Genomic DNA, 141,994 nt, shown 5'->3' with positions numbered 1-141,994 from the left:
AAAGCCACAAACGGGTAGAAAGTATTTGCGAGGATATCTCTGACAAAGGTCCCCTGTTCGGATTATAACGAGCTTCCAAAAATAAATAAGACAAACAACCCCGTTTAAAATGAGCAAAAACCTTGGACATGTCACAAAGATACAGAAATTGCCAATAAACAGAACTGCTCAGCATCATTAATCATCAGAGAAACGCCAAATAAAACCACAATGAGATACTGTTTCAGTAACTTCAAAATGGCTAAAATTGAAAAGACCGTTAATACCAAAAGCTGGCAAGAATGTGGGGCAACTGCAATTTTTATGTGTTGCTGGTGGACGTATAAAATGGTCGAGCTGCTTCGGAAAACTGGCAGAAATATCACGCTTATGTTTTTGCCCAAGTGAAATAAAAATATCCACCCATAAAAGAACTTACACAAAATGTTTTTCATTATAACCCCAAACGAGAAACAACTCTAACCTCAGCGGCACAGATAAGCAGCTGCGGCACATTACGCAGCCACAGCGGAGCGTGAGTCAGCGGCGGAAGGAACGAGCCGACTCCCGTAGTCATTTGTCTGAATCTCTGAAGCACACCCAGTGGGAAACGGCGGACACGGGGGAGTTCAGGCCGGATGCTTCTGTTTATACGAAGTTTAAAAGCAAAGGGCTCTGATGCACAGGGAAGGAAACCAGAAATAGCGGGTCACCGTGGAAGACGGGGGGTTGTGTTGAGGAAAAAGGTATTTTATGGGGAGACTCGCACGTTCTAGGTCTCGATTAGAGTGGTGGTGACACCGGCGCATGGAAACCTGGGCCCTTTCACTGTGGGCAAATTTTATCTCAGAATGTGACCTGGAGACAGACCTCTAACAGACGGGGCGTTTCTACCTACAGCGAGGAGACAGCACCTGCGAAGGCCGGGGGTGGAAAACGCAAGGGGAGACCCCAGGCAGAGAACTGTGCCCGGTTAGGGAAGGAAGACAGGCTCAAGGCAGAACCACCCGGGGGACATTTCGTGGGAAAAACCCTCCAGCCGTGATTCGCGGCTTCATTTCCGGGAGTTCAGACGTCAGGGCCACGTTGAAAAACCACAGGAAGAACAGCATCTCATTAGCCACCAATGTCCACAGCGTGAAACCGGCCACAGAGGAGTCGGCATGAACAGGGCCAAGGCTTGGCCTCCTGACTGTGCAGCTGAAACGAGGGACATCTGTGAGCACGCCCAGGGTGCCACGTTTCCCACCACTAATCTCACGCAGTCAGCTCTCCCGTGGCGCTGCATCCGCCACCCGCCACTCCCCAAAAGGGACCCTGGCGTCTGCTGTCCCGCAGGAGCCCTGCTAGGCTCTGAGCCTTTTCTCCCCAAAACAAGGGCCGCCAGCCACTGTCCCTCCAACTGCATGAGACGAGTTGATCTCCTGGCGCCTTTGTTCCTCTGCACCCACTCTGTGCACTCGGCTCTGGTCATCGGCACCCACCCAGCGCTGCTGGGGGCCGTCCCTCAGGCGTCTGAAACACCGTGGAGCCTTAGCCCGGTGAAAGGGCACTTTCCTCGCTGTAAAGACGGGCACCGCGGGGGACAGTCGAGTTCTGTGCCGCGTTATGTTCCCCAGTGACTGACCCCAACCTGCGTGGCTCCCCCACGACCTGAACCCTCCCACGGAGACCTTCACTGGCACCAACCCCGACCCGCCCAGGCCTTGGCCGCTCCCCTCTGGACAGTGTCCGCGGGCAGCTCATGTCCCCCCCTCGCTGGCCCACGTCGAGCTGGAATTCCCACCTGTGTCCTCCCGGGTGTGGTTTTTCCTGCTTCACCACCAACCTGGGAAACTCAAGTCCCGGCCTCCTTGGCACACGCCCTTCCCGACGGCTGCCCCTCGTTCCCGCTGTCCCCCCGCCGGGGACACTGCTCCTCCGGCTGCACCGACTGTCACGGGCGCAGGTCCACGGTCAGCCCGTGAGCTCCCTGCGGACGTGCCGGCCTCTGAGCTCTTCAGAACTCAGCCCGGCGCCCCCGCGGGTCCTGCTTCCTCGATATTCGTCCCGGGGCTGCGCAGAAGGACCGGCCCGCCGCGGCAGCCCGGGCCAGCCCGGCAAGCACCTGGCACTCACCGTGGTCGAGGCGGCGCGTGGGTGAGGGCGTCGGGCTCAGCGGGGTGGATGTGCTTCCTCGCCTTTGTGGCAGCAGCCGCGGAGCGTCCCAGGCAGCAGGCGCCCTGTGGGTGCCCCAGCAGCGGGAAAGGAGGCGCAGCTGAGGCTGCCGTGGCCCGAGCTCCGCCCGGCGCCAGCTGGTGGCCGGCACCCACCCACCCACGAGGGGTCGGGACCACCTGTGAGCAAGGTCAGCACTCGGGTTCTCAGCCGCGGTGTTGGGCTTCTGTTCGCTCGTTCATCCTGTTTCTCTAAAAAAGAGAGAGAGAGGGAGAGAGGGGAAGGGAGGGGGGTGGTTACGCTTTGATGAGAGAGAAGAACTTTCTAAAAGAAGTGCAGGATTTAAAACAATGAAATTTACAAGCGAACAAAACTGAGATATTTTATGTAGGAAAATGTCTGAAGTGCTGGTTACAGGAAAAAATAAATAAGTTCTTATCCGGGGGCATCCATGCCTGTTAATTTCATAAACGTAAACGATTAGGTGCCAAATAGAGGGTTTTTAAATGATGTTTCACGGAGCCCATTTTCCATTGAATATCTGTAAGTTCATTGAATTACGATCTATCTTACAAAAAACTGGAATTCTCAGATAGTAGGAATTCCAAAACAAGAGATATTGGTTAAATGAAGAGATTTACAACTTTAGCATTATAAGTAGTCGCTGAATGGGTTCTATATACTTGATCTAGAAGAAAACAATTTGAATATTCACATTATTTGCAGAATTTTTAAAGCTGCTTAACAATCTTCAATAACAATCTTTGTCCGTATTTTTTCTATCTGAAGCTAGTTAAATATTGAATTTGAGTTTAAAGTAGTTATTACGAATTCTCAAGAGATGCAGGTGCTGACCGCTGGGGGTTAAGGGGAAGTTACTTTCAGCTGAGAGTCAAGATCGACACGTCGCAGTATTTAAGCTGATTCTTTCTTTCTTTTTTAAAAATATATCTTTACTGATTTCAGAGAGAGGAAAGGAGAGGGAGAGAGAGAGAAACATCGATGATGAGAGTCATTGATCAGCTGCAGCCCACAACCCGGGCCTGTGCCCCGACCGGGAATCGAACCCCGATCACCTGGATCCCAGGTGGACGCTCAGCCGCTGAGCCACGCCGGCCGGGCCCGGCTGATTCTTTCAAACGGGGGCCGAGGCAGTCGTTTGGAGTAGAAGGTGGTCTGAAAAGCAGGAAACAGAAAAGCGGCAAAAGAAACGTGGGCGTCAGGCGGCGGAGACTTAGAGCCGTCCGTCCAGATGGGAAAAGCCTTCATCTCGGGGAATCGTGAATCCTGAGTTTGGAGTTTAAACTTATCGGTGGAGCATCATCCTAAGAAACAGGCGTGTCCTCTGCACCCACCCTCCCAGCCGGCCACGGGCAGGAACTCAGAGGCCCGGGCGGAGTCGCCCCACAGTGGGAGGAGTCAGGAGGCCACGTGGCCACGTGAGTGGGGCCACTGAACTTTCAGTACATCACGGCCAACTTTTTTCACCCTGAAATTTTTCCCGCAGCTGCCACCACCGGCCCTGACAGCCGCTGTTGCCTCGTGCTCACCAGGCGGCTGCCTCAGCTCTCATCTGTCTGTGCACACGGCTCCCCAGCTAGTCTCTCCTGCTTAACGGGCGTTCTCAGAGGCACCAGGTCACATCGCATGGACGAAACTGGGCCACACGGCCACCTTACGCTGCAAGAAACATTTCTACCAGGACACACTGTGATCCCAAACTCGGGGTTTTGTTAGACACGGAGTAGAAGGGTAACTGTCCACACCCACTGCCTTCCAGCAAGAGAAAGCTCAGCCGGGTGTCCGATCGGACGCGCTTAGCAGTACATTCTCCCTCCGTCACCCCCTAAACCGTGAAAGAAATCGTGTCGATAGGTCACGGGGTATTTTAAAGTACCTGGGCCGACGGGTCGTGAAAGGTAGGGAATCAGAGGGCACCCACCGTGTTCAGCACAACAAAGCCGTAATTCGGTGCATTTCTGTCCCCGCCTTAGACTCACAGCAGCAGGAGGCCAGGGACCTTGTTGGTGCTAATCACTGTCTCTAACACCCGACTCCTCGTAGGTTCATAGCAGACGAAGGGAAGGAGGAAAGGCCGGGAAAATCACTCATGTCATGAGGAGACGTGACGTTACCGTAGATGCAAAAGGACAGACAGGCTCAGTTAAGGTAAAGACCGACCTTTGTCAGGGAAGATACCGGCCTAGGGTATGACTGCCCACCATGGACTGCTTTCTAATTTAAAAAGTTTTAATTTCGGACCATCCTCTGTGGTTACTTTAGGTCTAAGTTTGCAAGGCGGCCACACAGGCCTCCCTGAGCTTGTCTGGTTAGCACGTGGCCCCTTCTGGTCCACAGATAATAGCGTGTGCCGAATGCTGGATGCGTGAGGCCGCAGAGCAGTCTCCCAGGAGCCACAGCCTCAGGTTGTTTTTTTTAATAACTTTATTTTCTTTTAAATCTGAGTTTAATTTTCAATTGAGTCACAGGAGCTCCGTGGGAGAGAATCTAACCTATCGCTTCCAAGTAAAAACTGCCGAGTCACTGAACCCTGAGCAGCGTCCAGCGTGAACTTGGACTGACTCTGAGCTGGCTCCCACTTCCTCCCGGGCAGGGGTCGGAGCCCCATAGGGGCTGGCGGAGCCTCTCTGTGCCTCCAGTGGGAGGAAATGCCCGCTGTCTGCCGCCTGGGCATCCCCGGAGCCACTGAGGGAAATTCACACGACCTGGCCTCCATTCACCAGCCTGCAAAACATCCACAGTGTCCCCATAAGCACAGGCCTCGGGCCCACGCAGGCCACGAGGAATCGTCTCAGCCACCTGGCCGGCTGCCTCTCTCTCCCGCTCCCACCCTGAGGGATTCGGGGACACTGAGTCACACAGAAGCAGCAGCACCGCCCCAGCTCCTCTGCCCAGGCCCCTTTGTTGCCACGTCTGTGCCGTGGCCACCACACTGGCCTCCACCCTGGGACACGCTTCTCCGGGCCAGAGAGCAGAGCAGCCTGCTTTGTTTCTGACCTTTGCAGCCTTTATGACACGCTGTCTAGGCCCATGTTTATTCCTGGACCCACCGTTCCAGTCCCAAAAATCAGCATTCTTGCAAATTTAAAGTGTGGGTGCTCATGGCAATGGTCCCCACAATTTTCAGAAGCTGTGCTAGAACGCTAAGTAAAAGTGTGCCTTGTTTTTGAGGGCAGTTCTATTGCATCCTGCGATTTTTGTCATTGTCCTGGACCAGGAGGGTCTCCGACGGCCCCCATCTGCCTGGAAGTTGTCCTAACAGCAGAGTGGCCCTCTCTGGAGTGTCCCGCTCAGTTTTTCTTCAGGTGTTTCTCCCATTCGGACCAGAAGAAGTATCTCAAGTGAGAGTCAAGACACAAGGCCACAGTACTTTAGATTTAACAAACCGAGTTGTTAGGGGCATGTTAACATGGGTTTTCGTTTGTCGATAGCAGCATGATTTTGCGTTCCACACGTCCCCCGTGACCCCTGTGTTTTCTCCATTGAGCATCTAGTTTACAGCCTTAAAACATGGACAGATCAGCACTGAGTGGAGAACTGAACATGTGTAGCTTCACCTACATTTCTATCCACACAGAAAAATCTCCTGATTTCTTCCACAATAAACTTACCAAAATCATAGCCATATACCTTTGGAGGATTTGGCAGTTTAAGATATTAACATATAAAAGCATCCAGCCCAGCTTTACTTCACAGGGGCCAGGATTATAAGCCTCAGAGAACTTCTCAGGGTTTAAAACTTGATAGAGCCCTGGCCGGTGTTGGTTGGGCGTCGTCCTGAGCACCCAAAGGTTACAGGTTGATTCCTGGTCGGGCACATGCCCAGGTTGCCAGTTCAGTCCCCTGTTGGGGTGCATTTGGAGGCCACTGATCGATGTTTTCTCACATCGATGTTTCTCTGTCTCCCTCTCTAAAAAAATCAACTAAAAATGCATTTTTAAAAACTTATAGGAATGACAAACATGACTGCGTCATTTAAAATGTATTTACACAGAGCTAGAAAACTGATTCCTCATTTTATATTTTTCTAATTTCCCTGCTTCACGAGGAATTGTTCATATATTCGTTCTAGGCTGTGGGAAAAGAGAGGAAAGAAATATGAGCTCCCTTTGGTAACCACCTGGCACACCGCAGTTTCCTACAGTCATGTAGCTGATGCATAAACATTTAGGGCACGGCGACTGTGTTTATTTCCAGCAGCCTGAAGTGAAACACCAGCAAAGACCGTCTCTAGTCCACGGCAGTGAGGCCACGGCCACGGCGAAGACCACGCTTCCTGGTAACTCTCGCCTTCCCCCGGTAAGAAACATGAAACGCGTACCTCGCCCTACTGGCTGAGTGGCGATCACTAGGGCCCCATCCAGAGGCTCTCAAGAGGAGAGTTAAAGTGGGGAAATGTGATAAAAGACACTTAGGGATCCTTGAAGATCCCCATTTACTATTTTTATCATTAAAATACCATTAAAAACAGCAAAAGCGGTTGTCAAATACTCCAATGCTCTCCCCCCTGCCCGCAGCTGTGAACAAACACTCGGGCGGATGCCAGCAGGACGTTCGCTGACTGCGTTTTGACAGCAAAGATCGCTCCCTTCTCTTCTCAGCTTGTGCTCAGATCATAAGTTGCCGGTTCCATCTTCTTCAGGTGAGAAGAACCTGTGATAAGGCTTCATGTCTTATCACCTGAGCCAGGTGCCAACCCCCCCTTCCGACACCGACCCGCGGGCTGGGGGTCCCGGGAGCCCAGGATTAGTCTCCGGCTCAGCACCATGACTTCCGTGGACTCCACGGGGGACGAAGCCACCATTAACTCCCTTTCCCCCGTGCGTCAGCATCCGAGGCTCCCGTCCGATGTCCCCATCTCTACTCACACCCGTCTTTATCACGTTTGCTTTGTTTATAGTGCGTGTTAGGAGATTGGAAGCTGGAGTTTCACAAAGACACGAAGCGTATATTCGAGTAAAACACCGTCAGCCAAGAGGGGAGGACCTCACTGCATAGCGAACAGCCCTATTCTGCGCACGGGGGGCCTCGCGGGTCTCAGGGGCAGCCTGGCCCACGCATCTCATCACACGGGATCCCCCGGGACTGTTGCGGGACCTGAAGAGACCCCGGTCTCTGTCTAAAACCACCTGTGATGTGTCGATGGGCTGCCTCCCACACGCTCCCCAACCGGGGCCGGGGCTCGAACCTGCAACCCAGGTACGTGCCCTTGACCTGGAATCAAACCCGAGACCCTTGGGTGCGAGGCCGGTGCTCTCACCCCCGAGCTACGCCGCCCGGGCCGACAGTCCTGTTAAACGCGCGTCCAGGGCCCCTGGCTCGCAGGAGTCTGACCAGCTCCCTCCTCGCCCCCGGCGCCTGCTGGCTCACCTTCAAGTGTTTCCGTGTCGGCCGTCGCCGCACATGATGGGCCACAGGGGATAAAAAAAGAAGCAGCCGAGTTGTTTATTTGCCTCAAAGTGAAACCAAATATTTGTTCGAGGTTCCAAATATTTGGATAATCCGGCCACTAATTTTTATTTTACTTCGTGTTTTGCGCATCCGTCTGCAGAGCCAAAACGCCCTTTCCTCCACTTTACTTGTTGATTTAAGTGTCTTGTGCAAAAAGAAACAATAACAGATGGTTTTTCAAAAACGAGAACAGTGTTCGTCATCTGTGCCTGGTGAGACGCGTTTACTTTTCTCACCTTTTCAAATATTTTCCTTTCTGTTCAGGTTTCAGTACTCCGAGTGGGACGCCCCCACGTGTGGATTATCCTGCTTGTGGTTCACTGAATTCTTGAATCTGTAAATTTTTGCCTTTAACCATATTTGGGAAGCTTTTGGTCATCACCCCTTCAAATAATTTCTCTGCAAGCATCCGCGTCCCTCCGCACGCACCCGGGCACCCCAGGGGTGCGAATGTTAGACTTCGGATATTTTTTAAATTTATAATCTCAGGATTTACTTCCCGTCTGTGGTTGATAACCTCCCGGCTCCACCCTCGAAGGGGCCCGAAGTGGCCGTCGCTGGACCTATTGAAACAAACAAACCAGCTGGCAAACAAAAGACAGCGAGGGAGATACATGTTTGCCAAACACCCAGCCGGGGCCGGACGGATCCTGCTGGTTCTGGTTGAGTTTCAGGGAGAACTGTTAGAATGTATCCTCCCTCCTTCCCGGCGTTTGTTCTCAAATAAAATGATAGTAGGTTACATTTCTTTATAATGTTCACTTGGCAAATAAATGAAAACATGAAATTGGCAACCACATATTGGTGTCATTTTTAAATTTCTTTTCTCCCATCACCATGTGCCCCTTCCACGCCTCCTACCCCCCATCACACTGTGTCCGTGTCCACGAGCTCACGCTCTCGCTCTCTCGCTCTTTCTTCATTTTGCGTACGTGGGTCCTTAAATCTGTTGGACAAGCCCGAATCCATGAACTCTCAGCTCTCGGGGCCACTCCTGTCGGCATCTCCTGGACGCTCCCGCTGACGCCTGTTTCAAGCAAGGATCCGTCTCAATCGACACCCCTGCTCTCAGCTGTCCGAGTGGAAATGTCGTTATGACTCCCGCGGGGCCCGTGAGTCAGAAGGAAAGGGGGCCACGCCGACCTACCCTGCTACTGCGAGTCAGGGCTCGGAGAACGAGACCCTCCCACCCCCGGAACCAGCCGTAACCTCAGATCTCTCTAGAGAAGGAGCTAAACATTTCACTGGCTTAGAGCCATGACTGCATTTTCCAAAAACATATTTTTAGCTGGAAAAGAGAAGTGCTGCTCCCCGGGTAGCACCACCTGCTCCACTTAGGAAAATGCCAAACAACCGCCGACATTCCCGACCAAGAGATCAGCACATTAAATCCATTTGTGGATTTATGACAAGATTAGTGATTCATTAAAACATTTTTTTTTTTCAGTGACCTGGATCTGTTTCTAAAAAACAATTTTGGAAAGTCCTTGAAACAGAACGTTATTGGCTTTTTAATCTTGACTTTCCCCTTACTTCTTGAAACTATGGAAAAACTGCTCAGTCTCTGCTCACCGCAGCCAAGCCCCACTTCAGTGTCACCGGCTGCAGGAGAGAGGCCGGCCCGGCCCCGTGGCTGGCGCTGTGGCTCCACTCGGGTCGACCCCACGCGGCCCTCAGCCCGGGCGCAGGGCCCACGGGCTCCACTCGGACTTTTCGTGAGCGTGTTGCTATTTTTAAATCTATAGAAAAACTAATAATGTCACTGAGAAAATTCGGAAACCCACAATAAAAGTCAATTTTTAGAATGGTTTAAGCAAGCACAGCTTCAGGTCGGAACAGAGCGGGGGTGCGGGTGGGGAGCCGTGCCGGGCGAGCGGTGGGGCGCACAGCACCCCTCCACAGCCCGTGGCCCCCGGGGGTCCGGGCAGCTGGCTTCCGCCTGTGTGACTTGTCAAGGATTGACTCTCACCCATCGCGAGGCCTTTGAATTTCCAGAGGAAACACTCCCACGACGTTTTGGTTTAAATATGGAAAAATAAATTTACATTTTTATGTTTTTCCAAAACTCACGCCTTTTCACTCAGCCGCATCCATTTTGCCTTTGGTCGTCTATGGAATGTAGGTTGAGCTGGAAAATATTTGTGGTTAAGACAAATATGACTTTATTGGAATAATAAACAGTCCGTCGGGAACTCTCTGGAACTGCTGGTGTTGGAACCAGGCTTTTACCTGCCTGAGCGGCCCCTGCCCCAGCGGCCCCGCTCGTCGCCCGCGTCCGCCCGACCCCGGTGCCCTCCCAAACCTTGCGCTCTGCCCCTCCCGCCGGAAACCTGCTGGTTGAGATCGGATGCTGGATGGAGCTGACCTGTAGATCGTCGTAAAAACACACTGGCTGAGGGGTTTTCACAGACGTGGGTCTCTCGTGCCCGTGTATGGGTGACCCCGAGTCCACCCTCCTTCAGCCCACGGTTCCCCTCGGTGAGGGCTGTGCTCAGGTGGACGTGACCTGAACACACCTGTGCAGCGGAGGCCGGGCTCGGGGCCGAGGCGTCTGCAGAGAGCTCGTGGTCTCCAGCGGGGAGGAGATGAGGCAGGAAAAAGATAAAGACGCGGGGACGGTGGGACTTTGCGCGGTTCTGGATCCAACTACTTCCCGAACCTCCCAAACCTCAAAGCCGTTTCCGTGGCAGGCGGCAGGGGACCGGCGGCAGGTTTGACAGGAGGACGTGTCACCGGGGTGCAGAGCAGGGGGAGGCGGAGCTCGGTGTTGGGGTGACCGGCCTGGGGGGCTGGGGCGAGGAGTGAGGCCGGGGGCTCTGGGCTCGCGCAGCCTGACGCTGGCCGTCGGAGCCCGTCGCGCCTGTTTTGAGCTGGCAGGCGATGCCGGGCTGCGGTTGTTGGTGGCCCCTGTGACGGACAGGAAGGGACAAGCTGAAGGCACCCACGGGCCCAAAACTCTCCGCCTCGGCTGTGTTCCCCCAGCGCCGCTGACAACGGTCACCGCTGTCCTCACGGTCTGTAGGACCAGCCCTTCCGGGGCTTCAGGGTCCAGGAGGCACACGCTCTTCTCACGAAATCTAACCCCCAGGTCGGCAGCAGAAGCTGCTGGGAGGGGACAAGCTCATCGAAAGTTCAGGGACACGTCTGGGGCCAGAGTCTCCTCTAAAGGTGCCTGGACGTGCCGACCCCGGGGAGCTGAGGATGAGGCCCTGTTTGGAAACACTCGTCGCTGACGTGACCAGCTTAAGACAAGGTCAAAGGGACCCTAGTCCACGAGGACTGTGGCCTCGAGGCAGAGATTAGGACACAGGCTCACAGGGACGACAAGGCGGCTGTGCGGAGGCAGAAGCAGAAACTGGGGGACGCGGCCATAAGCAGGGGACGCCAGGCCTGGACGGGGCAGGAGTCCTTCCCTAGAGGCCTCGGCGGGCGCGTGGCCCTGGGACACCTGGACCCCAGACCTCTGGCCCCCCGACCTGTGAGGGGTGACCCCCTTCACGCACCCGGCGCGTGGGGTTCGGCTCTTGCAGCCTGGGGCTCGCGCAGGGTTAAGGTCACGGGGGCGGCTGGGGGACGCCGCGTGAAGCCAGGCGGGTCTTTCCTTTGTTCCCCTCAGAGCCTCGTGTCCGTGATCCGCCCCAAAGCCCCCCCGAAGCTGCCACGATCCTCAAATACGGACGTCACGGGGAGCTTGCTGCGCTTCTGCTCATTCTGATCTAAATTTGCGTAAAAGGTACGTGGGCTTTTTCTCCCCCGATGGAGAGAATGTTTTCTTCCCACGAGCACCCAGGTGGTCAACGCCCTTCTCAACATCACGATTTGCGAGGCGTCGGTCGCGTTTAGTCGACGGGTCATTTTAACAAACACCCAGACTGTTGACTGGCAGCGGAGTTTCTCTCCCACCCCTGGAGGTTCCCTTTCCAGGGCCAGCACCTCACGCCCACCGGCCAGGCCCGGGGTGGATGCGGCTCAGGTTTCACCGACGCCGGGACCTCCTGCGCCGCGAGCTTGGTCGTGGGGCTGTTTCCCTGTGAGGTTTAGGCCAGAGTCTGGGCAGGCATTTCCACCCAGCGTTTGTCTTCAGCTCAGGACGCCCGTCCCTCCCTGAGCTCTCACGTGCTCTGCTGGGGGGTTGGAAGGTCCCGTCACCGCCGGGAGCCGCTGGGTGAAGACGCCTGATTCCCAGTCTGACAGCGACGGGCGGGAAAGAGGCTCCGGCCCACTTTCAGCCCGTCAGCCTGTAACCAGGACCCCCTTTCTCACCTCAAGGATTTGGTAAAACACGTAAGCTCTCGGCCCTCATTAAACCTCAGCCCCCCAGAGATCACGGACGAGCCCAGTGCCCGCGGTGAAGTCAGAGCTGAGGCCCAGGTGCCGGCTCAGGTGCCCGAGGCCCACGTCGTAGGACCTGCTGCGAGGGCCCCACCTGCGGCCCAGTGGGGACCAGGCACCGAGGGGACGCAGGGAGAGCCCCTCTTCTTGGAGACTGAGGGTGACGGAAATACCAGTCCAGGGACAGCTTGGGGGGGGGGGTGGCACCGTTCCTCTCCCTGTGCCACCTGCAAGCCACAGCTGCACATGGGGCCCAGGAGGCGCTGCCAGGTGGCACCCTCACCTTCCACGGAAACTCCTGGGGTCCCCGAGGACACATGGGGTCCCTGTCTCCCTTGACAGCCTCTTCTCGGTGCCTCCCTAGTAGTGTCTGTGTGTCTTCCAAAGAAAAGCGCCTTCTGTCCCAACGGAGAGGCCGGCTCTGCCCTGCTCCCTGCCAGGCCTGTTGGTCGGGGACTGTGGCTCCTGCACCCACGTCTGGTGCCCATGTTCTTGGGTAAAATGAGAAAACTGAGTCTCAGCACAGCCTGTATCTCATCCCTTCCCAACACCTGACGATGACTCTCAGCCCAGGCTCCCATTTCTCTGGAGCTTGATTACGGAGCATCCGCTGGGAGGAAGCGCAGGCGACCTTCACAAGGTCACCCGGAGCCCACTGAGGCCGGGGTCTCGGGGAGGAGGGAGGGGCGTCGCCTGGGATGAGACTGGGCACCGGGCCTCCCGGTGTTTAATTTTTATTGAACTTGCTGGGTGACGCTGGTTAATGAAATCATTCAGGTTTCAAGTGTACAGCTTTACAAATACCACCTGTGAAGAGACTGGACCTTGGACGGTGCTTATTTCTGACAGACCTGAGTGAGCCTCCTGGACGGGGCAGTTTTGTCCCGAGCGTGATGGTCAGATACGTTCTCCACAGGGGAGACGGGGCCCGGGGGCCACGTTTGGCCGCAACCACGTTCCATTTCCGAGAGTCCCTCCTGCTGGGCCGCCCCCGGTGCCCCCTCAGCCTCACGCCCGGACCCCAGGTGCGGGGACCTCAGCGTCCCAGCCAGCACCCCCAGTCTGCCTTTACTGACTACAAACAAAAGAAGAAATATTAAGAGAGGGAGAAAGAGGGAGAGCCAGATGGATGTTTGCTTTTTTCCACTGAAATCATTTTGGGTTGAGAAAGGGCAATTATGGGAAACAGCGGGGAAGTGAGCTTTTCTTGTAACTGCTCCTGTGATTCGCTGACCGGCTCCCACCCCACACGCAGGAACTGGCATCCCCACGGGCACCGAAGCTGCTAAAATCCCGGGTGGTCTGGGGCCAGCCGGGGCCCCCAGCGATCAGAAAGTGGCTGCCTGTGTGGCTGGTACTAAGACAATTTGGGGTTTGTGTAGTGTGGTTTAATTCACAAAAGAAAATGCCTTTAATCAGGCAGCAGGAATGCTGTCCTGTGTGAGTGGCACGGAGCCGCTCCGACGGTGAGGCTCAGCATCTGAGGGGGCCCGGGGTCCCTTCCCAGGGCCCCAGCTTCGCCGGGCAGGGACTCCCCTGCGGCCACCGTGGTCCCTGCCTCAGGGCAGGCCAGTCACCCGGGTGGGCACAGGCTTCTTGGAGGAACCTGCACGTGTGCGGGGTCCCCCACCTGCGCCCCACAGGCCCCGAAGTGCAGAGCAGCCGGCCCTCCTCACATGGGGCTCCAGGTGGTGCTGGATGCCAGTGGGGCACCGTGTCCCCCCTGCCCAGGGCAGCATGGCGCGGCCGGAAAGCACACCTGGAGCTCGAGCCGGTCTGAGCTCTGCGCACGACCCATGGAACCTGCCGGAGACGCTGTCCTCACCGGCTAAGGTGACAGTTCGTGTCTGAAGCCCAGGGAGGCGCCTCCCGTGTGCAGAGCGCCGTCCGCAGGAGCTGCGGGTCTAGTTCCCGAGGGCACCTGGGGGTGGGGAGCCCTCGGGTGGGCCCGGAGCTGCAGCTCCCGGTCCCGCCTGGGGACTCCTGCTGACCGGCCCGGAGGGGACGCCTCCGCTGTTCCGGTCGCGGTCGATGCTGTCAGAGAGGCTCTGGACTCCTGGCGTGAAGGCTGCCGATGGCTCTGGAAGGCGACTCTTCTATATAATTCTTAGGGAGAAAGTTATTTGCACGGACCCTTTGGTTGGCAGAACAGGCCACGGCCTCCGCCTCTGGTGGAAGCTGCCCGGACGGTGATGACGATGACGATACAATATCAGCAAGTGGCTTCAGAGCGGGGGTCCCACTTTATTCAAACACAAATTGGTGCCTACAGGGGAGGCGGGGGGCCGGTCACCTCAGCTGTGTCCTCGGGGAAACCCTTGCTCTCCCCGAGGCCACGTCAGCGGCGGCCACGGACCCCACTGCTCGCGTCAGGGCATGTCTACGCCGTTGAACCTTTCAGAGGCGGGAGACGGGTTCAGGAAAAGATATTAGAAAGCTGTCCCGGTTGGCAACAGAAAAACAGCTTCTGAGGCTCCGTCTTTGCTCAGTCCACCTGGTGGTTAAGTCTATTCTCGGGGCCGAGGCGGGAGAGACCGGCCACGCTCCCGCTTTCGATGTTAGCACCCCCCCAGGGGCACCCCCCCCAGGGGAGCAGTTTCACTCTCCTTTCGGGTGGCTCACTAGTTGGGATGCGTCGGGTCAAGACGGGTGTCCAGCAGGAGGCTCAGTCGCCCTCTTGATTCCCACCTCCTGTGGCCCCGACCCATCCGCTCCTGTCCATCCCTGCGGAGCGTCCACTCTCGAGGGTGGACCCATGGGTGGTCTCTGCTGCTTTGCCGGCCGGCTTGCTGTTTACACATTGGGCCCAGGTGTGGGGGGGGGGACCGGGACACATTCTGTTTCTAGCGTGTTCATTGGCTGTGGCTTAAAATTGTCCTCCTACCCCCCTGGAGGCCGGCAGTTGGAGACCAAGGTGCCTCGGGGCCACACTCCCCCAAGCTCAGCGTGGTTTCCTGCCTCGCCCCTTCCAGCTTCTGGGGTGCCAGTGACCCTCGGTCCTCCTGGGAGGTACGTGAGCCCGACCTCTCCTCCATCTTCACGTGGTGGGTGACAGCGTCCCGGAACCCACTCACGTGGACTCCAGTGGTATCGGGTCAGGGCCACCCACCCCGTCTGCTCTCACCTTAGCTCAGCCACCTCTGCGAAGACCCTGTTTCCAAATGCAGCCACGGTCACGGTTTCCGGGGGTTAGGAAACAGGACTTCTTGGGGGACACCTGCGACGCACACAGTCTTCCTTCCGGCGACAAGTCCCGGGAGCCAGCCTGTCCCTCCCACAGCCTGTCACGCTCTCTCAGGGACCCTGTAACTCAACCGTCAACAACGAAAAGCGTCACAGAAGAAACTATATTTTTCTGTATCATTTTGCCACAATAAACTGAAGAATTATGCAAAGCAGCTAAAATGTTAACTCAGCAGCAATGTGAGCAGGATGCTGTCACAAGCCCAAACTTTCACGCAAAACCTAATACCGATGGCCTTTCACCCCTTGGGAAACTTCCAGGGCTCGAAACGTATTCACCAACTCGAGCAAAGGCGCACGTAGTGTTCTTGTAGCACCGAGAAAGACAAATTATTCACAAATTCAGCAGGGGGCGGGGGCCGCTCTACTGTGGGGTCCCCGCAGGTTGGACCAAATTACTCACAATGTGATAGTGAGTAAAAAATGAGAGCCTGAAAGTATATATACAGAATAATCTCAATTACATAAACTTATGCATGAAAAGCCCGACAGGAAACATCAGCAATAGTTCTCTCTGGGTGGCGGAAATAAAAGTTATTTAAATTTCTTCCTTACACTCTCCTGTATTTTCTTAATTCTCTACAGTAAATAGAAATTATATTTATATAGAACCAAAAGGCAGGAAGCATTATTTCAAAATAAATACAGGTTATTTTCTGACAGCCACAAAAAACAGGCCCAATCAGCACAGTGAGGCCTCTGGCGGCCTCCGCAGGGCCGGGTAGCAGGAGCCCGGGGAGAGTGGGGAGAAGTCAGCGGCCACCGAGAACCACCGATCTCTCTGTTCTAAATGTCACGTGAGCAGAACAAGTCTTTCGGGAAGTGACAAGGACACCTCTGTGGCCCCTGTGATAACTCGCGTCAGCTGACCAGTCCCCCTCCCTTCTGGATCTCACACACCAATGTGGTGCCTCCCGCAAGGTCTTGGGGCTCCCTCCCCAGCTTAGTCCCGGCCTCAGGGCCTTTGCACAGGCCCCCCTGTGCCCGAGTCTGTCTGCAGGGGCCTCCCGGCGGGGCCCAGCCCTGATCTGTGCCTCTGCTTGCTCACCAGGGGTTCACCCCCACCTTGTGTTCCCTTCCTGTCGGGCAGAAAGGCTTCTCCTCGCTGAATGTTCACTGACAAGGAGGGAGGGAGGAGCACAGGTCCCGGACGCCGACGGGCTGGGCATCTTTGCTACGAACAGTGAGTATAAATAAAGTTGTCACTGTAGAGGGACAAGAGCCAGCCTTGGGGACAGCAGCCAGAGTGGCCAAGCTGGGAAGGCTGGCCAGGGGCCTGCAGACACCAGCGTCCCTGCCACACCATCTGCGAGGAAAGGTGGCTTATTTCTCCGATGCTGAGCTGTCCCGTGGGCATTGGTCAAAGTATCGATTCAGCATCTGACCTTCGCGGTTCCCAGAACACTCAGGACACTGTTTTCCTTGGACTACCCCCATTTTTAAAGCTTATTTTTACTTCAAAATTTCAAATTATTAAAAACAACTTAATTTCTGGACTTCGTGCCTCATGGAAGCATGTTTACTGAGTCTCAGGCTAACCTTTTCCAGCCCTCCCGACGGCTCAGCACCGAGGCCCGTTGGGCGCCTCCAAAGAGACATGAATTTTCCCTAGACAAGGTTTTTATGGTTTCATTTTGTAATGTTTAAGTACACGTTTGATGATGAAACCACAAAACCTCATGAACTATACGCAATAACGTCAGATGAGATCTGCTGATTTTGTCCGGGGCTTCAATATTGCCATGCGATTCCAGCCAAAACCATGCAAATTAGGACAAAAGCTGACGTGGAGACCAAATGAAGGGCTTGGAGACCGCACCATCTGCAGCGTGGGGGTCACCAGCTGCACCCCAGGACCCGCGGTGACACAGCTGGCAATGCCTCCTGCAAGGGGGGACCCTCTCCAGCCTGGGAAACTGCAGAAAACTGGTTTAATAAATGTTCCGAGGAGCACGAGAGGCCAGCCAGCAGCACCTCCGGCCTCGGCCTCCACACGGCTGTCCCTTGGACCCTTGACCAGGGCACACTGAGCTACCCCAGCCCCTGGGAAGGGGGGGTTTCTGTGCACATGGCCTTCAGCCCCCAGCTCCAGGCTCCTCGGAGCACAGGGAGTGGCAATGATGCCCGAGGCCCGTGGGCTCCACGGAAGCACAGCCCAGCCTTTCACTCTCACCACCCGAGAGGAGGGCGGGTTTGGACACTTAGCAAGTTAACAGGTGAGCAGATGCTCACGTCTGGTCCTGATGAGGACACTGTCCTGTGGCTGCAGGCGGGGGCCTGGCCCAGGGAGCCCTCTGCTGACCTTGGCTATGGGTCACTGACTCCCTCACTCCATCCACGGCCCCCTCGGGTGCCCTCCCCGGGACGCGGCCGTAGGTCCTAGCTGGAGAGGAAAAGTAGGCCCTCAGGGAGGGGAGCCGCTTATACAGACAGAATCCCACCCGGTCCCTGCCAGGTCCACCCTCATGGACATGAGGGCTCTCAATCCTTGCAGTTTGATTGGCCAAAAAAGCACCCTAAAAACAAGGCACTGTCTTGATTGGTCAGAACAGAGCTACTGACTGGTCAGAGATGATGCTGATGGAGATACAGCTACTGATTGGACAGGGGAGGCCTCGGTCCTCTTGGCTGAAACAGGGTCCCAGGGCCTTCCTAGGGCTCAGGGGCCGGACACGGTGCCGGCCGGCGGGTCGTGCAGGCTGCTCCCTGAGGGGCTTTGCAGGCGAGGCCCCTGTGCAGAAACGGCTGCTGGGCTCTGCTTTCTTATTGGAGCCCCGCTGGCCACCAGGAGCCCTTCTTTTTCCTCGGGGCCCACAGCTGGACCGGGCGGAGGCGGGAGGGCAGCGGGGAGGCAGCCTCGCCACCGCCACCCGGCAGCGCTGCTCTGCAAGGCGTCAGGGTCCCCCCCAGTTCAAAATCACTCCTATTGCTCAGCATCGCCGCGAACACCCGTGAGGCGTCCGGCAACACCGGCCAGCCTTTCTGGGATAGCGGCTACTGCTTATTGAGTGGACCTGACCTCGTGAGCACCGGCTGTCCTTCCAGCAACAGGGCGAGAGGACGGATCTGTGTTCAGACGGGAGAACCGCCAGGTGTCTGTCGCGGGCCAGGCACAGCCTCTGCTCAGCCCGCAGCCCCCGACGGTCCCCAATCCCACATCTCTCCTCTGGGTCACAGGTCTCCTTCTTAAAATTCTCTGCTTCCCAGTTTCCCATGAAAACATGGTTCTGATAGCTGACCACTCGCCTGCCCAGCCCTTCGTCTTCCCTCCTGTTTGAGTTCCGGCTGCTGAGCGGGGACATCGCAGCCTGGGGCTCACGAACAACAGGCGTTTCTCTCTCCCAGTTCTGGAGGCTGCAAGCCCAAGACCCAGGGGCCCACAGGCCCAGGTCAATGAGACCCCCCTTCCTGGACACAGTCGCCATCTCCCCGCCGTGGCCTCGCCTCGGGGAAGGGGCAGGCAGTTCTCTGGGGCCCCATTCACAAGGGCCCTGATCCCATCTCGAGGCCTCTGCCCTCGCGACCTAGCCGCCTCCCAGAACCTCACCCCCTAATGCCATCACTTTGGGGGTAGCATTTAACGTATAAATTTGGGGACACAGACATTGAGTCTATAGCATCTTTTTTTCCTCTCCTGCCACCTACGTGCCCCACCCCACCCCAGGACCGCGGCCGTGTGGTCAGCGATGGCAGTGTTGGCCGGTCCCTCGCACCCTCATTTCTGGGTCATTCTAACCTTTCTTCCCAAACTTCACATCATCACAAGATCCCACCTGAGCTCCATGGAGCCTTTACTTTCTCGTTCTGAACGGGCTGTGTTGTGTTTTCTTGAAATAGCCACTATATTTATTTATGACACAAACCATAAGCCTAGACTTTCAAAATAATGATGCCAGGCCCGCGTCCGCTGTCCTAATAAGTGTCAAAAACAAACAGCAAAGAACAAGACGCATGGTGACATCATATCAAGATCACAAAAGCTCTGGTCCAAACACATGCCCCAGCCCCACCCTGCTGACCTGTGCCCGTCAGAAACACCGTCGTCCGAGTCCCGTGTCCGCCCCGCACTGACCGCCGGCTTCTTCCCAGACAGAAATGTCAAACCCGACAGGTAACTTCAGGGAGGCCGGTGGGATGAGCGGAGAGGCCCCGTGAGTGGAAAACAGAGGCTGCCTCAGGTACTGATGTTACAATGAATTTATGGGGCAAGTGTTCTCGCCACACCTGTGACCAGGAGCCTGTTAACAGTTCAGACATCGCAAAACGGGGCAGGAGGGAGCATTCTGGGCGTGCAGGCTAATTTTTATGAGTCGGCTCTTTAATAACCACGACCGACCATAACAATGTACAGTGATTAACACGCTAACTGGGCCCGACAGGCTTCTGGGTTTTATAGGCTATTTAATCTTTATTAAATTTTTAATATTAAATTTTAAATTCCATTTACGGACAATTTAATCTTCCCGTCAGCCCCTGAAGCAGGCTCTGTTATGACGAATAAACTCAGGTTCTCCTGGAGGCAGAACCTCGCCGGGGAGTTTTCTTTGGCCCAATCACCGTTGCATTCTCCACGCTCCACAACTAAGGCTAAACGTGTCTCACGCCCCACTTTTCCCTCGTGACCCCCCAAGACGTTCCAGCATGTTGTTACCGGGTTATATAGCATTGACCAAAAAAAAAAATTTCCAGAAAAGTGCATAAAATAGGATGCTTTCATTTAAATTACTTCCTTGATTTGGCTAAAATCATGGTGCCGTTGTGATCATTTCAAACAGTACAGAAAAGTGGCCCGCCCCCGAATTTACTACGGAAAGACAGCGATGAATACGATTAATTTAGTATGGAGCACGGCTTCGCGGAGGAAAGAGGCCGGGCTGTGGACCCGCCCTGTGGTCGGGGGCCCACGTCCTCTGAGCCCCCCTGGAGTTTTGCAGAGACTGAGGGGTGCACTTATAAGAGACATTTCATACAAAGAGGGGGGTGTTTGGACGCCTTCCTGCACCGGCTCCCTTCCCGTCAATTCACCTCCTGGGGCCCACGGGGGGATCGAGCCGAGGAAGCGAGAAACAGCAGCCACCTGCAGGCGCTTTGCTGGGACTCGCGGGAGGGGACCCGCTGCCTCGGGTGGGAGGGCTCCCACCTGCGCCTCTTCCGGGAGTCAGGGCGAGGCTCCCTCCTCCCGGGCAAAGACGAGCGAGAAGGCCCCCAGCACGGCCGGGGCGTCCCCCGGGGCCTCAGGAGCCCGTGGCTCCCGTGACACACCTCACACCTCCGTGGCCGCACCTGCTCGGAGACGCTGCAGGAGCCCGGGAGGTTCTGGAAGCCGCCGTGGCCGAGAATCACTGACTCTTCCGAAGGAAACCTTGGCGCCCCCGCGGCGGCACCGACAGTAGGCCCATCCGCGTAAACCACCGTCCCTCTCGAGCCCGCCCTGTTGGGTTTTCCTGACCGACGGATGCCCGACTCCCTCCGTGCTTATAAAGTCCCATGTGCAAACGCGGCCGACGCACTGGAGAGTCCAGACATCTAATAAAAGCCCCTAATGAGATGACCGCTTCGCGTCTCGCAGGGCGAAACGGCCGCGTTCGTAATGATCCCTCAGAAAAGCCTTGCCCTCGGCAAGGGCGGAGCGCCGAGCGTAGGCTCAGGGAGACCGTAAATCACTTAGACGGACTCACTCGCTGCGTCTGCAGTTACTTCAGACTCTGGCTGGAAGGAGAGACTGGGGGGGAGACGGGTCGTCCGAAGGTAAATGCGGCTCCACGCAGGGCGGTCAGGTGATCCCGGCACGTGGGCGGGCCTCAGGTGACGCGGCCCAGAGGCCCCAGTCCTGGCCGGACTCGCTTCCAGACGCCGAGCGTGTGTCACAGCCAGCGCCGGGCCGGGATTTGGAAAACATGACCCTGGACCTGCTAACCGCTCGCGAAGGAGCCGCGTGCCTCGCCGGCTGCAAGGACGCGTCCGCGGGAGGCCGTCTGAACGGCCGGGGGGCTGCTTCCAGCTCAGCCAGGTGGCCGGGCGGAAGGACAGCGCGGGCCACTCAATGGGCCTGGACACATATTTTGGGTTGACTGAGACCAACGGCGTTTGCAGAATTTCTCCGCCACTCTGTGTCCCCCAAGTAGCGTCCCGCCGGGTCACAGGGGGTGAGATGCCAGACCGGCCCTGACCACTCCCATCCAGGGCAGCCGAGACCTCAGAAAACGAGGCTCTTAACTGGCCGTGAACACGAGAATTAGGACAAGTTGGATGAACGGCTGTTCCTCACTCAACGGGTGACGGGACCCACGTGCCCGTGGCTGCCCGGGCGTTGCCTGCCCGTCAGGTGGAAAGTGTTCCCCAGAAACACGCACAGCGGTTACCACTCACGTCGCCCGCCCGCCCCGGCCCGGTGCCCACGCGGCTCACTGCCCGAGCGCCTAGTCCTCTCATGGCTCCAAAAAGAACCGCTGACCCACTTTACAGACGAGTCGAGAAATGCTGAATACTTGGCCCAGGGCCCACGGGGAGGGGCGAGAGCCACGATTCCACCCCGGGCCAGGCCGGGACCCCCACCCGCCTCTGCAGCGAGAACCCGGGACCGTTAGCTGACGCTGTTGTTTGGCTGCTTGTTTGTTAACCTGTAGCTTGAAAAGGTGAATCATGGTCACAATAAAACAGCCCCTTTCTCAGCAGCAACTGTGAGAGCGAAGGCCAGTGGCCCTGGGCACCTTTGACGTGATACAGGCGCAGCCTGAATATCCACAAAATGCCGGCGTTTGCGACGGGGGAGGGCGCGGAGCAGGGGCTGGCGGGGGCGGGAGTGAGACGTGACCGAGGGCCGGTCGCTCACCTGCCTGTGGCACCAGACGCAGGCACATTTCTTATAGCTTCTCATTTTCTCTTCTGCAAATCATGGCCCATCCATGCACCTTGGACGTGCGACTAGAGGATCTCACGACGTATCCTGCCTCCTGCCAAGTCCCCGGCGCCCCGGGCGGCCCGCCCGCTGCCCAGCGCCCTGCCTGCGCCCTCCCCGGCCCTGGAGCCCGGCCGTCCTCAGCTGCTCCGGTGATTTCAGCAACAGTGGTTGTGTGAAGAGGCAGGAGGTTAACATTCGTCGGGTCCTCGTCAGGCAGTTTTGACAAATAAAAACCTACCCATCTGGACCAAGACACCCGAGAGGACAGCTCAGGCCTGTAGGTCCAGACTGTCAGGAATTAGCACTGGCTGTACTTTCGCCTCCAGAATCCACGAAAACAGGATGTTCCTCTTTCGTTCCTGCCCACGTCCCGTCTCGGCCACTTGGGCCGCAGGTTGGGTTTCTGCGCGTGGACGCCAGCCCTGCTCCCGCCCCGGCCCACGGGAGCCCCGGCGAAGCCCCGCGACGCGGCCCCGCCCTGCCGACGACTCGGGTCTCCCGTGATGCGTCTGCAAGGTCGTCTCACGTCTTAGGACCAAGAAGGGACCGAGCACGACGGGCGACGCCTTCCCGTCACCGTCTCATGAGTTATTTGTTCGACCCCATTGGAGGTTCCCATTAGAGTTACCACGGACAACTGTAAATGACTGGAATTTTCATTTCATACTTCGTATGAATTTTAAAAATACTTTCTGAAATTTTCCAAAATAGCAATGAAAAAAAAACAAGCTAAATGTCCTGCTTGCCCAGGGTGGGCCCCGGCAGCCTCTCCCGCCCCGCCTGACGCACCCCTGTGGCCAGCAGCCGCCCTCTGCGGGCCGCTGTCCGGGGCCGGGTGCGGCAGCCAGGTGAGGGCGTGGAGGCGGCCGGCGGCCCCGGGCCGGGCCGGCATGTGGTTCTCATTTGCAGAGCCTGAGAGGCGGCAGTGTTCTCCTGCTGCTCCCCTGAAGGCCCCGCCCTGGGAAGCTGGGGGCTCAGGGCAAGGCCGTGTCCTCAGGAGCCCGGGCCTCCGGGCGGAACAGAGCGACGCATTCATGCAGCGCAGCTCGGCCGCGGCCGCCGCTCCGCTCCGAGCCGCTCGTGCCACCTCGGTCCCACCGGGGCCCCTGCAGAACACGGACACCCAGGGCCTCCAGGGTCAGATGCGTCTGTGCCCAGTGAACGTCCAGTGCGTCCAGGTTCTGGGGAAATAGTGCTGATTAACTAGTGTCCCCATGGCTGACTAAACCTGTGCCCATCGCGGGTGTCACACTGATGGCCGGGGTGAACTGCACCTACGGGGACCGTGGGAGCCACTTTCTGCTATTGAAAGTGAGGGGTGGCCGAGACCTCGAGGGAACTGGCCATCGACTGAGTAGTTTGTGCCCGTTGCTGTTTTTCTGAGATGACTGCATTTGTGAATACTTTCTGTCTGTTTTTTGTTTTGTTTCAATTGAATTTATTAGGGTAACACTGGTAAATAAAACCAGGTAGGTTTCAGCCCCGGCCGGCGTGGCTCAGTGGTCAGAGCGTCGGCCTGGGCACGGAAGAGTCCTGGGTTTGAGTCCAGCCAAGGGCACATACTGGGGCTGCAGGCTCAATCCCCGGCCCAGATCGGGTGCGTGTCCCTCTCACATCGACGTCTCTCTCTACTCCTCCCTCCCTCCCCTCCGCTTCCTCTGAAAATCAATGAAAAAACACCCTCAGGTGAGAATTAACACCTTGCTGACGGGTCGAGAGTGTACACGTGTTTCCGTATCTGAACGTTGCTGACCGGTCACGAGATAACTGGTGTCTGCACTTATGTGAATTTAAGAAACTTTAAACACCTTGCCGACTGGTCACGGCAGAAAAGCATCCGGCCGCACGGATGTGTTCTGGCTCGAAAAGGCCGGTCAGCAAGGTAGACATCGTCTTGGGAGTATCCGCGTCGGTCTCTCGTCCCAGCAATGCCGTGGCCGATGCCCGTGACGGGCCCACCTCATGGGTGAGACCTCGGCCCAACCAGGTGACACCCTGCTGAGAGTCACCCTAACGGCAGGGGATGGGGCGCAGGCCTCCACCAGGCAGCGGCGTTAGCAGTGAGCTCGCTGACACGATTATCCAAACAGTATAAAGCGACGCGTTTACCAACTAAATTACTTAAATCCCTAAGGCCCGCCGTGGTCACTTACCTGACGAATATCCACCTGGATGGACAAGGTGAGCGACTGCTCAGAGACCCTCCGAGGAGCAAGCTGTGCTTTAGGGAATCTCGTGAAATAGGAAAATGATATTTGTTTAGAAAAAGAACCATAATCAAACCCTGCGGGACGGGCCTGCTGTCCTTCAGGGCTGAGACCCCGGGACAAGGTCAGAGGAGGCCACCGCCCCCCGGCAGTGGGCCGAGGACACCAGTGGGCACCCTCAGGCACTGAGTCCCAGCGGCCAGACCAGCGCGAAGAGGGAAAGAAAGGCCCTCCCATCTGAAAGGCTGGGACACAGCTCATCATAAGATGCCACGTGGCTGCTTTTCACCGTGTGAGGAGATTGTGGCCGGAAGACGCACGGGGGGCCCCAGTGCCCCTCACTCAGGCCCCCCAGCGGTGACTCCCAGGGACTCCAGGACCATGGAAAGACGGGGGTTCCCATCCGCCTGGCACCCTAACTGCCCGCAGACCTTCCCTGCGTTCCCCGATTTATGTGGGCTCTTTTGGGGGGGGATATTTGCATATAATTCTATACATTTAATCACATGTACGGCTCATATCAACACCACCACCACCAAGAAACAGAATTTTCCGTTGTCACAAGGTTGTGTCTACATTTTTGAACTGGGAAGACGTGAAAAAACCCAGCCACGCGGATCTGTCTCGCACAGGCCTGGCCCCGGGCGGAGGAGGGCGGAGCTGGGCGCCTTTCTACGGGGACCGCGGCGGGGGCGGAGGGAAGGAGGGGGAGGTTGAGAGGAGATGCTTAACTCGGCGCACCTTACATTCTTTCACTTAAAATAAGCATCGCATTTTTGTTATTTAAAAACATTAAAATCCAACAGGTGAGGAAGTGTAAATAAAACGCAAGCCTTCGCTGGACGGAGTGAAAATGTCCACGTGGACATTTTCAAACGCATCAGACCCGCCTAGCGCCTCTCAGAACACGCCACACGCACACGCCTTCTTCCGTGACCAGAGGGCCCCGTGAGGCATTTCTACGGGAAGGTGCCGAGGGCTCTGAGCTCTGCCTCTTCTAGGAGGTTCCAGAAGGAAACAAAAGCTGCGAGAAAGGGGCCTGGCAGCAGGTGTCTCGGCCGAGGCCCTGGTCCCACGGGGTAGCTCTGAGACAGGCGCTGTGTCCCCTCCGGACGAGCCCCCCACCCCGGGTTCACCCGCCCGAGCCCCCCACCTTCCCGGTCTGAGCGTGGCTCTCACCAGGCGCTGTCTGAGTCCGAGTCCTCGGCACGTTTGTCTTACAGCCTGGAAGGCGTCTTTGTTTCCATTTCGTTGTTTTTCTGACTTGGCCTTTTTTGTTTTGATCTTTCAGTTAGTTGAGTAGTTGTTGGTCCATTTGTTTACACAGAGTTTTTAATTCAACCGAAAGTCTTGCCCAGCTCTTCTTCACGTTCCCAGGATTTTCTTTCTCTTCCCCAAACCCTCCCGACCGCGCTCTGGGAAGGCCCCGGGCAGGCGCCCCTGACGCGGGACATGTCCGGGGCGGGCTTCCGGGCCCAGGCAGGGGAGCCGTACCCAGGTACCTGAGAAATCACGTTACCTCATTTCTTGCCGTGAAGCAAGATAACAGGGCGACGTATTCATGGTGAATTAATTGGGGGCAGACCTGAAACTAGACACCCTCCCTGTACAGTTTTCCTCGCGATACGCTCCGAAGGTGGGCCCGGGGGCGACTCCACGGCGTAAGGGAAAAAACGTAGAGAAGAAAAATATATTTTAAAACATGATTTTCTGCAGGCCCATGAAATGGGAACATTTTGAGAATGAAAAAGAATTTTACAAAATAAAAGTTGTAATTGCTTCTGAAACTTCCTATTAGTGGAGTCCCTACAGCTGCTCTTAAAACCCGTCATGAGGTTCCTTTTTCTTCTACGTTAAACTCTATTTCTTTACCTTTTGGTATATATTTTTGGGGGGTCGGGTGCAGGAGAGATGCGGAGAGGGGATAAAGCTGGGGGAGGGTGGAATTCGGAGCAGAGCCAGCCGCCCTGAGATAAGAACCCGCCACCCGAGGCCCCTGAGCGAGGCGGGCACATTCCAGGGGCACCTGGGCTCCGGGAAACACTATCCCGAGAGAGACAGACATTCCTCTCGGCCCAGGTGGAGGGTCAGAGAGAGCCTGGGCTCCAGGTTACACCTGCCTCAGGCCCGTCCTGGGACAATGGGTCATTGAGAAGGTCTTGTCGGGGACAGGCAAGGTCCCGCCAGATGTGCACATGCAGTGTGTGCACCCAGGGCACAGTTCCACCCTGATTCTCGTTGACTGTCGGCCACGTTGGACACAGACTCACCCCAGAAAGAGAGGAGCCTGGGGATTTGCGTCTCTTCCTGACATTCGAACACTCGGCGTGGAGACAAACATTCGTGGAACCTGCTAGGTGCAGGTGCGCTTAGCTCACACTGTGCTGTTAATACCCCGTCCACCAGTGGCTCCCTTTTCTCCTTCATCGCAAAGTGGCTTGCAAGCTGCTCCATAAACCTGCGAGAGAGCAGAAGTCTTCAGAAATGAAGAGAAAACAAAATAACAGGCAGAAAATGCTGCACGAAAGATCGTTGGAGATGTGTAAGCTGAAGACGTAACTTAATAGTATTGATGTGTCTACTGAATCTCTCCTTTTTTAGTAAACTTTTTAAACAATGATAAAGGAAGTAGCTTAATTGTTACATTTATTTGTAAATGTTTTGTTATTTAGAAAAGGCATTTTTTACAGAAGTGAGCAGGGTGGGCCCTCATCGAACATGGCTGGTGTCCTTCTAAAGGGGGACATTTGGACATAGACGGGCACAGAGGGAGGACACTGTGAGGACACAGGAGGGAGTCCCTGTGAATGAGGCCACCAGAGCCTGGGGCAGGACCTGGGGCCGCTCCCCCTGGAGCCTGGGACGGAGCCGCCCTGCCCACATCTCAGCTTCGAAAACCTCCAGCCCCAGGACTGTGAGAGAATCGCCCCTGTTGTTCCTGCCCCTCCCCTCCACCTCTGGGTCTGTGGAACTGTCACAGCAGCCCTGGGACACGGAGGCAGAGGGACATGCCCTCAGCGTGCAAAGAACAACCGAGAAAGAGTGGGTGTGAGCATCTCCGCGTCACGCGGAGCCCGAGTGCGCAGGGGCAAAACGACAGACGGCAACATGGGGACGTGACCCAGAGAGAAAACTTCCACAGAACTGTGAAAACACGGGTCAAAAATTAGCCTGTCTTTGGAAGGACAATGGGCACTGGCTTCAACCTAAGGCCACAGCTGCATGAGCCCCTCGCAGCGGAGGCAGCCTGTCCTTCAAGCTCCGAAGCCAGGCCTTGACTCCTCTCTAGTCGTGAAAGCCCCGGATGGCGTCTTCCTCGAGTAGGAGGCTGTCTCGTGCGCACCGACCCGTCTCAGTGCAGCCGCCCCCTTGGCTGTCTCAGCGGATCTGCCGGACACCTCGCTGAGCTCTGTCCGCACTTGCCGCCTCGCCTGCACCCCTGTGCTGTGGGGACGTGTCTTCCCTTCAGTCTCATGAGCCCACCTCTGCCGGGTTCTCCCTTTTCTCCCACCTCTTGGCCTTCACAGAGTCGAGGGGGGTGAGGGCCTTGCTCTGGGTTAGGCTTTGGCTTCAGGGAGCGTTGTGCCTGGTCTGACTTCCATCCAGACCACTCGACTTTCTGCACATCAGCAATACGGCTGTTTCGCTCTCCTATTATCGTGGGTTCACTGGAGAAGCACTTTGAATCTCCTCCAAGAACTTCTCCTCGGCATCCACGACTTCGCTGTTCAGCAGACGAGGTCTCGCTTCAACTTACATACGCATATGCGTAGACCGCGGACACAGACGATGGTGGTGAAGGCCTGGGTGGGGCAGGGGCTGGGTTCAAAGTGAGACATGAGAGATTTTTTTATTTTTTAAACTCTCACCCAAGGAGTAAGGATATTTTTCCATTGATTTTTAGAGAGAATGCGGGGGTCAGGGAGAGAGGGAGAAACATCGATCAGAGGGACACATCGATTGGCTGCCTCCAGACCGGGGCCGGGGATCGAACCTGCAACCCAGGTATGTGCCCTTGACTGGGAATCGAACCTGAAACCATTTGATCCTTGGGCGGACGCTCTAACCACTGAGCCACACCGGCCATGGTTTAAACTTTTATCTCTTTAAAATGACGTTCTATTTCACTGACTGTGTCCGCATGTGCTACATATACTTGTAAGCTCTGGAGCAATTTTTTATGGGGCTGCCAATGGCTGAGAAAAAATTGTGCTTTTTGACAGAGGGAGGGTGCCTCATAAATATTTATTAAATCTAAACGGGGGACACTCGTGTCAGGAAACGGTGACGAAACGAGCAGCCACGGTGCTTTTCATTCCTCGCTCTCAGCACCTCGAGCCGCTCCTGCTGGGGATCCTGTACCTTCCTAACGGGACTGTGGAGAGTGACTGGTGCTAAGGTAGCGAACGTGCCCGCGGATGAAATTTCCATGATTCGTTTGGCCCGAGTTCAGCGACACTGAGCCACGAATCGTGCCTCCAAGTTCTAAACACACAGCTCTGTTTTCGTGGCCTAAGTGGACTTGAGTAAACGTAGCAACTATTTTTCTTCCTAAATGTCTTCATGGTGTTTTAAATATTTTGGATTTAGTAAGTCCTTGAACACATTTGGTTAATCAGTATCTCTCTGCCCCTTAATCTTTAAATGCAAGCGGGTTTCAAGGAAATTATGACGCATGTGTTTCCAATTCCTCTCTTCTTCCTGAAACACATCTAAACGTCGCTTTGTAATACTTATCTGATGTCCAAACGTTTTTGAACTGTTAACCATTTTCTCAAAGTCAGGGCCTTATGTTTGGAAAAACAATTAGCTCAAAACCCTCCATATTTCAACTCTGAACTCATGAGGCTTGAAACGACTTTTTTACATGAGCGAACGTTACTCTCTGCAAATAGCCAAGGACTGAGTCATTGAATTTGTGTTTCCCTGGGGCCGTCGGTGCGGAGCAGGCGGCTGGGGGAAGGGACGAGTCCTAACTTTCGTGTTAAGACTGGGAGGAGTTGGCACAGAAGCAAGAGGCCGAGCAGAGCCCCTGGTCCATCCCTGGGGCCGGGACAGCGACGGGAGGGGGCAGGCGAGGCTGGGACAGGGCGGGGCCGGCCGGGCGTGGCCACGGTGCCGGGTGTTCCTCACCCGGGGCTTGAAGGAGAAATGCCGTTTCCTGCGAGCGAGAGGCTGGGGGACAAAAGCAGCTGAGATACCAACAGGGGGTGTTCTCTGCCCAGACGCGAGGAAGAGAAACTAGCTCAGGAATGAGTGGTCCTTGAAAACCTTCCTTCTCAGCTGCCCTTAAGCTAGATTTCTTAGGGCTTCCTGGGCTTGGACGCAGAACATCAGTGTAACAAATAATGTGGATAAAGGTGCCCGCAAGGAGAGAGGTGCCTTTTCTTTCTTTTCCTCTCCGAAATTTTGTAAAAATAATTTTTACTTCCAATAAAGATCCTGGAGAGTTTATTTTTCTGACCCACTGGGCCCTCCCCTCTGCAAACCCTGTCGCGGGCTGTAGGGGTTTCCAGGGCTGCTGGGATCTGCAGGAACATCTACAGAGATGGAAACGGCCGAGATGGGCCAGCGAGCGCCCCAGGCTGCGGCCCCGGCTTTAACCCGGACACCCAGAGGCAAGGATCCCGGGAGAGGAGACTTGGGTTTGAGTCCTGGGTACCCTGGTTTTACCTCCGTGGACAAATGAATCAGACATAAGCCCTGTGTCCCCTTGTTTGAAAAGTGCAACTAATAATACTTGTCTGTTGGTTTCAGGACCGGATATTTGTGTTTTTGCTAATGCTCACCCAAGGATGCTTTTTCCATTGACTTTTTGAGAGACAGTGGGAGGCACGTGGGGAGACAGAAACATCGACGTGAGAGAGACAGCGATTGGTTGCCCCCCGCATGGGCCCCAGCCGGGCCAGGGACCGAGCCTGCACCCCGGGTACGGCACGAACCTGAGACCCTTCAGTCCGCGGGCCGACGCTCTAACCACTGAGCCAAACCGACCAGGGCCAGGATTAGATCTGGTCGGAGTATTTGAAAAGGGGAGGGGTGGACCCAAGTGCCCTGCACAGGCAGTTATGTGTTACTTTGCCATCTGCCTGCATCAGCCCCGCTCCCAGGCACCCCACCCCCCGCCCCCAGCATCCTCCCGCTGGCCAGGGGCTCATCCCAGGCCCACTGGGATCCGAAGGGCAGCCCCCAGTGAGGGCTGTGGATGGAAGCACCCGGCACCACATCTCCGGTTGAATCATTTACTCGTTCATTTATTAGTTTAACAGTCACTGTTTAATTTACTGTTTGGGAAGCTGTGTCACACCCTCCCCAGCAGCAATGTGGCCTTGGCCGCATTGGACAGAGCAGCTCTAGACAAACACCCTCCGCACGAGCCCTCCCTGCCTGCCCCGTGCTGACCCACCCGCCAGGCATGGCCCCAGGCTCCGTGGCCAGTGGGCACCTGCCTCAGAGACATCCCAGACAGAGGACAAGGGGACTGGGCGTCCCTCCCCCGGCTGAGTCACAAATGCAAATCCACGCCGGATACGCCCTGCCGTTCCTTCGGATCAGCAGCTGTGGGACCCGTGAGGAGATCACACGAGACAATGCACCGGCGAGGTCGACCAGACGTCTCTGTTGAGATGGCCTCACAGCCTGGCCATGTCCATGACCAACTTCCACATGGCACTAAGTGTGATGTTTCGGATACAGTGTCATTTCTGGGCGACAGTTAAATTCTGGAGGAATGAGCCACAAGAGGCAGAGTCACACCTGGGGTGGGGAGGCCGAGGGGCCTCTGTCGGAACGGCCCGGACACCGTTTCTCGTGAACCAGGAGACCAGCCGGGACTCAGCCCCGACACCCCCCTGAGCTGTGACCGTCCCCCGCATCAGCAACAGCCACCAGCTTTAGAGCAGCCACAGGTGCCACCCGGCCGACAGTGGCACCACTTGGGCTTCTCCTGGGATATGCAGGGTGCAGGGGTGTGTGGGCTGCTCGTCTGAACTCGAGCCAAGGCCACGTGCCCACCCCACACATGGTATCACTGACCACAGGAAGACGGTTCCACGTTTCCCTGCCCAGACATCACAGTCTGACGTCTACGCCGTCCGAAGGGCAAGGAAACGGAGAGGTATTCACTCTACCGTTTCCATTCCAAACACACGTTTCCGATGAATACGTAACTTCCCTGCACTCAACTACACATGCCACCTACGCACACCTGTCCAACCCTGGTTAAGCACATGACAGACCCAAGGCGCTCTCTCTGGGTAAACACAGAAACGGGGGGATGGGTGAAGTACCTCCTAGAGCCTCTCCATGCTGGTCCCTTCTTTCCATTTAAGAGAAACTAGATGTAACCTCGACTCTTGCCACCCGATGGAGCCCCACATCCCCAGCCGCACGGCGTCGAGAAGGAAGCTGATGAAACCTGACCGTCTGCGCAGGGTCTGTTTGCCGCCCGCCTCGCTCGCCTCTCCGGCTGCCTGGCTGCCTTTAAGATGCTGTGCTGAGCCCTCCACGCGAATGTCTCCATAAAACGCCGAGACAATAGTGAGCCCATTACTATTATTTCACCTCCGATCTCTAACGAGACGTGAAGAGTTTTAGAGGAGAATTTACACGTGAAAACAGACCTAAGAACGACGCACGTTAACCTCAGCCTGTGCGATGATTTCAGCTGTGGGCTCGGAGTCGCACGTGGATGGCTGGTGCTGGCCCAAAACAAAGCCCATCTAGAGCTGTCGCAGCTGCAGACAGCGTGCTCTGCATTGCGCGTCGTGCAGAACCCCGGGCAGGGGCACGTGGAACCGTCTCCCGTGGTCGGCGATACCACGTGGCTTCAGAAACACCCTGCGAGAGCCTGCGCTCCCCTGTGGCTGATGCGCCTTCAGTCTCCCAACGACTGATTGCTTCCAGGTAGAGACAGGATGGAGTCGCAAGGAAGGGTGTCGAGCGAGGTCTCCCCATAATGGGATGTGGAAGCTGGACCCGAGCACCGCCCGGGGGAGCCAGCTGCTGAGACCCCGATGCTTCCCGTCTGGGCAGGACGGTGGATCCCATCCGCTCCCTTCAGGACAATGGGCGTCGTCCACCCGAAGGCCCAGCGGCTGCCCTGTCCTGGCCCTGCCCTGGGAAGTTTCAGAGACGACCACTTTACGACTAAAAAGAGAAAGACAGGCGGAGTCCACGCAGTCCCGCTCGGGAAGGGGGCAGGCGGCCTCGGAGCAGTGACCCTGGGGGGCAGAGCCCCTGGGGGCACCCGCCTCCCTCTCAGCACGTGAGCCCGTCTCAGGGGAGACCACATCCAAACCGAACGTGCCTTCATTGACTGAAAAGGCATCCAATTTATAATCAAATAAGAGCACTGGCTTGCGGCCAGAGGATGCTAATGTGGGGGATTTTCAGCGCCCTAAAGGTAGCCAGCTGGGTTTGCTCAAGCGTCTTCCTTTCCAAGTTTATTTACATGAACCATTTCCCTTTCATCGTCAACATGCGTTTCATCAACAAGACGGGGCAGCTGCCAGCCCCGTGCTCCGCGGACGCTGCTCTGCAAAACACGTGTGCTCAGCTTTGAACAAAAGACAGGTTCTGCTACGTTTGTTCAGGCCTGAAAGATGAGGAACCTGAAAACACAAGTCCGCCCCGAGCGCCTTAAACAGCATTTCTAGGTCACGGTGAGAATATGAAAAACAGAAAACTCATAAAGGAAGGAATTTCTGTTAACTAAGATATAACTGAAGGAAGTGAACTTGGTGAGAGGAAAATAGATAAATTTAATCACAATAAAGGTCTTCACACGACGGGAGCTGTGAAATACAGACGGTTCTCTGGAGATTGGAGGTGTTTGAACAGTGGCCAACGTGACTTAATTTAATGACATAATTGATGTTTATTTATTTTAGTTTTTTGTTAACCTTCACCTGAATCCACTGCTTGTTAGAGAGAGTGGGGGGGGGGGCGGAGAAACATCGACGTGAGGGAGACACATGGATTGGTTGCCTCCTGCTCTCGCCCCGACCGGGGCTGGGGATCGAGCCTGTACCCGAGGTACGTGCCCTTGACTGGGAATTAAACCCACGACCCACCAGTGCGTGGACGATGCTCTAACCACTGAGAACACTGTCCAGGGCTTGATGTTTATTAAAAATATGATCTGTGTGTGGTGTCTAGAAGCAGGTCCTTTACTTGGCATGTGGGTCCTCAAACTTGAAAGAGGAAATGATGGATGTGCCCGTGTCAAACTTACAAGTAATGACGTTCTCGCAACCCTTATGGGTCAATCATGAGCAGAAACCAGTTCCACCAAAGCACTGAGCAAACAAGACAAAAACAAGCAAGACCAGCAAGTCCCAGCAACAATGGGCTTTCCGCTTGGCGGGGAGAGAAGTTGTTAAACATCTGCCTGAAAGAATCACCGAAATGACTGATCAGTGTGGACCGTCCCTGAGGTCAGAGTAAGGGGACAACCCACTGGCTGTGTGACCACGGAGAAGGAGCTGGTGCAGGAGCTGGGATTCGGAGCACGTGCCAGCTGATGGCGTCCCGCCTGCGGTGACCTTGGCTGCTCTCTGCAAAGCCTCCTCCCAAAGCTTCCAGCCATCTCCCGTTACCATCACTGCTCTTTCCCTGGAGCAAATCATGACAATGATCACTAATGATGGCATCATTCACTTTTCAATATTTCACTTAATAGGCATATTTTCCAGGCAACTATGTTTAGAAGAGTTAAAAACAACTACAACTAAATCTGGAAAGAAAGAGAGGGAAGCAGGGACAGTGTCTTACAGTGAAGCCCATCATCATTTAAACTGTCATAGAGCAACAGGATCTCCCCATCCATCCACCGGAACAGGGTGTTGATGCCCCTCCCATGGCGTTATCATGGGCTTTGGGGAACAAAAGTGTTTAGGCCGCAGGCTCTGCTTCAAGTACCCCATGAAACATACGTGCACATTTAGGAAGGGTGCCCTATTTCTCAGCATCCAAGGAGGCACCTGGACACCCATCCCCTTTCCCGCCCACTCAGCCACACACTGCACACGGCCCTGTGACCAGGACAGTCAGGACACGTGCCTGTGCTCAGCTGCAGTTCGGTCAGGAGGCAGTAAGTGGCATTCTGTACTCACAGCCTCCTGGTGGGCGCACGCACTTCTCTGCCCATGACTGGCTCTGAACTGGGTGACAGGCTCCAGCCAGCAGATGTGAACACACAGGTCACAAGCTGAGGCTCGGAACATGCCTGGGCTGTTGGGATTAGCATCCTGTGCGTCAGGTACGGCCAGTGCAGAGACCATGGGCAGATGGCCCGTCCGACACAGGGGACGGGACTGAAGCAGACCTGTGCCCAGTCAGGTCCAGACCAGAGTGACCAGCCCACACCTGCCAGCACACAGAGGCCCAACAAGAACAAGCAAGAGTGGCTTTACACCTGGAGCACTGGGGCGGCTGTTCACAGCACTACAGTGAAAGACGACGAACTCCACTTTTAGAAAGGGAAATTCCCAAATGGCTGAAGATCTAATCAGTCAAAATGTTTTCCAAATTTTGGTCTGTATAGTAGTGTGTGTTGTTAGGGAAAAAAAACATAATTATCACCATCACCACCATCACCATCATCACCATCATCAGCATCACCATCATCACCATCATCACTATCATCACCATCGTCATCATCACCATCATCATCATCACTATCATCACCATCATCATCATCACCATCATCATCATCACTATCATCACTATCATCACCATCACCACCATCACCATCACCACCATCACCATCATCACCATCATCACCATCATCACTATCATCACCATCGTCATCATCACCATCATCATCATCACTATCATCACCATCATCATCATCACCATCATCACCATCACCATCATCACTATCATCACCATCATCACCATCACCATCACCATCATCACCATCATCACCACCATCGTCATCATCACCATCATCATCATCACTATCATCACCATCACCATCACCATCATCACCACCATCGTCATCATCACCATCATCACTATCATCACCATCATCATCACCATCATCACCATCATCACCATCGTCATCATCATCACCATCATCATCAATATCATCATCATCACCATCACCATCATCATCACCATCATCACCACCATCAGCATCATCATCACCATCATCACCACCATCAGCATCATCATCACCATGATCATCACCATCATCATCACCATCACCACCATCATCATCATCACCATCATCACCTTCAACACTATTACTACCATTACCACTGCCACCGCCATCCCAGCCAAGTGCAGTGCTGTGCACATTCCTACTTTCTCTCTGGAGCAGCTTTGCAGGCTGCAGGATTGGCTTGTCCACTCGCAGTTGATGACTATGTCAGTCCTTTCTGCACATTGATTACAAAAACGCTGACACCTTTCACCTTGATAACTACGAAAAAAGCCTGGTGTAACATCACGGGCATGATTTATGAGCGGGTAGGGCTTTGTAAATAATGTCCAACTTGGCGATTTCTGACAAGGATGCAGGGGAGCCTTTTAAACAGGAGAAGGCAGGCGAGGGAGGACTCGGGGAGGGAGGCATCTATCACTGAAACCAGCTGCACCAGGTACGTCAGGAAAACAGATTTCTGCTTTAGATCTGAATCTTAATGCTTGGCAATGAGAACCATCTGGGGCAGCCCGGCGCACTGGCTCCCCGCCTGCGGACTCCCCGCCCCTCCCTCTCCTGCCTCCATGCAAGTTCATTCAGCCGCCCGGGCTTAGCCTCCCGACACGTTACCTGCTCCCATCTGCTCCGAATCCAGCCCCAGCCCCACCTTCCCCAGAGGCTGTCCTGACAGCTGCCTTGCTCCTGACACCCCTGCCAGCATCGTCCTTACTGCACAGCTGAGGTGCTGAGATAGGGTTTTACAAAGACACCTCTTCTCTGAGCAAGAAAGGGGGGACCCCGAGGGAGCCTGGCCGGCTCGGACGCTTCAGCAGTAATGCGCAGCGTGGTGACCGTCGCTGACGCTGCGTGTACCTGGGACAGGCTCGGAAAGCAGATCCTGAAAGTTCTCAGCAGGAGCAGAACAAGGGTTCTCCCCTGGGCTGCCAGGTGTTACCTAAGCCCGTGGTAGTCATTTCGCAGTACAAGTCCTGATGCTGTGCACTTGAAACTACACAGTGCGGTGTGTCAACCACGTGGGGGAAGAGGGAAAAAGCCACAGCCACGGCCAAGTGGAACAGAAGGGGTTCTGACCAGGCCAGGGCCCTGGGCTGGGGAGAGAAGGGGCCTCGTAGGCCTGTCCTGTGTGACTTAGGGAACAGCATCCACTTTCATCAAAATAAGAGCCTCTTCCATTTCTTTTCTGGCCCCCATGGCATCGGGCAGCAGGAGTGTCCACAGGCTCGTCTGGGACTTACGAGCACAGGGCTGTTTCACAAAATAAGGCTCGTCACACACACTGACTCATAGGATCTGCGCCCCGGAGGTGCGTCCGACCATCCAAAGCAGGAAAAGGTTCAGTAACACATCCAAAGTCACACAGCCGTGGGGTGGAGCCAGACTCCAGTCCATGCCTCCCCCCGGTAGACACCCTAAAATTAAGCATTTATAAAACTGTAGTTAGCCGGAAAAAAAAGACGAGAGACAGTCTTGATAGTATATTTTATTTCAATCTAAGAAAAATGATTAAATTCAAAGTTCAGAAATATAAAAGATTATCCAATAAATTTAGGATCATGACTGTTTCCTTAGCAACAATGACACACACGTGAGCTGTATTTGCGGCTCCAGAGTTTCAGCTTTTACTTTGCACATTTAAGTAAGGAAGAAGCCGTACAACAGGTCCTCATGCATGTTCATAGGGACCGTGTACACGACATGCTGGGGAATGGGGGCCACGAAGATGGTTTCCCCATGAACCTGGGAGCTGAGAGCCTCACCGCCAGCTGCACGGGGCTCCCACCATCCTCCCAGGCCACTCAGTGAGCGCCATCCACTCTCACAGTGCCCCTGGCTGTACACCGGGCAGGTCCTGTGGCTCGCAGGGTGAGCGTTCGGTTCCTGACCCGTTCCTCCCACGTGCCCCCCAGAAGAATCTCCCAGTGACAAGTTCTTATGCGCTTGAGGAGAAACGGGAACTACGGGCGCAGCTCCCTGCCTGCCACGGTCAAGCCACCCAGAGCACAGCCTATCCTGGCTGCGCCGTCTTTAAGGAGACTGTCCACAGTGATTCAGGTGATAATTTTACCTTCTAGGGGTTCTGGGTGGGTAAGGCCAGGTGAGAGGCAAAAGTCAGGTAGACCCCGGTCTCGGCCTGATCACATTTATTCTCTGGCCATCAGACACCTGCCCACTGCCCGTGGACGACAGGGACAGCCCCCTAACATCGATTTTACTGCCCGATTAACCTGAGCCCAAGCTTGAGGTTACAAAGCACACACATGAAGTTGGTTCAGAACTGTCCCCAGGTCCCCAGGCATCTACCTGCTGTTGTGATTGCAAACGTGGCGGGAGCGGGATCTTGGGAAAATAGAACAAACAAACCAAGTCCCAGGAACACACAGACCCTCACTGCACTCGAGGACAGCAGCAGGTGACAGATTTGTATGGAAGCGTGAAGCTCCGACAGGGACCCCAGGAGGCTGCAAGGACAGGAGTTCTCAATGCAATGGCTAGCGGAAGTGTGAGTGCCACGGAGATGGAGCCACTGAGTCCCAGGCCACCACCCTGTGCCACTGAGGAGCCACGGAGATGGAGCCACTGAGTCCCAGGCCACCACCCTGTGCCACCAAGGAGCCACGGAGATGGAGCCACTGAGTCCCAGGCCACCACCCCGTGCCACTGAGGAGCCACGGAGATGGAGCCACTGAGTCCCAGGCCACCACCCTGTGTCACTGAGGAGCCACAGAGATGGAGCCACTGAGCCCCAGGCCACCATCCTCTAGGCACACACACGTGGGACCCAGGGAGCAAGCTGAAATCCACCCAGAACAGCGCCACCCACTACAGATGTCCAAGGTCAGAGGGGACACATACATTGTATGTGATTAATGTGCCGAAGCCAGCCCCTCCCTTTTCACAGATTAAAGCAGTCTGTTTAAATATCTCATCTCTACAAAGTGAATTTACATTTAAAATACAAAGTGCAAGTACTATGTGTTTTTGTTTCTGTTTTTTAATTGGGTTTTGGTGAGGGAGCCTCCCACAGGTCCAGGCGCGCCGTGGCTGAGCCGTCTCTCATCCTTGGTTCCTCTGCTGAGAAAAGAGACAGAAAGGAGACGTCGTTAGGTTCGCATCCCTCGGGTCTGCGGAGACTAAGGCTTGCCTTCCGGGGGCGAGACGGTCTTAGCTGCTGACAGCAAGGGGAAAGCAATGTTTTAAAACAAGTAAGAAGAAAGCGGGTTGGCTGGAGATCTTGGCTGCGACGGTGAATAAAAAACAGGGAGGACCTTCTGGGCACTCCTCGCCTTCTAGCCCTAACCCTCGGTGATCAGAAACGTTGGGGCAAGCCCGGCCGGGCGTGGCTCAGCGGTTAAGTGTCGACCTGGGATCCAGGCAATTGGGGTTCGATTCCCGGTCAGGGCACATGCCCGGGTTGTGGGCTCGATCAATGACTCTCTCATCGTTGATGTTTCTGTCTGTCTCTCCTTTCCTCTCTGAAATCAATAAAGATATATTAAAGAAAAAAAAAAAAATGTCGGGGCAAGTACATTGGTTGAGAAAATCAACATTTACTAACAGTGTAAGTGGACTCCATCTATTCACTGGTCTCCAGAAGCTCCTCTCCCCGTGGATTAACATACAAAACCATTTTAACGATCTAATTTATGCTTCCAACTTGATTCAGGCGTGATTGGCCCCTTCACTTTTCCTCTCACTCCTTCTGGCGACCCCTTTGCCTCTCTAAGAAGAGGTGCACCTTGCGGAGTTTAAGTCACGTGAGTCCTGCACTCTGGCTGCCGATGGAAAGTCATTTAGAAGGAAAAGCGGCAGAGCATCTTCCCGATCTACTTTTCCACGTGTACCAATTCCGACCACGTAAGGTGCTCCGTGCTCCTGGCTCACTGTTTAAAATAATTAGACTCCGACAGTGAGGAGGTTTCTGGGGCGACTTTTTCCCCTGACGGAGACGTGAGCAGGTGATGGGAAGAGAGGGGGGTGTCTCCGTGCAGTGAGCCGAGGGGGGGTCTGTTTTCAGTATGAGGGGGAAAGATTCGCCCTCTCGGGGTTTTACAGCTACTGAGGCTGGTCCAAGGGGCTGGAGGAGGGGCTGGAACTAACCTCCCAGCAACCCAGCCCGAGGGCACCGCTCTGCTCACCTCTGAATCAAGGTGGAAGCTGGAGAAGTGACCGAAAGAGACGGCGCACTTGCCGATTAAACACTAGCTCAGGCATCCTTCCCCCCTCCACCTAATACCTCCCGTCTCTGGTTACTCAGGCAGCGAAAGCTTTCAGCGCTTGGTGCTATTTTATTTGAGGAAACACGGGTGCATCTCGGTTACTGTATCGGTGCAGTCACAGCTGGCTGACGCTTTCGGGCCGATCCCAGGGCCGCAGCTCGCGGCAGCCGCCCGCATGTCACGGCCCAGTGCGGCCGCTCAGGCACCTGGAGGGAGCTGGCGTGTCCTCTGGGTTCTCTCTCCAGGGCGAGGCTTCGTTCCTCGGCTAGATGATCAGGATTGAGGGCATCACGCGAGCCGATCCCACCTCACCGGCCACACCAGCCGCCCCGGGCGCTCCCGAGGGCGACAGCTCTTGGGCCGGCCGGCTGTGCCCTCAAGTGCCAGTGACTTGCAGAGGGGTTTAAAGAGTTAAAACCATAAACATTTGCTGAACAAAGAGAACCGCATCCCGCACCTTTCTAACGAACGGGTTTAACTTTCGTCCAAGGTGTGCGTTGGAAGCCTCCACTCGGGACCCACAAGCACGGGGCTCGCCTGAGGAAGCGTCGGGCGGACGTCAGGTGGGGGAGACAAAATAAACGGACGGGGGGTCCTGAGAAAGGCGGGCTCGCCCAGCTTCGCGGGCGGGAGAAACGGGTCGGCTCACGTTTCTCTCCGGGAAGGTTCCAGACTCCGGGTGGGTGCTGGCGTGAGCACCGTGACGGTCTCTAATTGCTCACATTCAGAGAAAGACGCTCACACAGAGTGTGTTTATAACCCACGGCGGGAACGGAAAGTCCCTTTCGGAGCCAAACGCCTGTCTCATTAGGATCCCGATGAAAACGGGAGATTCACTCACCTGGACGCCCAGAGGGCCTCCTGGCCCTGAAACCGCCATCAAACATGAGAAACACACTACGGGGCCCTGGCGGACTGTTTGAAAACAACCCTTTATTTCCATAAAACAAGAGGACTCCATTTTTTTAAAAAAAATAATAAAATAATTAAAATTTCAAATACTAAAAGGAAAAATTAAGGCAAAAGCTTTCAGTTGCCTTAACCTACTGGTTGCTGATGGAACCCGAGCGGGTCCCTGGCTGTGTTCAGAGCGGGGCGGACAGGAAATGCTGCCTCATCTGGACTGTTTGTACGGGGGGGTTTTTGGGGGGTTGTTTTTGTTTTTTTTTTGGAAGGTACTTGACTTTCCAATTCTACAGAACCCTGAATTTTTATATATATATATTTTTTTAAGAGACAGGAAGGGAGAGGGGGAGAGAGAGAAACATCAGTGAGTCATCGATCGGCCGCCTCCTGCTGGGGATCGAGCCCACAACCCGGGCACGTGCCCTGACCTGGAATCGAACCCCGATCTCCTGGTTCCTGGGTCGACGCTCAGCCACTGAGCCCTGAATTTTTATCAGCTATAAGTAAACCAGCCAATTATTAAGGGTGAGATAGAGACACACTCACCTGTCTATTAGACGTGCTCTCCGCGTTGCCTTTAGGGGCTGCCAGGGAGAAAAGAAAGAAGATATTAACACGGGCACCCCCTACGTTCAGCGAAAGGTTCGAGATGTTTCTTCAGGGTGGGGCCAGTATGACTTCAGGCCGATGTCGGCAACTAGCAAACGTGTTTTCGTGAGAAAAACGGGGAGAGCACAGACGATGAGCTGTGGGTGGCAACTGACGTGTGGTAAACGCTGTCTAACACGACACGAGCTCCCGCCAACGTCAGGGGCATGTTCGTTTTACCAAACACTCCAGAGGCGCGTCCGCGCAGGTGCAGACCGTCTCCCCCGTTTCCCAGTCGTTCCGGGCGGCGGCCCGGCCGGGAGTCCGGCGATGAGGCCCCAGGCGCCACACCAGGCCCTTCAAAACTTTTGCTTTTCTATTTACGTCATGAGAAATGAACATGTTTGGCTCAAAATAAGTTTTCCCAGGGAAACGGGAGCTCGAGGGAGATTCGAGATTTGGCGTTTTCCGCTGCTTCACCGCTCGGTGCCGGGAGGAAGAGCGGGAGGCGGAGACGGGCCGAGGCCCCAGCCGGCTGCTCCGTCCCAGGAGACCGCGCCCGGCCCACCGCCCGGGGCATGGTCAACTCCCCTCGGCCGCGCAGGGCTCCCGGTGGCCCTCCCACTCCCGGCCCCTCGCCCTTCCCATCCCCAGCACCGAAACCCCCAGGCCCAGCAGACCAGGCGTCTCTCCTCCCACCCCCCAACCCCACCCTGCGCTGGAGTCTCAGTCCCGTGGTTTTAAGTATCTGTTGTTTCCTGATGGCTCCCAAGTGTCCCCAGCCCCAGTGTCCAGGGCGCACCTCCCTCCATTCAGTTTCCTGGCCACACCCCCATGACCTCGGGTCCGAGCTAAGCCCCTCACACTCCGCTGCCTCCCCCGGCCCCCACCCCCAGCCTCCCAGACCTCTCACCTCTCCTAAGCCTGGGCTCCCTCTCTGTACCCCGAGGTCCCCTTGGGGGGACGCTCCCTTGGGCACCACCTTTGAGTCTCAACTGGAGCGTCACCACGTGAGACACCTTCCTGCCCACCCGACATCCAGCCCTCACCCCGACCCCACGCGTCCCCATCGCACCACCGACTTTCCGATTTACCGTATTGCTTGTTTCTACCCTAAGAGGTAAGCTCTAGGAGGACATGGGTTTTGTCTATTTTCTGTTACTTGGCCAATTTTTAGAGCAAGGAGGACTCAACAAATGTCTTTTCAACAAATCAATAGACAGAGGGCAGCGTTTTTACCCCAGACGCCGTGATTGATTGCGTCCAGCTACGCGATAATAAAATACTGAGGAGAGAGCAAAATCATTCTGTTTTCAAACCCTTCTTCTCTTGCTGCGTTAAAGAAACACAATCACATGAAAATTCAAAACACAAAGGTAGCGAGTAAATTGTAAAAATGTTACATAAATAGATAAACGGACTATTTTTTCAATTGCAGGCTTGAATGGTTCAATTATTGGGGTAATTGTAGCCACTTTGCTTCCCCTGAAATGATTACTTCACTAAAAACCTGGGCTTGGGGGCCACTGGTTCCAATTTAAACAACATTAGTGATACTTTGAATCCACTCTAAGCCGTGATACTTTGAATCCACTCTAAGCCAGTCTGGCTGTTTAACAATCGCCTCTTTTTCCTTGGTTTCTCTTAGGACAAGTCTCAGTCTCCCTGGTAACAGGAGGTAGTTGCAGGTTACAGGTAAGTTACAGCAGCAGAAGTTAGTGCTCTCAGGTGTTGAGGAGAAAAAGAACGCCCAGCAGCACAGATGAGAAGTCTGAATGTCATTAAGGACACCGGGTGCAGTATCTCATTCAAGGCACAGAAGCAAAACTCACTATTTAAAAGATACAAAGGGCAGGCCCAGTCCTGGCCCCGGCCAATCGCTGCCTCTCTGTCTCTGTCTCTGTCTCTGTCTCTCTGTCTCTGTCTCCCCCCCCCCCCCCCGAAAAGCAGTGGAAAAAAATACCCTCAGGTGACGATTAAAAAAATAATAAAATAAATGAAAGATACAAAGGGCAGGAAAATAATGCTGTTCCTTAGTCACTTCAGTGGAACAGAATGTCCGTTGTCCCAATAAACCTGAGGCAACGCAGGTCCATGGAGAAAGGGGGGGCTGTTTGCAGCCCCCAGCGCGCCCCACGTGGGGACGGGAGAGTTGACGTCATCGGTATCGAATGGTCCTGATTGTTTCCAGGTGACCTGGAGCGACACCCGGGAGGCAGCCTGCCTGGAAGCGATGCAGCGAGCCTGGCAATTTGGTTGAGAAAGATGATTTGGTCTAAAATGGATAATTCCTAGTGGCTGAGTTTCTGTGTAATGGTCACTGGGGGAACCGCGAGGCATGATGTAATCTCCTGGGACTTTTCTCCTGAATTCTTCAGCAGTATTTTCTCTTTTTGGCTTCAACGTTTCCTAATAGTTTTTAGCTTTTTTTTACTTCTTTTTTGCATTTTTTGTCATAGTGAAAGTTTAGATCAAACTTTCCTATAATGTATCTTTGTTGCAATAACTGAAATGCAAAATCTTTTGTAACTGCTGAAAATACGTGGGATTGGAAAGTGTGTATGTGAAACGTCACAGTGCACAGGTGTAGCATAGAAATACAGGGCGTCCCCCCAAAATGCAGACACACTGAACCAGCCGACAGCTCGCCTTTGAAAATGAAACGTATTTTAATAAACACTGCTTTTATAATTATTCAAAGTGTATATTACATTTGGGGGGGACACCCTGTATTTTCGGATGAATATGTATCTGAAAATAATAGGTCATGAGCTATGTATGTTCTTGATTTGATTTCTCATATTTTTTAGAATGAAAAATGCGTTGTTACGTACTCACAAACACAAAGGGAAAGCAAAGAAAATGGTAACTGTTGGGTATTTAGAAAACCCCAACGAGTCCGCTCCTGAATACTTCGGTTTTCCTGACTTTTCACTGATTCAAATCACACGGGGGAGGAAAAGGCAGCTGACAATCAAACTGAAAACAATTTAACAAAGCAGGAAAAACCTTAGAAAAATTCTGCAGAGAAAATAAAAGGGTTCCAGGAACAACAAATTATGTACCCAAATGCCCGATGCTCATTTTTGAGAAAATTCCCACCTTTAACCAAGCCTAGCTAATTTTGGCACCGAGGGGGGGGGGTGGTCATAGAGGATCCTCTCAGTTCCCAAGGAGGGAATAAAACCCAGGCACGTGGGCGCATCCAGGCGGACCTGGCGAAGGCGCCTGGACCTCCTGCAGTGACTGACGCTCCTGGTGAGTGACGACATCACCCAGAGAGACCCTGCCCCCCTCCGCTCTGCGCCCCCTTCCCGGGAACGGGCCGGTGCTCCCACCCTGCCTGCCCCTCGGGGTGCACGGAGGCCTGGGCCCTGTCGGGAGGCACCCCAGAAGCAAGAGGTCCCACCTGCACCAAGTGCAGGGCTCTCCAGGTACAGCCAGGAGTTCCGAGGTCTGACCCCAACACCGAGGCCGACCCTGTGGGACCATGAAGGACTTGTCTTCACACGGGCCCCTCCCCCTCTGTGGACAGGTGACCTGCCGTTATTCATCCCCGTCACCTCGGACCTGGGGACCAGCACAGACACGGAGACCTCAGCCTTGGGCCGGGGCCGGGTGGGGAGGGGCCGGGGGCCGGGGGGAGGGCCGGGCGGGCTTACTGTGCCGCTTCCTGCTGCTCGCCCTGCGCTCCTCCTTGGTGACGCCCAGGCAGCCCATGAGCTCGTGCAGGGACACCGACTTGTCGTTGTTCAGGTCACAGTACTCCACAAACTTCTTCACGCACTTCTTGGGTTTGGACTTTTTCCGAAGGAATCTCTTGAAGGGCTTCATCTCCTTCTTGCCAATGTCCCCGCTGGAATTCTTGTCCAGCAGCTTGAAATACCAGTGGACCACTCTCTCCTCCAGCGTGTGGCTGGGGTCGGGTTCGGAGAGCCTGGAAGGACAACGGGAGGTCAGGGGCTCTGGCCGCGGCCGCACCTCCCTCGGCCCCCGTCTGCCCCGGAGAGGCCCTCCCTGTGCGATCACAGAGGGTCCTGAGGCCTAAGCCTGCCTGGATGGGCCACTCAACGTGACATGTATTTAAAAATAACTTAGAGTCCAGCTGGTGTGGCCCAGTTGGCTGGGCGTCAGCCGAGCCCCTAAAGGTCGCCGGCCCGATTCCAGGTCAGGACACGTGCCCGGGTTGAGGGCTCAATCCCCGGGGGGCATGCGGGAGGGAGCTGGTTGATGTTTCTCTCTCTCCCTTTCCCTTCCTCTCCCTCTAAAAGTAAATTAATAATAATAACTTAGAAAAAGGGATTGAACAAAAATTTTTCAAGTTGGCTTCAAAGTTGCAAGTGACACAGTGAATTTGTGGGTGCCAACTGTGCACCTGGCCTGGGCCACGTCCTGGAGGTAAAAAGCGCCCCGGCCCCCGTTCTGTGCTCTGGGACGTGCAGGTCAGCCGGCCGATGAAGGCCCACGGCAGAGCCTGGCCCAGGTGCTCCCCCCTAGATGAGGTTCATGGTCACGTCACCTGTGTCCTACAGACGATGGAAGGCGCAGATGAGAATACACCCTAAAGTGGTACCTGGAGGTTCTCCCTTGAATTTAAAAAATTCTGTATTTTAAGATATGAGTAATTTAAGAAAACCTTCCCTAGGAGGCCTGGACTTGAGCCGGGGTTAGAAACTGCCCCAGGAGTTCAAGTGGCCTCGTCAGCCAGCGGACAGTGAGGGGCAGTGTGGAGAGGGGCTGACCGCCCCCGTGGCTGCCGGGCTCCCACGCTGGGGCCCGGGTGAGCCCCGCGCACCCCGAGAGCGAAGTGTGTGCTCAACGCCCCGGTTCTCCGGACCCTGCTGGATACTTTCAGACCCGGAGCCGCTTCTAGGGAGCCGCGAGGCCACTGCTTCCAATTTTAGTTTCTCTGATAGGAGCAGCCTCCCGAGAACGTAAGATCCAATTTTAAATTTAGGTGACTTTTTAAGTTTAACTTACTATCCAGTTATAGAAGTTTCCGTTAGAATGCCTTTTTTTTTTTTTTTTTTCCCTTGACGCTTACTCTTAAGCAGAGACAGAGAGAGGAGAGTGGCCGGGGAAGGGAACCAGAAACCAGGGTCGTGGAGGCGCGACGAGGGCCGGAGGGAGGGGGGAGGCTCGAGTCCTCCATCAGAGCACGTTCCTCAGAGTGGGGGGGTCAGTTCTTGCCGATTCTCAGGGGGTCCCGGGCTCGGAGCGCCGCACCCACGAGACACTGGGAGCCACCCTCACATTGGCCGTTAGGGACAGAAGGGGTCGGGCAGAATCTCCCAGGACAGGGAAGCCCAGGGCGTCTCCCGGGCCAGCGGAGAGGACGTGTCCCATTCCAGGGTCAGAGTTCGCCCCGTGTCAGGTAACTAACCGCTGAAGATAGTTCAGATGGTACATTCTACGTGACACGTAGGGCGTCCCCCAAGAATGTGTACGTGCCCTCTGAATAATTATAAAGGCCGTGTTTATTAAAATACTCTTCACTTTCAAACGTGAGCTGTCAGCTATTAAAGTGTGTTTACATTTTTGGGGGGACACACACCCTGTATTTGTTTTCCCACAATAAAGACATAATATCTTGAGACCTTTAAAGTGAACATTTTATACACAGTATTTAAAATCCAGTCCGTGCTCTAAAATGCAATTCCAAAGCACGAAGCCATCTGAGCTTCCCTGGCCCGTCCCCATTGCACCACCCGAGGGAACCAGGGAAAATCCCGTGGCCCAAACTCTCCCAGTCAGACAACATCTTCAGTGGTTTAACCACATGACAAAAACCCTCCAAACCCACAAAGCCCCCTCCTGCTTGGGAGGGGCCTCCTCTCGCCGCCCTGGGCGTCCGGGGGAGCAGACGGCTCCCAGGCAGCCGACGGCTGGGCTTAGACCAGCTGGTCAGGTTTCCTCCCGTCTCCCGGCTTCTTCCCAGAGCCTGGCCCTGGGGTCAAAATGCAACGTACCTGCCGGCAGAGGAGGGGTCGGAGACGGCGTGGACCATGTCCGTGGACAGCGCGTCCAGAACGCTGGTGAGAAACTCATTCTTTTTGGCACCGGGACAACCTAAAAAAGGAGCACACACATCTTTTCATAAGTCACAGACCTCACGGAGCACAATGGGTTTTTCCTGTGACGGAGAGAAAAGTTGCTTTAATGTTTGGGAATTGGTGAGATGGGGTCTTACTAGCAAGGGGCTCATTGCGTCACTCGCGAGAGGCACGTTGACACTGATCGTCACAGGTGTCCTTGGGCACCTGAGTTCCTTGTTACTGATATTCAAAGCCCATGTCAGCCCCCGAGACAGGGACCCTTCACACCGGCTTCCACCTCACTAAATACACACGTCAGAAAACAGACGTGATTCCTCGGGGGAGGGAGGCCGAGAGTGAAAACAGCTCCAGAAGCCCCTGGAGAAGTGGATTATAATTCACAGAGAAAGCCCGCGGTCCCCTGTCAAACACAGAGAAACAGCCAGCCGGTCCCCAGAATCGCTCATCAGGCAGCTTCAGGAGGTGACGGCAGCGGCCTCTGTCCTTCCCGGGCCTTCTCAGAAGCCAGCCCGGCCCCTGGTTCTCCTGCAGCGAGTCCCTCCCTCTGGGGAAGCCTCCTGCCGACAAGGGAGCTGCCGCAGCGCCAGCCCTCACACCACAGTCCGTCTCCCATTCGCCCGCCCAGCGGCCTCCGTAAATCTGTGCTCTCAGATCGCAGCCTGCAGGCGCCGTGGCCTCACACAGCCCCTGCTTGTTCAGGGCCAGCCGTGGGCACGAGCCTGCCCCCCAGCTGAACGCAGGGCAGCTCAGAGGTCTTAGCCCAGGGGTGGGACCTCGCAGGGACAGCCCCACTCGGGGAGCCCGGCAGGGCGAGCGCGTCGGGGTAGAACTCACAGCCAATCGCAGCAGCGTTTGGAGAGAGGAAACCGCTGTCCTCTCAAGGCCAGAGCAGAATCATTACAACGACTTGTTTACAAATCTGTGGGAAAATAAAGTCCACAGCTCAGCCCGAGATGTTCGCTCGACCCCATTTCCCTGCGGAATCCAAGTAAAACACTCGCACTGCCTTAGATTTCCGTGCAGACACTTGGGTTCCGGTCCCGCCTGGACCCACAGCAAGTGCGCAGCCCAGTCCCAGGCCCGTCAGTCCCACCCCGGAGGCTCGTCCAGCCGAGGGTCAGACGGAGCGAGTGGGGCCCGGACAGCAGCCTCGTCTGCCCCGGGAGGCCGGGCCCTCGGGACCCTGGCTCGGCCATGACGCCTGAAAGTGCGTGTTGCACTTGATATAAAGTGAGAGTGTTCTGAGCTTTCTGCGGAGGGTTTTAACAATCAGAAGCTTTCTGCACAGAAGTTACTGGCCCCAGAAAACCTGCTCTGCAGTTTCTCCTTTCCCACCTGTCAGTACAAAGTGAAACCCTCGGGCTGCGGCCTCGGCGCATCCCAGACCTGCGGCCCGTATCGCAGCCGTCACCGGGCACGCTCGCACGGCCACCCGAAGGCGCAGGGAGGCCGAGGGACAGCGGCACCCACAGGAGGCAGCCTCTGACGAGAGCCCGTGTGGTGTGTCTGGGCCACGTGAGCCACGGTCCACGCAGTGTCGTGGTCTGAGTGGCCCATCGGGCGGGGGCTGCGGGATTCCGGGCAGGGGAGCGGGAGCAAGGGTCAGACCTGGGGTGTCGCAGGTAAGTGACCTGATGCGGTGGGAAGTATCTGGTGACAGTGACACTGATTAATCGAGCTTTGACGCATTTAGCAGTGAGCGGCTTACAGTCTCCAGGCGCCTGTTTTTTTGTTGGTTTGTTTTTTATTTCAAATGCATAGGAAGCTAATGTAGGAAAGAAATGAATTTGAACATGAGAATTAACACCTTCCTCTGATTTTTTTCAGAAGCCTCTGAGTAGGTGTGTGCGTGTGCATTGCGTGTGCATGTGTGTCCGTGTGCATGTGCACGTGTGCGTGTGCATTGCGTGTGCATGTGTGTCCGTGTGCATGTGCGCGTGTGTGTGCGCACACGGGGGCGGGAGGTGGGGGCGGGTGTGTTTATGTTTCCTGAGTCCCCCCAGGTGACTCGGGGCCACCCCGGGTCATCCAGACATTCCCGGGATGAGTGTTTGTAACCCGTGTTCCATGACCAGCTCCGTCTTCACCGGCCCGGAGCTCACACAGGGAGGCCCTGCAGGGGACACGGAGGGTTTGTGGTGACACACGCAGGACCCAAGTCAACCTTTAGGACGCTGAGTCTCTGCAGGTCCCGGGCCCGGGCTGCCACGTGGTCAGCTGCGGAGCGGGAGGTGTTTGGGGCCACGTGTCCACGTGTACTGAGGCACCCGACCCACACGTTGTTGTCAGCATCGGGACTGCTCCTGATTCCCTCCCTGAGCATTTGTGATTACGGAGAAAACAACGGCTTTGCTTGGATTTTCGCAGCCAAGCTGCTGGCACCTTCCCTAACCAACCACAGCGTCTTTAGGCAGAACGTCTGAGATGAGACTGTCCCGGAGGAGTGACCACCAACCGGCTCCTCTCAGGGCGCGGGACTGCCGGCGGCACCTCAGGACGTCACCCCCTCTAGCGCGATGTGCGGTCCCACGTGGCGCACGAGCCCCGCCACTCAGGTTCCTCAAGCGAATGACGGAGCCACGGGCGGGACGGGGGAGCCTCTTTATTCCGAGACCAGGCGGCTGAGGAAAGGAAGAGCCAGGCAGGACGGGCTCCGACCAGGCGCGTGCCCGAGGCGTCCCGAGGAATCGTGTGTGCGCCTGTAAAGCCCACGGGAAACCTGGGGCACGCGCTGGGCACAAGGGCTTCCCTTCCTGATTGTATTTCACTCACCGCCCTGCCCATGGCGGATGGACTGCGGACACAGCCTCGCATTTCCGAGAATATTTCCAAAATGTTTCCAGATACGCAGCCGAGGAGCGAAGCCCGTGGTCGTCACCACGAATTCAGTTGCTAATGACCAAGTTTCACGGGTCTGTGCACAGGAACAGCAACACTGCTGCTACTGCCCCGAACCTCAGGGTAACGAGGTGGCTTCCAAGGCGCCCAGCACCCCGCACGGAGCACCCCGCACGGTGCCCGATGCCGGAGCAGTGCTGCGCCCCTGGGCCCCATACGGCCGGCGACCTGGGCAGGTAGAGGGTGACCCAGGAGGCAGGGGGGTCCCTCTTCGCTCCAGGGGGCAGCCCCCAGTTTCATGCCCAGCCACAGCCCCCCAAGTCCCCCCACAGACAGTCCGAGAGGTGGGCCGTGCCCAGGGGTTTAGGGGCCGGCCGGCTGCTCTTACTTTTTTCAAGTAACAGACGTAATTTAAGGAACGATCTCCATTCAAACGGAGGAACCCTCTTTCCAAACCCCTGGTCCTTTTCCCACGTTCGGTCGTTCGTGTGCAGCGTGGCCTCTCGCCCGCCCCATCCGAGGGGCTTCAGGGAACAGGGGTGACAGCAGGACCGGCCGCCTGATGCTGTAGAACCGCAAACCTGTGACGCGTCGCCCCTCGCCGTCGTAAAGGATCAGCCGCCATCTCCGACGTGCTTGGTCATCGTACTTTATGGCACCGACGAGCTGGTTTATTTCTTGTAAAGCCTCAGTTCACTAAACTCTCGCACCCAGAGCGAGCGGGTGCGTCCCGAGGTCCCACGGAGCCGGGCGAGCGGGGCTCTCGCCTCCCCGCCGCTCGGCCGCGCGAGTCACCGCCGTTACCACGAGCCGCGCGGGGTCGGCGCGGCGACGAGGCCGGGGGCCGACAGCCTGCCCGGGGGCCACGCGGGGGCGACCGGCGACCCGCCAGCGAATCTCACCGAACAGGAGTCAGACATCCCGGGTTTAACGACCCAAATACCCAGGGACACAGGGCGGCAAGGTGGACGCAAGAGCAAAAACCAACAAAGGCCAAGGTGACGACAAAGGGAAACCAAATATTTCCCTGAGAAAGTGATCCCAGGAGCTCAGGGCCCCCGGCCAAGGCTGCGGCCCCCTCACGCCTCTGGGGCCCCCGAGGAGGACAGGGAGCCGGTCAGTGTCCTCTCTCCACGGGGACGGGAGCGGGAGTGACCCCCGGAGCCACCGCTCAGGGAACCGCCCGCGACAGACCCCTCGGCCCATCAGAAAATCGGACTCACCCTGGAAATCCGCCAGGACGTCGGCATTTAAGAACGACCCCCGATTTTAACCGATTTCAGCGCAAAGGCTAACGTAAACGCTGATAGACGAAGACACGGAGACGGGCCGCCTAATGGGCTTTGGAACGGAGGCAGCCGCGTTCCGGGCACCTCACCAGCTGGGCCCGCGGGGCAGCAGGTCTGCCCGCGGCTTGAGAGAGGCCCAGGCAACAGGGTCTCAGGTTCTGCTCTCCCTGCGCCGAGCCCGGGCGCCCAGAGCCAAGCGGCAGACTCGGCCGACAGCCTGGCGAACGACACGAGAAACTAAGGCCGAGTCTAAACAAAGACGGCTCCGTGCGGAAACCCAGCCGCTGGAACCTCCCGGGGAAGCAGCCAAGCCCTCGGACCCTGGGCCTGAGTCGCTCACTCTCTCCCCCGCGCGGGTCCGTGGAGCCCGGGCTCACGCGCAGTGAACGGGAGACGGGGCTGTCGTCTCCTTTAAAGAAACGTTCGTCTCTTCCGCGCGTCATGTCCGCTCTCTGCCGAAGCTTTGAAATCTTTGAGTCGGCCACAGAATGACTCGCCCGGCTGGTGTGGCGCAGTGGTCGGGCGCCGGCCTGCACGCCGAAGGGGCGCGGGTTTGACTGCCGGCCAAGGGCTGCGGGTTCGAGCCCTGGTCGGGGTGCATGTGGGAGCAACCTAGCAATGGTCCCTCTCACGTCCGTGTTCCTCCCCCTCCTCCCTCCCTGCCTCTCTCTGTAAAAAAAAAAAAATCAATGGAAAAAATAAGCTTGGGTCGCAATTAACAAACAAAAGAAACAGGTAAGAAAGGACACTTCAGACCGAAACAAGCTGACCTGCTGTGACGCCCCGAAGGCCAAGCGCCTGCCCTGCCCCTGGAGGGGTTCACAGCGCCCCCTGCGCCTCACTTGTCCCCCGAGAGCCCCTCCCCGAGCCCCTCCAGCTGCCTCCCCAGTCACTCGTCACCTAGACTCGGGCCACAGTCAGCGTCGCAAAGTCCCCGATAGATTCTGGGGCCCCCGTTGCACCCGAGGGAACAGCTCTCGCGGCTGAAAGGAACCCTCGTCTCCCCGCCTTCCTGAGGCCACGACACCCTTCACCCGCCGGCACCTGCCCGGCGCCCAGGGCTCCACGTTGGTCTCCTCTGGGGCTTCGCGGGTCGGCTCCGCTGGGCCTGGGCTTTGCTGACTTTAGGGAATCGAACCAGCGACGTCCGTGTGGATTCTTTCCACCCACAAACCTTTCACGAGGGGAGATGTTGCAGGAAACGGCCCTGAGCTGCAGAGGAAGGAGACACGGTGGCCACGGGGGCCTGTCCAGATGCCGACCCAGGGGGCCTGAGAGGGGATCCGTGCCGTAGAATGAACACGGATCACGCGTGTGCCCCCAGCGGGGACCTCGCCAAGCCGCCTGCCCCTGCAAGCCAGGTAAGGAGCTCAGAAAGGGAACACGAGCTGGGGGTCAGCGGTCAGCTTCACGAACTCTGGAGACGCCTGAACCTCAGCAGAGCTGTGAAATCTCCACGTGAAAGTGTGAGACCATGATGGACATCGGAACACATCACGTTACACACACTGATACACCCGGGGGCCTGGCGTGCCCGCCCACTGCTGTCCCCTGACCCGTCACACACCCGCTGCGTCCTTCGCGGTGGGTCAGTTCGATACACGGCTGACCAGTCAGCCCCATCCTGAGACTCTCGGTCCCCTGGGGCTGCTGCACAGAGGGGCTGCTGAACCTCAGAGGCGCGGGGTCCCTTCTGGTGGAAACTCGGCCGATGATTTGTGCACCCTAATCCCAGCTGGATGGAAAGTTCCCAGACAACAAAACACCGATTTAATTAGATCCTCAGCAACCAGACCTCAGGCACCGTTGACCCCAGACCAGCCTGGAGCCCCCCCAGGCAGTGGACAGAATCCCAGAGGGTCTGAGGAGCGGAGACGCCGAGAGAGCCGGGGCCCTTCCAAAGAAAGCGACCCATGGTGCCCTTCCCCACCCTGATTCCGATAAGACAGGAATCAAGGAGAAACAGTGGGGACATCGAGGGAGACCCAGGGTCCGTGGGAGGCCAAGAGGCCACTCAGCACACACGGCTGAGCTCAGACACTCATTCGTGGAGCACCGGGCCCAGCACCAGGGACGTGCGTCTAGCAGAGGAGAGTCCTCTCGAGGCTGGGGCTGCAAGCGCTGTGAGAGCGTGCGCCCCTAAAAACGGTGAGCAGAAATTGTGGGCCCCCCTTCCCCTCCCACAGCCACGGCAGAGGGTGGAGATCTCTGCACGGGATCTGTGGGCCCTCGAGGACCTTCACCCACAGTCGCCCAAGGTCGGGGACCCAAGCTCTGCAACAACCACGGTCTACAGAAGCCAACGCTCAGAATAAATGCCCGTCTCCGTGGGAACCGCCAGGCCCAGTGGCAGAATCGACGCCCGGGGCCGTGGCCAAGACCATCTGGTCTCTCTCTGCAGCTCGGGACCTGCCCCAGAGCCCAGGGGAGGGGCCTGGGGAGCACAGAGCAGGGGGAGGGTGGTTACGTCGGACACCCCACTGGCCCCACAGCCTCAGACCGAGGCTGCTCCTGCATCACACTCGGTTACTGACACTGAAGCGTGCTCGTGGTCTCCTCGGATGTTCCACGGGCCGCCCCAGACGCTTTCAAACAGTCCTCACTGCGCGTTACCGACACGGGGAAAGAAACCCCGTTTCACTAGGAATGAAACCCCCTCGCTCGGCTTCCGTGTTTATTCGTGGTTTTCAGGTTGCGTTAATCTGAGGCAGGAACCTTTTCTAAATCCACGTTTTTATCTGGGAGGCAGCCACAGCAGGGCTCGCCTTCCTCCCCGGAGGGGGACTGGGTTTTACTGCTCTGCTTCCAAGAACTTCTGCACGGCCTTGGCTCCCTCAGCGCCGTGGTGACAGGGCCCCTGCGCGGTCGCCCCACGGCCGTGCACACCGCTCAGGCGGCCGGCTCGTCACAGCCCCGTCTCCCCACGCAGGGGGCCCCCCACCTGCTCCTCGGTGCCTGTTTGGGCCTTTTGGGGCTCCCGTGAGGAGCTCCCGTAGCACACGTGTGAGCTGGGACCAGCCTCCCAGGGTGGCCCTGGCGCTCGGTCCCAAAGTCTTCAGGTAGAAATGTCCGTGCGGGTTTGTCACCCGGAGCATCCTTCCTCGGTGACACTGGGTTGAGGGTCAGTTTATCCCTCATTCTACAAAAGGCAATTTTCCTCTAAAGGGTTAGTCATCTCACCTACAAATTTAATTTCATATTAACCATCAACTCGGTGGTCAGAACACAGAACAGCGTAGCTCAGATCTCTCCAAGGGCTGCTCCTGGGAACCGTCCCCTGTCCCCTCCACACAGGGACCCAGCCGGACTTTCACACGAGCAACGTTCCTGTTACACTGATGTCATCAGACGGCTCTTAACCCCACACAGGGTGTTTAACGTCCACGCTCGCACCCGGCGCACCAGCCCTCACCTGTGTGCGCCGTGGTCCTGGACGGCACCAGGGAGGCAGGCAGTCCGAAGCCTCTCCCGGTGCAGCCGGGAGCCCCGGGCACAGCACGGTGCCCACTGTCCACGCCCCCAGGCCAGAGGGTTACCTGTCTGAATGTAAGACTCTCCTCCCTGCTCAGCTAGAACCCAGCAGGCCTGTGTCTACGAAATCGGTATTGGACCAGACACAGAAACCACAGAAGCTGACGTTTTCAGTGGGTGAAATACTGACATTTCCTATTGTCTGTGAAAGAGCCTCGAAGGCCGAGTCCGGCTGGAGGAAAGGTAAACACTGGAGTCTTTAGTGCCAGGCGATACTCAGCACAGGTGCTGGGCTCAGCTCTAAATACCTGCTGGAAAGTAGCCCGAGCTGTGCTTCAGACAGGCTGAGGGTCATTTTACGCTGCGTCAGAAAGTCCTAATTCTGAAAAATTTTGCAATAGTGCTGAAATAGGACTTGAAAAATTCAGGGGGGGGGGTGCTCTCAGGGTTTCTGATTGAATCAGGCCTGCATTCTACCTGCCGTCACTGAGCCCCGAGAAAAGAGACTTCACTGCTGCGGACTCTACAAGGCTCTGTGTGTGGCTTCAGGGGAGCCCAAGGGGAACCCAGGGGACAGGGCCCTGCTGGCTGGTCATGGCCGTGGGGCTCACGGAGCTGCGGGGACGCTGCGGAGAGGGGCTGCTTGACCAGGACCAACGCCGCTCCGCAGGTGCGGGGCCCAGGTGCAGAGGTGGTGGTGAGGGTGGCCCCCTCCACGTGGCGAAATCTTGGCCTCTGAAGATTAAATGGCCATTTCCTCTCCAGTGGCGTGAGCTGGGAGTCTGCTAACTGCCCTGAAAAGGGTGTCAGTCAATATCCGCGGTCCACTAACCCCCGAACCGGGGGCCTGGGCGTGAGAGGGTCACCAGCTCGACATGGAAACTGAGGGGCCCTCGTTGGCTGAAGCTGAGAAAAGCTACTGAAGACGAACGGGCCCCTGTAAGGCGATGCTCAGCCTCCCGGGCTGGAGGTAGCTGCCGGCACAACCTGCCGCCGTGTGACTTGGGAATAACCTCCTGTACCAGCAACAGCTCAGTCCCAGAGTTATTTTAAGACCTAGTTGTTTTTCCCTAATAAGGGTAATTATCTCCAAAAAATCGAAATGATTAAGTGGTGGAGAAGAGAGTCCTCCAAACGCCCACCCGGGGGACGAGCCGACCCGATGGCTGTTCGCCGGGGCCTCTGGTTAGTGTCTGAGGCCGGGAGGCGGCGTGTGGGTGACAGGCCCGCGGCCTCCTCCGGTTCAGGGGAGCGGGGCGTGGCTTCCGTAACTGGGACAAGGACCCCTCCACTGCGCTTCCCCCGATCGCTGTGCCACCCCAGTGCTCAGACGTCCTCCCTCTAAAGGGCGCATCTGACACCGGACAAGCCAACAAGGACGGGACCGTAGTTCTCGGTGTCGACCACCGGCCATCCCCACAGACAACTGACCAGGGGCCTTTACATCAGGAACCCAGGCTAGTGTTCAGTGTCCGGACTCCACCGTGAAGAGCTCCCTGCCCGCACCCCGGCCCGGAAACGGGGGAGCTGCCTGCCACCGAGGCCTCCGTCACCGTGACCTCTGTCACTGTGCCCTCTACCACCATGACCTCTGCCACCATGACCTCTGTCACCGTGACCTCTGTCACTGCGACCTCACCGACTACAAAGCTCAGCAGGGCATCAATGAGCGTGTTCATGTGTCTGCAAAAACCACATGCAGTGCGACTTAGAAACCATGCAGTTTTGTATCATCAAAAAAATTGAACTCTTGGCCGAGGAGAGACAGAGCCCAGATCCTTAGACTATTAATCGACGTGACTGAGACCAGCAAACGTCCACCGAGGGCTTTCTAACCGGGACGGGCTGGATTCACCGTTTCCTGTTCGGAAAACCTTTGCGCACCGCTGTTAAAGCCTGACACCGAGGCCACAGGTTTCCCGGGCAGGGTCGCAGGCACAGGGAGCGGGCGATTCAGCTGTGAATCGAGCTCCCGAGGGTGAGCTGTCACATGCACAGAAGGGGCTCAGCTAGGACTCCACAGGGTGTTTGTATTGGCGCCTTCCTGCCGTCTCCTCCCTCCCTCCCCCTGTGGGACCCCCCAACCAAGATGCCGCAGAAAGAAGCCTGAGTCACGAGAGACCAGCCCGCTGACCACGCACAAGGAGAAACAGAGTGTCCCCGATAGAGTCCTCGAATCTGCCCCCAACGGGAGACACTACAGACGCAAAGCCGGGAAAGACCTGGACCCGAGGCAGGAAGGCTCAGCATGAGCAGGGCCAGGGGAGGCGCCGTGTTTCCCCGCCGGCTGCCCCCAGGCCACGTCCCTGCGCGTGAGGCACTTTCCTTGCGAAGCCCTTGGGTGGCTGGACGTGTGTGAGCGGGGCCGTGTCCTGTCCCCGAGGCTCCTGTCTTCTCATCCTTGTCGACAAGCAGAAAAACATCTGTGTCAGCATCTAAAACCTTTATCAGTAGCAGTGCAAATAACACATTTTTCTAAACAGGAATTTGTCCAGACTTCGCCTAAGACCCAGATCGCACGTGGGCTCCACACTGAGGACACGACAGAGTGGCACTCGTGTCGCGGAGGCTTTGGCGGAACGTACACAATCGGGAGATGCTTAAAGGAAACGGTCGGAATGAAACAGAACAGCAACACGCTCGAAGCCGCTCACCGACGCCGTCAGAGTCACGCGTGATGCCCGACCCGTCCCCACGCGCCTGGACCCCACCCACGGCCACGCTGCTGACACCTGCCTGCCCCGCCAGGCACTGTCCTTGCCTTACGTGGCCCCTTTTAACCTCACACCTGCTCCTGGGGGCTCACGTGTTAAAGTAACCGTGTTGATGGGTCACAAACACGCGTGGGCTTCCTGATGAAAGAACACCCACGAAACAGCCCTTTGTGGGTGGATCTGTAACAGCTCTGAGGTTAAACTCGCGGCTGCAATTAAACGCGCCCGACGCGAAGGCTGAACTCGGGTTTTACGGAACCTAACCCTCGGCTTCCCGAGCAGCTGGGTCAATTCAAAAGGACCGTCGGAGGCCAACATCCGAAGTCCTGCTTTCTTTCCGTAAACAGAAACATCGGACGCCGGGGCGCGGGCCTCGTGCGAGCACATTCTGAGTTAAGGATGTCGCTCCCTGCTCTGAAATATCGGGGCTCAGACGTGCGGCTCCTGAAACGTTGCCGCCACCACCGGCACCAACATCTCTGTGCCACGGCCCGACAGCAGGCCTCTCGGGGACGGGCCGGCGGCCGGCGCTGGCCGACCGCTCCGAGGACGCTGCCCTGGCCCGCTGGGAACAGAGCTGCCGAAATCCTTTCTTGTCCCAAATCTCCAGGAAGCTCTGAGTGGCCAATCGTCCCCCCAGTCCCTCCGCCCGACTTACCCTGGAGCTGGCGGCCCTTGTAGAGGTCCCGGGCCTTGGTCGGGTGCGCCCTGGCGGTATTGTCACATTTCGGCTGCTCATACCTGCGAGGGCAGAGATCAGAGAGGTCAGCGGGGTCGAGGCTCTGAAAGGGAGCTTGTTCTTCCGTTTCTCGCTGGGCATGGAGCAGGACGCATCCCTGGCCCGGGGCCCTGGTGGTGGCAGCGGGTCGCACAGGACACAGTGGGGATCTTTGTGACACTGAGTATACGCCAAGCTGCTGTCCACAGTCGGCAGGAAGCAGCAGGCTGCGCCCGGCTCCGTCTCTCCATCCAGGCTCGGAAACCTGTCCCCTGAGCCCCGTCTGTCACGGGATTTGATAGGGTCTCGGAGAGAAGAGGCCGGGTAGGGCCTGTGACAGCGCCCAGCATAAAGGGGGACAGAGGGTGTGGCCACTAAGTCCCCAGTCCTGGATCTCGCCACCCTGAAGCAGCCAGGAAGTGAGCCACACGGGGTGGTCATCCCGGTTTTGTTCCAAATCCAGCATGATACTGATATAAAAATGCACATTTGAGGGACAGCAGTGTGTGCCTTTGGGAGAACTTGGTGACGTGCAGACTCGGCCGTCTCAGGAGAGAGTGAGTGACCCTGAGTCTCGAGTAAGAGCTCGGATCCAGCGTTGAATCCGCCACCAGTCTTTCCACAGCCTTTATTTTTACTCATTTGTATAAGAAAGAAATGAGCATCTGACATTGGGCGGCCCATCAGATAGCCGGCCTTCTGCCGGGAGGGGGCAGCTTCCCGGTCCCCTGGCCGAGGACACCTGTGGGAGGAGAGCGGGCGCTCGGGGTGGGGGGCGGCCCGATTCGGGCAGGAACAGCCCGAGCCTAACGGCAGATGGACAAGCCCTTCATCAGCCATCAGGGAGAGGAAGGGAAATCTCTCCGCTCTGGGCACTAATGCAGTCGCTGGCAGCCGGCCCAACCCACGCTTCATCCGATAGCCTGTCCAGAGCAGCCACCACTGTCCCCGCCAGGTTCACCTGCCCGCCCCACAGCGCGCACTGCACCTCACGGGGTGCCCGCGGTGCCTGGGCTCCGCCCGCAGCCACCTGTACCCACGGCCGAGGTGTCCATCTGACACAAAGAGGCAGAGGAGCCCGGCCGGTGCGCTCAGTGGTTGAGCATCGACTATGAACCAGGAGGTCACAGTTCGATTCCCGGTCAGGGCACAGGCCCGGGTTGGGGGCTTGATCCCCAGTCGGGGGACGTGCAGGAGGCAGCCGGTCAATGTTTCTCTTGTATTGATGTTTCTAGCTCTCTCTCCCTCTCCCTTCCTCTTTCTCTAAAATCAATAAAAACATTTTTTTTTAAAAAAGTGAACTAGGTTTTGGCTCCATGCGGAGCAGCCTTTGCTCCGTCCTGCAGACACCCACTCACTTGCTCCTGGTCAAGGGGTGGCACTCCGGCCGGTTAGAGCGAGGGGGGTCTGGAGGGCCAAGGATTTGGAGGGAAGGCTTTCCTTGTGGTTAGAGGCACAGCACGTGTCGTCAGGGCCGCAGGTGACGCAGAAGCCACAGAGGGAGCAGGTGAGCTTGGTAACATTGTATCCTTGGGGCTTGGTAACATTGTATCTTTGGGGCTTGGTAACATTACATCCTTGGGGCTTGGTAACATTGAATCTTTGGGGCTTGGTAACATTACATCCTTGGGGCTTGGTAACATTGTATCTTTGGGGCTTGGTAACATTGCATCCTTGAGGCTGATGCTGAAACAATGTCCCCCAGCAGAGCTGTCAGCTGTCAGCTTCGGGCTGGTTGAGTGTGTGGGCTCCATGGCCGTGGACAGCAGCCCCAGGGGTACCCCACTTGCTGCCTGACCCTCCTGAGCAGGAGGTCCCCCAGAGAGGAGGGAGCATCTGCCCCCTCGGGGCTCCTCCTGCAGTCCCTGGAAGGTGTCGAGGTGTCGCCAACAATCAGCATCGTGACCATGAACAAGCGCGTGAACCAGTGAGATGGAAATGCAGCGGGAGTCTGCGGGGTCTCCTGACGCAGCGGGGGTCTCCGAAAACTCGGAGGGGAGAGACGGCCCATCCCGGAGGCAGAGCCGGGGCAATGAGGACCTGATGCCTCCCTCCCTGGCGAGACGCGATCCGTCTGGGCAGAGAGTCAGGAGGGAGAGCAAAGGGGGTAATTACGCTTCTGGTCCCATCATAATGTGAAACGGGTCCTGGAAGGACGGCATCGAAAACGCTGATCTCATCACTCTGGAGCCCGTGTGAGGAGCTCTGGCTTTGACAGCTGGAGGGTTTTTGTTGGCTGGTGCTAGGGAGACATCTGCCAGCAACACCTCCCCCTCCGAGAGGCGCAGCCCCGGGCCAGGGAACAAACGCCCCGACTTAAACACACAGTGCGCAAGCCAGTTACTAAATATGCAGAAACCCTGCTTCCCGGGGCTTCTTAGAGGACAGTCCTCCGGTTCACATGTGCACAGGAACCAAAAGATCCCACACCAAACCCCTGGAAGGATCCCGTGCTGCCTGGCCGCGGAGCAGGCGGGTGCAGGCTCCCGTGAGCGCCCTGGGGGCCTGCCCGGGCCGGAGCTCCTCGCTGGGTGCTGCCAGGCTGGGCTTACCATGAGCCCGTGCAGAGGGTTCTCAGTCTGTCCCTGCGGCCGGGGTGGGTGCCGTGCTGGCCACCAAGGCCCAGCTTGAATGGGACGCTGTTCCTCCAATTTCCAAAGCCAAGCGCCCAGGGAGATGGTTTACTGAGAGCCAGGCGGGCAGCCAGGTGTGGCTGATGGTCGCGAGGAAGCGTCTGCCAGCTGGTCCCCACACTCCCGGCTCCAGGCGCTGCCCCACTATGTGTCTTCCTCTAAGTGCCCCGTGGTGACCCTGGGACAGTTGGGGGACATCACTCAGACGGGTTAACATGCTCCCTCGTGCCCGGGCACAAGAGGTGAGACTCATGGCTGAAGTTGGCAACAGCTGAGGTATTTTGATATATTTGTAAACTTTTTGTATGCAAATTAATGAAAAGCCAGAGGTGAAGTCATATAGCAAAAAGCTGCAAAGACACTTTAACCCACATTGACAGTGTTTCCACGAACGAGGCCCGTGTCCATCGGGGCGGGCGGGAAGCGCTCTGTTGACACTCACACCTGAGCAGGTGCCTTGCGTCCGGGTCCCTGGAGGAGCTGCCCCTGCCCCTGCCCCGAGCGCTTTCCCCCGAGCGGCAAATGCAGGGGGCACATATTTTCACGTCACAGAGCCATCAGGGGCGGTCGGTGCCCTCGGCGTGTGAAACGCTGGCTCCTGGGCTGACACTGGGGACCACGGGGAGACCCAGTCAACGCCCGACACTCTCTCTAGGCCACCGTGACCCCGGACAGCAGAGCCGCTCTCCAAACTTCCACCCTTCACGAAGCAGACCTGCTCTCCAGTGCTGGAAAGAGCCGTTGTTCACGCCGTCAGTCCCGGTGGCCCTCCGAGGGATCGTCTCCTCAGTTCCCGTGGCCCAAGCCGCTGGTTTCCACAGACACGGAGCACAGAGAAGCGGGGCAACGTCGGGGTGCGGTGGGAACTGTGGGGCTCCGCGCTCCTGCTCCCACCCCGCCCCCGCCCCGTGAGGGGGCCTTTACCTGGTGGAGGTGCCGGGGATGGGCCGTCCCGTGTCCACCAGCACACACCAGCAGTAGCCCGTGGACGGGTGGCACTGCACCGGCTTGTACAGGCCGCCGTGCGCGCACTCAGGGATCACGACGTTGTCGTTCCTGGGCTGCCGGGCCTCCTCCAGGGCCGACTGCTGCTCCTGGTCGCAGGAGGACACTAGAGCGAGGAAGAGACAGGTGAGCACGTGGCCCGGAGCAGCCACACTGACCCGACCACCCACAGCAGGCGCCCAGGGCACCTGTGAAAACTCCCGAGTCAGAAAACAGAAATGCACAGAAACCAACTTCGGGAGCAGGCTCCTCGCACCAGCCTCCCCCCCCCGTCTCTACGATACACACAGTGTAACGTGTTTAATGCACAGTCTATACGCTATCGCCTGGGCGAACACAGCCTGCTGTAGAAAAGGCCCTGCGTTATGCACACACTCACACACTCACACACTCACAACATGCACACACGGGCGCACACTCACACACTCACACTCACACACTCACACACTCACACACTCACAACATGCACACACGGGCGCACACTCACACACTCACACTCACATTCACACACACATGCACACACAACATGCACACACAGGTGCACACTCACACACACACTCACACTCACATTCACACACACATGCACACACAACATGCACACACAGGTGCACACTCACACACACTCACACACTCACACTCACACACTCACAACATGCACATACGGGCGCACACTCTTACACTCGCACACATACGCACGCACACACATACGCACACACACACATGCTCACTCACACACATTCTCACACACACTCTCACACACACACTGCAGGTTCCTCTACAGATGAGCTGAGGACGTGATTGTTAACTACTGAAAACACACAAAAAGGAAACTAAACTCAAAATCTGAGACACATGAAGCTTGTTAAAAATACAGTTCAGGTCAGTAGAGAAGAGTTTTTTCTTCTTTTTTTGCCAATTAATTCTACGTTCACCCAGCTGGCAACGGCACCTACAGCTACCAACCGGGTGCCGGACAGTCGGCTAGTTTGGGTGCAGCCTCGGTGGTCAGGCTGCTGTGCAGTTTGGTGCCTGTAGGACCTGCCTCTGTCTCCAACTAGCCTCCAGGGCCCGAGACCCCGGCCTGAGGTCCAGACGTGCCCAGTGGCCTCCACAGAGGGCGGCCCCTCGGTGTCCAGGCCACAGGTAAGCTCAGCAAGTAGACTCCTGTGGTCAGCGAGGACCTGGACGGGGCCAGAGCGCGAGGGGCAGAGGGCGCAGTTCACAGGACGTCCGTCCGCGTCCAGGTTTTCCATCTTCGCTGGCAGCCCAGGCCCCAGGCAAGCATTTTTCAAATATTTTTATTGCAGTTGGTGCTGGACCAACTACCATTTTATATTTCTTTCAATTGTCACCGACTTTCACTTAAGCTGATGCTGAACCAAAGGGGAAAAGACTCCTAAGCCCCGGCTTATGTCTGACCAGTGAAACCAGCCTTGGGCAGCTGGTGAGCACAGGGCGCGTGGCCTGGACCGGGGACGTGTGGAGCAGCCGAACGGCCGCCAGTTCTCAAGGCGACACGCGAGGCATTCCCTGGTAACCTACGTAGTCGGCCGTGGGCTCGCCCTGAGCTGTTACCCGACGCTGCGGTCAGACTTTCAAAGCCTGTTTTTCTGTGGGTGCCGAGGAAGAACACGGAATCCGTGTGACCTTTCGGGTTCTGCGACTTCCCAACGGCAGCCTCCCAGGCTGACCGCAGCCCCCGGGAGGGGCGGACGGGCAAGTGGAAGCTAAACCGAGTCCGCCCAGGCCGACCTTCGGGGCTAATCCCAGAGCCCGTCCGTGGGTCATTCAGATTGCACAGCAGGTGCTTAAATGTTCTCCTGAGGAGGGGGAGACAGACGCGGTGTGAGCGCCGGCGCCCGGCTCCTCCAGGGCGCTCTTCCCGCCGCGGAGCCGCCGAGCCACACGGGTCGCCGAGAAGAGGCCTCTGCTCCTCCTGTGACTGGGAAGCTGGCTGAGCCGCAGACGACGATGTTGCATTTCCCCTGAAGTTACTTTAGGTCCCGTGAGGAAATCCAGGGGGGCAGGGACCAAGCCGAGCGTTTGCAGAGGCAATGATGACCGGTGGCGAGGACGGCGCTCCCCGCAGGCCCCCTGGAAAACGCATCGCTGGCGTAACGCTCGCCCGGCCCTTTCTCAGGAACGTCACCAGCGGGCAGGATCGGTGGTGTGACTCTCTGGGCACAAACGCCTTCCCTCTCTACCCAAGGACAGGCTGTGTCTACAGAAATCCTTCTGGAAAATCTGTGAAACGTCCCCGTGAGGGTCGTGTGTCACATCGGAAGCTCAGCATAAGCAAAGCCAATTGACTGAGCCGACCATCTGCTAAAATTTGCTGAGAAGGGTATGAACGATCAGAGATTACTGCCGAGTCGGGTGAAACCTGTGTCTGTCTGTATAAACACTCCGGCTGAGGAGCTCTCTTAAGCTCGGCAGTTCAGATCAGTAAACCTGGCGCGTCGTGGGAACTCGCGCTTACGGGGGAGATGCAGTGACAGCCAAACCCCGGCTCTCGCACGTCCCCCGTCCCAAACAACTCGCTTCTCGGCTGGATGTCCCGTTCACGCCGATACCTATGAATCACCCACGTCTCTCAGGCAGGCCGCTGACAAGGGAGAGGACGCTGAGTGCGAGTCAGTTCGCTGCCAAACCCTCACGTCGTCATCATCTCAGGAAATTGTGCTGTGACTATTTTCGTGGTGGTTTTTTTGTTTTTTTTTTTTGCTTTTGCTGCTGATGATAAAGTTTTGAATTTTTACTATGTTTCTATTCCTTTTTGTTCAGTTTTTATTTACATTCCATGTCTTTCGGTTTTAAAGTGTTTATTTCTAGATTAAACAGTACATTAGATGTGCACCGGATCTAAGAAATGTTAAAACGGAATAATTTGGGGTCCGGAATAGATTAATTCAATTTACATTATTTCTAATGGGGGAAGAATGATTTGGTTTTCAAACCACTTTCCAGAATGAATTAACTTTGAGAGCCGGGCTCCGCTGTGCGTTTGTTCAGCGAGGGCCGTGGTGGGTGAAGGAGGCATCCTGCAGCCAGCTGGTGACGTTCCTCGGGCACAGAGGCTCAGGGAGGCAGGATCTGAGCACTTGGAGGTCGCCCTGCTCCCTCCCACAGTCCGGCCCCGGGGAGGTGACCGGCTGTTCTGCTCCAGGTCAGGCTCGGGCCACATGCCACCAGCGGAGGGACCATGTTCCCCGTGGGGGGGTCTCTGAGGCACAGACACCCCTCATTCTGCAAAGCGAGTGAGTTACACGCGCAAAAGAAGTTGAATGCGGACAAAGGGGCATAAACAGTCATATTTCCCCACAATGCTGGGAGCTCGAGGCCGCTGAGACCCACGTGAACAGCGCTTCCTAACAAACCAGGGAGACAAGTCTCAACAACGCATTAGAAACATGTAATGAGACCTAGTGACGCAGAGGAAAGGGCGCGGGAGGAACGGGAGTGTTCGGTGAGACCGTGGATGGGGGGGACGCAGGGTGGCTCGGACGGAGACACTGGGGCCCCAGGTCTGGGGCCGGCTGGTCACATGCATGTCCCACGAGTTCCCAGATAACGGTGAAGCTGAGCCTACGTTTCCATCTGCCTCAGGTTCCAACATGTGAGTTTTTATTTTTCCTTAGAATTGACTAATTGATTTTCACACACGTCTTCATCAGCCATGGAGTGTTCTGTGGCTTCTTTTTAATTGATCAAAAGCAAACACAGTAATGTAAGGAGCGAGCGCCCACTCGGAACCTGGTTTCCTAGAAACGGCAGATTGGAAGGGGGAGACCTTGAAATTTATAGTTGCAACAGAATATAGTCATTCACATGCCCACGTTCAGTAAAACACCAACCGGCACCCGAGGTGCCACGGCTTCGCCTTCTTTCCTTTGCCTCCACACGGAGCCTAATTCTCCACGGTGCTTCCACCCTCCCCGCTCCCGTTCCACAGTCACCATCCCCAACCCCTGGGCCTGGGCACCGAGAGCCCCCGGTGGTGCCCCAGCCCCCCCACCGTCACGTCCTCGGCAGCTCCCACCCAGCAAGGCCCCCACCGCAGACCCTCTGAGGCCTCGTCGGCACCGAGCAGCACCCGCACCTGCTCTCCTGAGCTCTGTGTGCAGGACCTTCCGTGGTCACTGAGGCACGAGGCGCCGTGGGCTGCAAATATGAAGGGCAGGCGAGCACTGGGCTTGCAAGGAAGTATATTAGGAGATGGACAGACCACATAAAATTATAGCAGAAAGGACCTCGGCGCTCAGCCAGGCGGGTCTCCTGACTGGACAGAGCTCCCATCTCTGTACACTTTTCATCTGGACCACTCGTGGTCTCATTCGGTCACAATCGCCCACAGCTACGGAGGGCCTAGTCCGCACCAGGCATGGCTCTGGTCACTCCCGTGAACTCAAGAGTCTCGGCTCACAGGTGGCTGTGATCCCCCCATTTCCCAGGCGCGAATGGGAGGCACAGGCCGTCCCTGACCCGCCCTCACTCCCTGAGCCCCACGCCGGCTCCCTGAGGCCCTCACTCTGCCCTGACCGCTAAGCAGGGAGTGTTGGGACCACCACACAGGCCTCCTGGGGATTTGGGTGTCGGAGGTGAAGTCCTTTCCAAAGTTGGGCCACAGACCAGTGTTCACCCAGAGCTGATCCCGCCTCCATTGTCTCTGGACCCTGCCCGGAGAGACTCACTCAGTGGCCCAGTGTGACCACATGGCCCAGCCTCCAGGCCCAGGCTCAACTCACAGGACGCACAGTGACCAGCATCCTTGGGTGGCCAGGCCTGTTCCACGCTGACCTCGGCCTTCCCTCCGCCATGTGACTTTGGACTGTCCTTGCCCCCTGGGAAGCTCAAGTCAGGGAGCCTCCAGCCCAAGCTGGACTCAGAGCCCATGGGAGGGACGCGTCAGGACAAGGGGCCCGAGGTCGAGCGCCTTGCACAGGGTGGCCACGTGACGACGCGCTGACAACTGGTTGTCGGTTTGTAAGCTGCCAACAGACAGGCGGACACTAGCTTTGCTCAGGGCTTTTGAGAGAGCGTTAGGTCAAGGAAATGACAGTGGTCCATCTGAGCCAGGGACAGGAGCCCTGACCCCAAGAAGGGAGTGATCCCAAGGACAGCGGCATCCTAATTACAGGGGAGGGTAAACCTCTGGGAGATTACAGAGGAGCTGCCCAACTGGTCAGGCCATGTGTGTCCCGAGGGCCATGTGTCCAAGGCTGAGTTCCAGCCAGGGGCCGTCCCAGTGGCCTGGCCAGCCTCCCCCCCCCCCACCCCTAGTCTGCTGCTCCCTGGAGCCGGTTCTTTCCCACGTTTGCAGCTGGTCAGATGCCTCCACCTCACCCCTTTCTCAGCCAGGCCAGACCCTCCACCTGGCTCTGCCTTCCGTGGCGATGACCCCAAACCTGGGCTGCGTCCTGTGCACCCCGGGGCTGCTGGTGGGACCCGTCTTGTTGGAAGAAGGCCCCGTGGCCTCGGCCTTGAGTGACGCACACCCGGCATGTTTAGCGGGGTGTTAACAGACGTGCTGGGCCAGTGTGAGGAGAACAGAAACTGAGAAGGGAAAGGTTATTTTTAAAGACGCAACAAAAACACGTCTAATGCTCACTTTATAACCTGATATCTGCTGTAATTTTTAAATCACAGAATAACTGTTTTTAAAAATGTAGCTGCAAACCCAGCAGCTCAGTGGGGAGCCTGGCCCAGTGACGTCAGCCCTGCGGTCAGCGGGGCCCCACCATGAAGGCCAGCACGGCCACAGCCTCACTCAGCCTGCTTCCCACAGGGGCCGTCACCTCCTGCCTCACAGGGGCTGTCACCTGCTGCCAGACCTGAGCGTCTTGTTCTTCCTCAAGGCCCCTCCTCCCGACGGGGGAGAAAACTGCAGACGCATCTGGCAGACGTGCTCAAATAGAAGAGATTCTAAATATTTAACTTGTGCAGATCCCAGAGCACAGGAAACGGCGGCTCTGGCACCAACCACGTCACCTAATAAGGCAACGTTCTGCTCTGGTTTATGCGGGAGGCTAGTCCTGCTCGTGCCCACACACACCGTGACACTCGGGGTGCCGAGTGCAGTGGCAAGCAGGAGCCCCCCAACTGTCTGGAGCGAGGACGGTGAGCTGTGCAGCCTGCACAGGGGTGAGGGGGCCAGATCCCAGGCTGAGCGTGAGATTCCCTCCGGCTCCGGTCACGTGGCCTCACACACAGGCTGCCTCCCCGAGACACGGGGGGCTCAGGAGCAAACCCGGGCGTGACCCCTCCCCCTCACCTTTCCCAGCTGAACCTGGGCAGGTGCCACCCCCACGAAGTCGCTCCTCCCTGAGCGTCGCCAGCTCCGTGGGCCTCACGCTCACTCTCGCGCGTTCCCACGGTCGGAGGCCACCTTGGTGCTCGTGGGAGTGCAACGTGGCGCGGTCATTTCGGAGGACAGTTTGGGGGTTTCTTACAAAACTAAACACACTCTCACCGTGATACAGCGATCATGCTCCTTGGTATTTACCACAATAGGTTGGAAATTTATGTCCACGCAGAACCCTGCACCTGGATACCGACAGCAGCTGTAGGCCCAGCTGCCAGATCTTGGAAGCCACGCGGGTGCCCCTCAGCAGGGGACGGATAAACGAACTGTGGCCACCCAGACCACGAAAGGTTACTCAAAAGAAATGGGCCATCAAGCCGGGAAAAGACAGGGAAGAAACTGACGTGCATGTTACTAAGTAAAAGAAGCCGGTTTGGAAAGGTTTCCTACTGTAAGATTGTAACTCTGCGGCAGCCTGGGGAAGGCAAAGCCATGGAGACAGTGAGAAGGCCCCGGGCAGCCGGGGGCTGAGCGAGGGACGAGCGGCGAGCCCAGGGGCGCTTAGGGCAGTGAACTGTCCTGGACGAAACCGTAAAGGCAGACACAGGACGCTGTGCGTTTGTCAAATCCTATAGGACACACAGGACGACAGTGAATCTTAATGCAAACGGGGAGCCAGTCGACAATCAGGCATCAGCATCGGCCCATCGACGGCGACGCGGCGACGCCCGAAGCTGCTGAGGGAGAAGCCGGCGCGTGGGGCTGTCGAGGGGCCGTGTGGGGGCCCTGCGGCACCTGCAGGTTTTTTCCTGTAAATCTAACACTGCAGGAAAACAATAAAGCGTATCCAAAACACAATCGATAACTGGAACACCGCTTCCCGTCTGGAGAGAGACGCGGGCGTTACGCTCCAACCGTGGAAACGGACTCCCCCGCGCGGGCTCAGGGAGGCTCCTCGTCTGTGCCACTCGCTGGCCTGGGAGCCAACCAAGACCTCCAGCCCCTCGAGTCGCTCTGGGTTCTTCCTGTCGCTTTATTGCTCAAAACCCTCCATCTCCCCTTTACGTCACGTCTAAAGGTGGCAAAAACGTGACGAGAGGCCGTAGGAAACTCACAGGCCTCGGGTAGTCACTGAGCACCCACCAGCCGCCCACCACGTCCGCAGGAAATAAAAGAGCAGAGAAGAAGGGAAGGCCTTGATTTCTAAACACAGAGCAAGACATGAAACAAAGAGAAAAGTCTTACGTCATTTATTAACATCTTCCACTTCATGGGCGACTGACTTGTAACATGGGGCTATTTCAAAAACTGCAACGGCTTGAGATAAAATAGCTCAGCAACCACGAGAACACACAGCGGTTAAAAAATGCTTAAAATAAAATTTGAAAATCTCGAGTTAATAAAAACTCTCTGCCCAAAAAAGCATTTGAGAGAAACTTTTCTAATTTCTTAGCATTAAACACTGACCTCTAAAATGCAGAAAACATCATTTTTTCTTGATGCAGAGTCAACACCAAAACAGAAAACCAAACATTCCCGTTTCCAAATTAAAGAGAAAACGTGCCCTTTGGTGGAGGCCAATCTGGAAAATGTACTTCTCAGCTCTGAGCTTAGACGCGTGGCCAGAGGGGGTGCTTTCTCTCGCTGTCGAGACTCGATGGTGGACAAAGGTCCCATGTCTCCTGTTGGGGTCCAGCGTCGGCACCTCGCAGCCCGACCGAGTCTGCGCACTTTTAATGTCCCCCAAACTCGGCCTCATGACAAGCGTGAGGTGCTCACGGTGAAGGCCGAACGTTCTCAGATGCCTCTCGGCTTAGCTACAGATTTCCGTTCCGAAGCCCCTCCCACCAAAGCGGCGTTTGAGACACCCCTGAATTTCACCGGGACGGCAGACCTTTCCCCAGCGCGCTCGCGTTATTTATCCTATAGTGACAAGAGCTGGCACCTGGCCTCTGCAGAGCGAGTGACTAGTAACGCCCACAATGAACAGCCACACACGGACACGCAAACACCCACATACATACACACACATGCACAAACACACAGGCACACACACATGCACACACAACTGCAAAGCCCAGGGCTGAGCTTGGACATGAACGACCAGAAATTGATCCCGTTCCCACTGGCTGACTGGAGTCGATGGACCCACCTGGCCAAGGTGGCCTTTCGCAGACGTGATCGGACCCCGCAGGGTCACCTCACCTCTACCACTTCAAAGATGAGAGGCTGGGACTCGTGCCGTAAATGACTTGCTCAGGACCCCCCGGTCCCCCCAGTTCCCTCCAACCCCTGCAGGTCTCAGAGGCCCCACAAGGATCACAGTTCCCGTGAGAAGAAAGGCCTCAGCCAGACTCACAGCCACCCGGGGGGAGGGACGGGCACATCTCTAGTCGCACAGGTCACCGTCTCCCACGGGCGGCCTGTGTCCTGACGTGTCTTCCCCAAGCACAACGCGTGTCTCTCCTGCCCCCCAATCCACGTGCTCCTCACGTCAGCAAGGAGGTCGGCCTGGCTTTGTGTCGGGGCCTCAAGGGAAGATGCCACCGCTGTCCTGGTTGGCACGCCTGTGGCCCGTCCACGTGTGACCTGCTTCTGCCCAAGGTCCATCCACATCACGATGGTTTTAGTATCCAAACTGTCGTTGCATAACTGGGATGCACCATGTCACCCCGAGAGCAGAGGACGGGAGGAGGCCACCCCTTCCCCAGAGTGCAGGCCCCGCATAGAGCTTCCCCCCTGACCCCGGGCCACGGCCGGGGCAGGAGAGGCCGAGGCGCCGGGGCCAAAGCCCCCCTGCCACTCAGCGAGACGAGAAGATGACATTATTCGCAGGAACACAGGCCTTTGCCTGCTACGTAATAAGCCTCCTTTGAGCTGTAGCCACGGTCCTACCAAGGACACTATTTAATGTCAGACAACAAATGAAACATCCCCCTGTACAGAGCGAGGGCTGGAGACCACGTGCGCACACGCCGGGGTCCTCGCCGCCGGGGGATCGGCGGCCTCCTCCCGTCCTCTGCTCTCGGGGTGACGCGGTGCATCCCAGTGATGCAACCACAGTTTGGATACCAAAACCCAGGAATTCCACGTGATATAATGAGACCCCCTTAAGGAGGAAAATTGGGTAAATTCAGTCACACACACTTTTAGGTAAATTAATTAACATTTTTACATAATACACTTTTACAGTCCACATTTAAAAGTAGCTATTGAGTTACGGTTTCATATTTTAATCTCTTCAAATGACTAAAACCTCCCTAACTTAGAGTCTCGTTGGTATCTTGATGTTTTTACAATCTTGCATTTAGAAATGAAATTTTAAAATGGGGGAAATAAATATTTTAAAACTCAGAAATAAACAATGAAAACATGATCTGTGTGATTTTCCCTGGAGTGCAATTTACCACGATTTAGAGCAGAATCAAAAGATGATTATCTTTTGGCACTAATTTTAATGTGAGCAATAAAACCAAAGTTATCAACTGTGCAGAAAGAGAAGTCTGTGCTGCGGCCCCATAAAACGGGGGAACATCGTGAGCACAGGGGGCGGGAACCTGAGCTGCTCTAACGGTCGGTCGGGGGAGAAATACTTCATCCCAAGGGGGGGGGATCTCAGGGGTGACACAGCCAGGGCCCCTGCTTTCTCCCCATAAATGAAAAGGCCAGTAAGCCAGAGGCTCCCCAGCACTGGGCCAGGGGCCTGCGGGAGTCCGGGGTCTGCAGTCTCAGCCTCACGCCCGTGGAGGTCTCGGGAGGGTCACCTCCTCAGCCGCACACGGGTGTTGGGAGAGCCGTGGGCAAAGACCCGGAGCAGACGCGCCCCATCGCCAACCTCAGGGGTGAAATAAATAAAGAAACAAAGCAGCCAGCGCCCCAGATTCGGCGGCGGGGGGGGGGTGCTCGGCATCTCAGAAATTAGGTTAAAACAAATATTATCAAATATTTCCATTTTCACCTAAAACTATAGTCTGCTACAGAGAAACCTTTTAAAGAATGTAGAAAGTGTAATAAAAACACCAAAATCAGAACTGTATTCTGGTGGTCAAGTCCTAAGAACTATTCGCACGACTCTCTGCACCAGCAAAGAAAACGCTGCACACGCCCGACTTCAAGGAGACGAAACCAGTGACATGGGGCCCTTTTTACCTGAATGTTTATTGGTTTTGTTCTGGCGACTTTTCACTTGCTCGGTCCAAAGCGTAGGGTAGCGGGACGCAATATCTAGCAAAGAAAAATAAAATGATCGTTATTTTTAAATCATCGTGAAAATGCAAAGTCTCTCAGAGATGTCAGCAGGTAGCCTAAGAGTCAAAGACACATCAATATGATAAATAAATATATATCGTACATTTAAAAAAAGAGTTAAAATAACTGTGTGCAGGAGATGATAATAAATAACAATAAACATTTTTAAGCGTTTAGCATATTTTTTCCTTTCTTTCTTCATCTGAAAGTGTAAACGAATGTGGTATGAATCCGTCCAGGCCCCACGCAGTAGAAGCGAGTTAGCAAAAGGCCCCACTGTCCAAAACGTCCCTGCGTGGCCACGCCAGACATTCGTGGAACACACAGGGTCTCGCTCGGGCGAGAGATTCCGTAAAAATGCAGCATGTAGGGAACGACATTTGTGTAGGCATTTCGGGAACATGTCCTTTTGGCGATGCTGTTTAGCAGGTGTAACTGAATAATTACAGTGGGGGTCAGCCGCGCGATGTGCCCGAGGGCCCCACAGACAAACACCGCTGGGTCTGGCCACCTGTGCCAGGTATGGGCCTCCCGAGCTCGGACAGCCGCCCTCGGAGTCTCACCTGGGCAGCAGGGCACAGGTGTAGCCCTCGGGGCCGGGCCTACGTGAGCTGTTACTATTGTTATTATTTTATTATTATTATTTGCAAAGCGCAATGTAATGCTACCTTCCAATCTCAGATTTATTTATTATGTGTGTTCCACATATCTTGTCTTCAAACCCTGATACGCTCGACCTGAAAATCTGGGATACGTCGGCGAATCCCTGAGACAGCCTACGGGAGCCTGTGAGTAGGAAACCCCCTCGTCACGACTACAGATTCAACGACCCCAGAGACACCGCCGTGAGGTTACGAAGCGTGTCTGGGTCACCACGAGGGGGTGAGCGCGACGCGACGGGCGTGAAACGTGAGCGAGACACAGCACACGCCGTGGCGCTCTTTCCAAGCGCCTGTTTCTGTTCCCCCAGGTACAGGATTTCAGTCCACAGATGTCTATTGAAAAGACACCTCGTGCTCTGTCTGCTCTAGGAAAGCACGTGGAGCACCAAAGCCACGAGGGACAGCGGTGCTCACAGAGTGGGACACGGCCCTGCCGGCCGCTCGGCACGGAGGTCACGGGAGGCCCCCCCAGGCCGACCCCCAGCTCACCTTCTTCGTCTCCTTGAGGCTGAGTGTCCAGCGTGGGCGCTGAGGCATCATCTGAATTCAGAACGGAAAACATTTGCAAGGAGACTACAATCACGAGAGTAAGTTAAGTAAGTGTGCGTGCGGGGGAGGCCACGGGTTTGCAAACAGCCCACAGATTAACGCGAACCACCACCCAGGACACCCGGGGGCACTCGAGGCGGGCGTGTGGGAGGGGCACACGTGTGCTCGGGGAGCGGCTCCTCCCACGCGCCGCACTCACGGCTCCACACGCGGTCCCACAAGGGCCGCACGTGGCTCCCAGCCCCGAGCCACCGTGGGAGAGACACGGACGGGGCCTGAGCCGGAACCCAGCACCGAGATAAACCTCAGCCTGAAGGGCCGGCGAGGTCAGGTCGCCACATGGCGTCCGGAGGAAGGCTGGCGGGAGCTGGGCGAGTGGGGACTGGCAGGGGCCCGAGGGTGGGCCGGATGCCCTGGCTGGGCCCGTTTCCCGAGCGGCAGGGCAGGGATGAGGGAATCCCGGGCGAATGGCTGCCCCGCGGTCTCTGCAGCCCTGAGGCCCCTCGTCCACTCTGCAGCAGTGACACCCATGAGGGGCTTCGTGATGGGGTGGACGGGGACAGGGTGATGGGACAGGGTGATGGAGATCAGAGAACGGACGGCAGGGACTGGGGTTACAGAGAACTCGGGGTCTTTTCACTGACGACGTATATCACAAGTGCGTAACCTTGATTTAACTGGTTGAAAAGACTCGCTGGGCTTCCCTGGCCGAGCCTAAGGCTTAGTCTGAGACACAGCAGGTGGCAAGTGAGCTCCTAGGTCCCGCTCATGACACCGGGCCCCAGGGATGAGTCACAGGCACCTTGTGACCAGCCTAGTGCGTTCCACCGGATCTCACTTTGTTGTATAATAATCTCAGGAGCAAATCCCAGTACAGCCCGGCCGGTGTGGCTCAGCGGCTGAGTGTTGACCCATGAACCTGGAGGTCAGGGTTCGATTCCCGCTCAGGGCACATGCCCAGGTTGTGGGTTCGATCCCCAGCAGGGGGCGTGAGGAGGCAGCCGATCAATGACTCTCCCATCATTGATGTTTCTCTCTCTCTCCCTCTCCCTTCCTCTCTCTGAAATCAATAAAAACATTTTTTTTTTTAAGAAGGGAGGGGCTCACTGCTCTGCCTGGTGCTTGCTGGGCCCCCCCCCAGAGCACAGTCTGTCACAGGTGGGAACTGTACCCCCTTCCTTCCCAAGAAGAGCCGATGGCCTCTGTCGGTGGCCTCGCAATCACTATGCCTTAGAATCGCACGTGTAACAGCCCAGGTGCTAAACCGGAGCCCCCTCCACAGTTGTGGGGGGTCCCTACCAACACCTACAGGTGTTCCCAATACAAACCAGGTCTGAGAAGCCCCGATGTGGGCACAGGGGGCAGGTTAGGTGCCCAGCACCCACAGGGCACCCAGCACTCCTGAAGTTTGTTGAATGACTAATGTTTAACCAGTGGCTTCGGCTCTCATTGTCATCACCGGTACATGTTTAAATTGTAACTCGAGAAGTTATTTCGAGGCACAGATTGGATTAGATGCAATGTATCAACATGGAAATTCATTTTAAGATAGTTACCTGTTTTTCCTGTGCCTTCCCGTTGAGGTAACTTCTCATTGATGGAACCTAAGAGAAGAAAACACAGAATGAAATTAATTATTTTGGTTCTGAAATGTTCATCGATAATGGTAATAAAGTATTTTGTTCCGTTTTGATGAATTCATGGTCCTTGTCACTTTCTGGTTAAATCAGACAAGCTACCCGGTGCCCGAGCTGGCAGGGCCATCGGAAGCCGCAAATCCTAAAGCAGGAAACGCGAGGTCAGCTCCTGCCTCTGCCGCTGGCTCACTGCCCTTGGGCATAAGACCCTCTAGCGCCCAGTTTAGCACATTTCTTCGTCTGGAGGCCACAATAGCCTGCGTAACTGCCCATCGCCACACTGGGGTGGTCAAATGAATTAAACTTTAAAAAATAAAAATAAAAGTTATGCAACTGAAGATAAATAACAGCCTTGGTTTTAGGTGGATTCCAATTTATAGAAGAAAAAAAGCCACACCTGAGGAACCATCGTCTTGTAGAGGGCAACAGGAACGACACTAAGGCCGACCGAGTGCTTCTTTAGGAAAAAGTTTTGTTGCATTTATATAATACTCAGGTTTATGTTACGAATATGAGTCTCGTTCTTTCTGCCCCGTTAGGGTGAAGCTGCTCTAGGCTCCCACATTTTCCTCATCGGGAACATACTCAAAGACATTTGTTTTAAAAATCTGTTCAGAATGACTTCGGAGTCTACCTGCCGACTGGGGTCAGAACATCGCACCCGGGTCCGTTCAGAATAACCACAGACGCTCGGTCGTACTCGCCAGCGAAACACCTCGGGAAACAGAGCTCGAGATGCGTTATTTCCCAACCTTGAACATGGCGTGAACTACAGACCGGCCCTCACATAAACGCCAGGCCCTTGATGACATTCTGAGCCTGTTTCCCCCGTTTCTTGGACGTACAACAGCAACTTAGCAGGAACCACACAAGCGCCTCACAGAAAGGATCCTGAAGGACCGAGAAGCTGACATGACCTGCGGGGCTACCGGCCAGTCCCCCAAATACTGACAAAACCGGGTTCTGGTGATGGGTCCTCACACCGACCCAAACTCAAGGCAGCAGGATTTCTTTTCTTTTCTTTTCTTTCCGTTTTTTTTTGGTTAATCCTAGCCTGAGGATATATATATGTTTTCCATGGATTTTTAGAGAGTGGAAGGGAGGGAAGGAGGGAGAGAGGGGGAGAGGGAGAGACATTGACGTGAGAGACACATCGATTGCTGCCTCCCACACAGGCCCCAACCGGGGCCAGGAATGAACCTGCGACCCAGGTACGTGCCCTTGACAGGGAATCAAATCCAAGACCCTTGGGTGCTCAGGCCAAAGCTCTAACCACTGAGCACCACCGGCCAGGGCGGCAGAGGGTGCCCTTGAAGGAACACGCACAGCGTCCTAAAACACTCCCCCCCACACACACACACAGGCAGGGGGTGGAGACACAGCCCCTCCTCCCGGCTTCTGTGAAACAACCTTTGGACAGGAGGAGCATTTGCAAACTTAGTTTTGATTCCTGCTGGGTCTATTTGCATGTATTAGGGGCGCTGAGGCCCCTGGTTACTTCCCAGCTGTTACTGTTGCCACTTGGTGAGATGTTACATTGTCTCCGGTCTCGGTCAGAGCACAGGCCTCACCTCCAGCCGAGTCCCCCGTGATGTGAAACAGGCCTTCCTGTGTGGCCTCCACGCAGAGCCCAGGATCCGACTTTTCTTATTTCTTCCTTTGCACCGTCTCCTTACAAACCCAGATTTCTTAAGCACTTGAGTTTCTTAGTCATCAGTTTATTTTTATCCTGTGTTTCAGCAATGAGTCAAAAAAAATTGTTTTCTGCTTTGGGCTGGAAATTATAATCATTTGGTAGTATTTCTGAATATAACCATGTAGGCTTTGATATTCCGAGCTAAATGTAAATACTCTAAATAATAATTAGATGCCCCCCGTGAGAGAGCTTCTCAGTCGAATCAAGATAATATTTTATAATCTAATGACAGAAAAGTCCAAAGTGCTGGTTCAGTTGGATCAGAGGCTCAGATCCAAAGATGACCTTCAGAAAATTTCTTTTCTCTCTGAATCAGCCAACATTTCAGCTTGGTCATCAGCCCCTCTAAATTCAATCGATATTTACTTGAATGAATCCATACAAGAATAATTCCATCTTGTTCATAATATGTAAGAAATCCTCTTAAGCCAGACCCAAGAGTCCCCGAGGAGCTGCTCCGTGATTCAGACCCTGGAGGAGGTCCCAACGGGGACCCTGCTTCATCTTCCAGCTGCCTCTGGACACGAGGCCTCCCCCCGACTGCCCGCCCAGCCCTCCTGCAGCAGCCCAGGGACGCAGACACGGCTCAACCTCACTGTCCATGGGGCAAAGCAATGATGCAGACGAGAGTCCACGAGTCCAGAGAGCCCTCCTATTGCCTCGTCACTGATTTCTGGAGGTAAGGGCTACGGAAGAGCCCCAAGGGTTTGGAGTGGGCAGGATTCTAGGATGTGGGTGCAGAAAGGGGCTGGAAATGGGGGGAGCTGAAAGCCACGTACACGTGGCTGGGTGGCAGAACCTTCAGACCTGATCTATGCTCAGACATGAGGACTCCCTGAATGCTGCCCCTCAGACCCCGATTTTAAGGACCCTGACTCCCTCCCATGGGGGCGAACTCTCCCACTGAAATGCCGCTTTAAAAGGGTGGCTTCTCAGTGATGAGGGCATGCATTTCTGGCGGAGGAAACCACAAAAACACAATGTGAGGAGAACGTCTGTGGTTTAAGGGAGGAGTGATGAGCTATTGAGTCGTGTAGCTCTGAGCACTTGGTTCCAATCCAGCTCCGCTCAGAAAACCAACTCAGAGCCAAGCAGCCTGGAGGAGGGCGCGGGGTCTGCTCACAGAGTCGGTGGTCTGAGACGAGCACTTCTCGCAAGTACTGAATGCTCTTTAAAAGTAAATAAGGGCAGGAGATCTGTGCTGGGTCCCCGGAGGAGAAACCGGGGGCTTAGCGAGGTCAGCGCGCTGCAGGGAGCGCCTGCTGAGCCCGAGCCCCTCGCGCCTGCGGGCAGGAGCCAAGCCAGTGATTTAGCCCTTTCTGGAAATCTCACGGCCAAGGGTAGATTTACAACATCACGTGGCTTTGCTTCAGAATAGAAAGAGAGAGAAGAGAGGAAAGGAAGGAATATGAACAGCAATAGAAGGGACAGAGAGGGCTCCACCCTTTTGCACTTTCCAGACCAGCATCTCTTGTGCTGTCACTCAGAGCCCTCTGGTTGGCACTGGGCTGAGAGCAGAAGTCCCAGAAAGCCCTGCACTGGACCATCGGTTTCTCCATGGCTTCTGGACCCTTCCTCCACGCTAAGAATTTCCAGGGACAGTGTGCAGGTGACACAATGACTGTGCCTCACCTGTCTAGACTCCAGTGTCCTCTGTAAACTGGGTGTTGTAAGCAGCACCTGCCTCAGAGTTGCAGGAAGCTAGCAGAATATGTGAGAACATGTATGAGGCACACAACACATGTGCACTTAAAATGTTCTAGGACACTCAGGTATGGGTTGCATGTACCACATGTAGCTTCTCTTCACACGTGTATTTTACCTGTCAAGAGGGTGACAGCCCATTTGCCACAAAGAGCAACACTGTCTCCATCAGAGCAACACTGTCTCCATCAGAACAACTCTGTCTCCATCAGAACAGCAACACTGTCTCCATCAGAACAGCAACACTGTCTCCATCAGAACAGCAACACTGTCTCCATCAGAGCAACAGTCTCCATCAGAACAGCAACACTGTCTCCATCAGAGCAACACTGTCTCCATCAGAGCAACAGTCTCCATCAGAACAGCAACACTGTCTCCATCAGAGCAACTGTCTCCACGCAGAGCACCCAGCCAACCATGTGTAGCCAACACCCGACACGACGGGCCTGGGTGACCTCAGCTTCTCTCTGTGACCACTTTCATTCATTCATTCATTCATTCATTCATTCATTCATTCATTCATTCATTCGACACAAGCTCCTCCTGTGCCTGTGGACCAGCAACGCAGGGGTTGCAGCACTGAGAAGTCTCGTCTGCTTTGGGAGAGAAGCATTAAACAGAAATTACTGAGATAACTGATGTCACAGTTGTGCACATGGCACTCTGCCCGTGTGTGGTCATCTCTCCAAGCCCTTCACACACACCAAGTCCTTCATGCTGACACAAGCCTAGGGAGTCAGCACTTTATTTATCATGCCCATTATATAGATGAGGAAACTGAGACCAGAGAGGTAAGTAACGGGCCAAGGTCACTTAGCTAGTAAGTGGCAGAGCCACGCAGGGGAGCTAACTTCACCTGAGGAAGGTGGAAGGGGTGAGGGGGCTCGGGCAAAGCGGACCTGCAGCAGGAAGGTACTCGGTGTGTCCAGGGAGACAGAGGGTACTCAGGCCCTCCAGGTGTCAGCTCGTCCTTCACACGCTCTGCGTCCAGGCTATTCTGTGCCCATACTCTGTGTCCAGGACATGCCTCGCTCTTACGTCTTGGCCTCTGCGGAGCCTGGCGTGGTGACTGCATGCAGAGGCCTCAGGTGAGAGTCCGGACGCCTGAGCATAGTTTGTGAAGGTTCATGAGACACGGGCAAGTTCCAAGTGGCGCCATCTGATGTTGGACTCACTCAAGCACACCTGGCTGTGAACAGGCTTGGGGCGGACACGGCGCTAGAAAGTGGCTCAGTGGGGATGGGAGGGACAGGCGCCCAGGCCCTGGATGCAAGGTGATGTTGGAGTCCAAGTTCTTAAAATCCAGCCACTCTTGTGTCATTCTTCCATCAGAGGCCAGCCCTGAAATGGGGAGAGACCGTTGGCCTGGCTGTGACTGAGGCCAGAGACCAGGCGCGCCGAGCATGGGGGCATCTCTGGCAAGGAGGGCACGTCCTGAGACAGTGACACCCGCATGGCAGCAAAGCAGCATTGGCTGGGCCTGCACCTCCCCCTCCGGACAGAGCAGGAAGATGTAGCCCAGAGACCAGCAGCGGTCACTTGGTGAGGGACAAGCCCGCTGTGAGCCAGAGCCACGCCGGGCTGTGTTTTGCTATCGTTACATTTCTGTACACAAAGAAACCAGGCGAAATCCACTCGTTTCCACGGCAGAGCTTTGGGTGCTCGCAGATGGGGTGAGAACCGTGTCCGTCACAGGAGCTCAGTGGCCTCGGTTCCCGCTTCCCGGAGCCACGTTTGCATCCAGGGAGACATCTCATTGCATCTGGGTTCCTGGTCAGAGGAGCATCTGACCGAGGGGGGCACTCAGAGCCCCACTGCGGAGCTGCCTCCGGATACCCGACCTGCGAGAATTCCCTCCTCTAAAGGGGTAGAAGAAACTAAATCCTGAAGCTTTCTTCACGGAAATGAGCAGTTGTTTCCAGATTTACCTCCGTGAGCACCCACCTTCATGTCTTTGTCTCCTGTGCTTCCATCTTTACTTTACCATCCAAACTGTACAGACTTCAAAGATTAGTCTGCGCAGCTGTATCGCTCTTGCGAAACGGTTGTCATGTTAACAGCGTCATAGACCTTCCCCACGTTGGACTGTTGTGGCTGCACCTTAAAAAGTGCTGTGAAAACGCACTGTTTGTTGAAATAAGCAAGCAGGAAAATACATATGCATAGAACGTCCCGTATTCTTTAGCGGGGTCATCTGAATTGGAACCATCTGCTCCTAAAAGACGTCTTGGTCTCTTTTATAGTTTTATTAAATATTAGAAAATATGAGGGAAAAGCCATTGTGGACTAGGCATGGAAAAGAACAGTTTATACACTTTTGAAGTCATGAAAAATTCAATTACAAATTAGCCACCAAATTAAATATACAATAAAGTACAACAGCGGAGCACACTAATAAAAACCTGAAAGTGCTTTCTCTCCTGAAGGGAAAAGTAGTAATAAAAATAATGCACATTTTTCCTAAAGGGAAAGTAATAACACCAGAATATTGCTCACCAAGCTGTTGACTAATTCAAAAGCAAGTCCAAATTAAAAAGAAAAGAGAAACAGAGGACGCTGGCCCGAGGGGGTCTCAGCCAGCCCAGCCCAGGCCCCAGCCCAGGCCCCAGCCCCACGGGGCCACGCTGAGCCACGTCCATGTGAGAAAGTCTGCCTCTCGCCTCAGCTGTCAGAGCCCGTCACTCGCAGCTCCTCAGACGGATCCCACAGGCTCTGAAGTCTTGTTTGACATAATAACCACACCCTCTGGTGTTTTCACTGAATATGCGGCTTATTTTTTTTTTTAAGTCTCAGTGTTAATTCAGCGCCTTCAGAGATTCCCACAAGCTGGAGCTTTTACTGGAAATGTTACGTATCCTGTGCTGGCGGAATCAAATTACTATTTTATCTCCTCGTAGACGTAAAAGGGGTTTCTTCAGCGTGTTAGAGGGGATACATCTTGTATTTTTCTCTAAAAAAAAATCACTTCTTTAGTTCAGTCTATACAGTCTCCCCCCTTATCCAAGAAGGATACAGAGCCAGACCCCCCAGGGGACGTCTGAAATCGCAGGTGGTAGTGCAACGGAGGAGGTGGGGAGCAGCTGCAATCGATAAAACTGGGGAGCAGCTGCAATCGATAAAACTGGGGAGCAGCTGCAATCGATAAAGCTGCAGGAACTGTCAGGAGATAGTAAGACGAACCCCCCACCCCAGATTTATGGCTTAAAACCAGCAGAGACCAGCTCCATCCAACGTGGCAACTAATTTCACCAAACGTGACCCCAGCCTCATTAGCCTCACAATATGCTCGTTGCAGCCATTCGTGTGCTAATCAACACGCACTCACACAGCCCTGCGAGGGTCAGAGGGAACCCAGACACGGACACAAACGGCAGCCAGAGCGCCTCTGAGAAATCCCCACCCCTTTCCTGGAAGATCCTGAAATTACTTCCCCTCACTGAATACCCTTCCCTCCCCCCATTAAATGAACCTCAATAAATTCTGCTGAAGGGGGGACGCTCTGCCTGTGGAGCAGCCCAGTCTCTGTCTCACTGTTTCACCAATAAACTCACTTTGACTGTAAACTCTGTGCTGGCTCGTATTTGAATTCTTTCCTGCGAAGCCAACAACCCACAGGGAGTCATGGACCCTCTTGTCCCCAGACCCCCAGAACCGCTGCATCGGTATCAAACCCTAAATATACAGATACGTAAATATATGTACAGAGTGTCCCCAAAATGTATGCATACTGAGTAATGATAAAGGCAGTGTTTATTAAAATACATTTCATTTTCAGAATGTAGTAGAACCAGCTGTTAAAGTGTGTCTACATTTTGGGGGGCACCCTGTATATGGTTTTTTCCTATATGTACAAACCTATCATAAAGTTTAATTTATAAATTAGGCAGAGTAAGAGATTAACAATAAATAACAATAAAGTAGAATTAGAACCATATACAGTGATAAAGCTGTGTGAACGTGGCCTCTCCTTTCTGCGGGATTTCTCGGACCACCGTTGGGCCGCAGGGACCAGACCGGCAGAAAGGGTAACTGTGGAGGAGGTGACTACGGTCGTGAAGCTGCCAAAGCTCATCTCTCACTGGTTTTCTCCTCCGTGGAAAGTGGGCTCCATTTTCAGGGCCTTTCCTGCCTTCTTACAATATCCACTCAAATGCCTCATTTTAACAACAGCAGCTTTTCAGGAACAGGGTTTATTAAGCCTAAAGAAACAGGCATTTTGAGGGGAAATGAGAGTCCCCAGATCTGTCACTTTCTAATTTAAGCAAAACAACTTTCAATTTGCATTTTAATATTTTCATAAAGAAATACTGCAGACGTCAGGAATCACCCACAGCGGTGTTGCTGCTGTTGACGTCCAGGAATTCAACGGTTCTGGGTGGTTCTTTCAAGTTCCCCAGCTTCAGAGGTTCCTTAACTTGGTGTCAGGAATATTCATTAGTGAAAAATAAAAAAACAGCGCTCTTCACAAAGTGACAATGTTCAGAAATCATTCATGTATATTCATAGAAGCACAGAATTCTGCAATTTCAGGCAGAGGCAAAGGCGCGAGGCATCGTAGGAAAACGCAAGGATCCCAGAGAGACGGACACGGATCATACGCTGAAGGTTATTCTCTCCGACCCAAGATCCCGCCACTTACTTTTTTATTTCTTTATATATATATATTATTGATTTTTAGAGAGAGGAAGGGGGACTGATAGAAACATCAATGATGAGAGTCATTGATCGGCTGCCTCCTACACGCCCCATGCTGGGGATGGAGCCTGCAACCCTGGCATGTGTCCTGACTGGGAATCGAACCCCGATCGCCTGGATCCTAGGTCGATGCTCAACCTCTGAGCCACGCCAGACGGGCAAGATCCCATCGTGTATAACTGGGCCTTCCCAGACCCCAAATTTAACAATGGAATGCACAAGAGCAGAGAGAACCCCCGGACGGGACCACGGCCTTCCCATTCCTGTCCCAGACGACACAGAACCTTCGATCATTTAAGCCAGGGGGCCGGTCATTTTTGATGTTACAACACTTGCCAGAAAAAACAATACAAAGGGATGACTTTCCTCCCTGCCCTGTGAGCCAGCCATCTGGCAGGGCGGCCGGGCGGACGAGCTCTTTCCACACCTTCCCGCACCTGACCCGGGTCTCAAAGGGGCAGGTGGGGGCAGATCCCGGGCCTCGGCCCCCAGCCTGTGGGGTGTGCCCCTCCTCCTCAGCACCCCAAGTCTGCAGCTCACTTCAAACACATACCTCGGCCGAGCGGAGTGCGGTCCCGGGCTATCTAGCAGTGAGCATTCTTGCACGTAGGCTCAGCTTACAGTCTTAACCGGCTTTGTACTCGAGCCAGGAACCAGCTCCCGGCCAGGGTGCGGGTTACCGCGGGAGATGAGATTAAAACCCTGGAGCGATTCCCAAAACGTAGAGAATAGGCCGCTTCAGAGGTCCTCCCTCGCAAAACATCCTGTGTAAGCTCTTCCCTGCCCCCAGCAATGTCACTCCTCAGGTCTTTAAAAAAGGAAGCAGCAGAGACCATCTGGACAGAAAAACAGATCGGCTGTGTGCAGGTGGAGGCAGCTGACCGGCCCTGACCGGCACCGAGGTCCCGAGGTCCCTTTACCTCCGACTGGCTCTGCTGGGAGGGGAGACCCCAGGGGAAAGGCCTATGGCCCCGGCAGGTGTAAGTCAACAGGGCAAGTCCATGCCCCGGGCACGGAACGCTGCTCCCGGGCAGGCAGGGCTCAGGGGCAGGTGTTGGTCCTGAGGGCCTGTCCTCCTGTCCAGGCGGGGCCTGGTTGCCATGGACACGCCCCTCCCCAAGCTGAGCTGGGCTCTCCCTGCTCATCTTCACAGCTCGCGGACTCGGGAGCAATCGTACTGAGAAGAAAAGCGAGGGCCAGGGCACGCTCGGGAATAAAGGGCGCCCCCTTCCTGAGCCCGGCCAACGCGTCCCCCTTTTTCAGAAACCGTCTCCCCAGGAGGCCTCCCGAATTCTCCTGGACGCGGCGAGTCCCCCTCTCCGTGTGCCTGTGGCACTGAGCCTGTGACGCGGGGCCTGTGATGTGGGTCTGCAGGGCTCCCCCAGACCTGGAGCCCTGGCCTGGGAAACGCTGCCGTGTTGCCCGTGAATAAAATAACTAACAGTATGTGGTGAGCGTATTTCTTGGAGGGGAGGCAAAGCCCAGATGCTCCCCCTGAGGGTGGGCTGGGCGGGACGCAGGCACCATCACTCCCTAAACCAGACCCCGGTGGCCTTCCTGGGCTGTCACGTGCGTAATTCAGCACCAGCAACAGGTGTCCCCGGGCAGAGGGGCTGGACAACACCCCACATGCTCCTCTCCCGACGCTCTCCACACCGACACCTGGGGCAACCATGCGAGAAACGCAGACGACTCGCCAGCGTGAAAACCTGCGCTAACTGTTCATTATTTCCGGGCGGACGGTCGCGAGGATGTGGGCACAGTGGGGAGAGGTTATCAAAGTTGGGGTGGTTCTCAGACTCCAGAAGAGTTCACGTGGGGGTGGAGGGGCCGCTCCCTCCTGGGGCTTCTTCTGTCCAGACCAACCCCGTTCCGGAGGCGTCCGCTCCGAGGGTGTCTGTCTGAGTAAACACGTTGCCAGCCCCACACCAGAGACAGAGCCCCCCTCCCCCAGAGGTCTCCGTTGGTTCAATAACTGACCATTTGGGCCACTTGTGTGGGATTTGTTTTTCCTTCCCATGCTTTAAGTTCCTGCCTTTCGTGTTTTAATTGACCAATAAAGAGCGAGCCTGAGACGCCCCAGGCCCCACCCTTGACCCTAATAAAGCAGCACCAGGCCCCACGCGCTCTCTCCCCTTGACCTCGCTGTGTGGCCCCAGGTGTGTGGCCCCAGCTGTGCACGTAATTGCCAGGCCTGTGAGTCGTAAACCTGCATCTTCTCCGAGTTCCCGGTGGGCATTGCTGAGGGCGTCTCACGACCTTAAGGAGAACCGCGAGGCCGGGCCCAGCCACAGCGCTGGTCGCTGGCGGGCTGAGGCCTGTCACCTCATCATTTCATTATTCTTCTTGTTTATTAGGAATTTGCGTGTTTTGCGTAAATGGCTTAAAATGCATAATTGTGAATTTGGAAATCCTCCCGTTGGGAAGATATTTCTGGGAGACGTGAGGAGGCGGAGGGTCGGGCCGAGGCTCCCTCCGTCCACCGAGGCCCGGCTGGTACACGGCACCTGCACCCTCCGGGCTGGCCTGGCTCGGGGTCCGCATGTATTCACACAGCTGCACATTCTCAGTGGCTCTTACTATTTATGGCTAAATTGGAAATTTCTTTTTCTGAGTTTAAAATTTTTCTATCATGTACTTACATGGTAGGCTTGGCATAAACTCCAGGACAAAAGGTTTATCCAGTTTTAATGGCCTGGCTGAGACCCAGCCCCATCCTGTACAGATGGCAGGCGGTGCACCTGAGCTGTAACGAGGACCAGCTAATTCACGGGGGAAGGGAGGGCCCTGGACACGGAGGTGTCTGCAGATGGAGAGTGGACAGCTGTGACTGAGGTCGCTCGTCACAGTCCCACGCAAAGGGATGGCCCACCCCCGGCGTCTCTGCAGTATGCGTGAGTCTGTGTCTATGTCTGGGAAGGTGCGAAATTATGTTACACAGAAGTTTACTGTAAACTCTTTGCGCATCTGTGTGTAACTGTACACTCAGCCCGCCCCAAGCTCTCCCTTAAACTTCACAGTTTCCTCAAGGATTCCCCACAACGGTCTCACGAGTGCTCCCGACGCGCTGCTCTCCCAGCCCAGACCCCTGCAGAGAGAAAGCTTGAACTCGACGGGGGATGCACAGAGCTTTTCCAGGACTCTGAGCGAGGTGTGAGCTGACCAACGGGTGTGAGCTGACCCCGGCCAAGCCAACCTGCAGGTCAGAGCCACAAAACCAGGCCACGGAGATGCACACGCCCACCACACACACACACACACACACACGCCCACCACACACACACACACACACACACACGCGCACACACATGCCCACCACACGCGCACACACAGCAGGGTTCGAGGAGAGCACGCAGTCCGCACCCAACCCTGAACGGAGACCCCGCAGTCTCTGGCTCCTCCCGACAGCCTTTCCCGCACCACGAGCCAGACTGTGAAGCAAAAGGACAGAACAGTCTTTCTTCCAACACCCATCACTCGGACCAAAAAAATCCAGAGGGGCCATGAAAAAATACGGGGCATTTCTATCCAGTAAAACGTTGCTGATGCGGAAAAAACCATGTGAGTGAACAGTACAGTGTTTGATTCCAAGAGCCAAGTAGTAGTTGGAGAATGTAAGAAATTCAGCCAATTTTTGCACATGGTTTTCTAAGATAGTTCTTTGGGATACTCTTTAATTTTCAAATGGTGTCACTAAAATCACAGAAACAGACATCAGCCGTGTCCTCTTCTGTAGAATGAGACTGAAGCTGAAGCTGCTGCCCCTCAGGGGGAAACTAAGTCAGCAAGTGAGGGTGCCTTTCAGACCGAGGGGCACACTCGGGCCGAATCAGTGTGATATTTTTTTCTTTTTTCATTTACTCCATGAGTTCGTCAAATAATAATTATTAGGTACAGCATTTGCTCACTAAAAATATTTTTTCAGCAATTTTTAGGTCTTAGATGACAAAATAGTTTTTAAAAATAAATACGTTTTCATTCCCCATTAGACAACTCCCCCCCCCCCCCTTCAAGTGACGAGTAGTCACTGGAAATATTAGGTTTCGTGTTCCTGCTAATGACGATGCCTTCGTTCCGGGGCCATTAGGAGCCTGTCCTGAGCGAGGCCCCGGCTATAAATGTTGGAATCTAATTATAACAGGCCGCCTTTTAAATAGAAAATAAGCCTCAAAGGAAACTCCACATGCAAATCATTTACGAGAAATGTCAGGAAGACGCTTTGTACTTAATTATTGGTCTATAAGGATATTTCTTGCCTGTTTTAGTAAATCTAACCTAGGGATTTTGAGGCATAGACCATGACATTTCTTCACAGATGACCTGATCAGTCTCCCGATCAATCAATCAACACTCGAGGCTGCAGACTATTTTCAAATAAAAATGATCTGAATCGTTTATAAAGTTTTTGGTAAAATATTAACAGAAAACAGACTATTTTATAGATCACCCTCTTGCCAATACTGTTACGTTCAGGACATCAAGCCCTGTGATGAGTAATAGAAACAACAGGAACAAGCCTGGAAATAGAGCCGAGAAGAATGACCCATTTTTTCTTTGCAAAAATATACGTACAAACCCAGAAATGTTTGCTTTTCTTTTTTTTGCCAAAGAAAATATTTGGTCCTTTCCGCTGTTGACTGCAGTCCTTGTAGTTATTTCTAAAAACTAAGAGTCCCGAGTCCCCAGGACCTGGCGCGGCTCAGACCCGACCTCCCGCCCGTCGCAAAAACAGGTTTCATAATACCTCAGGGCTTGCCCGGCGACACCCCTCCCATCGCTCCTCGCACGGCCCCCAAGCTGAGTTTCTTTTGAATTACAAGCAAACACAGGCGAGAGGATCAGAAAATCAGTCATCGGGTGTCAGCGGAAGCCTCTCCCCCTCAAGGGACTCAGACCTACCGGGGCACCTGGGTGTCTTGTGGGCCACGGCGGTGCCGCTGATGGGCCTCCCGTTGGGTGTGACGCACCAACAGTATCCTGTGTAGCTGTGACACTGGACCTGGAGAGACGACAGGACTGGTGGTCAGTACAGGCGGCCTCGCTGTGGACAGACCCACTCTCGTGACTCCTAAGCCCTGCCTTTCAGCACCCAGTGATAGCCGGAGAGCGATAACCTGAACCCGGGGTTCTGGACATAAAAGCCACCGAGGGCACCGACCAAATGCTGGTGCCTGCTGGCCCCTCAGCGGTGACGCATCTCTTCTCTTCCTTGCTGACTTGGAGATGCAGCCCAAGCCCTCTTCTAACAAATGGGGACACTGAGGCTCCAAGGTGTCAAGAGACTCGCTCCGTGTCTCCTGCATGCCCGGTGCAGAGTCAAGGAGAAGAGACTGGCATCAGCTGTCAGGCGGGTGCCCTTTCCCTCACCCACCCCCACCTGGGTCCCTCGGGCGCCTGTCCTCTCCGGGGCCACCCTCCACACCAGCCACAGGGTCCCCCTGTAGCTCCAGCCTGTCCCCATTGCTCTCTCTCTCTTTCCTCCCGAAGGTCCAATGATTGTGGTGAAACTGCACAGAATTCTCACTATTATTGGTGGCTCACTATTATTGGGAGTTATTTTCCTACCAGAAGCTGTGAGTTGGCATTGTGTTTCAGGACAATGATCATGTTGCCGCACTGGGGACAGGGCACTGGGTTATTTCCCGACACTGCCTGTGACTATCGATGTCCGAGGACAGTCAGAAACCATGGAGCCTCGGCCTCCTGTCTGGACTCTCAGGGCTCCCGGCTGCTGCTGTCGCTATGTGACTCTCAGTGGTCTCTGCACTGTGATTAAATTAAAGTCAGGTCCTCGACACTGAGCCAGGTGAGTTGTCCCACAGCCTCACCGCAAGGCTGCCCCATCCCGATTCACACCCTGGTGAGGGTGACCACGGAGCAATGACAGGGACCCCTGCGCCCGGGAGGACTGGCGCTCACTCACGCACCTGCTCCCGGAGGTGAGGCTGGTTAGGGACCGGCGACCACCAGGCGGAGGGTGGGTTCCCAGGGACGACCTGGTCCCCTCCGTCCCCAGCCCAGCCCCCCCCCGCCCAGGTGCAGAGGCCCCCTGAGCGGTCACCTGGCTGTAGGTGCCGTCATCGCTGCACTCGGGGATGAACACCTGCTGGAACTCCTTCCGGGCCTGCTCCTGGGTGTACTTCCTCTCCGCCACACACCTGGACACGTCTGCAGGGAGGAGCAGAGCGGAGCGAGGTCAGGCACCAGGATGACCGCAGGAGGCACAGAGGGGAGTGGAGACGCGGCCGGGGCTGGACGGCGCCTGGCAGCGAGCCTCAGCCGGGGCAGCCCGCCCTGCCGCCGGGCGTCACCCAGTGAGAGGCCGTGTGCTCAGAGGAGCAGGGTCCCGCCACACCTAAGGAGCCAGGAGGCAGGGGCTCAGTCATCCCGGTGAAACGGGACTCGCTTCGCGCAACATGAACAGACACAAGCTCTAGTCCAGCCAGATACAGTGAGAGTTGCTTCAGGTCCCGGGATGAGCCACGGGGGCCAGTCCACATGCCACAGATAAAATCAGACCAGAAATACAGGCCCAGGGAAGGAGCATCCGGGCCCCTGCAGGGTGCGGGACATTTGGCCCAAAGCTGGGGTCCAGGTGACCCCCCCCAACTGAAAGCCATCCTCGTGGGGAAACCGTGGTGGCCTTTCGCTCTGCATCTAAGTTTCCTAGGATCCCAACGAGACACTAAGCTCCCGCCTCTTCCCGCTGCAAATGGAGAGCCCGACAGGCCGTTAGCACCCCTCCCTTCATCCTGCCCAGCCTTTCAGACACTCGTGTTAAAACCGCTACAATGTAACTAGAGGTAAAGCGCCACGTGCCTGCTGCTGCTCAGGAAGAAATCCCTGTGCCTGGAACAAGCTGGAACAAAAGGGAAAAACTAGTCACAGGGATACAAAGTACAGCACAGGGAATACAGTCAATAATGTTTCCATAACTGTGTGTGGTGCCGGGTGGGTCCTGGAAACATCCGGGGAGCCCCTTTGTAAAGCATACGGTTGTCTAATCGCTAAGCTGTACACCTGAAAACAATACAAAATGAAATTGAAAGGGGGAAAAACATTTCAGCACATCCCATCCCAGCCTGGACATGAGTTAGGGGTGGAGTCAGGAGAACCGACCGTGGAGGTCGTGTGCGCCGAGGAAGGGGAGCCAGCGGCCCCGACGAAGCTCCCTCGCTCCTCTCGGGGCTGCAGTCTGGGCTCTCGCCACCTGAAACCGGGAAGGATGCTCACTCCCGGTGCTGGCTTCTGACTCCCGGAGAAAGGGCTAAAGGTGAGAGACAGCTGTTAGCAAGGGCCCCTCTTCTCCTGACCCCGGCCAATAGCCAGTGAAACCTCTCTCTCGGGAGCCTCCAGCCACCAGAGAAAGTCCACAGCGTCCCCGCCACGCCTCGCGGTGTCCCCTCCTCGCCTTGTGCCCTCGGACACCACCACAAGTACTGGTTTTCTTTCCCTGGACCGCCGGATCATGCAGCTCATTTGAATGTTAAAACTTGAAAAGAATGGCCTTCCCAAGTTTTCTTAAGTGTTTCCAGATTTAAATAACACGTTGTCTAGATTTTAAAGGCCCCGTGGACTCCAAAAGACACTTCTTCAAGCATGCCCACTGCCCAGTGTCTTTAGTTGGTGACTTTTTGATTGCCTGGTAGTAAAACTGCTGGCTACGCCGAGGTGCCATCTGGGCAACAGCCCCCTGCTCGGGCCACGTCTGACAGCTTGATGGGGGGGTCAGTGAGCCCCATGCAAACCCTGCAGCTGGAGGTGGGCCACCTGGGCTTCCATGACCCCGGGACAGGCTTGCCCTGGGCCAGGGGCCTGTTCTGGAGAAACCCCTCTGGTCCCAGGGCCTGTCCTGATGGCGCTGGGCCCCCAGCCAGCCCTCGGCCATGTGTGGTTTTAGTGCGCCCTGTGTTTGAGCCAAGCAGAAACCACTGCTTTGCTGGACTCCCATCCCCTTTTTTTAGGATAACCTGCGGTTTGACTGTCTAGGGGAAAGTGACATGAGCTCCCGCCTGCCGGGTCTCCACTCGGGTGGATGGAGTTACAAATTACGCCCAGCGTTTGAACCCTCGTGGAACATGCCAGAAAGCATATGTTTTCCAAACCACTCTCGGGCCACTCCTGGCGTGGCCGCCCTCTCTTAAAGACGCCACTTCTGCCGCCTGTCAGGGTTCTCAGACCTGCAGCCCCGCGTTCGACAGATACCAAGTTCCAGGTTCGTGGCCGGCTCGCCGACTGCGCCACCGGGGAAGCAAGGGAGACGCACGGCACACACTGCAGGCCCACCCACCGTCCCCGAGACAGGTCTGGGGCCACCCGCGGAGTCAGGCGCTGAGGCCTCTGCTCCCTGACCGTCCCTCCTACTCCAGACCCTCTAACCCGGGCGCCGGGCATTGACCGTGGCGAGGAATCCGGACATCAGCCCCCAGGAGGGTCTTGCTGAAACGTGCAAAGCACCAGAACTGCTAACGTCTCCCTGTGTCGCTTGTGTCTTGTTACTCCTTTTGGAGGCGTCAGGACATGCGACAGGAGGCCTAGGGCTCGGCTGAGTTCCAAGTGCCATACGCTCCTATGGCAACAGGTGCGTGCCCCCGGCAGAGCTCAGGGTGACCGCAGCTGGGGCAGTGGGCCCGGCTCCCGTCCTCCACGCCACTGTGAACCACCTCATGGCTAATGTGTACCCACCTGAGGCTAAATCAGATGCCCCTCCCTAAAGAAATCAAACTTTCAGCACAGCTTCAAAATACATTATTTTCAGCTCTGCTTTTCTCCCACCACTTTCTGAAAACAGAATCGAAACGTTCGGCGTCTCCCCTCGGAGCCGCACGTGTAGGCGACAAGTCTCTTCCTCGCTCTGTGGCCACTGTCTGCTTGCAGTTGGAGTGAAGCCGCAGCAGGTCCTTCACTGTTCCGCGGCCTTGCTGAGGCTTTTCTCTGGACATTTTTTTTTTTAACTGTTAGAAAATTAAATCCTCAAAACACAAGCCCCATCATTTTTTTCACTGTGATACAACAACACAAAACATAAAATTCATCGTTTTAACCATTGGAAAGAGTATAGTTCAGTGGCATTTATGCATCCACAGGGCTGTGTAACCACCACTTTTATCAAGTTCCAGAACGTTCTCTCCAAAGGAAACCCCAGGGCCCACCCCCACCATCAATCTGCTCTCGGTCCCTGTGATTTGCCTGGTCTGCACATTTCATGTGAGTGGAGTCATGGACAATGTGGACTCTGCCCGGATTCTTCTACCAGCACGTTCCCAGGGTCATCCACGTAGCGCATGTCGGAGCCTCCTCTCTCCTCTCGGCTGGAAATCACCCGCTGTGTGGATGGACCACGGCGCCGGCTGTGGACGGACACGGTGGGTCCCGCTCTGGCTGCCGGGCGCTGCTGCGGGGGGAAGCAGGGGCCAGTCCTTGTCTGAACATCTGTTTTCGAGTCTCTTGCATCTGCACTGGGAGTGGACTTTCTGGGTCTTGATAATTCTGTGTTTGCCTCACAGAGAAACCACTGAACTACTTTCCATGAAGCCGAGCCACTTACATTCCTGCCGGCCTGGACGAGGGCTCCCATTCTCCACGTGCTCACCGGCACTTTCTTTCCGACGTTTTCACTTTTAACTGTTACAGCCTCCTGGGTGTGAAGGTTACCCCATAACCTTGGGGCTCACAGTAATTTTTAAACTACGGTCAATTTTTACCTCGTAGGAAAATCCATCGCAACCAAACATTGTAATATGAGTATCTTAATTAAATCAAGTTATTAATTTAATCTCCTTCTAATGAAGACTTGAATCACTGTAGCAGACCAAAGGAAACTCGCTGATGCAGACTGGATCACGTATTTTTAGAAACTTTTTGTTCTTATACGAAAGAGCAGAGACTTTATAAGTAAGAAATCTCTTCACTGTGCTCAGCAACGCAACCCTAACAGGAGGTTTTTATATAAAAAATTTTGATGAGTTAATAACAATGAGTTTAGCAAGCAATGTATTTACCTGGTTGTTAATTTTTTTTCTGTCAGTTGAAAAGTAAGACAGATTCTCTCCCAGTGGGACAAGGTCCTGTTTATGCATCAGACACATTGTCACAGATGCAGGAACAAAGAGCAACGTTGTATCACAGTTGTTTCTAATGATGGTTTTCATTTCGACAGGAAGCAAATAATTTCCTACTTTGCTAAAGTCACTTAAAACAGGATTAAGCAGCAGTTGGGGGAGGAGGCTTTGGGAAGAATTTCAGAGAGAATCTACTACATCAGAACAAGGTCAGGAAACAGCAGGTTCACAGGTGACCCTGAACTCGGGCCCTTAGCCCGAGGGCGCTTCTCGAGGGGACACCTGTCCACCAGGCAACAGGATCCCAAGGACACGGTCACTAGAAAACGTGGGTCAGGTTTTCCTCCACCTCCTGGGTTCATCTCCCACGAGGCGTAGCCCACACTGGAGACGCCGGATCGCGGTCCCACGCTGCTCGGCGACCTTCCTCTGAGGCAGGAGCTTCGGGAACGTGGATTATTTTAGCCTCAATGGTATAATATACAGTGAAAGGGAGATTGGGCAGTTTTCCGGCCAGCAGACCCCGGACTCTGGATCTGAACGGCACTGAGTGGCTGTGACCGTGGTTGTTAATGCCGAGGTTGGGACAGCGTCAGGGCCGTGTCCTCGTGGCCCAGCTCGGGGCCTGGCACTGGCTGGGCTGGCATTAGCACGTGCGGGCAGGACGAGCAGTGGCCACCAGGTGAAGGAAGCGTGACCCTTGTAGCAGCCACACAGAGGGAGCCCCACAAGTAGCTGCCTTTTATTTCTATTGGCACCAGCGGAAGGCAGACGCCGCTGTGCTATTTCACCCACCCGCAATATCGAAGACCGACTGTCAGAAAATTTAAGAATTCTGGGCTGAATGCTCTTGGCATAAATTAAATATTCTTCCCCTTCTCAGTGCAGACAGATGCTGTGACAAACAACACGAGAGCTGCCGTCCAGGCCCGTCCACCACCAGCCTGCAGCTGGGGCGGCTGACCCGTCCCCCGACCACAGCATTTTAGAGCCAGGGTAGAAACGGAACTGGGTTTTCACTTTAAATAAAGTGCTGTCGCTTTAAACGCATAAAGACAGAAACGAAGTATAACAGGAGGCCCCTGAGTGCAGGATTGCCACGTCCCACGGGGACTCACAGGCTGTGTGTGCCCCGCCTGGCCCGGGCGGTCACCGAGCAGTGACCCCACAGTGACCCGGAGACACCAGCCGCACGCGGCAACGGGCGAACGTCGGGGAGCACTCGGAAGTGACATCCTTTCCTCACAAGTCCGTCCGTTTGAAGCTCGGTCTTGGAAATCTCCCGGAAGCTGCTGTTGTCAGACATTCATTAGGGTTCTGTTCCCAGAAATCTCAAAATAGGCCCAAGGTCTCCTGGCATCGGACGTTTCTTCTGTTTTCTCCTTTCGGCTTTTTTATTTAATGCCAGAAGCTTTGTTGAAAAGACAGACAGACCCAAAGGTCTCAGATCAGAAGGAAACACGAATGTGTTTGCTGAGCCCTGAAAACACAAACTCCACGAAATTTCTAAAAAAATCCGAGACACAGCCCTGCCGCCGTGGCTCGGTGGATAGAGCGTCGGCCCACACGCCCAAGTGTCACAGGTTTGGCTCCCGGCCAAGGGCACTTACCGGGGCTGCAGGTTCGATCCCAGGCGCCGACGGCGGGAGGCAGCCAGTCGATGTCTCTCTCACATCGAAGTTTCTCTCTCCCTCCCTCCCTTCTACTCTCTCTAAAAATCAATGGAAACAATATCCTCAGGGGACGATTAATAGCAACAATAAAAAATGTGGCAAAGACGACGAGAGAACGCAGGGATGTGCCTGGCGACGCTGGACCGACCGGCGCTGGGAGGAGCGCGCGTCCCACCCACCTTTGCAGTTTCCCCGATAGGCGATTTCCAGCTGCGGGTCTTTGCACTTGGCTCGCTGAAACTCGCAGCGGGACAGGAAGGTCCTCCCGTCCGATGCGCAGAGAGGTTTCTGGGGGGAGCCCCCGCAGTCCAGGCTGCAGTCCTTGTCTTTATCTTGATCGACTCGCAAAAACTGGGGGAGAAAAGAGAGAAGCCAGGTCAGTCTAGGGAAACGTTTCCCGCAGAGCAACAGAAGACAGACAGGACCTGAGGCCACTTGGTGTCAGGGAACCACGGCCGGAGACCTGAAATCCTGAGCCACCGTCGGCTTCCAAAGGCCTCGACACAGACATTTCTCTGCGTCGGAGTTTGGGGCCGAGCGGCCGAACGCTAAACGCGTGCAGAACCGTGGTGCGCGGGGAGGCGTGTGCGTCTTCCTCACCTGTCCTCTGAGCACCGGCGCCTTCTGGGGGTTTGTAAATTCATTGCTCGTTTACTCTGCACTCACCCTGCTCTGCCCCCATCGGGGAGGTGAAGAGTCGCTGCCCGGGACCGGGAGGCGGCTCCCTAAAGAAATGGCCCCGCACGGTCTCACCCGTCACCAAGGGGCTTCAGGCCCATTTCTCACTTCACCGGAGGCGGGCTGTACAGGTCCAGCGGTGGAGGCGCCTGCAGCCCGGCAGCTCCTAGGAGATGCGGACCCGTCCCTCCTGCACGCTAGGAAGTCCATCCACCACCGACACGGCGCCTCTGTCCATCCACCACCGACACGGCGCCTCTGTCTTATAAAGTTCTCACCCCCGCTCACTCCTCTCCTCCTGGGCTCCGGAGGGTCGGGTGGACTTGATCTCATGACACGGCTGGCCCCACGGTGCAACACTGAGAGACAGAGAGACAGACAGAGAGACAGAGAAACAAAGAGACAGGGAGGCAGAGACGAGAGATACAGATGGAGAAAGGGAGACAGAGACAGAGAGAGAAACAGAGACTGAGAGACGGAGACAGAGAGACAGAGAGAAACAAAGAGACAGGGAGTCAGAGAGACAGAGAGAGACAGAGAGACAAAGAGACAGAGACAGTGAGAAACAGAGAGAGACAGGGGGGCAGAGACAGAGAGACAGAGACGGAGAGCGGGAGAGACAGAGCAACACACCGAACCAATCTGAACCAGTCACAGGACCCGGCTCACACAGGGACCTGCCCCATCTTCTAGTTTTGATGAAAAGGTGGAATAGCCTAAATCCGCTAATTTCTCTGTGGAGGAGGCCGTCTGTTTGCATTTCCTGACACCCTCGGTGAGGAAAAGCTGATGCCTTAGGGTAAGACGTCCTAATTATCACTTTCTTGAAAAGGAAAGAGTCAGCCTCCACACCTTTTAATACAAAAAACCCCAAACCCCAGCATTCAGGCGTTTGGAATCTGACCGTAATTCTTGATGATTTAATGGTGTGGAACTAACAATGGGACTATTCTTTGTCCGAAATAAGAGAACACACACTTTGTGCACCTGCCTCTCCCCTCCCCGTTTGAGCAGCAGCTACATTCCAGGGGCGACGCTCACGCAGGGGAAGGAGCTTCTGACCGGATCCTCGGATAACAGCCCCGAAGGAAAGCGGCCGCCCCATCCTGAAGAATCCGCTCGTTATTAGAAGAACTGGGGGGTAAACGAGTGAGATAAAAGGCACTTGGCCAAACTCAGAACGAAGTCGGCTGGACCCTGAGCAGCACGAATAAAACCAACCCCCTGGGCTCTGCCCGTCCGCGGGCCCCGCCCAGCCCGCTGTTTGCACAGGTGCGCCCGGGGTGCAGGTGTGCACGGCGCCCGCCTGAAAGGTAAGCAGGTCAGGTGTGAGCGGATCAGACATGAGCTATGTTTTGCTTAACAAATGTGTGGGTTTAAGCCAGAAAAGACTGGAATGAAATCAAAACATTTAAGAAACGGGTTAAAACACTATTCAAAGCTTCACGATACTGAGTTTCCCACCGTAGCGCTGACGGAAAACACTTTTCACTGATCATGACATGGAATCACACGTGGTCCGTAAGTAAACATTAAAAACGCCTCTGAAATGCATGATTCTGCCTCCATGCGAGTCACAGAGCGAGGGCTTTCTAAGCACGAGGCCGTGGGAAGTGAGCGCAGCTTCCAAGTGCGTCAGCTTCACCCGAGGACGAGGACGAGGACGAGGCCGGGAAGGGGGGACAGAAGTGCCCCGAGGACGACCGGCAACTGGGGCAGGCGGGGAATGGCCGTGAATTCAAACCTGCATAAAAGAGTAAGTCCTCATTTTAAAGCCCCAGCTTTCCAGGTTTCAGGGAGAATCCTCGACCTTCTTAATTAATAGAGAACCTGACTCTATGATGCAAATGTGGAGACTGCTCTAGAGCCTCCGCGTGCAGTTCAGGGCTGGAGGGAACACGCTCGCTGCAGGGCGTTGTCCCCAGAGGGCCTGTCCCTGCAGCCATTCACCCACTCACTCACCCCTCGCTCATTCCTTCGCTCGCCCATTCACTCATTCATTTGCTGAGAGTAATACAAACCAATCTGTGTGTTTTAAAAACATGCACTTCAGCATTTTACTGCCTTTACTTCCTTTTCACTCTCTCTAAGGAGAAAGCCTCATTTTTCTAAGATAATTCAAAAGTCAGATCCAGCTTGAATTGAACCTGTTTAATAATTTGGAGTGACCACCCTCTGTCAGGCATTTTACCAGTGTCCAGGTGGGTGAGAACTCCAGGAGGAGCTGCCTGGAGCTTAACTCCTAGAGGGCATCGAATCTGGGACCACACTTGATCGCCAGGTCATCAGGACCACACTTGATCAGCAGGTCAAGATCACACATGATCACCAGGTCATCAGGACCACACTTGATCGCCAGGTCAAGACCACACATGATCTCCAGGTCATCAGGACCACACTTGATCACCAGGTCAAGATCACACATGATCACCAGGTCATCAGGACCACACTTGATCGCCAGGTCAAGACCACACATGATCTCCAGGTCATCAGGACCACACTTGATCACCAGGTCAAGATCACACATGATCACCAGGTCATCAGGACCACACTTGATCGCCAGGTCAAGACCACACATAATCTCCAGGTCATCAAGACCACACTTGATCGCCAGGTCAAGATCATACATGATCTCCAGGTCATCAAGGCCACACTTGATCACCAGGTCAAGACCACACATGATCACCAGGTCATCAGGACCACACTTGATAGCCAGGTCAAGACCACACATGATCTCCAGGTCATCAAGACCACACTTGATCGCCTGGTCAAGACCACACATGATCTCCAGGTCATCAAGACCACACTTGATAGCCAGGTCAAGACCACACATGATCTCCAGGTCATCAGGACCACACTTGATCACCAGGTCAAGACCACACATGATCTCCAGGTCATCAGGACCACACTTGATCACCAGGTCAAGACCACACATGATCTCCAGGTCATCAAGGCCACACTTGATCACCAGGTCAAGACCACACATGATCTCCAGGTCATCAGGACCACACTTGATCACCAGGTCAAGACCACACATGATCACCAGGTTATCAAGACCACACATAATCGATCTCCAGGTCAAGAGGAGATAGGTTTTTCAGGGAAGATGCAGGAAGGACATAAAGGCTCATTTCTCAGGGTCGATGGAAGGGGACTGCTGTGACCAGAGAGGAGGACCCAACATGTGGGGTGGCAGATGTCAGACAGGGCGACACAGGGGCTGGAGCGATGTCTCTGAGCACCACGCGCCAGGAGGACCGTGCATCTCGCGTGGGAACCCAGACAGACCTCTCAACACTTAGATGAACCCAGAGCCACACAGTCCAACAGCCTCGCCCAGATGCTCAGGGGCACAGGCTCCAGACGTCCCCTGTGGGCGGGAACCGCGTGGAAACGCTCAGACCCGTGGGAGCGAGGACCGGAGGTGCCGGCCGCTGGTGTTTCTCTTCGTTCTCTGTGCTGCCCTTGTGGTTTCCTCTACGTGGACACCAGGCTGTCGGTCAGTGTTTCACAGCCTCCGAGCCGGCTTCGGGGGCCCTGGCCCAGCCTTTCCCAGAATTCCTCGAGCTCCGTCTCGGGGCCGCGATCCGCACGGCGCCCTGGGTTCCTGCCCCGCAGCGGGACCGGCACGTGCCGTGTGCGCCTCCTGCTCGCAAGCCTCTCCTTCCCCAAACATTCCTGCTTCGTTTCCTTCCCTGCCTCCACACCCGCGCTGATGCCAAAGATGAGATCACAGACATGCGCTTCTCCTTAGCGTTCTCCGAGTTAAGGCAGGGCATCTCTTGGGTTAGTAATTGTTTCAGATACACGTTTATTTAAATTCAGTACGAACTTCATTATCCTAAAACCCTTCCTAATAAAGGGCCGCAGGGTGTTACCTTAACGCAAGAATTCTCTCTCCATAGAAATCACCTTGGTCAACATGCGGTCATTACTCCCGTGGGTCAGGGGCAACTCGTCTTCACAGGGCAGACCCTACAGACGCCCCACAAAGCGCCGCAGTGGGGATGAACGGACGCTGCTGAGTCAGACGCTCTGTCCGAGGGGCCCCCACCCTTGGTCACTGAATGTCCACGGGGTCCCGGGCCTCGGGCAGGTGCTCTCTTCACTAGTTTTGCTGCAATGAAGTGCCAGATTCTCATCCAGGATCCCAATAAGAATCCAGAATCAGGCCAAATGAGCACTTAACACCTTACAAACATCTCCCACGTTTTCCTCAGGCTGCAGATTTCGGAACCGAGACGGTCTGGGAGGGGGGAGGACGTGATGTGGACACTCAGCCAGCTGCGTTCGAGCCCAGGGGACCAGAACCCCTACAGGGTGGACGGCGTGTCCCTCTGCGCGGCCTCCGCGTCCCAGCGCGGCGTCCGGTCTGTAGTTGTGCTTGGTGATCGTGCGCCGCCTGAGAGCTGGGTTAGCACAGCCGTGCGGGACGCGCTGAGCAATCAGAAGGCACGTGGCCGGGGCGGGTGCCTGGGAGAAGGGATGCGGGAGTCGGCACAGTCGAGGGCGAGGCCACGGACACACTCGGCCGTCTCCGCCATGACCTGCAGGGAACAAAGCCCACCTGCTCCCCGGCTGCACGTCCGGCTCCCTCACCCGCCCGGGCGCCTGTGTCACACCTGTTCCCTCCGTCTCTGGGAATCCGAGCAAAGACTCTGCCCTTAGTGACATCACAAGCGTCGTCCCGGAGACTGAGCCATGACGGGACGGAGTTGGTTAGATGAGAAGCGAATAAAGATAAAGGGGTGAGTCAGCCCTGAAAGTAGGTATTCAGCATCTTCTAAACGCCCACTCCGCACCCACGGGAGTCACCCACCCCGGGTCAGTGTCGTGGGCACCACCGTCGGCGGGGCTGCCGGTCAACCAGGTGGATTCCCGGTCCCCACCAGGCACTCTGGGGGTGGACCCAGGAACTCCAGGCGCGATGAGCGGGTGCTGGGAATGCTGGGGCCCTTGGCCACGCCGTGCGTCCTGCTCGCGGAGGTGCTGACAGCGGGCACAGCGGACACGGACCGTGGGACGGAGAAATGCGGGGTCTGTGTCCAGTGTGAGGCCGCCCAGCCCTGACGGCCGATCCTGTTTAGAGGGCAGCTCTGTTTTACTAACGAGGCCGTTCATAAACCCCTGGCAGCCGGCGTCTCCTGGGACAGCTGACGGAAGGACAGACTGCCACCGATTCCCTGCGTGGCTTCGCCCTCTGTGGACAATCAAACGCATCTGCTGACGAAATGACATCTCCAAAGGCATCCAGCCAACTTTCCCTCCAAGGTTCCGGCTCATTTCAAGGCATTTAGAGCCAATTACACTAAAATACATGTTGGAGACTATGAGTAACCTGCAAAGCGGGAGACTCTTCCAAATGCCAAGATACCAGGTGATTTGTTCTGAGCCAAGCCCCAGTGAAGACTGCGGGCTCCACAGTGAAACCATTCCCACGGGCGGCGTGATGAAGGGTTACAAGCAGGAAACAGGCACAGAGCCTGCTGGACACGCAGGCCAGGGCGTCTCGGGAGGCCGCCCGGCTGCCGGGACACAGGTGGAGGGAGCCGCTCCCCCGGAGCAGCCGCCAGGTCTCACAGACGCGTAGATCCACTTGTACTTTTTAAGTGTCCAAAAAAAAAAAGTGTCACAGAACAAACACATCGTATAAGGCTCAGGGCCTCTGATCCCCACGTGGAGACCAGGCGGAGCCCGGTTCCAAGTCCGCACCCAGACTCCAGCAGGACCTGCGGCGCATCTGAAATGTCCCCACGTCCCTGAGTGCATCCCAGCCTCGCGTCTCCTCCTGAGTCATGATCTTGCCCTTCCTGGGGCCGGACATGCTCCCAGGAAAGATTCTGAAAGGAAGGACACGGAGCTGCTAACCGGCGTCGTGGCATCGGGTGGTTCCAGGTCTCCGGGGTGAGGTGGTCTCCCCACAAGTCCACACGCAAACAGCCGGACAAAGGAACGTCCCGATGACGGCCCCCCGTGTCTGGAGGCGGCAAGAACCCTCCTCACTGCCCCCCCCCCCCAAGGGGCCTGCACACCCTGTGACCGGTGAAAGCACAGAGAGGCCCTGGGGAAAAGAGGGGACCCAGAGAAGACATCTCCCCACAACCACGCCCTGCAAACACCAACACTACCGCCACCGAAGTGAGAGAAACCTGGGAAGGAGCAGGAATCCCCGTGACAGAGAATCGAGGGTCCTTGGCTCACGGGCCCTGGGGGCAAGTGCAGAGGCCGCCCCTTTGGACAGAACGGGGCAGGAGGAAGGGGGGAGAAACTCACAGGGGCACCGATGGAGAGACAGAGGCTCCCAGAGGACCCCACGCCCGGGGCCTCAGCTGCCCACTGAAGAGACCAAGGCTCCCGGAGGGGGTCACCCAGCTGGAACTGAACCAAGGACTCGGGACCCGGGTCCTGCTCCCCTCTCCACAGGCCACTGACCCATGGGAGGCAGCTGGGTCTCCTTTCTCCAGGACACCGGCTCCCAGGGGCTTTACTAGCCGCCCCGCGCGGGGCCCCGCTGGAAGGAGGCCTGGGACCTCCTCTCCCGCCGTCCCAGCTCCACGCGGGTCCCACCTCCCCGCTGGCTCCTGTTGGCGCCGTCCGCGGCGCGGGGGCTTCCCTCCGTCGCCTTGGTTTACGCGTGACACAGATTCTCTGCATTTTTTAACAACCTGGTTCTGTTAGGAGATAGCGAGGCCTGGGGCGCTCGGAACAGACCCCTCCTCACCGCTCTCCGAAACGCCTCGCACTCCCGTGGTGACTTCACGGCGCGGGGCGTCATCACCGTCGAAATACGCCGGTGCAATCTCCGAGACGGGCGGGCACGGACGCCACCCTGTCTTCCATCACCGACACCCCTCCCTGGGCGCCTGCACCGCCCACCCCGGGTGACCCGGGCAGAGCCGGCTGCCCTGATCTGTGCCTTGCACCAGCGGGGTGTCCAGGGCAGGCGCTGGCGGCTGGCCCAGGCGGCCGGGGTTCGCCCCGACGGCGCTTCAGCCGGAGCCCAGGGCGCGGAGCACACGCCCCTCGACCCGCACAGCCCGGTTCAGACGCCACAGCCACGGAGCTGTTCACGCTCGGGTTCGCCGAAGTTTGACAGTTGAAATTCGGCTGCTCCGTCCCCCAGCTGCGCCTCAGGGCTCGAGAGGCACCCGTGTGGACGCCAGGCCCCGGCAGGCGGGGGGCACGGTCACCACAGGCACCCCTCCCGGGCGCTGCCACCTGGACGCTGGGATTCAGGGTGGAAACCTCCTCACCCAGCTCCCCAAACCCCAGTCTAAAGGAGCAGCCGCCGAAGAACCAGTAAAAATCCATTCCACGGCTACAGTGCTAATAAGACGATGCTGAGGGGAAAACGCTTTCAAAAAAATGTCCTGAAACTCACACCTTTAATTACGGAGAAGAAGGAAGGCTTTAATTACAGGGGGAGGAAAGGTGAGGGCTTGTGGAGGAATAAAGAGGATTCTGAGGGACTCCCGGGGCCCTGTGGGGCCGACGGCGAGAGAGGTGAGGGGGCCGAGGGACCAGGGGGCAGGAGGGGAAACGCCCGAGCCCCTGGCCCAGGGCGGGGACGCCGGTCCCCACAGAGCCGCCCAGGGACAGTGAGGCCACACGGCGAGGCGCAGGGACCGCGTGCAGGCGGAGGCCCGGCAGGCCCCTCGCTGTGCGTCACGGGGCCTGTGTGAGGACACAGACCCACTCGGTCCCGTCACGGGGGCTTCTCCAAACCACGGTGTCTCCAAACACTTCCCGTGTCCCTGGGAAGCGCAGACGCCATACGAGGTAACTGTCCACATCGCCTCTCAGGCATCGCGCTCGGCACCGCGTCCCACAGGGAGATGAACCGTTACAGGGAGGCCGAGGACAGTCAGGGTTCAGAGGGAGACGTCAGGCTCTGGGAGCCCCCGGCCGCGCCGACGGACGCCGCTGGAGGCGGTCATCCCGGGTCAACGTCAGTCGGCGTCAGAGAGACAAGAGGTCCTGAGAGAGTCTAACGGGCCCCGTCGCCTTCCCAGAGGCAGCCGCAGGCCCCAGGGAGCCACAGCCCAGACAGACAGCAGGCAAAGGGGTAGCGGGGGTCTGTCCCTGGTGTGGGACACCCCGATTCCGTGGCTCATTCAGAGACAGAGCCCCAGCCTGGGCAAGTCCATGTGATGGGCCGGGTTCTTCATGTCGTTAAACACCCTGGAGCACTGGAATTTGGGGAGCCCGGGACCAGTGCCCCATCCTGGCTGAGTCAACCTCTCCCTCAACCCCTGGGGAGCCTCAGGGGAGGGGAGAAGAACACCCTGCTCTTCTCCGGGGTCCCCGCCACCCCTGGGCGCAGGGCTCTGGGATCGGGCTGCCCCAGTCCAGCTCCACCTTCATGGAGAGAAGACTCCAGGCCCCGGGGTTCCCTGGCCCCGAAAATCAGGGACTTTCTAAGCAGAAAAAGACAGAGTCACTGCTCATCCCCAAAGGACTCACGACCTTCCCCAAACCGGCGCTTTGACCTCGGGGAGCCGTTCACGGACGTGCCGAGAAACGCTGGCGAGGCGCCGAGCTCAGAGGAGCGGGAGAGAGGAGACCCAGCCGCAACTTTTCCGTATCTGCTGAGCGGATTAGCACCCTGCGCCCCAAGGCCCCTAATCGGAGCGAAGGGGGATTAACACGACGCCGGCGCCCACGTGTCCGGCTTCCTGCTCCCACGCCCTGCGCTTTGCTGTTTCATGGGGAACAAATCCACTCGGGAGGCTCGGGAGGAAAACTGCTCTTAACATCTGGGAACCTACTTGACAGACTCGCCAAGACTCAGCCCAACAGGCCTGGAGTGAAGGCGAACCTCGAAAACAGTGAAGTTCAGGATGGAAACGGAGGCGACACTTTGATTTCGGACGGTTCCGGGCATCAGTGATCCCACGCGCCTGACGCCCCAGACCCACGGGATCCACGGCTGCTGACACGCAAAACACAGAGAGAGGCTACTGCGCAGAATCCACGTACGTGTTTTCAACGGCAATTCCTTTAGGGGGGAACCAATGAACACGGCGACGACAAAGACGGCGAACCACCAGAAAACACGCCCGATGAACAGGCGGTGAAGCAGATTTTCCCACCTGTTATCTAACCGTAAAAAAGAAAATCAGGATTTATACACTTTTCAGGAAAAAACAGTTATATCCACATTGTCAACTCGCTCGTCTAAAGCTAATTTTAACTAAACAGTATTTACGACTCTCCCCGAAAATGTGACATTAATATATCAAACCAACAGAGCTTTACATTGTGATGCTGTTAGGGACCAAATCTCAACACATCGGTGTCCGCTCCAAGGGCAGCTCGGTCTTTATATTCTGAATGTCACTGTCTTTATTTTTCCCATTGCTTTTATTTCAGAAAAAGTGGGAGGGAGGGAGGTGGGGGAAGAGAGAGAGACAGAGACACCGATCGGTCGCCTCCCCGACATTTCCCGACTGGGGCTGGGGATCGAACCTGTAACCCAGGACCGTGCCCTTGACTGGAGTCAAACCCGAGACCCTTGGGTGTCAGGCCGACGCTAACCACTGAGCCGCACCAGCCAGGGCCTTCACTGCCCTTCGGTTCTGGAAACTCACCACTGGGTTAAGGTTTATGCATCGCCCGGGAAGCTCCGGCCTCCGTCTGTGCAGAGCCACACGACCTCTCGCGCAAGGCGAGACGGCAAAGCAACGGGAACCGGTTTCCTCCCAGATCTACCCCAAGAAAGATCGGAGCTCAGGTCGGCCGCCCTTCGAAGGGCTCGCGCCTGAATACGTCCCAACGTGCCGACAGCTCAGTCTTTATTCAAACTGGTGAATTCTCCTTCGAAGCCAGCTCCACACTCTGTGAAGCCGTAACCCGCGGAAGCCTCCGGTTACGGCCGGAGCCCGGGCGGCGAGGATTCGCACGGGGAGCAAGTCCTGGTCTAGGAGACGGCCGGGTGCCCGCAGCAGGATCGTGCCCCTCTCGGCCTCGGCCCCAGCTGCCCACCTTCCTTCTGCTCATCGGTGGAACGTGAAGGGTTAACTGAAAATGAACCGATGGGTTTGTTCATTAAAACGCGGAGAGGCCAAAACCCGCTCTGGCGTGACGAGCACCCGGCCCAGGCGCCGTTAGGTCAAATATTTGGGAGGCAGCCGGCTGCGCGGAGCCCGCCCTGGACCCCGCCGCACCGCCTCCCGGCGCTGGAGTGCCCGTCCTGTTCGCCGCCCTCTTCCAGGAAGGCAGCGCCGCGCGGGCGGAGGTCTCGCCCTGGACCTTCGCTCTGTAATGAAAGTTAAAGATGCGGGTTTGGATGGCAGAGTTGGAACCAGGGCTGTTTTTCTGTAAAACGCTGCAGAACCACAACAGGATCTGAACAGGCTGGTCAGGGAGGCGAGAGGTTTCCGCAGTCGGCCCCCAGGACGGCCGCTGATTCATGAGTGAATCACGGTGGTCGGGAAGCTCCCGCCGCTCCCGCCTGCGCAGGAGCCGGGCGGCCCTGAGAGGGATGAAGGCGGCTCTTTGACCTAAAAATACCCCAGGTCACCTCCCCTCCCGCCGCTCTCCGTGAAGAAGTGGAGGGGCCAGTGGGGGGAAAGGGGGGCATCGTAATACTTTCAACAATAAAGATGAACATAAAATTTTCTTAAAAAGAAGTGCAGGGAAAGGACAGAGCAGGTCTTCATCCAGATCCGTGTCTGCACCTCCCTTTCACTCACTCGCACAGGCCACGGGCCGAGGAAGGCCACAGACCAAGGAAGGCCACGGGCCGAGGAGGCCACGGGCCGAGGGAGGCCACGGACCGAGGAGGCCACGGGCTGAGGGAGGCCACGGGCCAAGGAAGGCCACATGAGCCTTAAATCCAAATGCAGTTTGATGGTCAACGTGCCGCCTGGAGAACCCGGAGACCTGGGACTTGATTTCCTTGCTCTGTCCTGCGCTGAATTTTCTGCAGTGACTCTGGGAAGCAGCCCCTCGGCCCCGCACCTCTACTCCTCCGTCGGGTGAGCGACCTCTCCTGCCTGCCCGCCGGGAGCTGCGCTGGACCCCGGGCCCCGAGAGGGCCGCTGCTCTGCCGCCCTGTGCAGGAGCGTCATCGAGAACCACGGGCAGGCTCCCTGCTCTCTCCCCGCCGTCTGCAGCTCCGGGGTCAAGTGCTTGAACTGCTCGAAATAAGACTAAATACACCGAACGTGCAGAGTAATTCTGAATTTGATCGAGTCCCTGGGACTTTCAAATCTTATCACTAAGATCACACGGACACTACCAGCTTTATTATCTGGATTATCTCTACCCTCTGGAGCAGGGATGCCTCATAAATGTACTTAATGAATACATTTTAGTATGTTTGTAAATGATAACTGTCCACAGCGGTCTTGCCAGTACCCACCGTATGTTAAATTGCCAGTCCGTTCTCCGTGCCCGACCGCTCAGGACGAGACCTGCCCGCCGTCGATGCAGCCGACCCCTTGCTCTGAGCTCCGACAGAGGTCGAGCCCCAAACACCACGACTTTCTCCCAACTGCACACCTGACACTAGGGCAGCTGGAAGCTGAGAAAACCACACAAAGGGCTTCGTTAGGTGCCCAAAGCTTCCAGTCATACTTGTCCATTCTCTCGGCAGAACAAATAAGTGATAAAAACACCAACCGGTCACTGTCCCCGGGAGAGAAATCAATGCCTGGAAGCCCATCTAAAGGCACATTTAATGCTAAGTACCTTAGGACAAGCTCCAAACAGCCCCTCCTGCTCAGCACGTGGAGGTGAACGGGAGGCTTGGGTGGGGTCTGAGGCCCGGCGGGCACAGGGCGGGCCGGGCGGGAAGCACCGTGCACCCACCTGCTGGCGGCGGCCCACCCGAGCGCCCGCCTGCCTCTGCGGTGTGCGGGCCCACAGCGGCCTCTCCGCTGGCCTGATGGGGCCCACCTGCCACTGCCGCCTGCCACTGCCCCCTGCCGCCTGCCGCCAGGATCTGGAAAGCGCAGAGCCTCGTGAAAACGGCACGGCCCACCCTGCAGCCTCCCGGTGAACCAGCCTCAAATGACGCTCTAGCGACTCCCTTCCGTCCAGCTTGGGCAGGAGGTTTGGGTCTCGGTCGGTGCTGTTGGCCACCCAGGTCTATAGTGAACATAGGCTCTTAGATTAAAAACCAAGGAAAATAATTTTGCAGATGCTGAATTTTAAGCGACGACTTGCTCCCAACAGCACCAATGGTTCCAAATGTTGCATAAACACAGAAACCCTGACTGACCCTGTCATATGCATTTAAAATCCTGATGCCCAATAATTCCACGTACACGATATAGGTGGAGAAAAAAATCAGAGAAGCACACGGATACTCAGGCGCAGCGCTGCTCACGGCATTACTCACAGCGGGAAAACCAACCTGAAAGAGGGACCATCCAATACAGCGGTCTCGCCAAATCAGTTACCTAAGGAGCCACCCGAACCCTAATCCATCAGAAATGGATTAATCCAGGAAAGTCATATAAAATGTAGAGAATATTTTCAAACAGAAAAAAATATTTAAAATGCAGCATAGAACATGAACCCAATTTTACAAACACGGATCCACTCACAGGCGTGCGCACGCCCAGCACATGCACACTCACATGCACACTCTCACACACACCCCGCCTCGCACCCACACCGAGGAGCCTTGCTGCTGAGAGCACAGCGTCCCCCCAGCGTCCACGGATGAGCAGTGCCAGTCAGGGGACCCATTTCAGTCCTTCACTGTCCATCTCCCAAGTGACAAGGACAGGACAGCCGCCATTTCAGGCAGAATGGGAGCCTGGGCCTCTCCTCTCTCCTTCGAAAGGAGGGCGAGGTGGGGGTTGTGTCCACCATGGAGAGGAGGGGAGACTCGGTGGCGTAAGCCCCCCAGGCTCACAGAAGGGCCCCGGAAGTAGCAGCAAGGCCAGCAGGTGCAGGGAGGAGCCCTTCCTGGTAACACGGGGACACCTGGTGCACCCTCCACACCTGCTGTCTGGGCCCCTGACCTTGAACTTGCCATTTACCCCTGGACAGCACCAGCTCTGGCCACCTCCCTGACCCCCCCGGGGAGGCCACAGTGGCCCTGGTCCTTCCCAACCCCTCCCACCGGAGCCCTGAGGGTGGCATCAGGACATCGAGTCACGTTCAGGTGCCAGGACAGGTTGACACCAAAACACGTTTCTGCCAGAGGACGGATCCCGGGTTCTGGGCCACAGCCAGGGGGGCCTGAAGCGTGTTTGTGTGGGTGAGTCATAGCCTGTCCTCGGGGGCCCTGGTGTCACAACTACCGTTGGGGACCTCACAGGGGAGAGAACACAGCGGGGTCGGAGCAGCGAAGGACACGGCTTTCCAACACACAGTGTTCCGAGCGACACTGGATCAGGCGCAAGGGTTTCCTCTTGGCCCTAAAGCGTCAGCAAAACCTAAAACACACAGTGATTCTGAGCCTAAGAGCCGACCTCCCTGCCCTGAGACTCCTCCCTGCCCGGTGGGGAAGAGGCCTGTTTCCCTCTGTTGGCATGAAGGGTGATACCTAACATCTCATTTGTCAGAGTCTCACCGCCCTGTTCCTGTGGGATCAAGATGCCCGGAGCTACCAGGGACGCAGGATCCGGCGATGTGGGCAGTTAGGTGCCGATAAACACGAGCCCGCCAGGGTCACCTGCCACCACACCCAGAGGGCAAGGCGGGAGCCCACCACCCGCTTACAAGCCACAGCACGTCTCGGGGGCTTAAGGGGGCACTTTAAAATCTTTTAAAACGACTTGCGTATGTGGAAGTCACAGTATTATAAAATTAAATGGACTCAGCAGAGGCGTATGTGTACTAAGCCACTCGCATGTGCCATTTCTTAATGTTTTGGTAAAATTTATCCCAGAAATGCCTCAGATGGCAATGGAGAAAATCCAGACTTTTCTCAATGTTCAGCGTCTTGGGGCCTGTGGCCTTAAAGGCATCTAACATGACTTGATCAGGAAATAAAATGTCAGACCCTGGCCGGTGTGGCTCAGTTGGCTGGGCATCGTCCTGGGCACCAAAAGGTTGCCGGTTCAACTCCTGGTCAGGGCACATGCCCGGGCTGTGGCTCCATCCCCAGTGAGGGGCCTGCAGGAGGCAGCTGGTCCGTGTTTCCCTCACATCGGTTTCTCTCTCCCTCTCCCTCTAAAAATCAATTTAAAACTATAAATAAAACGTCAGACGGCTCCTGGATCCGCACCCTGGCCCCGGGGTTCACCTCGGCTCCCTCTGCTCAGCCAACCAAAGCTCCAGATTCATTACATGAGCGACGGAGCCCCGTCTGTTCACAAACACACTGCCCCGCAAAGCCCTCCCCGCTGTCGGCCGTGTTGCTGAACTTGCCCCAGCAGTTAGGAGCTTCCACAGAAGAGGAAACCCGGGAGGGTCCACTGACATTGCTTCTCTTCTGATGTTCACGCAGGGACAAGGCCCTGGGGGGCACGGCTCTGGTCTTGGGATAAAGGTCCCCTTTACTGTCGTGGGCCAGAGATGGGCGCCCACAACCAGGGAGAGGAGCCGGCTCAGGCGGCAAAGGGGAGGGCTCAGCAGGAGTCACCACGGCCCTGTCCCCACCCCACCAGGTCCCGGAGTCACCACTGCCCTGTCCCCACCCCACCAGGTCCCGGAGTCACCACAGCCCTGTCCCCACCCCACCTGGTCCCGGAGTCACCACTGCCCTGTCCCCACCCCACCTGGTCCCAGAGTCACTGCCCTGTCCCCACCCCACCTGGTCCCAGAGTCACAGCCCTGTCCCCGCCCCACCAGGTCCCAGAGTCACTGCCCTGTCCCCACCCCACCTGGTCCCGGAGTCACTGCCCTGTCCCCACCCCACCTGGTCCCAGAGTCACAGCCCTGTCCCCACCCCACCTGGTCCCAGAGTCACAGCCCTGTCCCCGCCCCACCTGGTCCCAGAGTCACAGCCCTGTCCCCGCCCCACCAGGTCCCAGAGTCACTGCCCTGTCCCCACCCCACCAGGTCCCAGAGTCACTGCCCTGTTCCCACCCCACCTGGTCCCAGAATCACAGCCCTGTCCCCACCCCACCAGGTCCCAGAGTCACCACTGCCCTGTCCCCACCCCACCTGGTCCCAGAGTCACAGCCCTGTCCCCACCCTCACCTGGTCCCAGAATCACAGCCCTGTCCCCACCCCACCTGGTCCCAGAGTCACCACTGCCCTGTCCCCACCCCACCTGGTCCCAGAGTCACTGCCCTGTCCCCACCCTCACCTGGTCCCAGAATCACAGCCCTGTCCCCACCCCACCTGGTCCCAGAGTCACCACTGCTCTGTCCCCACCCCACCTGGTCCCAGAGTCACTGCCCTGTCCCCACCCCACCTGGTCCCAGAGTCACTGCCCTGTCCCCACCCCACCAGGTCCCGGAGTCACTGCCCTGTCCCCACCCCACCTGGTCCCGGAGTCACCACTGCCCAGTCCCCACCCTCACCTGGTCCCAGAGTCACTGCCCTGTCCCCACCCCACCTGGTCCCAGAGTCACTGCCCTGTCCCCACCCCACCTGGTCCCAGAGTCACTGCCCTGTCCCCACCCCACCAGGTCCCAGAGTCACTGCCCTGTCCCCACCCCACCTGGTCCCAGAGGCTGGAGCAGGAGTTTGCTGCCGGGAGAGAAGCTACCGGAGGACCAGACCTGCCCTAAGCCCTGCGCCCGCCAGCTGACAGGGGCGACCTCACTGTCACAGGCTGTAGCTACAGTTCCCTGGAGACAACAGGAAAGCAGAACTGTCCATAAAACCGCTCGCCTGAAAGTATGAACGGGGCGCTGTAGAAACATTCACGGCGCCTTGTGGGGGTGAGTTCTGCGCCCCATCAGCCCCCACGCTGAGAATCGCTGTCGCCCGCGCTCGCCTCGCCGGCAGTGGGGGGGTCGGGGTTTCCCGTCGGCATCTCCCCGTGGAGGCGGCTCTGAAGCAGGCCTGCGGTGCCCCCACCCTCGGAGCGTCTGTGGGGCGTCCCCGCCGGGTGGGGAGTCCTGGCGCCCAGGCGCCTCACCCGCTCCAGTCGCCGTGGAGGCGGAAAACCGGGGTCTCACTCGTCCCCATACGAACATCGGCAACCACGCCGGCGTTGACTCTTCGCTCCGCGTTTGTGTCCACAGAGCCGGGGGTGGCCGAGTGGTCACAGCCAAACGCCGCCCGGAGTGTGAGGAGGGGTCACTGTGAGGGGGGTGCACCCACTGTCCAGAAACAAAGATAAACGGGTGCGTCCTCAGACGCAGGGACGGCCTTGCACTTTCTGCCATCGTTTCACATCTACAGTGAATCCTTTCCCCTAACAGGTATGACACTGAATTTAGGAAAAGCCTGAGTCACACAGCCCAGGCCAGTCCCCGCACGAGGAGAACCGTCCTGGTCACCAGGAAAGGGCCTAATCAGCCCAGGAAAGGTGTCTAATCCACTCGGGAAGACGTCCGAAAACGTGTGACTCCGAAGCTCCTGTGGGCAGGATGTAACCTGCATTCAGTTCGACCGTATGGTCCTCTGTCGCGGGAGCTGTGGGACCCTCGGAGATGCTGCCCAGGGCAGGGTGGGACACCCCGTTCTGCACAGGGACCGGGGGGGTCCTGGGGACACGCAGTAGTTCATTTTATCTTGGGCTCCCGAGGTGCGTTCAGGCACCTGGGACGCCTCCCTCTCTGGTATTTTATGGTTCTTATGCCCCTCCCAGCGGTTGTCTGTGACCCACTGTTGTCCCAGAGACCCCGTTCCTGTGACGGTCTAATGAAAGCAGCCAATGCAGCCCGCAGAGGACTCTGGACGCCAGCAAAGTATCACTGCTTGCAAGTGCGGTAAACATGGTAAAGTCTGTGGCACATGGTCCTGTGCGTGGCCCGTGGGAACACTGCAGCAGTCGCGTCTGGCACTTGGTGTCTGAACCTTAGATGCAGACGGTACATTAAAAAACAATGGAAAAATGCCAACTGAATACTCCCGGAAGGGAGTCTATCTGCACCAGTCACTGGCTAATAAGCCCAGAGGGTTTTGTTCCTGCCTGGATTCCTCCACGATGAAAACAATTCACCGGAAACGGCGCTGGACGGGCCGCCTCCTGCGGGTTTTGGGCTGCGCGGCCGTGGGACAGCTCATCACTGCAGGGTGGTTATCAGCAGCAGGAGACTGGAAACCCAGGGATGCGAGAGAAAGCCCCGGGCCTGGTCCCAGCTCCCCTCGGGCTGGCAGAGCCGAGAGCCAGGCCCCAGGTCTCCTGCAGGACGTCTCCCGCCTGCCAGGGCACCGGCTGCCCTCAAGCACCTGAACCAAGGACGCCCGCAGTGACGCTCACCACGTGTTGAATCCTTAATTTTAAAGTGATGCTATTGTCTGTTAACAAAATCGTAATAAATGTGAGACACGACAGAGGGTTGGATACGTAAATGTTCTATTGAAACCTGGGGTTAAATGTCCCTTAAGCAGGGAGCGAGCAGAGGTGGGCGGCAGGAGGCTGGTGGCCACACTGGGCTGTGCCCGGCAGCCCACTGTCCAGCTTGGGCCTCCCAGGAACGGAGGGGCTCGCACAGCCCATAACCCCTCTAAAGCCAGGGGTCCTCTCCTTGCGCCCCTCCTACCCCCACATGGCTCAGAGTGAAAAACACAGAAAATTCTCATCATAACAATGTTCTTTTTAAAAAATATATGTTTTTATTGAATTTTAGAGAGAGGAGGGGGGAGGGAGGGAGGGAGGGAAACATCAGTGATGAGAGAAAGTCATCTATCGGCTGCCTCCTGCAGGCCCCCGGGGGATCGAGCCCACAACCGGGCCTGGGCCCTGATGGGAATCGAACCAGGGACCTCTTGGCTCATCGGTCGACACCCAACCTCTGAGCCACACTGGGCAGGGCAACAACGTTCTTAAAAACCACACAACAGTCCCGACTAAGACACCCCGGCGCAGAGCACGCGTGGTGGCTGGCGCCGCGGGATCACGTGGTTTTCTTTCAAAGTGTCTGTTATATTGTCAAGTTACTTCTAGAATTTATTTAACGTTGAAGGAGAGCCCATCGGGTCCTCCTCCACGCTGCGTGGGGGCTGGAGTCCAGGGGTTCACGCCACTCGGGAGTCCAGGGGCCCTGCAGGGCACACGTCCTGACACGTTAACCGTCCTGGGGGCGGCACGTCAGCCTGAGAAACCATCTGGAGCACCGGTCAGTCAAGGTGGGCTTTACCTGATTTACGGTAAATTAAAAGGTGTCCTCGAAGGGTCTCGAAACCGTTCACAATGTCAGTGAGAGGAGCAGGGGTGAGTCAAGACGACAGAAGCCAAACACCTACCACGGGAGGGATGTGTGATTCAGAGACGAGCCGAGGGAGAAACACCGGCCAACATCCCCGCCCAGGACACCCGGCCTTCCCCCGACAGGCCGCAGCTCCCCGCCCGGCACCCGCTGTGGCTCGTCCCGCGTGCCTCCTTCCGAGCTGAGCTAGCCGCCCCGTGGCCCAGGCGTGACCAATCAGGCGAGCTCGCCTTCCGCCAGCTTTGAGAGCTTTCCCTCCGATGCCACCGGTGCCTCCTGCCCAGGTTGTCCCCGGCTGCCCTTCCTGTCCCTGACCCAGACCCTCGGGACAAACCCCAGGGACTCTGTGTCCCCGACTGGGAGGAGCCTACAGACACGTCACGGGCCGGAGGCCTGCGTCCGCGGCTGCGTTTCTCACTTGCAAACCCGCGTTGACTTAAACGGAGCGGGAGCTGCCGCCCCAGGAGAACTAACTGCCCTGCGTGGTCAATCCTCAGACCTCCGGGGCTTAAGACAGCAAAACACGCTCCGCACGAGGCCTGAGCGACCTCGAGTCCCGAAGAACTTACAGCGGATGATCCCGCCAGGAACTCGCCTGCCCAGCCCCCTGCGGCCGCCCCGGGCACAGCACTCAACCCCGTGTCCCTGCTGCGAAGGGGCACAACCCGGGCCCCACTGCTCGGGGTGCGGGAGGGGCAGGAGTTAAGGGGGGGGCACTGTGACCAGGGCCCTGACACAGTAGCGTTACAGTAACGATTATTAGCCATTTCCATAAAGTTATTAGCCATTTCCACATCATTATTAGCCATTTCCATAAAATTAAACTGCTACATTATGCTAGTTTCCAAAATACTTAATTAATTAGCATCTAATTATTATGAGAGGAACACGCCTAACTGCACGCCCCCGGCTTCCCAGGACGTTGGCATTTATACCCAGGAGTCGGGAGGTCTTCCTGGAGGAATAGACAGAGTAGAGAGTGAGGGGAACAAGGAACCTCAAGCCCACAGCCGCGTGGCAAGGGCTGTGCCAGAACAGGCCCTTGGCGTCACCGGACTAAGAAGAGCCCGGCTGGACGGCCCTCCCTGCACCCACACCCAGCCTGGCCCGGCTCAGCAGTGAGGGCCTCGGCCTGCACCCCAGAAGGCCCGGGTTCAATTCCCGGTCGGGGCACCTCCCTGGGTTGCAGGTTTGATCCCCGACCCCAGTCAGGGTTCGTGCAGGAGGAACCAAATCGATGTGTCTCCCACACTGATGTTTCCCTCCCTCTGAAATCAATGGAAAAAGTCTCAGATGAGGGTTGAAAGAGAGACAGAGAGAACCTACGCCCGCGGGTCCCGCTGCCGGGCCGAGTGCTGCCGCCTGGGCACAGGGACTCCAGCCGGATCCTGGTCCCGGGAGACAGGTGGGGGCTGTGGAGCCGCAGGCGTGGCCCAGGCCGTGTGCCCCCAGGGCTCGGGAAGGTGGCGCGGAGGCCTGTCATCGCCCCTCTCGGCTCTGGAGGGTCCCTCCCACCACGTGCGTGTGGTTAGAACCTGGCAGGCGGGGTGTTTACACGTGACGCTCCAGGTCACCGGGTAATTACAAGGCGGCCCAGAGGCAAACAGGGGATTAAGTAATTACAGTTAGTGAGCGCCACGCGAGCACCGTCAGTCACTGCCCGTCAGTCACCAGCCCTCAGGCTCCCGAGGACCCGGCGCCCAGGGGGACGGCTGTGCGGTGGGCCCGGCTGGCTGACGGGGCTTCTCCGTCTGTTCCGGTTTCTGCAGAGTCGAGGGCGGGATCCCCTTCTCCTGAGGCTGCACCGGGGGTCCGCTCAGTGTTTGAACACCCCCCCCCCCCGGACACTGTGGGAGGCCAGGCGCAGGGACCTCACCAGGTCAGGACAGACAGCGGGAGTGGGGCTGAAGCTGCGGCGGAGTCTCGGGGGGACTGAGGACACCAGCCGGGCCCTGCTCTTCCACAGTTTTCACCGTTTGCAGGAATGAACAAAGCCCAGCGTGACGTAGAAATATCACCGATTCCCACTTCCATGTGCACCTTCTCCCCCTCATCTCTTAGTGATTCCTGTCGCCTCAGCTTTGTGTCTGTTTCCGTCTCACAGGCAGAAATGTGAGGGTTATGCTGTTCCCCTCACATGCAGACAGCCTCCCCCGAGCGTCCCCCGGGTGGAAGGGGGGCCCTCCGGTCTCCTCCCCCACCCCACACACAGCAGCTCCCCCCCCGGGATCAGCTGCAGCTCCCCAAGTTCTAAAGCACCCTCTGGGAAAACGCAGCGAGCCCTCCCTCCCAAGTCGCCTTGCCCTGGGGCTTGGCAAAGCCAAGCGCTACCTGGGGAACTCACTTGTGAAGGACACTTGTGCTCTAAAGCTTCGAGGCCACGACTGCCACGAAGGAGACCCCACGTCCAAAAGTCAGGTAGAGACCAAGAGGAGGGAAGGGGCCAGCCTCTCAGGGTGACCAGCTTGGCAGCCACCCGGCTGCGAGCTTCCACCACCCCCGTAATTCACGGCTCCCAACTCTGCTCAGAGAAACAGCTGGGAGACATGGCGCACATGGAACTGTGAGTCTGTTGCAGGCTCACATTTAATGCTCTCAGAGTTTAAAGAAAACTCACAGACTAGACCCAATGTCCATGGCCCACCCTGTCCCGTCTGGGTCCTGGGAAAGCAGCACCACGTGTCCTTGCAGTAGAAACAGTACAGCAAGCAAAGCCAAGACAGAGGGCCTGTCCTCAGAGCTGGGCTGCACCAGGAGCCTGTCTGCACCCCAACAGCACAGCTACACCAGGAGCCTGTCTGCAACCCCCAACATCACAGCTGCACCAGGAGCCTGTCTGCAACCCCCAACATCACAGCTGTATCAGGAGCCTGTCTGCACCCCCACATCACAGCTGCACCAGGAGCCTGTCTGCACCCCAACATCACAGCTGCACCAGGAGCCTGTCTGCAACCCCCAACATCACAGCTGTACCAGGAGCCTGTCTGCACCCCAACATTGCAGCTATATCAGGAGTCTGTCTGCACCCCCATATCACAGCTGCACCAGGAGCCTTCTGCACCCCAACATCAGGGCTCCATGAGGAGCCTACCTGTCCCCTGCTCTGACACCCTGAGAGGCTTCCCTTGGCTGCCCAGCCCCCCTCCCCTATAGCCCTTCATGCCCACACCTGCCAGGACCCTCAGGAGGCTCCTCCCTTCTCCAGGTGGCTCTCTGCACAGGACACTCCCAGCTTCCCCCAACACCCAGAGGAGATTTCATGTCCCTCTGGGGAAGTCCCCTCACTCCTTCGAGCAGGTGCAGACACCCCGTGAATGCTGGGTATTGATTGATGTGCCTGCTTCATTGGGAGCTGGCACGTCACCTCCCAGAGCCCCCTCCCGTGACAGGTGTGTGCCGACCTCACTGAAGGATTCAGTCAGAAAGGAGACTGAAGCGGAGCACAGACTCCAATTGGGTGCTGACAGGGTCTTTCGGGTTAAACTCCCCCGTAAAGGCGACGTTTGCAGATTTTGCCCGGAGAACCCTGAAATATAGTGTTAATCTAGCCAACAATACCAGGAGCCACTGCCCTCCGTGGAACCCGCTGGCTTCGGTCACGCCGACCAGGACGGCAGCTCTCCTCCCCAACGGCTGAGTAACGGCCCTGATTTGACACGCGGGCTGCAGACTTCCAAATATAGGTGCTGGGGCACGGAAAAGTCCCCGCTCTCTGTTCCCTAATTTAGCAACTCTGTCTGTGTCATGAGTCAAACCTTTAAAACGGGAGAGTTCCACGTGGTGCCTGAACTCAGGCGGAGTGGCAGGGCCCGGGCACTTCTTGTCTCCAAGGTGGTGGAAGCTTTGCCTGTGGCCCTAACCCCAAAGCCCAGCTCTGGGGCCCCCAGTCTCCCCCAAGGAGGGGCCAGGCTACTCTCGGGCTCCCTCCTGTGGTCGATGCGGGACACGGACGGTTGGGCCCCACAGCTCCCGCCCCAGGAGACGGCGCCTCCCTGGCCTGGCTGCCTCACCTGCGCTCAGGGGGTGTGAAGGCAGGAGAGACGCCAGCAGGGCCACGGAGGGAGCCGCAGCCCCACCTGGATTATATCTCTGAGTGAGGAGGAAGATCTGTCCTTGGCAACCCCCCGCACTAGATAAATCTTTTAAGAATGAAGCCTGATTAGCGCGAGCATGTCTCCGGACCCGGCGCAGCAAGGACGGATCCGACGTGTACGTTCAGGTCGGGGCTGTTGCTCACCTTCCTTACCCTGAGGGGTTTCCAAAAACCCCAGGTATATATATATACACCCATGAAATCCATCCGGCTGCTTGGCAGGTGTGAGGGACAAATGAGATGCTATCTCCGGAGCACACAACGCCGGCGCCCTCTACCCGGGAGAGGTGCCGGGGGAAAGACAGCAAGTTCTATTGCGCAGAGTCTGAACCCGGCACAGCCTCGGGCTCCCTGTCGCCGCGAGACGGGCGCGTCCCCAGCCTGTGCAGAGGGCGAGAGGACGGCCACACTCGCCAAGTGTCAATCACGGGGTTAGGGTAAAGTTAGGGCGCGATTCACAGTAACATGTACTTGGGATCCCAACGTAGCGTTTTACTGATGCTTTTTACATCATTGATTCTGGGGTGGGGGAGTAAGGAGGGTGTGGAGGCAGCCAGGTTTCCTGGGGACCCTCCCTGGGACAGCGAATGGAAATTCATTTCGCCGAGTGGGCTCTCCCTCAGAGGCTGGCTGTCCCTCGGGGGTGTTGCGGCCGCCCAGTCACAGGAAGACAGAGGATCCTCCACACATCCTGGGGTGATGGGATCCGGAGCAATACACCAAGTACCAGCGCGGGCTCAGAAAACTCAAGCAACAGCTGCAGGAGAGACCAGGTCACCAGAACCTCGGATTAGGAAGCCGCTCAGGGCCGTGAGGTAGCCGCACGCTGGGGCCGGCCTGCCCGGGGACCACGCTTCCCGGGTGCTGACCCGGGACTGAGGGCCGCCCTGACCAAGCAGCGCCCAGCGGGAGAGGGTTCGAGAGAGAAGGGGCACCGTGGGGCCTGCAGTGACTCCTCGCAGAGTCCTCCGAAAAGCAGAGAAAACCCAGCCCGAGGAGAAAGGGGTGGGGCACCTGAGGGGGTCCTGCCTTCAGACGACTTAGTACTCTCTAAATACCTAAGTAAATGGCCCGTGGAGAACACACAGTGTTCATTCTTGACCGCTGGACCGTCCAGCATGATGTGAGTCTGGGCTTGCACGAAGCCCCGCCCCCAGAGTCCTGACTGACAGCCTCTCAGGCCCAGGAGACGCCTCCACAGGATACATTGTATCCCGTAGCGACTGGCTCAGAGCAGGCACCGGCATGAGACATTGTATCTCTTTTAATCCTTAAAACTTCATGTTTATAGCCCTGGCCAGTGTTGCTCAGCTGGTTGGGCTTCGTCCCGTGCACCTCGAGGTTGCAGGCTCATCTCCCGGTCAGGGCTCATGTCCAGTCTACGGGCTCAATCCCCAGTAGGGGGCATGCAGAAGGCAGCCGACTGGTGTTTCCTCTCTCAAAATCAGTAAAAACATATTTTTAAGAAAATTTATGTGCATCTGTTTTCCAAAGACAAGGGACTGCCTGGCCTGGACCTTGGCGTGGGCTCTGACGTCAGAGCATTCAGGTGGCCCCACAGGAGATGCCGCCCTCCCCTCCCCACCCCCTGCCCTCTCTCCTCCTCCTGCTGGGGACAGGCGCCTACAGAAGAAGCCACGATAGCGAGTCGAGGAAACTGGCCTCTGGAAGGAAGCTGGACCGTGCTGAGCGCTGAGTCCCGAGCAGGCGGAGGCGTCGGGGGACTCGACAGGTGCAACGCGTGGGCTCTTTCTGCTGTTCCTCCGTGACGACCAGACAGTCCCCCTCACGCGGGTCTGTTAAGAAATTTACTGGGACTGCTCTTTGGGATGGAAGTGCAACGGGGAAGCTTGGCGTGTAATTCACGCTGCGCCCGGGTTCACAGCACTGCAGACGGAGGGCGCCCGGGAGCACGCTCTCCACGCCGGGCGCACTCGCGGTCCTGAACCCGGAGCCCAGCACTGGCTGGGAACCTTCCGGATGCCATCATCCGGCAGCCTCGACCTTGCCAGGAAAAGAGCTGCTTTTCTCCGAAGGTCATTATTATTAAATTAATCTTAAATGTGCTGTTTCATTAAAAAATTTCTTCACGACACAGGCCCGAGTGCTTTGAATCAATCACACAACTGAAAACGACCAGGGCACTGAATTCTGCTCGAAGACCCTCATCCAGATCCCTCGAGTTGCTTATAGAGTTGCAGGTATGTAGGGAATTTATTCCTTATTTTTTGGCTTCTATTTCCTATTTTAAAGTGACTGTTCTTATCGAAGGGGGAGACTGCGTCTCATGAAGTCTTTTTGTTTCCGTTGGACCCCTAACATTCGGAGGGTACGCGTAACCCCTGGAACGGTGCGGGAAGCCGTGCTGAGGGCTCTGTGAGGTTCCTTTGATTTGTGCCTTTTTCCTCTAGGTTATTTTTAAAAGTGGGGTAGAGTAAGGGAAGTGCAGGTCCGTGAGTGACAGTCAGGTGAAGAGGTTAACCTGAGGCTCAGCGGCGTCGGCGATGCGAGAACCAGCGCGTGACGCAGGCGGGGCCGTGTTCAGTCCTGAAGATGGGCCAAGCAGTGGTCACATGTGAACAAGGGAGGGAGGGGAGTGGGTGCCCGTAAACGTCTGAACCCTGGGGTGCGATTCCGAGTTACTGGAGCGACGGCACCCAACGCACTCAGGCTTCTATGAAACCGGAGGCTCGGGAGCCTCGCCCGCCGAGCACCGAGGCCCAGTTGCAGGAATCACAAACCCTGCCGCCGCCACCCCGGGAGGCGGCCCGAGGAGTTCGGGTCATCGGCCTGCCCGCCCAGTAATGAACTTTCCGTCACTGGGCTGTAAAATCCCTTCCTGGTCAACACAGAAGCGAAGCTCGAGTCCTTCTCGGTCGGGCGGCAGGTGCCTCTCCTGCTGCTGCTCCCGAAACCCGCGGGCGGGAGGGAGGACGGTCCCACCCCGGGGTCGCCGCCCCCAGGGCTTCCCAGGCTCCCACGGGGTGTCTCCTCCACCGTGGGCCTCGCGATCGTCACTGAGCGCGAATCCCCGCTCGCGGGGCGGGGGCGCGGGGCCTGCCCGGGGCCACGGGCACCATCCTTCCCGGGCCACTGCGGGCCGGCGTGGGCAGGGCCCGAGTGGGCGGCAAAGCCCGGGGAAGCCAGAGAGCTTCTCCCAGTCCCCAGGAGGCAGCCGGGTCTCTAGACTGCGCTCGGGCTGCCGGCGGGGGGCTCGCTCCCGGGCCTCGATGGCTGCGCAGGGTAGGAGACAGACAGACAGAAACGCCCGACTCGGACGAGGTCAACCTATACGCAACAGCGGCTTTTTGCCAACAATCTGATGAGCTTTTCTTTAAGGAATCGCTCCATCCAACCGACTGGAGGTACCCGGGGTGGCTGGGGCCCACCAGGCACAGCCCCGCAGACGTCTCCGAGCCAGTGATCAAACCCACCGCAGATCGCTGTTTATCTGGAGCCCTTCATGCTCTGAAACTTCGTTATTATTGGAAGACTCTCTGCCAGCAACCTCAAACGTTAAGAGTTGGTTTACTGCCCCTTCCCCCGCCCACCCTCCCCAAAACCCCGCCATAGGCGCAGGCTGGCTAATGGACGGGGTCAGTAACCCGACTCTGGGGATAGAATGACTGCCGTGGCCCACCCACCGCAACGGCGGCCACCGGGACGGGGCCGGGGGGAGACGGACGAAGGCTCTCGGGGGGAAGAAAATGAGGAATAGAAGCTAAAAGGCCTCCGGTGGGCCTTCAATGAAAACTAAGGTAGAAACGGCCCTGCGAGGGGTCGGCACGGGGTGAGCAGGGAAGCGCGGGCAGGAGCGAGGTTTGGGGGGCGCACGAAGGCGGGAGGAAGGCGGCCGGGGCGCAGGCGGCCGTGAGGAAGCAGGGTCTGCGCCGAGGGAGTGGGCATCGCCCGCTGCACCGACGCGTCTCCTCGCGGCGCCAGCTTCACGGGCACGGGCCGCCTGGCGCCACGCGTCAGAAACCAGAACAGCCGCGGCGTCAGCGCCGCTCTGAGACGGCCTCCGCGTCCACAGCTCCAACGCGAGGCGGCCAGGCCTTGCCGTGCCCCAGGTCCCACGAACAGGCCCGTGTAATCCCAGCGCTGTAAGCGTGAGTTCCGCTGGACCCGCTCATTCCTGCGTCTGTGACGAACCCTGCTCTTTGACCTCCAGGCTGGGACTACAAAACCGAGATAGAACGGCTGCTATTTTCACTTCTAAACAATTTCTTCTGAGCCCGTATAAAGTTAAAATTTCACTTCCTGACATCTTTCCTCTTGCAGGCTTGTTAAATAATCGATCGACCGTTAGTCCAGCTCTACAGACATGCGGATATGAACGGCGAAACCTGCCCGGTCACCGAAACCAGCGGTCGGGGAAGCATGAAGGTGGCGATTCCAGTTTCCCGTAAATGAAGTCAGAAAGTGTCCTCTTCGTTTTCTTCCCTAATTCCAAGATTCTGCGGGAAAGTCATCGTTCCAAGTCTGTCCTATACGTGTGGAATAGGCTCCCTTTTCATTCAAAACCGTATAAACGTTACCTTTGCCCCAACAGCGACGCCGTCGAGCTGGACGACGGCCCCATTCTGAACCCCCGACCGTCGCGGGCCCACCTGGACGCTGGTCACTCGGTGACCCGCTGCCCTCTCGCCCCGCGACCTCGGCCCGCGGGCTGCTCGCTGCGGTCTCTCAGGGCCGGAAGTGGCCTCGAGTTTTATTTACGGTCTTGACTGCAAATCAAAATTAAAGCGCCTCCTGCAGATGTTTGGGTTTCTGGCCGCCACGTGGACGGGTCCCCAGGCTGGAAAACCCTGACTGTGTTTAGCGTCCTTTCCCTTAACCGCCTCCGGGGCGGCGCGTGCTGGTGACTGAGACGCCCCTTCCCGGAGCACCCGACGCGCCCGCGGCGGGGAAAGAAAAGCCACCGTCGCTCCTAAAATACGGACGTCCAGGGGGAACAGCCTCAAGCAGGACGGTGCCCGTGTCACCCCGTGAGGGCCGGAAATGGAGGCGCCTTTCCATGCTGGCATCTCGGCAGCATCGCTGGGTCTCGTGGACAAGCTGACACCGAGCATTTAAATGTACGTTTGAGCCAATACCTCCCTGCCTCTCGTCTGGAGCCACGTGGGGAAACACACGTGGGGTGGAAAACGGCCGTTTCCACTCTGGGGTCCGACGTGCCACAGGCCGGCAAGGCCAGAGCCCTCCCCGTGCGCCAGACGACGCGGGAAGGGGAGGACGGACTACCGGTCCCCAGGGAAACGGTGGCACCGGTTATAAGGTCCCCGAAGGTGCCAGGAAAGCAGAGCTGGGTCGCCCACCCCATCCCGAGGAAGGAAAGCAATTTCAGGCTGAATGTGGCAGCATCTCGACCGGCTCACTGGGGGGGCCCTGGAAGCTGTTCCCTCTTCTCGCGAATGCGGACGCAGCAGAATGTGCCTGCGGAGGGGTCGTGCGGGTTAAAGGAGAAACCCCCGACCCAGTGTGTCCGTCACCGAAACCTGCAGCGGGCGCTCGCCTTCCACGGGCAGAGCAAAGGCGCGAGGGAGGTCCCCCCACTCTGCCTCCCACGTGGCCTCGTGGCAGCGGCCAGCTCTGCCACGAGGCCACGGCTCCCCTCGAACACACTGGGACAGAGGCACCGGCACCGTCACTCCTCACTGCCCCACGGGACACACTCAGGAGTGGGCTCACTGGCCGTCAGGCAAAACCCACACGCCTGCACCTCTGACAAAGGGGGACAGTTGTCCTCTGAGCAGCCAACGATTTACATGGAACGTATTCCGAGTCTCAACCAGGCACAGAAATAAAATAAAAAAGAGTCCACCACTCCCACAAAAACAGAGATGGCCTGGCCTTGGGATGCACCCACCTCTTCAGGTAAGAGAGACGTGGGTCCAGGTTAGGGTGGGTTAGACTCGGTCAGCACCGTCTGTGCCTGGAAACAGCACCGAGGCCTGATCGCGGACCAGGAGATTGCGCACGGCCACCGGAAAGTCATAAGAGAAAACACCAAAGGTCTTATGGCCAAAATAAAAAAAGGCAATTATCAAGCAAAGCAGAGTCTCCGAGTCTTGAACACAAAGTCCAGGGATGCGCCCTGGCCACGCCGTTCCCCGGGGAGCGGGGAGACGGGAAGATGGATGCCTGGTTCCGAGAAGCGAGGTGGACAGACTGCTAAACCCCGCCGAGGCCGGAGGCGTCCCGTTTCTGGGTGACAGGAAGACAGAACAGGGGGCCGAGGGCCGAGGCTCCCCCGGCAACCGCCTGGCTATGCGACGGACACCCAGGAAGCTCCCACACACGCCAAGGGCAGGGCACAGGTGGGACGGCCGATGTCCTAGCACCCCTGTGACACGGCAACTCGAGAGCTGGTCATGACAGTGTTCAAACCGATCTCACAGGGTCGGGGCATGGGCGCCATCAGATACACTGTGAATTGAGAACGAATATGTTCCGGGCATATTACCAGCCTTACCTTTAATCCTCTCACGTGCTAAGGAGATATCACTGCTTGGTCCCCACTTTACAGATGACAGTGAAGAGGAGACACCCCGCTGTGGCTCCCGTCTCCACGGCTGCCACGGCCTCTCTGATTTATCAGGGACCAGATGTGGACGCTGTGGAGAGAGCCCTTCCCCTGGGAACAAAAGAGACCCCCCCCCCGAAAGTGATCTGCAGAGACACCCGCGCCTCAGAGAGACGGGCGCGTGTAACATTCCACGCGGCCCATCCGCCAACTCCCCGGTGTCCTGGGCTGGGGGCGGGGTAAGGAGCAGTCTGCCAAAATATTTTACGGCTTTAAACTTTTCTCCTGGATGCAAAAGCAACACAGCATTTTATTTGCAAATGTGGTTTGAAAGCCAGAAGTTTTCTGGGCAGGGCAGTAAAAGAGGCACCGCAGGCCCCACGGGATGGGCCTCGCCACGGGAGCCCACGTGTGGCTGGCACCGCCTGAGACCCCAAGAGCCGAAGGACCAGAGGCTTCGAGGAAATGGTTAAATTGGAGGAGGGGAGGGCGAGCAGAAAAGAAAATCTGCAGAGATTTAAATTGTTCCAATAACTAACCACATGATCCTGCTGCTCCTCAGAGGGACCACCCGGCTGGGCTCCCCCCAGGACGGCAGGCGGGCGGCGGGCTCTGCACCTTCAGAGACTCCGTGGCCGCCGTGGCTAACCCACTGCCACAGCTCCGGAGAAGACGCGGGGTCTCTGAGCACTGGCCTCCGTTTCTCTAACCCTTTCATGCACTACAAGGGGATGTCTTTATGTGTGTGCATCTTGCAGACATGTATGTACAGATGTGTACACACATGAGCACATGCGGGACGTGTTGCCGGACGGTCCCCTCCGGGGAGATAGAAAGCAGGGCGTGTGAAAACCTCCCTTGCGCCTCCAGTGAGCAGCCTCTAATCTACGAGTCACTGTGAGACACAAGGCAGGGACCCAGGGCGGCTCCAGAAGAATTTTAGGTATGAACCATGAACTCGCTAGCTCCTTCCCCCTCGTACTGCTTTAAAAGAAAAAAAAAAAAAGGCTCACAGGAGTGCTTCGAATTTGCTGAAAAGCAGAACCGACCACAGCCTCTATTTTCGATACAATAAACGCCTTCAGGACAAGTCCCCGGCCGCCGAAAAGCATCCCTCCACCAGAGGTGTTCTCTCTGCCGCCGTGTTTTCTCAAGCACTTGTTCAAAAACACATTTAAGTGGAATGTTTTCCTTTCTGCAGATTGCATTAATTATGGGTTTGCAAACACTGCAAGCCCACGAGGTCTGCGGAGCTGGGGGCTGCAGACAGCCCGGGCCAGCGGCCGGCGGCTTGGCGCAGCCCCTGGACATAGCTCCGCGCTTGGCACCGCAGACCCGCGCGGCCAAGGCCATCGGCTAGAAGTCGCAGCTAAGAAAGAAAAACACACAGCGGTCAACCGCAGTGACCCACGCCTGGGGCGCGCGCCGGCCTCCGCACGGCCGGCCCCGGGGGGACCGGCCGACCAAGTGGCCACGGGACTTGCAGGCGGCTCCTCCCTCCCGCCTGCCGCGCTCACTAGTGACCAACGGTCCCCACTTGTAATGCCATCTGCTTTCCCCAGCTCCACCGAGGGAGGGTCTCCAGGACAGTCGGGCGAAACGTGTGGGCGACGAAGAGAGCCCACGGCTTGCACCCCCTTCACCCAGCAGCGCCCGGCGGAGAGCCCGGGACAGGCTCGCCCGGGTCCCGTGGGGCCGGGCAAGTGGGCGCCGAGCCCCAGGTGGGTGCGCCGGGAACAGCCCGCGGGGCGGCGCAAGCGACCCAGACCTGGTGTCCGCCCGCGCTGCGCCCTGCCCGCCCACAAGTGGGGAGCGCACCCCAACTCCCGCGCACCCGCGGCGCTAGGACCCCCCCCCCCCCGCGCCCTCCGCAGCCGGCGCCGTCCAGCCCGAGCGCGCACCCGCCGAGCCCACCTGCCCGCCGACGGCAGGCGGAGGGAGGCGCCGCCTCGGGTCACCTGCGCGGCGCGGGGCCCGCCGGACTCACCGTGAGCGCCGAGAACTTCTGCGCGGGCGCCGGCGGGAGCAGCCCCGCGAGCAGCGGCAGCCAGCAGAGCCGCAGCAGCATCGTGCGGGGCGCGGGGCGCGGGGCGCGGGGCGCGGGCGGTCCTCTCCCCACCGGCGGCAGCCGGCTCGCAGCAGCTGCCCTGGCGGCACCGAGCGGTCCTCCGCGTCCTCTACGGCCTCCCCGGCTCCTGTCAAATAACTCCAGGCGCCCGGAGCGCCTCCTCCCTCCCTCCCCCTCCCTCCCGGAGCCCCACCTCCCGCGCCGCGCTCCGCTCGCTCGGATGCCACTAGGGCGCGGGGCCACCCGGCGCGGGTCCGCGCGCCCAGAGCGGGAGAGGGGCCCCGGGGCGGGCTGCGGCCGTCGGCGCTGTGTGCGGGCCGCCCCCTGCGCGGGTTCACGCGCGCACATCCCACGCGTGCACGCAAACACGCGCGAGCGGCCTGGCGCGCTCCCTGGCCCCACCGCAAGATGCGCCGCGCCGTCCGCCTGTCCCCGGGCGTGGGCCCGGTCCCCGCGCGCCCCTGCAGGCCTAGTCCACCCACCAGCATGGACGCAAAGCCTGGGTCTGCCCCAGCCGCCCCTCGGTTCTCCGCAACCCCTGGGCTCCCAGTTCCACCCGGCCGGGGCCAGAACGCGGCCCCTCAGGCTTGCGGGCCGGCGGCGGGGCCGCTACAGCACCGCCTGGTCCGCGGCCGGGCCCTGCGCGCCGGCGGCGTCTCCCGCGGGTCAAGCCGCTGCTGGGCGCGCTGTGGGCGCGCGGTCCCCGGCCGGGCGCACGCGGGGCCCAGCGGCCAGGGCCGGACAGCGCAGCCTGGCGCCGCCCTGTGCCGGCCGGAGCTCCCGCGGGCGCGCGGGGCCCCGAGGCCGCAGGCTCCGCTCCGCTCCTCCCGGAGGCGGGTTGGAAAGCAGGAGAATTTTGCACACCCAGACCCTGGACGGTATCCATTGCAGGCAACATTGCTGAAATAGTTTAGCCTCGGCTTCCAACTTCGCAGGCAAAAGCCCTAATTCTGGCTCACACAGAAAACCAAGAGCGAGGGTTTGCAAGAACAATGCATCGATTGACTTTTGGGGGGCACTGGGGGGGGGAGGGGAGGCCGGGAGACAAAACATAGAAAATCCAAATCTGGCCTTTAATCGGATGTTTAATCCGAAGCCTTCGCTCTGGGTGGGGGAAGGGCTGTGCCAGCAAATTCTGGGCCCAAGGCTGGGACAAAGGCTGTGCTGTTCCGAGGGTGGGGTCCCCCCCTGCAGAGGGAGGAGGCTGCCGGGTCTCAGAAGCAAAGTGCTGAGCAGGGCCAGGGAAGGATGGGAAAGAAGGGCATGGTCCTGAAGGGGGTACTTCTCAAATTCCTGGGCCCAGAGAATCTATTAAGCGCTTTAAACACATTCCTCCTGGCTCGCGGGCTCAGGAGGAAATTATAATAAAACTCTGGGGACTGCTCCAGGGTCCCGAGAAACAGGTGAGCAGAGCAGCTGCGAACGATTAAGTAAATAAGGAATGCTATTAGGAAACGTTCGTAAAAATTAAGGCAAAAATAAAAAAGCAAACACTGCATGCCGCAAATGCTAAGGCTGCCCAAAGAAGAAAATTTACATGCGGTGCTGACATAAATCCTCTAAAGAGCATGTGCTACTAAACGTTTTTGTTCCTACTCTCTGCCTTGGCCAGAGGCCTGCAAGCCGCTCGCTGAAATATTTATTTGACTCTGTGTGCTTTTCCCTGGAACTTGGAAAATTGGAAACAGGCTCACGTGTTCGCCCTCATCGGCTTCAAGCAGGGCAGGCGAGGAGCGGAGTTAATTATTCCCATTTTACAGGTGAGGTGTCACAGCACAGGGGCAGGTGTCTGAGCCAGATCCCGTGAGCCGCAGAATCAGCACCAGGTGCCCACGGTGCCCCGCCGGCCGCTCGGCTCCACTTCCTCCAGGGCTTTGGAGAAGCCACAGGGGCCGGGAGGCAACTGCTAGGCCCTCAAGGCCTTTTATTCAGAATCTCAACACATGGTTCACATATCAACTGCAGAGCCTGCTGGGAATCCCAGGAAGACAGACAAAGTGTGCTTGTCCCAGACTCTGACCAGAGACGGCTGGTTGGATCCTAACTTCAAAGACCCACGGGGCCCGGCCAGCATAGCTCAGTGGTTGAGCGTCGACCTCTGAACCAGGAGGTCAGAGTTCGATTCCCAGTCAGGGCACAGGCCTGGGTAGCCGGCTCCATCCCTAGTAGGGGGCGTGCAGGAGGCAGCCGATCAGTGTTTCTCTCTCACATAGATGTTTCTATCTCTCTCTCCCTCTCCCTTCAATTCCTGAAATCAATAAAGATATATTTAAAAATAAATAAAAATAAAATAAAAAATATTTAAAAAAAAAAAAAAAAAGACCCATGGGGTCCAGATGCCAAGTCTTAGTTTCCAGTAGATGCCAGAAGTGGAGCGTGGGGATATAATCAGCTTCCATTTTCATGGAGAAAATCGATCCATTTATTTAAAACACTAAGAAATCAGTCTGTCTGACTGACAGTTAAGCCTCCAGGAGTCATTACTGGTGTGAATGCCAGGTACGTGCCCACCAGAAAGCGTGTACAAGTAAATTCACTCAGTTCAAAATCAAGGCCGGAAATAATCGGTTCATATTTTCCGACCAGTTACACAATACCACAGAAAACGTTCCCTGGAAATGTGGAGTATTTTTTAATTAATAAATGATAAGGGCCTATCCTTCTAAGTCATGGCTATGGACCCAGAGTGTCAGTTTGTGTCACTGACAAAACTTAAATGAAGAAGTGGAGAAAGTGCCCACCCCGGGCTCGAGCCATCCTTGCTTTTCTAAATGGCTCCCTCTGAGGCCATCAGCAAAATGCTCCTGCAGGTGAACTGACTTCTTCATTTATTTTTTAAAAATGCTAAAACTGCACAAGGAGGTTTTTCTCCTGTGGATGTGATATAATTTAATTATTATTTCTGGCTAATTTGTGGCTGGTTCACTTTTTCCCCTGAGTGTGCAGAGTCTAAGACCTTTGGCTGATGTCCCTGCTGACTTGGTGTTTGACACGTAGCTCGGAGCCACCGACCTGAGCGCCACCTGAGTGTCGGTGAAGCATCACTGGCCCCCGTGCAGACCCGCTCGTCCCGAGCACATATCCTGTGACGCTTGTCTCCCGGCCTCTACTGAACCCGGCAGGAAGAACCTTCTGTTTCCCTCAGGTCAGTTCTGGGTACTTCTCTCTCGTCTGGCGGTCACGCTGGTTCGCTCACGGAATTATTCCAGACTTTACCTCTGGACAAGAGAATTGTCCGTTTCTGGTAGTTCCCAGAACCTCCAGCCTCTTCCCTCTAATTCATTCCCTTTAGTCCTCGGGTGGAGGAGGCGTGACCCCCACATTAGCCCAAGCCCCCAACTCCAGAAACCTGCAGCCACAGAAGGGCAGCGACAGACGGCACTCACCGGGGCCTGGCAGGCCGATGGTGCTGGCCGGCCCCAGGACTGGGGGGCTCGGGAACGGACAGGGTGGGGGGCTGTGTGTTTGACCCTCAGCCTAACTCAGGCGTTCTCTTTTCTATTTTTATACATTTGAGTGACAAATCATTTGAATTATTGGAATCTGTAGACAAGTGTCTTCTTCTGTCTCAAGATGCCTGTTTTATGACAACACTTTTCGGGCCCTTTTTGGAACCTTTTTTGTTGTTAATCCTCGATGGAGGATGTTTTTTCCATTGGTTTTTAGAGAGAGTGGGAGGGGGGCAGCGAAGGAGGGAGGGAGAGAGGAACATCGACGTGAGGGAGACACGTCGATTGGTTGATTCCCGCACGCACCCCCACCGGGGCCAGGGATGGAGCCTGCTGCCAAGATACGTGCCTGCGACGGGGAATCGAACCTGCGACCCTAGGGTGCCCGGGCCACCGCTCTAACCGCTGAGCAACACTGGCCAGGGCCCTTTTTGGGAGTTTTTAACGAAGCGGGATGTGCTGGGTGTTTTACGCATGTTATCTGATTACCTCTCGCAGGACCGTGCCGGCTACGTCTCTTACAGGTGACAAGAGCGAGGCCAAGACACTCCCGGACCCGCCGGGTCCTCACAGTGGTGAGTGGTGGGAGCGGGGTCCTGACTCGGTTTCCCCCGGGTGCTGGCTCTCTCCTCCGCCCTGGTCCGCCGCTGTGAGGGGCGAGGACAGGCACCATCGCTGGCTGGGTTTTGTATCTTATTTGAGATCCATTGACAAACAAGTATAAAAAAGCACTTGTTTCTGACTCACTCGTGAGGCCTCATTCCCACCGTGTTTTCCAAGTTAAGGTTGAACGTTTCCAAAGAGAGCTCTGTTTCACAAAGCCAGGTACAAAACTGCTGCTTTCACAGCGAGAACATGAGGCCCGGGCCCCTCCAGAGGGTGCATTCCGGAGCCGGTGCCACGCTCCTTCCCACCCAGCACCCCCTCCCTGCGGGCCCGGCACCCGCAGCCCGGGGACAGCACGGGTCCCCCGAGACCCTCTGTTCATAACCCCCAGCAGCTGGCGTGCCTTCCCACTCACCACGCTACGTTTACTGGTACATGAGACTTATAAAACAGATCAGTTACAGAACCGGAGCAATAGTGTTACAAGCCCATCACACCCAGGTGGACAGGGCAGATGTGTGGACGGAGAGACCCGGGGCTCGCGAAGTGGGCAGCGGCCGGGCTCTTCTGACCTCAGACGACCTGGACGCCACAGTCCAGGAGCCCCTTCCTCTTTCTCACATGAGACCTGCCCCTTGGGGTGGGGGGAGGGAGAAGTTAAAGTGGAAACACATATCCATCTTTTCAGGAACCCTCCGCAGCACGTGGACCACAGATACGCCTTACGCCCACAGGAGGCGGTGTAAGGAGACACCCGGCTAAAGGAAACGTTCACTACCTTCAGCACCTGTGCCCCGCCACCTGCCCCGCCAGACGGCGCACCTGCCAGGATGTCATTCCAGTGACCCCCCTCCCCGAGCTCCGGCTGAACGGAAATGTGTCCCCGGGTAACACACGCAGCACGGCCTGGGCTCTGTGGAAATGGAAACAGTGAGGTAAACACTCTTTGCCCTGACCTTGCCCCACCGACCTGCTCTCCCGTCTTCGGGGACAGGTGCATTGATGTGGCAGATTTCGGCCACATCACCCTCTGGCTTTGCTCCGTCTGCATAGCCAGGAGCCCTGGGAGTCCAGTTGGGAAGCCAGGCTGTGCCTGGGGCTGCTTCTAGTTCTGCCTCAGTCCTGGGCAAACTCCTGCCCCTGGGATACAGCAGCTCAAGGTGGAGACCTGCTCCCCCGATTTGGGACATCTGACTCACGCTGCTGTTTGTCTGGTGCTGCCCAAGGAAGCCAGGTCTGTCTTTTACCACCTGCAAAGTAACCGATGGGGAGCAGGGACATGGATTTCTGCCTGTGCCAACCACGTATGAGCTGCACTCAGAATGTCCCCTGAGGCTTGCAGAGGGGCCGTTTGCGTCCAGCGAACATGCACAGATGTGGGCCGGCGCTGTTCCTCCTGTTGCTCTTGGACGGGGCCTCCGTGTCCGCTGACACTGAGCAGGAGACGTCGGCCGTGGCTTGTGGTTCTGAGAGTGTGGTTCCGACTGGAGAGGGGCCGGCACCCCTTCCCCCAAGGGAACCCCATGGTCAGGATCTCCATGGCTGTCCCTTGTCCCTTGCTGGAGAAGACGGCCTCAGGACGGAGCTCCCTCCCGACGCAGGCTTCCAGGGAGCCGAGCCGGGAAGAGGCCCAGGTTTCCAGCCCTGGTTGTGTGAGTTGCATGGTCCCCGACAGCCACCAGTCCCCAGCTCCGCTGCCTGGAAAGCCTCCGGCTAAGGAAGTGCAGCCCCTCTTCCCGGAGCCCGTCCATCCCCGGTGTAAACGCCAGCGTGACCCGGCACATCCTCAGAGGATGTGTGTTCTGCAGACGTATCTGTAACGCGGCACATGCTCAGCCATGAGGGCCGGGACCTCGGGGGCCAGGAGAGAGAACGAGACACAGCCTGCACCCCAAGACGTCTAGTTTCATGACGCGACCTGTCTGTACTCTGCAGGGTGCTGGCCATCGGGGGGACAGCGGGTCCAGGTGCTGGACCCGCCCTGCGTGCTGGCTCGGGCCGTGGTGTTGGATGCACCACACGGTCCAGGGAAGAGAGCTGAGGGCGCCAATGATTTGCAGCTGAGATAAATCACAAAGAACGTCTCGTTGGCAGCTTGGCGCTCAGATGGAATTTAAATTTCCCTCCAGGGCTTGGGTTTCTGGCCCTCGATGTCCTGTCCGCACCCCGAGTCCAAGGACAGCTCTCCTTGTGGGTCCACACTGCTTCCACCGCTGGCCTGGACGCAAGTCCCCTGGGGTCCGTGTCCCGGGGAAAGGGCCCATTACCACCAGGTGGAAGACCACACTGTTTGTTTGTTTTCGGGTTGTCTAGGCACTCGTCAAACTCGGGACCTGGCTGGGATTCCCCGGAATCTGGCTCTGAACATCCTGACTAACACGTCTGCTATTCCGGTTCCCCAAGCCGGGGCCGAGCTTCTTGCGCACAGACGGAGCGCCCGCCCTAGGAGCATCTTCCTCCCTCCTGCTACCTGCTGCTCTGTCCCGCTGCGTTATGGTGAGTTCCTCCTGCGCCGGGAGACCCCATGCGTGACACACACGGGACAGGGCAGGTGGCCAGTCGCACACGCAGTGTCTCTGGGAGCGGTTACTGGATTATCAACAGTGGACTAGGAGGGAGACACCACGGGGTTGAGTTAGATGTGATCACAGGGGACATGGAACCTGAACTAACTCCTCAAGGGTCAGTAGGATTCAGGTAAGAAGAGAAAGAAGAGGCTCCATCAGCAGGAAATGGCTGATGCGGGTGTGAATTGAAGGGAGCTGCATGGAAGTATGTATGACCAGAATAGAAGTTTTATGCAAGGGAGACAGTTAACATGGTTACGTAGGTAAGATCAGGCCCAACTGTGGTGTGCCGTATGCTTCAGAAAAAAATTGTGTGTTTTATGGCAAGCAATAGAGTCACTGTATTAGTCAGGGTCCTCGGGGGGAGGGGAGGGGAGATTTAAGGAACTGGCTCACTGGACTGTGGGAGTTAGCACAGCTGAAATCTGCAGGGCAGGCCAGCACACTGAAGGCCCAGGGAATAGTAGATGCTGCAGTCTTGAGTCCAAAGGCCATTTGGAGGAGAATCCCCTCCTCCTCTGGAAACCTCAGTGTTTTTATCTCTTAGCATCTTCAACTGATTGAACGAGGCCCACCCACATTATGGAGGGCAATCTGCTTTACTCAAAGTCAACTGATTTAAATGTTCATCTCATCTAGAAATAGCTTCACAGCAACATCTAGACGGGTGTTTGGCCAAAAATCCGGGCAGCACAGCTTGGCCCGGTTGACTGGTGAAAGCAACCATCCCAGTCACAGATGGGTCTTGAGGCGGGAATGGCATGAGCAACATTATTTCCGAACTGGGGCTGAATGAGAGTGGTTTTCTAGGGAGAGTCCACCAGCAGCATGGAGTTTTATCAGCAGCATCGTAAACGAGCTCCAGGAAGTGACCGCTATGGTCTTGGCACCACACTAGGTCCGCGTTGCAGGGGAGACCCTGCCTTCAAGAGATGGCACAGCAAATAAGAAAACAGGGACCATGTAAGCCGGAGTGGACAGCTCACTTCGTGAGCTAACTGCATCCTCTGCTTCTCCCTCCTTTCGATGTTTCTGCTCCTTAACAGCTGCGAGGAAGGGAGAACGGCGAGAGACGAAGAGCCTTCATCCAGGCAGCATCGCCGTTGGCCGCTTGGGGGGCACACCCAGCCAAGGCCTGGCCAGAGGGGGAGACGGAGCTGCGGTTCAATTGGTTCCTTGCTAAGGACAGCACCTGCTTTCATCACACCCACAGCCCTCCACACAGTGAATCCAAGTCCTAACACACAGCGTTTACGTGCATAAAAACAAGGGCCGTGAAACCAAGCTACGTTGTCTCTGGGAAACAAGGATTGCTCACCAGAGACGTAGGAACGACGTCTTCTCTCGGGGACAGTGGGGGGAGACGGGTGGGGGTGGCCTTGGGGCTGGATTTTCTCAGCTGGATACTGGTTCATTTTATTATACTTTTAACTGAACGTATAGGCTCATGATTTAATAATGTTTTATCATTCGAATTTCCCTGCACGCTTTGGGTTTCCGGCCCCAGTAGACACCTGTGTGTCGTCAGAGAGCCCTCCTTGCCCACTCCCACAGAACTGCTGTCGGAGAGCCGATCAACAACCATCCGAGCCTCTGTCTAAACGCGACGTGGCGGACAGTGCCAGCCAGCCACACGCTGCATGTGTGAGGTCCATGGAGACTTTCACTCACTTCCAAGCATCAACCAGAATTTGATTCAGTGGGAGCATTTTTTTAAATGAATAGTGAATAGGGTGTTGTGCTGGTGGCAATTTGTCATGGAGTAAAATAAAATTAATTAGAGCTCCCCAAAACACTAGCTCCCCAAAAACTTACAAATTACTGTCTGACAAAGGAAAGGACTCGTAACCAGGATATACAAAGAAATCTTAAAACTCAACAGTTAAAAAGTCCAGTTAAAGCCCTGGCCTGGTGGCTCATGATTAGAGCATAGTCCCATCACCACAGGGTCTCGGGTTCAATTCCTGGTCAGGTTGAAGGTTTGATCCCCGGTTGGGGCACATACGGGAGGCAACCTATTGATGTGTCTCTTTCACCTCAATGTTTCTCTCTCTCTCTCTCCCCCTTCCTCTCTCTCTAAAAACTCAATTTTTAAAAATCCAATTAAAAAACGGGCAAAAGACATGAGCAGGTTTCCACCAAAGAGGACAGGCCAAAGCAAACAAGCACAGGGAAAGGTGGAAAGACAGCTACAGTCGTCAGCCACCGGAAATGCCAACTGAAACCGCAGGAGAAATCAGCGCGTATCAGAGCAGATAAAGAACAAAGACAGCAGGTGCCGGGGCCCTGGAGGGAGCAGCCGAGCCGCCTGCACTCTCCAGGTGTGGATGGAAAACGTCGTCACCCTAGGAAACTTGGCTGGGGAGACGTGACCCGTTCACCTGCCCCACCAAGCCCCCACCTGGCTCTGTGGGAGCCGGGGTCAGACCTGAGTCCGCCACCTGGACGCTGTGAAGAGCCCGTCCCCTCTCCCGCGTCTCTGACACCCTAGGGCCACAAGTTCAACTCAACACCAGGCGTCTCCGGCGCCTCCATCTCCCCCTTCCCGCGTCTGCTGTTTCACCCGCCCGTCTCCTGGCGCTTTGGTTTTATTGGCCTGAATGAGCTAAGACAACCCCTTCTCCTGCAGAATACTAGTCCTGGCCGGTTCACGCCGAGGGGACGTTGGCCTCTCCCAGCCCTTCCATGTCACTGTGCCTGGCTTCTCTCTGCGCCAGTTTTCCCAGACCCTGGGTGCGTGTGACGAGGGGAGATGTGCCGGCTGTGGTCACCTCTCTCTGCCTTCAGTACGGTTCTGATCGGTCTGTCCGGCCGCTTCCACTTTTTTCTGCTTAAAACATCTGACTTTCATGTACGTGGGAACAGAATTTACTGAGTTCACTCCCGCGCCCGGAGGGCCCCTGTTTATAACCTCCACGGAGCCTCCTCTCGGGGACCACGTGCGGAGACACCGCCAGCTCGAGAGCTGAGGGTCAGGCTTCGGGAATTCCCCAGCCCGTCGTCACCCGCAGGGGCAGGGAGCGTCCACCTTGGGCCCCAGCCCCACGGATCGTCGCATCTGCCTGGGCCCCGTGGAGCTCACGGTGACCCCGCAGAGGGAGGTCTGGGGGGAAGGCCACCTTTCCTGGGAACAAGCATTGGTGTGGGGACCTTTCGTTCCCTGGGGCCCCTGGTCCCCTCCTCACCTCTTGCCTGTCCCGTGGGCCTCGCTGTCGGTCTTGGCTGCCTTGCCTTCCTCTCCCACGCCCCCCTCCCTCCTCTCAGAAGACTCAAGTGCGCCCTTGGCCCTAGACAACAAACGACGTCCAGAGATGTTTACTCCCTCCCAAAATATTAGCAATGTCCTCGGAATCCGAGCACGGGCTCCCCGGGGACGCCGGCTCCCTGGGCCCAGGCTCAGCACTCAGAGGCCGGGGGAGCCGGGGCCCCCGGCCAGATGTGAATAGCGCCTCTGTCTGAGCCCACATAGCAGACGCATTTAGAAAAGGGCCCGAGAGCCCTGTCTTCCCCGCCCGCGGCCTGGTACGTGCCAGGTGTGTAATTTTACCTTTCATCAACAAATGAACATTCTTGGCTTGTTTTGCACCGATTTTGCCTCTTCTCCGGCCCACCTGGGACGTGTACAGCTTTTGACATGTCCCGAGGAGAGCTGGCTTAGCGAAACGATGGGAATTTAGACACAGAAAGGCAGGATTCACGAGAGCCGGTGGTGCGCCCGCAGCGCCCGGCAGCCACACGGCTGAGCTCGGGGGCCGGAGCCGCGCAGCGTGGGCCCCGCCACGCCAGGCCTGCCGTCCACGCCGCAGCAGCCTCCGCGTGGGCACCGGGCTCTAAAAGGCCCTGAAGCTACCCTTTGTTTCTGCACCTGGGAGGACGTGGGCCGCAGTGCCCGCTGCCTGGAACTCGAACCCGGGCCTCGGGAAACGTGCTTTCAGTCTCCGGAGGCAGCTTCCGTGTTTTCATCGAACCCTCCAGAAACAAATGCTGGGTTCTCCTCAGCGCCGGCTACCTCTCCTTCTCTAAAGATAAATTTGTGTGTGAGAGGGAGAGAAATGAAAAATCTACTTAAGTGGTAAAGCTCCATGCTAACACGTTCGATTCACATCAGCACAACTTTCACTGCTGCTGCGTTATTTGGCACAATGACAGGTGGCTCCCTCCTCGCCAGCCAGAGGACCTCCACCCCCCGAGGAAAACTCTGCCTCTCCGCTCGTCCAGCCGAGGATCGCTCTCCGCACAGCGGGACAGGCCCAGGGGTCGCCGTGTCCCCAGCAGCGGGCAGGGGCCCTCGAGTTTGTCGGAAGCTGGGCCACCGTCTTAGTGTGAGGCCACGCGTGGGACGTGGCTGGTTCCAGGTGAGCCACTGCCCGCGGCAGAAGTGAGGAGAAACTGCTCAGTCGTCTGCGCATCTGGCTGTAAGGAAGCCACGTGGCAAAGCAGGGCTGCTGCGGGCCAATTTTTCAAATACCTGATAAATATCTAAAGAAGCGTGCATGTGCCAAAAACCCATTTGTATTTTTATTAGGGGAGATGACTCTCCTTGACGGGGAGCCTGGAATGTGACTCCCCACCAGGAGTTCTGAGCGCGTGTTGCATAGGTGCCTGGTGGTCTGCCAGCCGCAGCTCAGGCCAGACCCGGGTCCAGATGTGAGCGAGGGCGTCCGGGCTGACTCTCCGCCTGCGCAGGGCGGAGGGGGGAGGGGGAGGGGCAGAGGGGGTGGGGGGTGGGTCACTCAGGGTCCCCAGCTGGCCTCTACCCCACCCAAGTCCTCCCTGCCCTCCCAGGGAAAGCCACCTGGGTGCCATCCCCACAGCCCCCTGAGGGCAGGTCCAGGGAAAGGCGAATTCTCACCCTTTTCTGACAGAATCGAACCACGAAGGGCCCCCCCTTTCAGGCCTTCTGCCCATCGGTGCCCCCAGCCTGGAGGAGTCATGAGCTGTGCCCAAGAAAGAGGGAGCGACGCTGTGTCTGCAACTGCCCCCCCCCCCAAGCTACACTCTCCCTGTTGGTCAGAGGGCCCCGGTCTCCCCTCTCCCTGTCTGCTGGTCAGAGGGCCCCGGTCTCCCCTCTCCCTGTCTGCCGGTCAGAGGGCCCCGGTCTCCCCTCTCCTATGTCTGTCGGTCAGAGGGCCCCGGTCTCCCCTCTCCCTGTCTGCCGGTCAGAGGGCCCCGGTCTCCCCTCTCCCTGTCTGCCGGTCAGAGGGCCCCGGTCTCCCCTCTCCCTGTCTGTTGGTCAGAGGGCCCCGGTCTCCCCTCTCCCTGTCTGCCCGTCAGAGGGCCCCGGTCTCCCCGCTCCCTGTCTGTTGGTCAGAGGGCCCCGGTCTCCCCTCTCCCTGTCTGTTGGTCAGAGGGCCCCGGTCTCCCCTCTCCCTGTCTGCCGGTCAGAGGGCTCCGGTCTCCCCTCTCCCTGTCTGCCGGTCAGAGGGCCCCGGTCTCCCCTCTCCCTGTCTGTTGGTCAGAGGGCCCCGGTCTCCCCTCTCCCTGTCTGCCGGTCAGAGGGCCGCGGTCTCCCCTCTCCCTGTCTGTTGGTCAGAGGGCCCCGGTCTCCCTTGCTTGTTAGTTAATTCGGCACCTCGAGTGAGCAGGTGACAGAGCAATGCCATCGGCAACATGGAAGAGACACAGACACCGGAGAGGAGTCTGAGGGGGATCAAGGCTTGGACTCCTGCGCACACCGACAACCGTATTTACATGACAATGTGTCGGCAGCGGAAAATTGAGCATAAAACCAGCTCATTGCTCAGGGTGCAGGGGGGATGCGTGCATTTGGGCTGATTAGCCTGGGAGGCTTTGGGGGCGGGGTTTTGCGCTGGGTCCCCAGGGAGCAGACGTGAATTATGGACTGGCGGCCGAGAGAATGACCCCGGACAGGCCAAGGTAAACACCGTCCTGCTCGGGGCTCACTCTGTGCCCCCTCCCTCCGCATGTGCCTCCCACACAGAACAGGAGGCTGGGCCCGGGCTCACGCACAGGCCCTCATTATAACCCCGACTCAGTGACTCACAGCCTCTGGCTGCAACTGCTTATTCTTGGGTTCCCCCTCCCGCCCCCCAAGAGGTGATTTGTGTGAATGTTTAAGACTGAACAAAATTGTGCTTCATTTTTGAGTCATGGGAGAGAGTATTTTAAAACACAGCCTTCTTTGCTCTCCAACCTAATTCTAAGCGTCAGGGCCAAATTATTCAGGCTCCGCATGCTCCCCAAGTGTCTGGCTATTCCCAGCTCCAGCCAGTTTATTTCTGAGCATGTGCTTTTTTTACTTCTACCAAAGGGCGACAGAGGTGCCCTTCCCCTCCCCAAACACGGACGATGGTCCTCGCGTATCAAAGCCAGTTTTAAGCAGGTGAAAACGCCCGTGGAGGCGCAAGTCGGAGCTGAACGAGGTAGTTGAGGGTCTATAGTCGAGTGAGATGGGCCGACCCCTGAGAGTGACGTCACCTGCGGCAGCCCCGGGACTGAGGGCAGGCCACTCGACCACCAGGAGTTCTCAGAACATTTCGCAGCCTGGCAGGGAATTTAGCACCGCCTGGCGTCCACACAGCCATGGGAATGGACCTACCACGACTGACTCGTACAGTTAAAAGTGGTCGAGATGGTAAATTTTGTTGTGCGTGTTTTTACGGGTAGGTGGAGGGGGAGAGAGTAACCAAAGAATTTATGTGCATATATACACAACCCAAGGACATGGACAATGGTGGGGAGAGGGACTGGGGAGGGGGAAGGAACAGGGTGGAACGGGTCATTGGGGAGAAAAAAGGACATCTGTAATATTTTAAACAATAATAAAATAAAATAATAAAATAAAATAAAATAAAAAATAAAATAAAATAAAACAAAACAAAACAAAATAAATAAAATAATTTTTTAAAGAAAAAGGGAAGAAAGGGAAACGCAGCCAGGGCCCACCCCGCCCGGTTCTTCCCCTGGGGGGGCCTCCTCCGCAGGTAAGAGGAGCCCTGTCTTCCTCCAGCTCCAGCCTCAGCCAGACGGCGGCTCCTCCGACCGCCGGGTCCCCTCAGAACTCGCTTCCCCACCGCCCACCCTGCCCTGTGCTGCTGCGTAGTTCTATCACGAAGCCCCTGGCACATCCCGCCCACTCCTCCAACACGGTGGGGGCGTCCCTCGCGCAGAGACCCGCCTCTGCCCTCTCCTGCGGCAGCCCCCACACCCGTGAGCCCCCGGCGAGCACCCCAGAAACATGAGCGAAACCAACCACATGGCGGGACCCAGGGCTCTGGGGAGGCTCCTGAGAGGATCAGGAACTTGACACAAACCCACAGCTTTCACCTATCGACACAGGTCTCTCATTAACACTGTGACGTTGCAGTAATAACAGCATCATTGCTGCTGTGACCCTGGAAATGAGCATAAAAATACCCTAAGGAACAGGAGGGCAAAGATTATGGATTGAGCCTGAACCTAAATTTTCTCCCTCCGTCTAAAAATCCCGGTGGGGCAGAGGGGCTGTGTGAAGTGTTTGCTCATAGGAATGAGGAATTGTCCACAAGAGCAAACAGCCACAAGCCTCCCCACAGCAGGCAGAGGCCGCGGGCACCCCGAGGGGAGAGCGGGAGGCGGCCGGGTTCACCCTGCAGAATCCTCAAAAGGCCCAGAATGGGAGGCTCCAGGCACCTCGGAAATGGGGGTGAAGGAGAGGCCAGGCTGGCGATCAGGCCAGAGGCGGTTTGGGGTTGTTAGGACTCAGGGACCCTCACCACGTGTCCTGGGGCACGGCGCCCCCTCAGGGGGATCGGGAGCAGAATTCTCCCCAGGTGGTGGAACGGAGGGGCTGCGGGCGTCAGCCCCACGGAGGCAGGGGTCACGCCGAGGACTGGGGATTACGTGGGACTGTCAACGGCGCGAGCTGACTCCGGCCCATCTTCCAGCTGGGCGTCCAGAGGCTGCCAGCGAACATTTCCCCGGGTGCCGAGCAGCCTGAGGGGGACCTAAGCCTGGCTCGGAGGGTGCCGGTGCCTGACGGGGACCCAGCACTCGACCGAGCAGCTGGCGTGCTCTCAGCAGGCGCTCCCAGGTGGGACTCGGGGAGCTGGAAGGCCTGAGTTCAGCCCACGTCGGTCCCCTGCAGGCAGGCGGCTGCGAGACTGAGGAGCACTCAGGGTAGAAACAGGATCCTCACCGGACAGTGGACAAGGGAAAAGACGGCCCCTGCGAGGGGCCGGGGTTCGGAAGAGCCATGGCCCCTCCAGAGTCAGAAGAAGAATGGGGACACGGCTCCAAGTCCCTGACGGGAAACCGTTCCCAGCCCACAAACCTATACCTAGAAACTGCCGGTCACCCCTGAGGGAGGGACAAAGCTCTTGGGCGACAAGATCTCCAAGCAGTTGCTTTAGGATTTCTCTGGAAGCTCCTGACACGTACTCTCCCGTGGCCAGGAGCCCATCAGGAAGGAGTGGGGAGTTCGGGTGTGCAGAGGGGCGGGGAGGGGCGCCAGCTGGGGGAGAGGGCCCCACAGTGCTAGTGCCCCACCCATTGAGCTGCTGGCCTTACCTGTCCGTGTGTCCGTGGCTCGGTTAGACGACCTGCTTTCTCACCTGGCCCGGAGGAGGCCTCACTGCAGCCTAATGCCCTGGTTATGGGCTGAACTGGGTCCCCCCCAATTCACAGGCTGAAGCCCCGACACCCAAAGTGACT

At 56.8% G+C, this 141,994-nt stretch overlaps 1 protein-coding gene across 4 annotated transcripts; it reads right to left on the bottom strand.

Moving 5' to 3' along the window:
• Window positions 1–36,925: 36,925 nt before the first annotated feature.
• Window positions 36,926–126,744, bottom strand: SMOC2 (SPARC related modular calcium binding 2). Of its 4 annotated transcripts, XM_087817756.1 has the most exons (13): window positions 126,640–126,744; window positions 95,302–95,473; window positions 89,450–89,556; window positions 88,288–88,387; window positions 75,213–75,260; window positions 73,597–73,647; window positions 72,347–72,421; window positions 61,816–62,002; window positions 58,199–58,281; window positions 47,142–47,241; window positions 44,835–45,109; window positions 41,131–41,168; window positions 36,926–38,533 (listed from the first exon to the last, which is right to left on the bottom strand). In XM_087817756.1, exons 1-13 carry the CDS (start codon window positions 126,718–126,720, stop codon window positions 38,516–38,518), a joined length of 1,335 nt encoding a protein of 444 aa, XP_087673882.1. In that variant the 5' UTR covers window positions 126,721–126,744; the 3' UTR covers window positions 36,926–38,515. The 4 variants fall into 4 exon arrangements, with proteins under 4 accessions (XP_087673882.1, XP_087673880.1, XP_087673881.1 ...); XM_087817754.1 differs by lacking the exon at window positions 36,926–38,533 and having other exon boundaries at window positions 41,069–41,168; window positions 73,597–73,680; XM_087817755.1 differs by lacking the exon at window positions 36,926–38,533 and having other exon boundaries at window positions 41,069–41,168.
• Between the last annotated feature and the right edge of the window lie 15,250 nt (window positions 126,745–141,994).

The sequence above is a fragment of the Miniopterus natalensis genome, chromosome 5 (assembly GCF_054644295.1).
Source record: "Miniopterus natalensis isolate mMinNat1 chromosome 5, mMinNat1.hap1, whole genome shotgun sequence".
NCBI lineage: Eukaryota > Metazoa > Chordata > Mammalia > Chiroptera > Miniopteridae > Miniopterus > Miniopterus natalensis.
This window is presented reverse-complemented; position numbering and strand designations above follow the sequence as displayed.

Bases quoted from the DNA above. Each gene is read 5' to 3' on its own strand.
- SMOC2 (XM_087817754.1), bottom strand. From the start codon at position 126,720: ATGCTGCTGCGGCTCTGCTGGCTGCCGCTGCTCGCGGGGCTGCTCCCG. The intron at 88,388-89,449 runs GTGACCGCTCAG...TCGTCTCTCCAG, and splicing joins ATGACGGCACCTACAGCCAG to GTCCAGTGTCACAGCTACAC. The intron at 75,261-88,287 runs GTAGGTCTGAGT...TTCTTCTCTTAG, and splicing joins CAAGACACCCAGGTGCCCCG to GTTCCATCAATGAGAAGTTA.